Raw genomic sequence first — 144179 nt, forward strand, 5'->3', positions numbered from 1 at the left:
AAAATTGGAGTGTAGAGGACAGCGAAGAGGGTTACCTCAGATTACAACAGGATCTTGATCAGTTGGGCCAATGGGCTCAGAAGTGGCAGAAGGAGTTTAATTCAGATAAATGCGATGTGCTGCATTTTGGGAAAGCAAATCTTAGCAGGACTTATACACTTAATGGTAAGGTCCTAGGGAGTGTTGCTGAACAAAGAGATCTTGGAGTGCAGGTTCATAGCTCCTTGAAAGTGGAGTCGCAGATAGATAGGATAGTGAAGAGGGTGTTTGGTATGCTTTCCTTTATTGGTCAGAGTATTGAGTACAGGAATTGGGAGGTCATGTTGTGGCTGTACAGGACATTGGTTAGGCCACTGTTGGAATATTGCATGCAATTCTGGTCTCCTTCCTATTGGAAAGATATTGTGAAACTTGGAAGGGTTCAGAAAAGATTTACAAGGATGTTGCCAGGGTTGGAGGATCTGAGCTACAGGGAAAGGCTGAACAGGCTGGGGCTGTTTTCCCTGGAGTGTCGGAGGCTGAGGGGTGACCTTATAGAGGTTTACAAAATTATGAGGAGCATGGATAGGATAAATAGACAAAGTCTTTTCCCTGAGGTCGGGGAATCCAGAACTAGAGGGCATAGGCTTAGAGTGAGAGGGGAAAGATATAAAAGAGACCTAAGGGGCAACTTTTTCACGCAGAGGGTGGTACGTGTATGGAATGAGCTGCCAGAGGATGTGGTGGAGGCTGGTACAATTGCAACATTTAAGAGGCATTTAGATTGGTATATGAATAGGAAGGGTTTGGAGGGATATGGGTCGGGTTCTGGCAGGTGTGACTAGATTGGGTTGGGATATCTGGTCGGCATGGACAGGTTAGACCGAAGGGTCTGTTTCAATGCTGTACATCTCTATGACTATATGACTGGGAACATCACTGTTCCTTCCCAATTTGACAATCAGCTGTTTTTGGCCATCACCCCATTCTGCTACTGTTCAGTGCTCCAATTGAAGTTTATTTTAAACACTACTTGAGAGGAAGTGTGATATTGCCTCGAATTTTGCTGTTGGTTAAAGTTTAATATTGGCTTTTTTGTGCCTGGTGCTCTTAGTTTGTAATCAAAAGCAATATTAAACAAGCAGCTGTTTAGACTGAAGTGAAAATGAATACTTTCCACTCAAGATATAGAAAAAGTCCCACTCAGCATTGCTTATTTCAGTTGATAATTAATACCAATACCTAATGACTTCCACCCAACCAGAGTACTTGAAGACTGTCAATATTTAAAAACACTTGACTCATACCCACAAAATTCCACTTAAGTGACCTTACTGTATACATGCTTGCATCAGGCCTCCTGTTAAGTTTCTTATTCTGTACATTATACAGTATTTCCAACATGGAGACCAGTTACTTGACCCAGCTGTTATGTATTTGAACCACCCCTTAGCCCCATCAGTGTAGCGTTCCAATCCTTGCTCAGTTGTTTTTGATTAGATTCCCTACAGTATGGAAACAGGCCCTTCGGCCCAACAAGTCCACACTGACCCTCCGAAGAGCAACCCACCCTGACCTACTCCCCCAGCCTACATTTACCCTGGCTAATCCACATTTCACTATGGGCAATTTGGCATGACCAATTCATCTAACCTGCACATCTTTGGATTGTGGGAGGGAACCGGAGCATCCGGAGGAAACCCATGCCGACATGGGGAGAATATGCAAATTTCACATAGACTGTCACCCAAGGTGGGAATCAAACCCGACTCCCTGATGCTGTGAGGCAGCAGTGCTAACCATTGAAGCACCGTGCCGCCCAGCTTCTCCTCCAGGTAAAAATCCACACTGCACCACCAATTAAATACATTAATGTTTTGTAGTCTGACTGCAACGGGCTAGGTATTCTAGTTTCAAACGCAGATTTAAAAATATGCAAGGGAGAAGGTAAGGCCGGTCAGGGATAGCGTAGGGAACTTGTGCGTGGAGTCTGAGCAGATAGGGGAAGCCCTAACTGAGTTTTTTTTGCTGCAGTTTTCACTAAGGAAAGGGACCTTGTTGTGAATAAGAACCTTGAGGAACTGGGAAACAAACTTGAACAGATCAAGATGGATGAAGTTGATGCGCTGGAAAGTTTGGTAAACATTGAGACTGATAAGTCTCCAGGGCCAGACCAAATTTATCCTTGATTGCTCCGGGAAGCCAGAAAGGAGGTTGCTAAGCCGCTGGCAAAGATCTTTGCTTCCTCACTCTCCACGGGAGTCGTACCAGAGAATTGGAGTGAGGCGAATGCTGTTCCTCTAGTCAAGAGGGGGAATAGGGAAATCCCTGGCAATTACAGACCAGTCAGTCTTATGTCTGTGGTCAGCAAGGTTTTGGAAAGAATTCTGAGGGAGAGAATTTATGACTATTTGGAAAAGCATAACATGATTAAAGGCAGTCAGCAAGGCTTTGTAAGGGGCAGGTCATGCCTCCCAAATCTTATTGAGTTCTTTGAGGAGGTGACAAGACAGGTCAACGAAGGTCAAGCAGTGGATGTGGTGTATATGGACTTCAGCAAGGCATTTGATAAGGTTCCCCATGGTAGGCTCATTCATAAAGTCAGGAAGTATGGGATACAGGGAGATTTGGCTGTCTGGATTCAGAATTGGTTGGCTGACAGAAGGCAGAGAGTGGTTGTAGATGGAAAGTATTCTGCCTGGAGGTCAGTGCTGAGTGGTGTCCCACAGGGCTCTGTTCTTGGGTCTCTGCTCTTTGTCATTTTTATAAATGATTTGGATGAGGAGGTTGAGGGTCAGTTAATAAAGTTGCCAAAGACACACAGGTTGGAGGTATCGTTGATAGTATTGAGGGCTATTGCAGGCTGCAGTACGATGTAGACAGGATGCAGAGCTGGGCTGAGAAATGGCAGAAGGAGTTCTGGATAAATGCAAAGTGATGCATTTTGGAAGGTCGAACTTGAATGCTGAATATAAGATTAAAGATAGGATTCTTGGCAGTGTAGAGGAACAGAGGGATCTTGGTGTTCAAATGGTGATCCCTCAAAGTTGCCACCAAGTGGATAGGGTTGTTAAGAAAGCATATGGTATTTTGACTTTCATTAATGGAGGATGGAGTTTAAGAGCTGTGAGGTTTTGCTGCAGCTCTAAAAGACCCTTGTGGAACCACACTTGGAACACTGTGTACAGTTCTGGTCGCCCTATTATAGAAAAGATATGGAGGCTTTGGAGAGGGTGCAAAGAAGGTTTACCAGGATGCTGCCTGGACTGGAGGGCTTGTCTTACAAAGCGAGGTTGATTAGGCTCGGACTTCTCTCTCTCTCTCTCTCTCTCGAGAGAGAGAGAGAGAGAGAGAGAAGGAGGAAGAGAGGTGACCTGATTGAGATATACAAGGTTATGAGAGGCATGGATAGAGTCAATAGACAGAGACTTTTCGCTTGAGCAGGATTGACTGGCACAAGGGTGTTATAGTTTTAAGATATTAGGAGGAAGGTATAGAGGAGATGTCAGAGGTAAGTTCTTTACGCAGAGAGTTGTGAATGCATGGAATGCGTTACCAGCAGTGGTGGTGGAAGCAGAGTCCTTAGGGACATGGGTGTTACAGACAGAAAGAAAAACTGGCAAAGCAGTTCAATGGTCCTTGTCCAGAAGATTTGTTGAAGTGGTGCTTTTGGCTTATCAGGTTATGCTGCTTCACTATCTTCCTTCTCCAGCTACTTTCACTTGCTTGCAGGAGTTACAGGGTGTCTGGTTCACACTTGGAAAGTCTCTGAAGTACTGGGGGCTCATTGAGAGCTGAAGGACAATTAAAGTGGCTTTTTCAGGCTTAAGGTACTTATTTTCAAGACAAAAGAGCAACTCCTGGCCTTGCAGAGATCTCAAGGCTTCTCTTATATTGTTGACAGCTCCAAGGTGCTCAGCTATCTCTGGTGCTAATGACCTACTTTGTACTAGATGGTGTCAAACTTGTGCTGTTTGGAGCTGCACTTATCCAGGCAAGTGGAGAGTATTCCATCATGTTCCTGACTTGTGCCTTGTGCAGACTTTAGGGAGTCAGGAGGGGAATTGTTCAAACTTGGATTCCAGCTTCTGACCTTGTCTTGGAGCCATAGTGCTGTTTCATTTTCTGGTCAATGGTAACCTTTAGGTTGTTGTGACTCAGATTCAGTGGTAGTGATGACTTTGGCAAACAGTGGTGATTAGAACAAGAGCAAAGAACAAAGAAAATTACAGCACAGGAACAGGTCCTTCGGCCCTCCAAGCCTGTGCTGATTCAGATCCTTGATCTAAACCTGTCACCCATTTTCTAAGCATCTGTATCCCTCTGCTCCTTGCCCATTAACATATCTGTCTAGATACATCTCAAATGACGTTATTGTGCCCACCTCTATATCCTCCGCTGGCAACGGATTCCAGGCACCCACCATCCTCTGCTTAATGAACTTGCCATGTATATCTCCCTTAAACTTTTCCCCTCTCTCTTTGAACTCGTGACCCCGAGTAATTAAATTTTCTCTTGTTGTAAATGGTCATTTTCTGGCACCTGGGTGTGCAAGTATTACTTCATATTTGTCAGCCCAAACCTGAGTATTGCACTGCTTCAGTATCTGAGGAGTTGAAAATGGTGCTCACCCTTGTGCAATCATTGATGAAAAACCCCACATTTGAATATACAATGGAGGGAAGATAATTGAGGCAGCTGGAGATGGTTTGGCCTAGGAATCACCCTGAGGACTGCTTTTGACATGTCCTGGATCTTACATACCAACTTAGAACAATCACAACTACCATCCTTTGTGCCAAGTATGACTCCACCTGGCAAGGAGTTTCTGCTTGATTCCCATTGACAAGTCTTGCTAGTTGTGTTCAGGCCTGTCTCCTGTGGATTGAGTGCAAAAATAATACAGGCTGGCATTCCAGTGCAGCTCTGGGTGAAAAGTCTACTGTGCAATCGTAGAATGTTAGATTCCCTTCAGTGTGGAATCACACTATTTGGCCCATCAAGTCCACACTGACCCTCTGAGTATCCCACCTCATCTTATCCCTGTAACCTGCATTTCCTATAGCTTGCCCACTTCGCACATATCTGGACACTGTGTGGGCAATTTAGTAAGGCTAATCAACCTAATCTGCACATTTTCGTGTGAATAAAACAGAGCAACCAGAGAATGTGCAAACCTCACCCAGACACTTACCTGAGAGGGAATTGAAGCTGAGTCCCTGGTAATGTGAGGCAGCAGTGCTAAACACCGTGCCACCCTCATAATGGAAAATAAGAGCAGTAGTAGGTCATTCAACCCCTCAAGCCAGCTCCAAATCACCAATATGTCAAACCAAGACCCTGTGTACTCCCACAGCACCCATGAAACTTATTTTGAGAAGGAGAATTGTTTCTTACCAGTAAGCATTTAGTCCTTATTCAGCCACTAAACAAACTGGACAATATCAAAATTGCTGTTTATGGGAACTTGCATTTGTCTACTGTCTAACTTCTGTCAATTTGTCTAACTTCTTCATGTTCCAAAATGACAGCACTTGAATAGTTCTCCATTAGCTGTTGGGGGTGTTTAGTGCACAGGTACTGTAAAGATGCAATTTAGTTTCATGCAACTGCATTATAGCTGTGATAGGAAAGTAAAAAGCTGTGGGAATGGATTTGTAGCTGCTTTAGTAACATGAAAAAGGACCAGGCCAAGAGGGGCAGTTCACTTGTTCATTTGGGCATGGATTCTCCGAAGCAGTCTCTTGAAATGATATGAAACTGCTCTCTAACGTTGAACATCAGTTGTGGGGAATTCCAGGCTTTGAATCTTGTTTTAGAATCTCTTAGTCGGCATTGACCAGTGATGGTTTCGGTAGAACTGAAACCACATCACTCTGTTCTGCATTTGATTATCCCTTTGCAACAATTCAGTCATTTGAGTCCATTTGCATTTTTCAGATTTTCACGAGCAAGACAATTTTAAAGCTTTCTCTTATTTTGCTCACTGGTGTGACATCTGTTCTGGTGGATGGGTAATGTGCAAAAGTCTCAATCTTGCAGAGGTAACTCACTAACGTTTGCTGTGGCCACTACCTTGTTCTAATTCTCCTGCTGTTGCTTGTATACAAATGAGTTATTTCTTTAATTTGACAACAAACTGGTTTTGTACCTGGGGCCAACTCCACTGAGACTCCCTCCAAATTGTGACCCTCTTGTAAAACAATCCTAGAGTGTAGAAAGAAATTCTGCTCTAACTGACATTGAGGGTCTGTAATGAACTGGTGTAGGCCTGGACCCTGTTGGAAATAGTGACAAATGAACCCCTGTGGATAATGTGTTTAGAATGGCCTAAATGCCAAGCTCGAGTGGCTTATCAATACTATCTGTCACCTGAGTGGGTTGTATTCCTCATCAGCAATAGCATACTCTTGACTTCACAAAAGCTTTTTTAATTGTATATTGGTACTGGCTGTTGATCATTGATATGCAGTGGCTTTCTAACAAAGGATTAAAGATTGCAATATAATTACTTCAAAGAAATCTATCTAACTTCTGGTAATACAGTTCCTAACTTTTCATGGTGAAAGGTATCACCTTGCTTCAGAGGCACACAGATGTTATTGAATTTGTTTTCAGTTCACCCAGGTGTGGAATATTAATTCATGGCATCTGGTATGCTCACCTCATGCCTGGTCAACTTTAATATTTCAACCTTGTATAGGCACTTTTTTTATTTTTATAAAGCAGACCTATTTCTTGTTGAAAATCTATTGTGTACTTTAAAGCTTTAATGTCAAAGTAGGAGGTGGTGGAAAAGAAAATATGAATGAATTTTCTGGGAAGTAACAGTTAGTCTCTTGGCATCTGAAAGTTTGAGAAAACAGGCTACTGAGACCCTTTGTTTCCTTCTGATCTCAGGCATCCCCTGCATCTGTTCATATTCCAGTTATCTGGCAATTGTTAAGTCATGAATATGGTAAGACACTAAAATATAGTTGGTCTGATCCTGCAATAAAGCTGAGGGTAAACAAGGTTATGCCAAAAATTCTGTTTTCTGAAATGAGGGAATCATCTGTGACTGACAGGTCTCTAACCTGCAGATTGCTTTAAGTGTAAGTAAAACTGCAGGGATTTCAACAGGAATGATTCCGACAGCATTCCACATGCTCTTCAATCTCCACGGCAGTTGGAGTGGATTGAGTGGAGTAGGTATGCACGGGTAGCATACAATAAAACATGTGGAATCCTGGCATTTATTAGATTTGATTATCAAAGATAGAACTAGATACCAAAGTAAAATGTTATAATTACATTAGGTGTTGATGAGACCACACCTGGAGTCGAGTATCCAGTTTTGGCCTCCTTACTTGAGGAAGGATGTATTTGCACTGGAGGCAGTTCAGAAAGTTCACCAGACTGATTCCAGGGATGAGAGAGCTGTTGTACAAGGGTCAAATAACTTGGGTTTGGACTCACTGGAGTCCAGGAGAGTGGGGGTGGTGGGGGGTGGGTGCGGGGGTGATCTGAGGTATATAAAACGCTAAAAGGAATCAATAAGGTGGATGTTGAACAGATGTTCCCCCTGTGGGACACTCTTGAACGAGGGCATAGGTTGAGAGGAGGTAAGTTCAAAACAAAGATGAGGAGAAACTATGGAGGGTTATGAGTCTATGAACTCACTGTTCTAGAGTGCAGACAAAACAGAATCAATTAACAGCTTCAGAAAGAAATCTATTTCTGATGAAAAGTGCGATAAAGGCTATGGGGAGTAGGCTGGAAAGTGAAGTTGAGACCAGGAGAAGATCAACCATGATCATGTTAAATGGCCGAGCAGGCTTGTAGGACTGAATTGCACACCCCTGCTCCTAATTCCTATGTTCCTATGAGATTCTGTGCACATTTCTAATCAGCCTATCTTGACTGTTATTTGCATTAGATGAATGGTGTTTCTCCATCTTGAGTATTAGGGTGTTAAGCTTGTTAACCATTTTGATTTCCTCCAATTCTGGAAATGATTGTTACGCTGCACGACGACCAGGAAAAACTTGTTTTATACAGCTTTCAAACCCAGGATGTCCCAAAGTACTTTCAATATAGTTTTTTTTTAATTCAATTGCTACAATGTAGGAAGCATAACTGCCAATTTGTGTGAAGCTTTATTCACAATCTGCATATTCCACGCCACCAGAGTACATGACCATCTAGGACATTGATAGTTAAATGTTGCTTGTGTGCTGATACAAAAATGACATGGTACTGTCTGTCTAAGCTAGGGTCTCCCTCCCTGGCATAAGAAGCCTTCAGTTGTAATTGAAATTGTTTTGGATTCTGCCTCCATTCACCACACTATGATGCTCCAGACACAGCAATAAAACAAAGTTAACCTTTTTCATGCAGAGGGTAATGTGTGGATGGAATGTATTGGCAGTGGTGGAGGCTGGTACAATTACAACATTTAAAAGGCATGTGGATTGGGTACATGAATAGTAAGGGTTTAGAGCGGTATGGGCTAAATGCTGGCAAATGGGACTAGATTAATTTAGGATATCTGGTCAGCATGTTGGACCAAAAGGTCTGTTTCCATGCTGTAAATATGACTCTAATGACTCTACCTGCTAAAGACATCTCATGTCCCTCCTGGCTCTTCTTCGTTCTCTCTTTAGGTCCTTCTCGGCCAACTTGCGACTGTCAAGCGCCTTCTAACTGAAGCTCTAACTGAGCCTTCACCTCTCATCTTTACAAAAGCCTCCTTCTTCCCCTTGACAAGAGATTTAACTTTTTTAGTAAACGACAACTCCCTCGCTTGACCACTTTCTCCCCGCCTGACAGATACATACTTATTAAGGACATGCAGTAGCTGTTCCTTGAACAAGCTCCACATTTCAATTGCACCCATCCCTTTCAGTTTCCTTCCCCATCGTATGCATCCTACATCTTGCCTAATTGCATCATAATTGCCTTTCCCCCAGCTATAACTTTTGCCCTGTGGTATATGCCTGTCCCTTTTCATCGCTAAAGTAAACTTAACCAAATTGCTGTCACTGTCACCAAAGTGCTTACTTACCTCTAAATCTAACACCTGGTTCATTACCCAGTACCAAATCCAATGTGGCCTTGCCTGTTGTTGGCCTTTCTACATACTGTTCCCAGGAGGACCAGTTCCAATACCGTACAACCCAGATGGCCTCCTTCTTCAAAGACCGCAATATCCCCCCAGGCGTGATCGACGATGCTCTCCACCGCATCTCCTCCACTTCCCGCTCCTCCGTCCTTGAGCCCCGCCCCTCCAATCGCCACCAGGACAGAACCCCACTGGTCTTCACCTACTACCCCACCAACCTCCATATACATCGTATCATCCGTCGTCATTTTCGCCACCTCCAAACGGATCCCACCACCAGTGATATATTTCCCTCCCCACCCCTATCAGCGTTCCGAAAAGACCACTCCCTCCGTGACTCCCTCGTCAGGTCCACACCCCCCACCAACCCAACCTCCACTCCCGGCACCTTCCCCTGCAACCGCAAGAAATGCAAAACTTGCGCCCACACCTCCCCCCTTACTTCCCTCCAAGGCCCCAAAGGATACTTCCATATCCGCCACAAATTCACCTGCACCTCCACACACATCATTTACTGCATCTGCTGCACCTGATGTGGCCTCCTCTATATTGGGGATGCAGGCCGCCTACTTGCAGAACGTTTCAGAGAACACCTCTGGGACACCCGGAACAACCAACCCAACCACCCTGTGGCTCAATACTTCAATTCCCCCTCCCACTCCACCAAGGACATGCAGGTCACCTCCATCGCCAGACCATAGCAACACGACGGCTGTAGGAAGAGCGCCTCATCTTCCGCCTCGGAACCCTCCAATCACAAGGGATGAACTCAGATTTCTCCAGTTACCTCATTTCCCCTCCCCCCACCTTGTCTCAGTCCCAACCCTCGAACTCAGCACCACCTTCCTAACCTGCAATCTTCTTCCTGACCTCTCTGGCCCCACCCCCACTCCGGCCTATCACCCTCACCTTGACCTCCTTCCACCTATTGCATTTCCAATGCCCCTCCCCCAAGTCCCTCCTCCCTACCTTTTATCTTAGCCTGCTTTTCCTCATTCCTGAAGAAGGGCTCATGCCCAAAACGTCGATTCTCCTGCTCTTTGGATGCTGCCTGACCTGCTGCGCTTTTCCAGCAACACACGTTTTCAGCTATTTACATACTCTATCAGGAAACCCTCCTGCACACATTGGACAAAAACTGACCCATCTAAGGTACTCAAACTATAGCATTTCCAGTCAATATTAGGAAAGCTGAAGACCTTATAACAACTACCCTGTTACTTTCACTCCTATTGAGAATCATCTTCGCAATCCTTTACATCTCTAGAATTTTTTGGAGGCCGATAGAAAACACCCAACAGGGTGACTTCCCCTTTCCTGTTTCTAACCTCGGCCCATACTACCTTAGTCCTCATCAAACGTCCTTTCTCACACCGTAATACTGTCCTTGACTAACAATGCCGCACCTCCCCCTCTTTTACCACCTTCCCTGTTCTTACTGAAACATCTAAACCCTGGAACCTGCAACAACCATTCCTGTCCCTGCTCTATCCATGTCTCCAAAATGGCTACAACATTGAAATCCCAGGTACAAACTCATGCTGCAAGTTCACCCACCTTAATTTGGATGCTCCTGGCGTTGGACTAGACACACTTCAAACCATCTTCCTGCCTGCAGGTACACTTCTGCAACCTTGAAGCCTTATTCACGACCTCACTACTCTCAACCTCCTGTACAGTGGAGCTACAATTCAGGTTCCCATCCCCCTGCTGAATTAGTTAAAACCCTCCCGAAGAACGTTAGCAAATTTCCTCCCCCAGGATATTAGTACCCCTCTGGTTCAAGTGTAGACCATTCCATTTGTAGAGGTCCCACCCACCCCAGAATGAGCCCCAATTATCCAGATATCTGAATCCCTCCCTCCCGCACCATTTTTGTAGCCACATGTTCAACTGCTCTCTCTCCCTATTCCTCACCTCGCTAGCACGTGGCACGGGTAAGAAACCAGAGATAACAACTATGTTTGTTCTAGCTCCAAGCTTCCCCCAAGCTCCCTGAATTTCTGCCTTACATCCCTATCCCTTTTCCTACTTATGTTGTTGGTGCCTATGTGGACCATGACTTGGGGCTGTTCCCCCTCCACCTTAAGGACCCCCAAAACACGATCTGAGACCTCACAGACCCTGGCAGCTGGGATGCAAGTCTCTCTCGTTCCCACAGAATCTCCTATCTGTGCCTCAACTATGGACTCCCCAACAACTAATGCTCTACTCCTCTACCCCCTTCCCTTCTGAGCAACAGTGACAGACTCGGTGCCAGAGACATGTACCCCACAGCATACCCGTGGTAAGTCGTCCCCTCCAACAGCATCCAAAACGGTATACAGTACTTGTTATTCAGGGCATCCCTGCACTGTCTGCCTGTTCCCTTTCAATCCTCTGACTGTAACCCATCTACCTTCTTCCTGTACCTAAGGTGTAACTACCTCCCTGTAACTCTTCTCAATTACCCCCTCAGCCTCCCGAATGATCCGAAGTTCATCTAGCTCCAGCTCCAGTTCCCTAATGCAGTCTCTGAGGAGCTGCAATTGGGTGCACTTCCCAAGATGAAATCAACAGGGACATTAGTGGTGACCATTGCCTTCCACATTCTACAGGAGGTGCATTCAACTGCCCTAACATCCATTTCCACTGTTCTAAATTCCCAATGAGACTATTGAAACAAAACTAGTAACCTTACCAAACTGGCGCACAGAACTTTCTTTTGGTTAGAGGAGGTGGATGGGTGTATGTAAGTAGTGTTTGTTTTTCCAAACAATTGACAACTAATTCATGATCATTAAACTCTTAATTACAGAATTTCAATGAATTCAAACTCCACCATCTACCATGGCAGGATTCAAACCCAGGTCCCCAGAATATTACCTGTGTTGAAAAATGTGTTGCTGGAAAAGCGCAGCAGGTCAGGCAGCATCCAAGGTGCTGGAGAATCGACGTTTCGGGCATAAGCCCTTCTTCAGGAAACGTCGATTCTCCTGCTCCTTGGATGCTGCCTGACCTGCTGCGCTTTTCCAGCAACACATTTTTCAGCTCTGATCTCCAGCATCTGCAGTCCTCACTTTCTCCTAGTTGATATTACCTGTGTCGCTGGATTAACAATCCAGTGATGGTAGCACTAGGCTATTACTTCCCCTTATTGTCCAGATCTTGTTGCATTTGAACATGGATTGCTTCTGTATCTGAGGAGTCACAAATGCCACTAAACGTTGTACAATCATCAGAGGACATTTTCATTTCCGATATTATGGTGGACTGAAGGTCATTGATGAAGCAGCTGAAAATGATTGGGCCTAGGACTCCACCCTGAAGAATTCCTGCAGAGATATCCTGAAGAAGTCTTTAAACGCGAAACATTAAGTGTGTTTCTATCTCCATGGATGCTGCCAGACCTTGCTGAGTTCCTCCAGCGCTATATGTTTTTGTTTCAACAGTATTCTACTTTCATATCCATCCAATGACTGATGTTGCTGTTGTCAATACGAGGAGGGCGGGTCTCCACTATAGAGCCTTGGTTCCTAATTGGGTGTTTCAGCTGTCAGTCATTATTGGATGCGTTGGTATGGCGGCAGCGGGCTGTTGGGTGTTGTTGTTATCTGCGGCCTTGGTTAGTGTCCATTGTGATTTCCAGACATTAGAGCATCTAAGGCCGACTGCGACCGACTTGGAGCAGACAAAGGCTGTGCGGGAGCTGCTGCTGCGGCTGCTTGGACCCAGAGCTCCGGATTTCCTGCTGACGGTGAACCGCTCGATGCCTGGGCCCGAGCAGCGGGATCGGTTTGAAGTGCGGTCACTTGCCGATGGCCGGCTATCTGTCCTGGGCAACACCGGCGTGGCCACTGCCACTGGCCTGTACCGATATCTGAGCTCTTTCTGTGACTGCCACATCTCTTGGTCCGGCAATCAGCTCAAGGTGCCATCGCCGCTGCCCGTTCTCCCAAAACCGTTGCGAATTACCTCGCCGAACAGGTAATAGATTCTTGCGGCAAAACTAAGGCCATTCGATCTATTGTGTTCATGCCAGCTCTGGAGAACACCTCAATCCCGTTCCCCTACTGTATACCTGTAGCCCCACAATGGCACTTCTGTCAAGTGCCCTGCAATTTTCCTTTAAAGTTACTCATTGTCTCTGTTTTCATCACCCTTGTGTGCAGCAAGTTCCTATCACTCCTACTCACTGTTGTAGAAAAAGTTCTTCCTCATATTGCTTCTGTGTGTCTAATCCAAAACCTGTGCCTTCAAGTACTATCAGCTATTGCCCATCTTATCCAAACTTTGTACAAGCCTATCAAATCAATTTTCACTCGTTTTTGTTCCAAGGAAGACAATAGCATTAAGAAAAATCCAAAGGTTTGTTATAAGTATATTAGGGGCAAGAGAGTAACCAATAATAATAAAGTAGGGTCCATTGAGGGCAATAGTGATATTTGTGTGTGAAGCCAGAAGTTTTGAATAAGTTCTTCAAAATTTCAGCACACTGGCTCGGCAGTTAGTATTGCAACCTCAGTGCCAGGGACCTTGGTTTGATTCCATTCTCAGGCAGCTGTCTTAGTGGAGTTTGTGCATTCTTACCATGAAGGTGCGCATTTTCTCTGGGTGCTCCGGTTTCCTCCCACAACCCAAAGATAAGTAGGTTAGGTGGATTGGCTGTGCTAAATTGTCCATAGTGTTCAGGCGGTGCAGGCTAGATGGATTAGCCATGGGAAATACAGGGTTACAGGGACAGGGTAGGGGAGTGAGTTGGTGTGAATCCGATGGGACAAATGGCCTGTATGTACACTGTAGGGATTCTATAATTCTAAAAAACTTCCCTGCAACAGATATCAAGATAACTCGTGTATAGTTTCCTGTAGTCCCTTCTTGAAAAGAGTTATATTTGCTACTCTCTAGTCTGATGCATCCTTTCTAAGATAATAACAAGTTTTGTAAAATTACGACCAAGGCATCCTACTATCTCCTCAACTATCTCCTTTAAGATCCTAGGATGAAGTCCATCTAGACTCAAGAGATTTATCAACTCCTATTTGCATCAGTTTGCTCAGTACCACTCCCCACCACGTAAGCTGGAGAGGGTTTGGAAAAGATTTACCGGGATGTTGCTGGGTAGGGAAAGTTTGAGTTATAAAGAATGGCTGGATAGGTGAGAACTTTTTTACTGGAGTGTAGGAGGTTGAGAGGTGACTTTATTGATGTTAATAAAATAATGAGAGGTATAGGTAAAGTTAGTGGTAGTTGTCTTTTCCCTTGGATTGGGGATTTCAAGAGTATAGCGCACATTTTTTAAGGTGAGAGGAGAGGTTTAATAAAGACATGAGAGGCAATTCTTTTACACAGCATAGTTTGCATGTGGAATGAACTTGCTGAGAAAGTGGTGGATATGGATACAAATGGTAACATGAATAGGAAAAGTTTGGAGGGATATGGGTCAGGAGCAGGTGGGTGGGACTAGTTTGGTTTGGGAATATATTCAGCATGGACTGGTTTGACTGAAGTGTCTATAAGTGCTTCCTAATATCTCTCGTGAAAGTCTGAGTATTAGGACCAGACCAATGTCCCCGAGTTCTAGAATCCTCAAACAGTGGGAATCGTTTATCTTTCTACCCTATTTTTTCCCGTAATATCTTGAAGGCTTTAATTATACAGTAATTGGCAAGGCATTTTGCAGCTACATAGAACTTAGTTAGGCCACATTTGGAATATTGTGCGCAGTTCTGGTCACTACTCTGCAAGAAGGATACTGAGGCTTTGGAGAGGATACTGGAGCGGTTTACTGGGATGTTGCCTAGTTTGGAGGGTAGAAGCTATGAGGACAGATCAGAGAAACTTATATTGTTTTCACTTGAATGATGGAGGACAAGGGAGTGACCTATTAGATGTTTACAAAATTATTATAGGTATGAGTGTCTTTTTTCCAGGAAAGAAATGTCAATTACTGGAGGCATAGATTTAAAGTAAAAGTGGGTACTTTTAAGGGGGAAAAAATGAGTTTTTTTTTAATAAACAAGATGGTAAGTGCCTGAATGCACTACCAGAGGAAGTGGGGGGGATGACTTACCAGGGGTAAGTAACGGGGCTCAGGTCTCTGGCACGGAGCCTGTCCCCGTTACTCAGAAGGGAAGGGTGAAGAAGAGCAGAGCAGTAGTAATTGGGGACTCGATAGTTCGTGGCACAGATAGGCGGTTTTGTGGGAACGAGAGAGACTCACGTTTGGTATGTTGCCTCCCAGGTGCAAGGGTACGTGATGTCTCTGATCGTGTTTTCCGGGTCCTGGAGGGGGAGGGGGAGCAACCCGAAGTCGTGGTCCACATTGGCACCAACGACATAGGTAGGAGTGCTGAGGATGTTAGACAGGCTTTCAGGGAGCTAGGTTGGAAGCTTGGAGTTAGAACAAACAGAGTTGTTGTCTCTGGTTTGTTACCCGTGCCACGTGATAGAGATTCGAGGAATAGGGAGAGAGAACAATTAAATGCGTGGCTTCAGGGATGGTGCAGGAGGGAGGGGTTCCAGTTTTTGGATAACTGGGGTTCTTTCTGGGGACGGTGGGACCTCTATAAACAGGATGGTCTACACCTGAACCTGAGGGGAACCAGTATCCTTGGGGGGAGGTTTGCTAGTGCTCTTGGGGGGGGTTTAAACTAACTCGGCAGGGGCATGGGAACCCAGATTGTAGCTTCAGGGTGCAGGGCCTGGAGTGTAGGGAGGTGAGGAACATGGCATCAATTTCCAAGGAGGGTGCCTGTAAACAGGGAAGTGGCTTGAAGTGTGTATACTTCAATGCAAGAAGTATACGAAATAAGGTAGGTGAACTTGCAGCGTTGGTTGGTACCTGGGACTTCGATGTTGTGGCTATTACGGAGACATGGCTAGAACAGGGACAGGATTGGCTGTTGCAGGTTCCGGGATTTAAATGTTTTAGTAGGTTTAGAGGTGGGGGTAAAAGAGGGGGAGGTGTGGCATTGCTTGTCAAAGATAGTATTACAGCGGTGGAAAGGACGATGGATGAGGACTTGCCATCTGAGGTAGTTTGGGCTGAGGTTAGGAATAGGAAAGGTGAGGTCACTCTGTTAGGAGTCTTTTACAGGCCTCCTAATAGTCCTAGAATCATTGAAGAAAGGATAGGGAAGGTGATTCAGGAGATGAGTGACAGTAATAGGGTGGTTGTTATGGGGGACTTTAACTTTCCTGATATTGATTGGGAAAGCTATAGCTCAAGTTCTTTAGATGGGTCAGTGTTTGTTCAATGTGTGCAGGAGAGTTTCCTGACACAATATGTAGACAGGCCAACAAGAGGTGAGGCCATACTGGATTTGGTTCTGGGTAACGAACCAGGCCAGGTGTTAGAATTAGAGGTAGGTGAGCACTTTGGGGATAGTGACCATAATTCGGTGATTTTTACACTCGTGATGGAGAGGGATAAGTGTGTACTACAGGGCAAGAATTATAGCTGGGGTAAGGGAAATTATGATGCGGTGAGGCATGACTTAGGATGTGTGGCTTGGAAAAGTAGACTCCAAGGCAAGAGTGTAAATGATATGTGGAACTTGTTCAAGGGGCAACTATTGAGTGTCCTTGATAATTATGTACCTGTCAGGCAGGTAGGAAAGGGTCGTGCGAGGGAGCCGTGGTTTAATAAGGAATTGGAATCCCTTGTTAAATGGAAGAGGGCGGCCTATCTCAAGATGAGACGTGAAGGTTCAATTGGGGCGATTGAGAGTTATAGGGTAGCCAGGAAGGACCTGAAGAGAGAGCTAAAAGCAGCAAGGAGGGGACATGAAAGGTCCTTAGTAGATAGGATTAGGGAAAACCCTAAGGCTTTCTATAGGTATGTTAGGAATAAAAGAATGACTAGGGTAGGAATAGGTCCAGTCAAGGATAGTAGGGGGAAGTTGCGTGTGGAGGCGGAAGAGATTGGGGAGACAATGAATGAATACTTTTCTTCAGTATTCACTCAGGAACAGGGCATTGTTCTTATTGAGGCACAAATAAGTAGAATGGATGGCTTTGAGGTATGTAGAGAAGAGGTGTTGGAAATCCTGGAAAAGGTGAAAATAGATAAGTCCCCTGGGCCTGATGGCATTTATCCTAGGATTCTCTGGGAAGCAAGGGAGGAGATTGCAGAGCCATTGGCCTTGATTTTTATGTCCTCTTTGTCTACAGGAGTAGTCCCAGAAGACTGGAGGATAGCAAATGTGGTTCCCTTGTTCAAAAAGGGGAGTAGGGATAGCCCTAGTAACTATAGGCCGGTGAGTCTCACTTCTGTTGTGGGCAAAGTCTTAGAGAGAATTGTAAGGGATAGGATTTATGCACATCTAGATAGGAATAATGTGATCAAGGATAGTCAGCATGGTTTTGTGAAGGGCAAGTCGTGCCTCACAAACCTTATTGAATTCTTTGAAAAGGTGACGAAGGAGGTTGATGAGGGGAAAGCGGTAGATGTGGTATATATGGATTTTAGTAAGGCGTTTGATAAGGTTCCCCATGGTAGGCTACTGCAGAAAATACGGAGATATGGCATTGAGGGTGAGTTGGAGGTTTGGATTAGGAATTGGCTGGATGGAAGAAGACAGAGGGTAGTAGTTGATGGCAAAGTTTCTTCATGGAGTGCCGTCACTAGCGGTGTTCCGCAAGGATCTGTTTTGGGACCATTGCTGTTTGTCATTTTTATAAATGACCTGGAAGAGGGGTTAGAAGGTTGGGTGAGCAAGTTTGCGGATGACACGAAAGTCGGAGGAGTTGTTGACAGTGAGGAAGCATGTGGCAGGTTACAGCAGGATATAGAGAAGCTGCAGAGCTGGGCAGAAAGGTGGCAGATGGAATTCAATGTAGCTAAGTGCGAGGTGATTCACTTTGGGAAGAATAACAAAAAGATGGGGTACTGGGCTAATGGTCGGATACTTGGTAGTGTGGATGAGCAGAGGGATCTTGGTGTCCATGTACACAGATCTCTGAAAGTTGCCACCCAGGTAAATAGTGCGGTGAGGAAGGCATATGGCGTACTGGCTTTTATTGGTAGAGGAATTGAGTTCCGGAGTCCTGAGGTCATGATGCAGTTGTATAAGACTCTGGTACGGCCGCATCTGGAATATTGTGTGCAGTTTTGGTCGCCATACTATAGGAAGGATGTGGAGGCATTGGAACGGGTGCAGAGGAGGTTTACCAGGATGTTGCCTGGTATGGAAGGAAAATCGTATGAGGAAAGACTGAGGCACTTGGGGCTGTTTTCACTAGAGAAAAGAAGGTTTAGGGGTGACTTGATTGAGGTGTACAAGATGATTAGGGGGTTAGATAGGGTCGACAGTATGAACCTTTTCCCGCGTATTGAGTCGGGTATTACAAGGGGGCATAGCTTTAAATTAAGGGGGGGTAGATATAGGACTGATGTTAGGGGTAGGTTCTTCACTCAGCGAGTCGTTAGTTCATGGAATGCCCTGCCAGTAACAGTGGTGGACTCTCCCTCTTTATGGGCATTTAAGAGGGCATTGGATAGGTATATGGAGGATAGTGGGTTAGTGTAGTTTAGGTGGGCTTGGATCGGCGCAACATCGAGGGCCCAAGGGCCTGTACTGCGCTGTATTCTTCTATGTTCTATGTTCTATGTTCTATGGTGGAGGCAGATACAATATCAATATTTAGAAGCCATCTTGACAGATATATGCGTAGGAAGGGAATAGATGGATATTGACTGTGTAGCAAAAATGTTTTTACTTTAGAGGGGTACCATGTGTCGGCGTAGTCTTGGTGGACCGAAGAGCCTGTTCCTGTTCTTTGTTCTGTCTAAATGCTTCTTAAATGATGCAATTCTATCTGCTTCTACCACCTCCCCTAGCAGTAAGCTACTGGCACCTGTAATCCTCTGTGTGTAAAAAAAAAAAAATCTTGCCTCACACATCTACTTTAAACTTTCACCCTAATATTTGACATTTCCACCCTGGGAAAAGGATTTGATTTGATTTATTGTTGTCACATATACTGAGATACAGTAGAAGTATTGTTTTGTGTGCTATCCAGGTAAATCATACATAAGTGCTTCAGTGTAATAGAACAAAAGACAGAATATAGTGTTCTAGCTACAGAAAAGCTGCAGAGAAAGATCAACTTTCATATATGAGAGTTGCACTCAAAAGTCTGTTAACAGCAGAGAAGAAGCTGTTCTTGAATCTGTTAGTGTTTTCAAACTTCTGTATCTTCCGCCCGGTGGAAGAGAGAATAACTGGGGTGGGTGGGTTCTTTGATTATGTTAGCTGCTTTCCCGAGGGAAGTATGGACTGAATTGATGGATAGAAGGCTGGGTTGTATGATGGACTGGGCTGTGTTCACAACTCTCTATTTCTTGTGTTCTTGGGCAGAGCAACTGCCATATCAAATTGTGATGCTTCCAGATAAAATGCTTTCTGTGGTATACCTTAAAAAAAATTGATAAAAGTCATTGCTGAATTTCCTTAGTCTTCTGAGGAAGTAGTAATGTTGGTGTGCTTTCCTGACCGTGTCAGCATAGATAAACCAAGACAAATTGGTGATACTTATTCCTAGAAACGTGAAGCTCTCGACCATCTCCACCTCAGCACGATTGATACACACAGAGGCGCATCCTCCACCCTCTTTCCTGAAGTCAATGTCCAGCTCCTTTTGTTTTTCTGACATTGAGAGAGAGATTGTTGTCTTTGCACCATGCCACTAAGCTCCCTATCTCTTTCCTGTACTTTATCTTATCACTGTTTAAAATCTGACCCACCAGGATGGTGTCATCAGCAAACATGTAAGCTGAGAGCAGAATCTGGCCAAAGTCATGAGTGTAAAAGGAGTATAGTAAGAGTTTGAGTATACAGTCTTTTGGCCCACTGGTGCTGAGGATTATCGTGGAGGAGGTGTTGTCACCTATCCTTACTGTTGGTGGTCTGTGGGTCAGGAAGTCAAGGAGCCAGTTGCTGAGGAAATAGAGTTCTAGGTCTTGGAGTTTGGAGATGAGTTTGGCTGGAATTATGGTGTTGAAGGCGGAGTTAAAGTCAATAAATAGGAGTCGGAAGTAGGTGCCCTTGTTCCAGGGATGACTGCAGGGCCAGGGAGATGGCATCTGCTGTGGATCTGTTGTGACTGAAGGTGAATTCTTGTGGATCAAGGCAATCTTGGAGGCTGAAGTCGAAGCAATTCATAATGATGTGTGTTGGAGCCACCAGGTGATAGTCATTAAGGCGTGTTGCCATTTTGTTTTAGTTATTGGGATAATAGTGTTCTTCTTGAAGCAGGTAGGAATTTCAGATCACTTTAAGGAGAGATTAAACATGTCTGCAAATACAACTGCCAGCTGGTGCATAGCTGGGGACTTCAGTGTGGGTCAGTCACTTTTTGCGGGTTCACTTTCAAGAAGGCCAATCAGATTGTGATTGTGGGTACATCATTTCACTGGCCTTCTGTTCAAAAACAGCATAGAATACATTGAGCTCACTTGGAGGGGATGCGTTATTGCCAGCAATTCTACTTGTCTTCACTGAGTATACCATTACATTGTGTAATCCTTGCTATAATCGACGTGTGTTTGTGTAGTTAGTCTGGGACTCTAGTTTAGTTTGGTATTGTCTCTTGGCATCTCTGATGGCTTTGCGAAGGTTGTGCCTAGATTTTTGTGTAGATCAGGGTCACCCAATTTCAATGTCTCAGACCTGGACTTCAGTAGGGAGTAGATCTCGCAGTTTGTCCAAAGTTTCCATTTGGGGAACACTTTGATTAAGTTCTTTGGCATACAATCCTCCGTACACTGACTGATGTAGTCTGTGATGATAGTGGCAAACCCACTTAGGTTGGCTGCTGAGTTCTTGAATTTGGACCAGTCCACCGATTGCAAGCAGGGAAGGACCTTAACTTTGCCGCTCACATTCTATCAGGTCACCCCTCAGCCTCTGACCTTCTAGAAAAAACAACCCAAGTTTGTCCAAGCACTCCTTATAACTAATGGACTCCAATCCAGGCAACATTATGGTAAATCATTTTTGCACCCTGTCCAAAGCCTGCACATCCCTCCTATTGAGTGGCAACCAGAACTGCACAGAATTTTCAAATGTTGCCTAAATAAAATTTAGTATAGCTGCAACATGACTTTGCCAACTTCTATACTCAGTTCTCCAATTGTTGAAGGCAAACATGTTTTGCACATTCTTGACTACCTTATCCAGTTATGATTAGATTAGATTACTTACAGTGTAGAAACAGGCCCTTTGGCCCAACAAGTCCACACCTACCCTCCAAAGAGCAACCCACCCAGACCCATTCCCCTACATTTACCCCTTCACCTAACACTACGGGCAATTTAGCATGGCCAATTCACCTAACCTGCACATTTTTGGACTGTGGGAGGAAAGCGGAGCACCCAGAGGAAACCCACACAGACATTGGGAGAATGTGCAAACTCCACACAGACAGTTGCCTGAGGTGGGAATTGAACCCGGGTCTCTGGCACTGTGAGGCAGCAGTGCTAGCCACTGTGCCACCGTGCTGCCCTTGATGTTATGTTGCCACTTTGAGGGAGCAATGGACATGCACTCCAAGGTCTCTCTGTATATCAATGTTAAGGGTCCTGCCATTTATTGTATACTTTCCTTTTACATTTGACCTCCCAAGATGCATCATTTCATACTTGTCCAGATTAAACTTGATGTGCCATTTCTCTGCCCAACTTTCCAACTGATCTATATCCTGCTATATCCTTTGACGATCTCCCTCACTATCTACAATTCCATCAACTTTTGTGTCATCTGTAAACTTACAAATGAGATCATCTACATTTTTATCCAAATCACATGTACGCAAACAACAGAGGTCAAAGCATTGATCCTTGTGGACTGGTTGTAGATCTCCAGTCAGAAAATCACCCTTCCTGATAACCCTCTGTCTTCTATGACCAAGCCAATTTTGTATCCAATTTACCAACTCGCCGTAGATTCCATGTGACTTAATCTTCTGGACCAGCCTACCATGAGAGACCTTGTCAAATACTTTTGTAAAGTCCATTTAGGCTACCCTCAACAATAATCTTGATCACTTCCTCAGAAAGCTCAATCAAATTTGAGAGAGAAGACCATCCATGCGCAAGGCCATGCTGACTATCTCTAATAAGTGCGATCTTTTTCAAGTGCAAGTAAGTCCAGTCCCACTGATGTGAGGTTCATTGGTCTATAAATTCCTAACAAATTCTGACCCATCCAAGTCCCTGGCATTAAGGAACCCTCAGTCCATATTGGGAATGTTAAAATCACCCATTATAACAACTCTGACATCTTCCCATGATCTGTCGACATAATTTGTTCATCTGTCTCTCCTAACTATTAGGAGGCTTGCAGTATAATTCCATCATAGTGATTGAAACTTTCTTGTTCTTCTGTTCTACCCATGTGGCTTCGGTGGATGAGCCCTCCAGGATGTCCTCTTAATACAGCTGTGACATCCTTATCAATCAGTAATGCAACTCTCCCCACTACTTTTTACATCCCTCTCTGTCATGCCTGGAAACAGTGAGTTACCAGTCTTGCCCGCTCCTGCTCCTCCGATGCTGCCTGACCTGTTGTGCTTTTCCAGCACCACACACAACTCTGAGCTCCAGCATCTGCAGTCCTAAATTTATCCCTGCCCTTCTCTCAACCAAGTTTCTGTAATGGCTATGACATTGTCGTTCCATGTATTAATCCAGGCTTTAAGCTCATCTGCCTTACCTGTTAAGTTCCTTATGTTAAATAAATACACTTCAGACTCCCCAATTCCATTGTGTTCAGTTTGTCCCATTTCTTCTTCCTATTAGACTTAATAGACTTAACCTCTTGCTTCATCTCAATCACTGCACATGCTGACCTAACACTCTGGTTCCCATTCCCCTGCCGTACTCTTGACTGTGTGGAGTTTGCACATTCTCCCTTTGTCTGCGTGGGTTTCCTCCAGTTGCTCTGGTTTCCTCCCACAGTCCAAAAATGTGCAGGTTAGGTGAATTGGCCATGCTAAATTGCCCATAGTGTTAGGTGAAGGGGTAATGTAGGGGAATGGGTCTGGGTGGGTTGCGCTTCGGCGGGTCAGTGTGGACTTTTTGGGCCGAAGGGCCTGTTTCCACACTGTAAGTAATCTAATCTACAAAGTGGCACTAGCAAACTTTCCTGTCAGGATATTGATGCCCCTCTATTATAGATGCAACGTGTTCATTTTAAAGAAGTCTGTATTGCCCTAGAAGAGATCCCAATGATCCAGATAGCTGAATGCCATTTAGCCATATATTCAACTGTATTATCTTCCTAATTTTGGCCTCACTAGTATGTGACGTATGGAGTAATCCTGAGATTACACCCCTAGGACTCCTGCTTTTCAACTTAAATCCCTAAATTCTGTTTGCAGGAGCAATACCAGTGTGGACCACAGCCTCTGGCTGCTCACACTCCTCCAATAAGAATATCTGTGCAGTATTCTTAAATTCATTTTTTGTGGAATTTGGACATTGGTGACTGGCCAGCATTTAATGCCTGTCCCTAGTTGTCCTTGAGAAGGTTGAGAGCTGCCTTCTTAAACTACTGCAGTCTCCCTGCTGTGGGTTGACCCTCAGTGCCATTAGGGAGGGAATTGCAGGATTTCCTAGGGTGGGGGAATGTCCAAACCTGGAGGGCATAGGTTTGAGGTGAGAGAGGAAAGACTTAAAAAGGACCTGAGGAGTAATTTTTTAACACAGTGGTGCATGCATGGAATGAGCTGCCAGAGGAAGTGGTGGAGGTGGGTACAATTACAACATTTGAAAAGCATTTGGATGGGTACATGAACAGCTTAGAGGGATATGGGCCAAATGCTGGCAAATGGGACTTGGTCAGACTGGGATGTCTGGTTGGTACAGCTGAGTTGGACTGAGGGTTTGTTTTCGTGCTGTATGATTGTACAACAGTGAAGGAACTGTTATTATTATATTTCCGGGTCCGGATGAATGGCTTGGAGGGGGACTTCAAGATGGTAGTGTTCCCATGTATCTGCTGCCCTTGTACTTCTAGATAGCAGTTGTGTGTTTGGAAGGTGCTGACTGAAGATCTTTGGTGAATTTCTTCAGAGCTCTAGAAAGTACACACTGCAGCTACCGGGCATTGGTGGTGAAGGGAGTGTATGTTTGTAGATGTTGTGCCAAACGAGCAGGCTGCTTTGTCGCAGATGGTATCAAGCTTGTTGTGTTTTGTTGTAGCTGCACGTATCCAAAAAATGGGGATTATTCCATTGCACTCCTGCCTTGTCCATTGTCAGTGATGGAAAAGCTTTGGGGAGTGAGGAAATGAGTTAATCGCAGCAATATTCCTAGCTGTTCAGACACATCCTTGACCCTCGCACCAGGGAGACAACACGTAATCCTGGAGTTTCACTCTTCACCACAGAAATGCCTAGCTGTGTCCCTGTCTATAGGGTCCACTATCACTTAGGAGGAGAAAGTGAGGTCTGCAGATGCTGGAGATCAGAGCTGGAAATGTGTTGCTGGAAAAGCGCAGCAGGTCAGGCAGCATCCAGGGAACAGGAGAATCGACGTTTCGGGCATAAGTCCTTCTTCAGGAATGGGGGCCCCCATTCCTGAAGAAGGGCTTATGCCCGAAACGTCGATTCTCCTGTTCCCTGGATGCTGCCTGACCTGCTGCGCTTTTCCAGCAACACATTTCCAGCTCCACTATCACTTACATTCATCTACACTTCAACCCTGCTGTACAACAGAGTCAATGTGGTGCCTGTGATCTGGCTGTTGTTGTTGTTGCTTTCCCCAAGATGCTTTCAAAAGTATCGAAAACAGTACACTTATTTGAGAGTGGACTAACCGTGGGAGACTTCTGCATTGCCTATCTGCCAAATCTTTGATATGTGATCACATTCCTAAAATTCCAATCTATAAGACTTTCTGCCTCCTGTATACTCCTCAGTGAGTCTATCTGCTGGTCCAACTGATTCTTGTGGTCCAAGAGAAGTTGTAGATGGACGCGTTTTCTACAGACATAGTTGTCAGGGACATTTGACTTCTCTCTGACTACATCTCAGAAGTGCTGCCCTATCGCCTCACAGTATTACATGCAAACACCTACCACGCGACTGCTATTAGTGTTTAGTCTCAAACTAAATGCCAAATTGGGTGTACGGTGATAATAAGTATATGGGGGAGAGGGAAGTAGTACACTGAATATCAATGCATGTGTGTTAAGAAGAATGGTACAAACTCTTTCCTATATTGGGACTTAGTAATTTAGATTCCACTGCTGATTAAAGAAATGAGGAGTGACTTTGAAATGTTATCATGTGTGCACAGGATGAAGAGGGGCATATTATTAACTTTCTTATAATTTTAATTTTTAGATACCAGTCCTTGTATATTAGACAAATGTCTGAAAATTGATTCACTGTTTGTAATTTCTTTTTATGATTGTACTTAGATTCCATTATTATCAGAATGTCTGTGCATACAGCTATTCATTTGTTTGGTGGGACTGGGAGCGCTGGGAGAGAGAAATTGACTGGATGGCATTGAGTGGCATTAATATGCCATTGGCATTTACTGGTCAAGAAGCCATATGGCAAAAGGTAAAGTATTCCTGCAAGTTTAAAGATCTTTTAAAAGCAATTTCTGGCCATAACCTTTATTGAGGACTTCAGACTATTTGCTAGAAATCTTAAAATGTATGTAAACTTTTCATATCTGTTACTTGCTATTCAAATTTAATTTTATACAATCTTTCACTGAATTAAATGGATATGTTTCAGTGGGATTTTCATTATTTCTGAAAGTGTTTGATGATCTCAGCACAATCCTAAATCTTCTGGGAAATGTGAAACATCCCTGTCAAAAAGAATCTATCCAATCAAACCTGCTGCCTCCATGGGGCATGTACAATTGACTTTGCTAATGACTGCAGTGAACATTTCTCAATGCTGCTCCTGATACTGAAAAATATTTTTGCTAAAATATTTACCCATCTCCTCTTCACCCTGACTGTTATATCTCCCCTTTCTCCACAGTCCAGATATCAAAGAAAGCTGTACATTTTGATTATATCCTTACAAACGTTTTATTATGATTTTCCTTTCCAAATGAAATTATTTTTGTAAAGAGGTGAATTGTATAACATAAAACTTCAGCTATGAGTTTATTGAAGCCACTTGGTACAATATTATGTGGTTACAATACTGGACAAGCGACAGTCTATTCTCTAACCAGTTATGCTCTCCTAAAGTTCCTGTATTTGTGTCACCTGCATAATTTAATCTGTGCACTCTATAAGAACACCCAAGCTCCAGTTCTCTGCCCACTCTGCATAAACCTTCAACCCATTTACTAATTTAAAACCTTATCTATTTCCTTAAATTTACTCAATGTCCCAGCATCCACTGCTCTCTGGAGTACTGAATTCCACACATAGAACATAGAACATAGAAGAATACAGCGCAGTACAGGCCCTTGGGCCCTCGATGTTGCGCCGATCCAAGCCCACCTAAACTACACTAACCCACTATCCTCCATATACCTATCCAATGCCCTCTTAAATGCCCATAAAGAGGGAGAGTCCACCACTGTTACTGGCAGGGCATTCCATGAACTAACGACTCGCTGAGTGAAGAACCTACCCCTAACATCAGTCCTATATCTACCCCCCCTTAATTTAAAGCTATGCCCCCTTGTAATACCCGACTCAATACGCGGGAAAAGGTTCATACTGTCGACCCTATCTAACCCCCTAATCATCTTGTACACCTCAATCAAGTCACCCCTAAACCTTCTTTTCTCGAGGGAAAACAGCCCCAAGTGCCTCAGTCTTTCCTCATACGATTTTCCTTCCATACCAGGCAACATCCTGGTAAACCTCCTCTGCACCCGTTCCAATGCCTCCACATCCTTCCTATAGTATGGCGACCAAAACTGCACACAATATTCCAGATGCGGCCGTACCAGAGTCTTATACAACTGCATCATGACCTCAGGACTCCGGAACTCAATTCCTCTACCAATAAAAGCCAGTACGCCATATGCCTTCCTCACCGCACTATTTACCTGGGTGGCAACTTTCAGAGATCTGTGTACATGGACACCAAGATCCCTCTGCTCATCCACACTACCAAGTATCCGACCATTAGCCCAGTACCCCATCTTTTTGTTATTCTTCCCAAAGTGAATCACCTCGCACTTAGCTACATTGAATTCCATCTGCCACCTTTCTGCCCAGCTCTGCAGCTTCTCTATATCCTGCTGTAACCTGCCACATGCTTCCTCACTGTCAACAACTCCTCCGACTTTCGTGTCATCCGCAAACTTGCTCACCCAACCTTCTAACCCCTCTTCCAGGTCATTTATAAAAATGACAAACAGCAATGGTCCCAAAACAGATCCTTGCGGAACACCGCTAGTGACGGCACTCCATGAAGAAACTTTGCCATCAACTACTACCCTCTGTCTTCTTCCATCCAGCCAATTCCTAATCCAAACCTCCAACTCACCCTCAATGCCATATCTCCGTATTTTCTGCAGTAGCCTACCATGGGGAACCTTATCAAACGCCTTACTAAAATCCATATATACCACATCTACCGCTTTCCCCTCATCAACCTCCTTCGTCACCTTTTCAAAGAATTCAATAAGGTTTGTGAGGCACGACTTGCCCTTCACAAAACCATGCTGACTATCCTTGATCACATTATTCCTATCTAGATGTGCATAAATCCTATCCCTTACAATTCTCTCTAAATTGCAACCCTTTGAGAGATTTTCCCTGATTTCTGTTTTAAATTTGTTGCACCATATCCAAATGCAAGGACCTTTGCATTCTAGATTACCCCACAAGAGGAAACATCATCTCTATCTCTAATTTGTCAATCTCATCAATCTCAATTAGATCTCCTCTAATTCATGTAAACTCTACAGAGCTGAAACTGCTCAATCTCTTAATAATCCATGCTCCTCGTCTCTAGAATCAACCTACTGAACCTCCTCTGAACTGCCTCTAGTAAAAATCCAACCTTTCTCAAGATTTTATGCAGTATTTCAGGTGCAGTCTCACTAATTCCTTATATAGTTGTAGCAATATTTCCTTAGCTGAAAATGTGTTGCCGGAAAAGTGCAGCCGGTCAGGCAGCATCCAAGGCGCAGGAGAATCGATGTTTCGGGCATGAGCCCTTCTTCAGAAATGAGGAAAGTGTGTCCAGCAGGCTAAGATAAAAGGTAGGGAGGAGAACTTGGGGGAGGGGCGTTGGAAATGCGATAGGTGGAAGGAGGTTAAGGTGAGGGTGATAGGCTGGAGTGGGGGTGGGGGCGGAGAGGTCAGGAAGAAGATTGCAGGTTAGGAAGGTGATGCTGAGTTCGAGGGTTGGGACTGAGACAAGGTGGGGGGAGGGGAAATGAGGAAACTGGTGAAATCCGAGTTCATCCCTTGTGGTTGGAGGGTTCCTAGGCGGAAGATGAGGCGCTCTTCCTCCAGCCGTCGTGTTGCTATGGTCTGGCGATGGAGGAGTCCAAGGACCTGCATGTCCTTGGTGGAGTGGGAGGGGGAGTTGAAGTGTTGAGCCACGGGGTGGTTGGGTTGGTTGGTCCGTGTGTCCCAGAGGTGTTCTCTGAAATGTTCCGCTAGTAGGCGGCCTGTCTCCCCAATATAGAGGAGGCCACATCGGGTGCGGCGGAGATGAAGGAATTGGGAATATGGGATGGTGTTTTTACAGGGGGCAGGGTGGAAGGGAGTTCATTCACTTTACCAACACCTTCCACCCCGACCTCAAATTACCTGGACCGTCTCAGACTCCTCCCTCCCCTTCCTAGACCTCTCCATTTCTATCTCGGGCGATCAAATCAACACGGACACTAGACTACACCTCCTCCCACCCTGCCCCCTGTAAAAACGCCATCCCATATTCCCAATTCCTTCGTCTCCGCCGCATCTGCTCCCAGGAGGACCAGTTCCAATACCGTACAACCGAGATGGCCTCCTTCAAAGACCGCAATATCCCCCCAGACGTGATCGATGCTCTCCACCGCATCTCCTCCACTTCCCGTTCCTCCGCCCTTGAGCCCCGCCCCTCCAATCGCCACCAGGACAGAACCCCACTGGTCCTCACCTACCACCCCACCAACATCCATATACACCATATCATCCGTCGTCATTTCCGCCACCTCCAAACGGACCCCACCACCAGGGATATATTTCCCCTCCCCTATCAGCGTTCCAAAAAGACCACTCCCTCCGTGACTCCCTCGTCAGGTCCATACCCCCCACCAACCCAACCTCCACTCCTGGCACTTTCCCCTGCAACCGCAAGAAATGCAAAATTGCGCCCACACCTCCCCCCTTACTTCCCTCCAAGGCCCCAAGGGATACTTCCATATCCGCCACAAATTCACCTGCACCTCCACACACATCATTTACTGCATCCGCTGCAGCCGATGTGACCTCCTCTATATTGGGGAGACAGGCCACCTACTTGCGGAACGTTTCAGAGAACACCTCTGGGACACACGGACCAACCAACCCAACCACCCCGTGGCTCAACACTTCAACTCCCCCTCCCACTCCACCAAGGACATGCAGGTCCTTGGACTCCTCCATCGCCAGACCATAGCAACACAACGGCTGGAGGAAGAGCACCTCATCTTCCGCCTAGGAACCCTTCAACCACAAGGGATGAACTCAGATTTCTCCAGTTTCCTCATTTCCCCTCCCCCCACCTTGTCTCAGTTCCAACCCTCGAACTCAGCACCAACTTCCTAACCTGCAATCTTCTTCCTGACCTCTCCGCCCCCACCCCCACTCCGGCCTATCACCCTCACCTCCTTCCACCTATCGCATTTCCAACGCCCCCTCCCCCAAGTCCCTCCTCCCTACCTTTTATCTTGGCCTGCTGGACACTTTCCTCATTCCTGAAGAAGGGCTCATGCCCGAAACGTCGATTCTCCTGCTCCTTGGATGCTGCCTGACCTGCTGCGCTTTTCCAGCAACACATTTTCAGCTCTGATCTCCAGCATCTGTTATCCTCACTTTCTCCTCGCAATATTTCCTTACTTTTATACTCTGTTCCTTTAGCAATAATGCCAAAATTCCATTTGGACCTTCTTATCTGCTATACTTGCAAACTAATTTTCTGCCATTCATGCATGAGGACACCCCTATCCCTTTGCATCAAATACTCTGAAGTTTCTCTCCATTTGGATAATAAGTTGCTTTTTGATTCCTCCAACCAAAATGAATAAGCACACACTTACCTGTGTTAAACTACTCTGTCAAATTTGGCCTATTTACCTAATGTATTCGTATCTATTTGAAAATTTCTTCCTTCTTTATTGAAATTTACTTTAATGTCATTTGCAAATTTGGCTTTGATCTCTTCTATCCCTGCGTCCAGATCATTAATACAGATTATAAATAGTTAGAGACCTGAGGATCAAACTCTTCGGCACCCCACTATTTGTATTTTGCTAACCAGAAAAAGGCCCATTTATTTTGACTGCCTGCTTTCTATTGGTTAGCCATTCTTCTGTCCAAGTTGTATAAACAAGTTATAGTTGATAATATGTGAAGAACAAAAGTTAACCCTCCAATGTACACCATTTCTAACTCTTCTTCCACCAGAACAACCCCAATACTTTTTATCTAATCTATCAATCAACTTCATTCCCTCTTGCACCAAATCTTTATCTTATCTATGTCCGTATTGATGATTGAACATGTGCTGTTACCTTTAGAGATCTTTGCAAGATTTGAGTTTGTAATAAAGCAGCTAATGAATAGTGGATCAGAGTTGGTCACTTTGCAATTGCCCAGAGTTGCTGTTTATTCAGAGCAGTGATGAATGATTCTCACTTCATTTTAGATATACCTTTCATTGGGCTTCAATCATACTGAGATAGACAACTTTGTTGTTGGTCCTGCATTTCTTGCATGGAGTCGTTTGGGGAATATGCATAGCTGGGCAGGACCATTGCCAGCCTCCTGGAACAAACGCCAATTGAGTCTACAGGTAACAATCAGTATCACTAAAATGTTGCTGTTCTTAGAATCTTTGTACCCTTCAACGTTAGAACTTTCAATTTTTTCCAAAAGTTTCAGCTTGTAGCGATTAAAGCACTCCCAAGTTGTCATGTTCCCTGTCTAATATGTACAAAATTTATTAAATTCTAATGAATTGTTGTCTCAAGTTATGGCCTTATTTGAACAACTAGGGGTAGCGCATAGAGCAAGTAATGTATGAAATAGTTAAGATTATGTATTTTGATTTAATGATATACTGAAGAACATATTTAACCTTGGAACGATTCACAGGCCACAGTCCAGCCAAAAATTTCTTTTTTAATATAACCCTGGTTTTCATTATACCAACACTATATTACCTAATAACATAACATTTACTTTCATTAAAATTTATCATTCCCATGCTATATTTTTACCTTTTGTATCCACATAAAAGGTGCTCCCATCACACAGGTTATCTAAAGCCTTGTATATTTAGCACTAACACTCATATGTTCAAATATTTAAAAATCTGTGAAGATTTTGACAGTTTAATCTACTCTAAATATGCCTGAAATGAGCAAAAAAATTTTTTCATTTGTTTTCAATGAGAAATTCAAAAAAACTTCTAAAACAGAACAAGTTAAAAGTGTGGATGTTTGCCAATGTTCAGAGCTATTTGCAACTCTTCAGCTATTGTTCAAATACAACAAGACCTGAACAGTATTAAGGCTGACAAGTTGTCTTCACGCCATGACTATATAACAATCACCCCTTGATAGTCAATGGTGTTATCATTACTGAATCCCACAATATCAACTCTGGGGTTGTTGTCTTTGACCAGAAACTGAGATGGAATCACCATATCAATACAGTAGCTACAAGAACAGGGCAAGAGGCTACGAATCCTGCAATGAGTAACTCATCTTCTGACTCCCTAGAGTTTGTGTATCATCTACAAGGCACAAGTTAGGAGTGTGATGGAATACTCCTCACTAGCCTTGCATGTGTACAGCTCCAACAAGAAGCTTGACATCATCTAAGAGAAAGCAGCCCACTTGATTGTGACTACATCCACAAGGATTCATTCCCTACAATACTGATGCTCAGTAACATCAGTGGGTACTATCTACAAGATGCACCGCAGAAATTCATCAAAGATCCTTAGACAGCACATTCCTAACCCACGATACATCAATCTAGAATGGCAAGGGCAGCAGGATACATTGGAGCACCACAACTTGCAAGTCTCTCTCCCAAGCAACTCATCATCCTGATTTAAAACTTTATCGCTGTTTCTTCCTTGTCACTGGGTCACGGTTCTGGGTTTCCTTCCCTAATGGTATTGTGGACCTACCTATAGCACATGGGCTGCAATGGTTCAAGAAGGTAGCTCACCACTACCTTCTCAAGGATAACTAGAGATGCCAGCCAGCAATGCCCACATATCCCAAGATAATTAAAAAAAACACACCAAGCGGTGGAATTGTACAAGATAAATGATCCTTCTGTGGTTGGCATAAGTCCTTTGTTCCTGCTTTAATTAGTGGGTTTACTTTTAATATTAAGATTTAGCGTATCATGTAACCACTATGTTACACAACAAATAGATTGTTTGTTGTCTGCTGAAGTCATTCTGTTAAATTTTAACTAATAATCACTGGAGCAAAATTCTGCTCTTTTTCTAATTTGAGTTTTTCCTTATTCCAACATACAGCACCAGATTCTTCAGCGGATGAGATCTTTGGGTATGTTGCCAGTCCTTCCTGCCTTCTCTGGATTTGTCCCTGGTGTCATTAAAAGGTACTCACTGCAGTTCCTATTCTTAAAAAAAAATGTTTGCTTTAAATTAGTTTCCTATGATTTTGAGAAAAAGTGCTAGAAGAAGAAAGTAATTGTTAAAATGAAACCAAAAAAGAGAAAAAGCAAATTACTGTGGATGCTGGAATTTGAAACCAAAGAGAAAATGCTGGTAAATCTCAGCAAGTCTGGCAGCATCTGTAAGTAGAGAAAAGAGCTGACGTTTCAACTCTAACTGACCCTTTGTCAAAGCTTAAAAAAAGGAGAAATAGGGAGGTATTTATACTTGGCTGAGAGAAGGTTGAGTCATGACTCCAGAAGTAAAGGTAGCAATAAAGAGGTGATAATGACAGTGCATAGAGAGATTATAGGGAAATTAGGAGCTGTGAATGACGAAGACTGAAGCCAGTGCTATGTGACAAAATATGTGGGGTATGGGTGAAGCAGAGGCAAAATGGAAAACAGGGGAGAAGGGTAGCAAAGTAGCGGGAAGTTGCGTGTGGAGGCTGAAGAGATTGGGGAGACACTGAATGAATACTTTTCGTCGGTATTCACTCAGGAACAGGACATTGTTGCCGATGTGAATATTGAGTCACAATTAATTAGAATGGACGGCTTTGAGGTATGTAGGGAAGAGGTGTTGGAAATTCTGGAAAGGGTGAAAATAGATAAGTCCCCTGGGCCTGATGGCATTTATCCTAGGATTCTCTGGGAAGCAAGGGAGGAGATTGCAGAACCATTGGCCTTGATTTTTATGTCCTCGTTGTCTACAGGAATAGTGCCAGTAGACTGGAGGATAGCAAATGTGGTTCCCTTGTTCAAGAAGGGGCGTAGGGGTAACCCTAGTAACTATAGGCCGGTGAGTCTCACTTCTGTTGTGGCCAAAGTCTTAGAGAGAATTGTAAGGGATCGGATTTATGAACATCTGGATAGGAATAATGTGATCAAGGATAGTCAGCATGGTTTTGTGAAGGGCAGGTCGTGCCTCACAACCGTGGGCGGCACGGTGGCACAGTGGTTAGCACTGCAGCCTCACAGCGCCAGAGACCCGGGTTCAATTCCCGCCTCAGGCGACTGACTGTGTGGAGTTTGCACATTCTCCCCGTGACTGCGTGGGTTTCCTCCGGGTGCTCCGGTTTCCTCCCACAATCCAAAAATGTGCAGGTTAGGTGAATTGGCCACGCTAAATTGCCCGTAGTGTTAGGTAAGTGGTAAATGTAGGAGAATGGGTCTGGGTGGGTTATGCTTCGGCGGGTCGGTGTGGACTTGTTGGGCCAAAGGGCCTGTTTCCACACTGTAGGTAATCTAATTCAAACCTTTATTGAATTCTTTGAGAAGGTGACTAAGGAGGTGGACGAGGGGAAAGCAGTAGATGTGGTGTATATGGATTTTAGTAAGGCGTTTGATAAGGTTCCCCATGGCAGGCTACTGCAAAAAATACGGAGGTATGGCATTGAGGGTGAGTTGGAGGTTTGGATTAGGAATTGGCTGGCTGGAAGAAGACAGAGGGTAGTAGTTGATGGTAAAGGTTCATCTTGGAGTGCAGTTACTAGCGGTGTTCCGCAAGGATCTGTTTTGGGATCATTGCCGTTTTGTCATTTTTATAAATGACCTGGAGGAGGGGCTAGAAGGTTGTGTGAGCAAGTTTGCGGATGATGTGTACACCGACCCACCAAAGCGCAACCCACCCATACCCCTACATTTTTCCCTTACCTAACAATACGGGCAATGTAGCATGGCCAATTCACCTGACCTGCACATCTTTGGACTGTGGGAGGAAACCGGAGCACCCGGAGGAAACCCACGCAGACACTGGGAGAACGTGCAAACTCCACAGTCAGTCGCCTGAGGCGGGAACTGAACCCGGGTATCTGGCGCTGTGAGGCAGCAGTGCTAACCATTGTGCCACCGTGCTGCCCACTAGGAAAGAACGATAAATGCTGGCCCAGCCAGCAATGCCCACATTCAATGAAAGAATGAAAACTAATAAAGAGTAAATAGTTTAGAATTTATTGTTTACTTAGAGAGAGCTCAAATTAATGCCCAGTGAATGTTCACTACCTGGATACAAGTAAACACTTAATACGTTAATTAACATATTTCCTATGCCTTTTCAACTCATATTTAAAGCTAACCTGTACAAACAGTATTGTAAAACAAGCTAAATTGAAAAACCTCTGTTCCATGCAAAATACCATGTTTTGAGACCTCCCTTCTCTAGGGACCATAAGTTTTTCAGTGCATTTCTTTTTAGAAAACCTACAATCAAATTATTGATGACTTGCATCTACCCTTCAAGCCAACAACAGCAATCATAAAATAGTCAGCAAAGAAAATCAAAGCTAACGCTGGTACTCTCTGCACAAAGGCTGCCAGACCTCCTGAGTTTTTCAAGCACTTTGTTTTTATTTCAGATTAGTCTGTAACCTGTTCTTGCTTGCAATTGAGTCTACATTATCTGATGAATGATTGATTATTTAGATAAGCTTCATAGTGATACGTAGGAACTTAGGAGCAGGAGTAGGTCATTTAACCATTTGAGCCTGCTCCATTTTACAATGAGATCATGGCTGATCTTGATATGGTCTCAGTTAAGGGGACACAATGGCCTAGTGGTATTATCCCTGGACTAATGTTCTGGGGACACAGGTTCAAATCCTGATTATGGCTTTGAATTTAATTTTAAAAATCTGCAATTAAGAATCTACTGATGATCATGAAAGCATTGTCAATCATTGAAAAAATCCATCTGGGTCACGATTGTTCTTTAGAGAAGGAAATCTACCATCCTCACCTGATCTAGCCTACATGTGACTCCAGACCTACAGCAGTGTGGTTGACTCTCAGCTGCTCTCTGAAATGGCCTAGCAAACCATGAGAGTAGATCAAGGGCAACTAGGGGGGAGGCCAATAAATGTTGGCTAGCCAGCCACACCCATGTCCAAAATGAGTGATTAAATAAAACTCCACTTCCCAGTCTGCATCCCATTATCTTTGACTTGCTGATCTATCCAGAATCTAACTCCACCTTGAATAAATGTTAAAGATCCTACCTCAATTACCTTCTGGGTAGACAATTCTACACTTGATTCTCCTGAGATAAAAAGAATCTCTCCAGTCCTCTTATTCTTAGACAATGTACCTTAGTTCTAGTCATTCCCAAAAAGAGGTCCCCCCCAGATATCCATTCAGAGTCAAGAGCTTTTGCCCGAAACGTCAATTCTTCTGCTTCTCGGATGCTGCCTTACACTCTTGATTGATCTCCAGCATCTGCAGTCCTCACTTTCTCCTAGATATCCATTCAACCCAGTCCTTTCATGATCTTAGAACATAGAACAGTACAGCGCAGGAACGGGCTCTTTAGCCCATAATGTCGTCAAATTAGACTAATCCCATGGTCCATATCCCTCCATTCCTTGCATTTTCATGTGCTTATCAAAAAGTTCTTTTAAATGCTCTGTCATATCTGCCTCCACCATCACTAGCCCTGGCATCACGTTCCAGACTCCACAACTTCGTGTAGTTTTTAAAAAAGAAATTTACTTCTGAGATCTCCTTTGAACATTCCCCCTTCTCTCTTAAATGCATACCCCCTAGTATTAGACATTTCAATTCTGGGGAAAAAGATCCTGATCATCAACCGTATCTATGCATCTCATAATATTAGACTTCAACAGGCCTCTGCCGTTCCAGAGAAAACATTCCAAATTTTTCTAGCCTCTCCTTAAAGCTCATACCCTCTAATCCAGGCTGGGTCCTGGTAAACACTTTCTGTACTCTCCCCAAAACCTCCACACCCTTCCTGTAATGTGGCAAGCAGAATTTAATGCAATAATGTCTAACCAAAGTCTTATAAAACTGCAACATGACATCCTGACTCTTGTACTCAGTTCCCTGACGTATAAAGGCAAGCATACCATATGTCTTCTTTACCACCCTATGTACTTGTGTGGCCTCTTTCAGGGATCTGTGGACTTGAACCCCAAGATCCCTCTGTACATCAATGCTGATCAGGGTCCTTCATTAACAGTACTTTTCCTTAACATTTGATCCCCAAATCTTGTATGTTTTAACAAGATTGCCTCTCATTGATGAATATAGACTAACCTACCTAACTTTCCTTGGTAAGAAGGGTGTCACGATGGCTCAGTGGTTAGCACTGCTGCCTCACAGCACCAGGGACCCAGGTTCGAAATTGGCCTCGGCCGACTGTCTTGTGTAGAGTTTGCACATTCTTCCCGTGTCTGTGTGGGTTTCCTCCCACAGTTCAAAGATGTACAGGTTAGGTCAATTGACCATGCTAAATTGCCCATAGTGTTAGGTGCATTAGTCAGAGGGAAATGGGTCTGAGTCGGTTACTCTTCAGAGGTTCAGTCATAGAAATGTACAGCATGGAAACAGACCCTTCGGTCCACCTTGTCCAGGTTTACCAGATATCCCAACCCAATCCAGTTCCACCTGTCAGCACCCGGCCCATCCCTCCAAACCCTTCCTATTCATATACCCATCCAAATGCCTTTTAAATGTTGCAATTGTACCAGCCTTTACCACTTCCTCTGTTAGCTCATTCCATACACATACCACCCACTGAGTAAAAACGTTGCCCCTTAGGTCTCTTTTATATCTTTCCCCTCTCACTCTAAACCTATGCCCTCTAGTTCTGGACTCTCCCACCCCAGGGAAAAGATTTTGTCTATTTATCCTATCCATGCCCCTCATAATTTTGTAAACCTCTATAAGGACATCCCTCAGCCTTCAGCCATCCGACGCTTCAGGGAAAACAGCCCCAACCTGTTCAGCCTTTCCCTATAGCTCAAATCCTCCAACCCTGGCAACATCCTTGTAAATCGTTTCTGAGCCCTTTCAAGTTTCACAACATCTTTCCAATAGGAAGGAGACCAGAATTGCGCACAATATTCCAACAGTGGCCTAACCAATGTCCTGTACAGCCACAACATGACCTCCCAACTCTTGTACTCAATACTCTGACCAATAAAAGAAAGCATACCAAACGCTGCCTTCACTATCCTATCTACCTGCGGCTCCGCTTTCAAGGAGATATGAACCTGCACTCCAAGGTCTTTTTGTTCAGCAACACTCTCTAGGACCTTACCCATTAAGCGTATAAGTCCTGCTAAGTTTTGCTTTCCCAAAATGCAGCACATTGCATTTATCTAAATTAAACTCCATCTGCCACTTCTCTGCCCATTGGCCCACCTGATCAAGATCCTGTTGTAATCTGAGGTAACCTTCTTCGCTGTCCACTACACCTCTAATTTTGGTGTCATCTGCAAACTTACTAACTGCACTTCTTATGTTCGCATCCAAATCATTTATGTAAATGACAAAAAGTAGAGGACCCAGCACCGACCCTTGTGGCACTCCACTGGTCACAGGCCTCCACTCTGAAAAACCGCCCTCCACCACCACCCTCTGTCTTCTACCTTTGAGCCAGTTTTGTATCTACATGGCTAGTTCTCCCTGTATCCCGTGAGATCTAACCTTGCTAACCAGTTTCCTGTGGGGAACCTTGTTGAACGCCTTACTGAAGTCCATATAGATCACATCTACCTTTCTGCCCTCATCAATCCTCTTTGTTACTTCAAAGAACTCAATCAAGTTTGTGAGACATGATTTCTCATGCACAAAGCCATGTTGATTATCCCTAATCAGTCCTTGCCTTTCCAAATACATGTACATCCTGTCCCTCAGGGTTCCCTCCAACAACCTGCCCCACCGAGGTCAGGCTCTCTGGTCTGTAGTTCCCTGGCTTGTGCTTACTACCCTTCTTAAAGAGTGGCACCACGTTAGCCAACCTCCAGTCTTCTGGCACCTCACCTGTGACTATCGATGATACAAATATCTCAGCAAGAGGCCCAACAATCACTTCTCTAGCTTCCCACAGAGTTCTAGGGTACACCTGATCAGGTCCTGGGGATTTATCCACCTTTATGCATTTCAAGACATCCAGAATTTCCTCCTCTGTAATATGGACATTTTGCAAGGTGTCATCATCTATTTCACTACTTTTTATATCTTCCATATCCTTTTCCATAGTAAATATTGCTGCAGTGTGGAATTGTTGGGCCAAATGGCCTGTTTCCACATTGTAGGGTATCTAATCTTTTTAAAAAAAAAACATGAGCCCTTCATTCCAGGAGTGAGACAAATAAACCTTCCCTGCACTTTTTCTAAAGCAAATCTTTTTCTCAAATAAGGAGACTAAAACTGTACGTGGTAATCCATGGTCTCACCAATGCCATGTACAATTGCAGTAAAACAAGTCCTACTTCTCTATTCCATTCTCCTTGCAGTATATAACACCCAACAATTTACCTTGCCGATTTCTTGCTATGTTATTTACACATAATTGTTGAATCCTTTAGTCTCTCTATCGTCAGGAAAATTTGAAGAAATACCAATTTAAGGGGAGACAACATTTATATTGCATGAGAGGACAGCACTGGTTAACAAGCAGAGGCATTGGTATATGGAATGCACCAATAATGATGACCAACCGTTAATGGTCAAGCTTTTTAAAAAAAAAATTCTAAACCAGGCAGGTGGACTCTGATTGGTCAAGATGGTGCCCTGAGAAATAAACCACCAGTGATTGCTGGGCCTCTTGCTGAGATATTTGTATCATGCTGTCAACTCTTTTGTTAACCCATAAGAAAATAAGACATAGGAGCAGAAGTAGCCATTTGGCCCACTGAATCAGCTGCGCTATTCGATCATGGCTGATATGTTTCTCAACCCCGTTGTCTTATATTTTCTCTGTAATCCTTGATTCCCTTACCATTCAAGAACTTATCTATCTCTGTCTTAAAGAGACTTAATGACTTGCCTTCTGTAGCATGAGGTCTGCAAATTCCCTGGGGAAATGAAGGCCTAGTGGCATTATCACTGGACTATTAATCAGGAAATTCAGATAATGTTCTGGGGATCCGGGTTTAAAATCCTGCCGTGACAGACTGTGGAATTTGAATTCAATAAACATCTGGAATTAAGAATTTACTGATGACCACGAAACCATTGTGAATTGTTGGAAAAACACATCTGATTCACTGATGTTCTTCAGGGAAAGAAATCTGCTGTGCTCACTTGATCTGGCCTCCATCTGACTTCAGACCAACAGAATACAGTTGACTTTCAACTGCCCTCTAAAATGGCCTAGCAAACCACTCCGTTCAAAGGCAACCAAGGATTGGCAATAAATGCTGGCCTCCCAGCGAGATCACATCCTAGGAGTGAATTTAAAAAAAACAGATTAACCACCTGCTGCCTGAAGAAATTCTTCCCCATCTTAATTCTAAAGGATTGTCCCTTTACTCTGAGGCTGTGTCCTTAGGTCTAGTCTCTCCCACTAGGAGAAACTCTTTTTCACATCCACTCTATCTAGGTGTCTCAGTATTTTGTAAGTTTCAATTAGATCCCCTCCCCCCACCAACCCAATCCTTCTAAATTCCATTGGGTACACACCCCAGAGTCCTCAACTGCTCCTCACATAACAAGCCCTTCTTGCCTGGGATTATTCCTATAAACATCCTCTGAACTCCCTTCAAGGCCAGCACATCCATCCTTAAATACAGGACCCAAAATCACTCCGCATTCCAAATGCAGTCTGATGACAGCTTTATATTGTCTTAGCAATATATTTCTGCTCTTGTACGCTGGAGTTTTATTCATTGTTGAATTATAACAGGTGCAATGTGCATGTATGTTCTGATAGCACAGATCACCGGCCTTGCATTTTAAAATATGTAGCTTTCAGTAAACACAAATGTACCACACTGCAGGAATGACTGACAATCCAAAATTCATTGTTAGCATAATTCTTTGTGCACTCAGAATTATCCAGCATACAGAATTACATCTAATATTGGACGCTGTGTTTTACAAGTGCAGGCTGGTTCGGTATGGCTAGTATCTTATTTGCTGTGAACTGTCAAAGGCATTTGTTGTTAGATATAATCTGCCACTCTTTGGTACATGCAGTCTATATACTGTCAACACACTGGCACTGAAATTCATAAACCATGTTACTCATTTATGTGATAGGCAAATGTCATTTTGGGTTGACAGAAGCATCCAGTTTCTGTTGAGTATCTGTCATGTTGCTGCTGCATATGACCAACAAGAAACACCTAACTTCACCTGTTGCTAAAACTTGTAGAATATCTTAGTCTTCTGGAGTCCAATTATTTGCATTGCAGAGTACTTAAGGAAGTGGTCATAGAAAAGTGGATGCATTGGTGGTCATCATTCAAAATTCTGTAGACTCTGGAACATTTTCTATGGATTGGAAGTTAGTTAATGTAAACCTACTATTTTAAAAATAAAATTGAATTATCGACTGGTTAGTCTGACATCGATCCTGGGGCAAATGTTAGAGTCCATTATATTAGATTTAATAGTAGACAACTTGGGAAAACAGTTAGAGTCAGCATGGATTTACAAAGGGAAAATATCAGTTTGCTTCACATGAGCAATTGGGAGAAGGCAGACCTAAAGTCAGTCTGGATTCATGCATGTAAATATGATGCTGTAAGACAGGATCTGTGGAGCATAAGTTGGGAGCATAGGCTGTCAGGGAAGGATGTCGTGGAAATGTGGAACTTTATCAAGGAACAGATACGACGTGTCCTTGATATGTATGTACCTGTCAGGAAGGAAAGAGATGTTCGTGTGAGGGAACCTTGGTTGACGAGGGAGGTTGAATGTCTTGTAAAGAGGAAGAAGGAGGCTTACATAAGGTTGAGGAAACAAGGTTCAGACAGAGCATTGGAGGGATACAGGATAGCCAGAAGGGAGCTGAAGAAAGGGATTAGGAGAGCTAAGAGAGGGCATGAAAAATCTTTGGCAGGTAGGATCAAGGATAACCCCAAGGCCTTTTATGCGTATGTGAGAAACATGAGAATGACGAGAACGAGGGTAGGTCCGATCAAGGACAGTAGTGGGAGACTGTGTATTGAGTCGGAAGAGATAGGAGAGGTCTTGAATGAGTACTTTTCTTCAGTATTTACAAATGAGAGGGACCGTATTGTTGAAGAGGAGAGTGTGAAACGGACTGGTAAGCTAGAAGAGATACTTGTTAGGAAGGAAGATGTTTTGGGCATTTTGAAAAACTTGAGGATAGACAAGTCCCCCGGGCCTGACAGGAAAAATCCTAGGATTATGTGGGAAGCAAGAGAGGAAATTGCAGAGCCGTTGGCAATGATCTTTTCGTTTTCACTGTCAACGGGGTGGTACTAGGGGACTGGAGAGTGGCGAATGTTGTGCCCCTGTACAAAAAAGGGAATAGGGATAACCCCGGAAATTACAGGCCAGTAAGTCTTACTTCAGTGGTAGGCAAAGTAATGGAAAGGGTACTGAGGGATAGGATTTATGAGTATCTGGAAAGACACTGCTTGATTAGGGACAGCCAGCACGGATTTGTGAGGGGTAGGTCTTGCCTTACAAGTCTTATTGAATTCTTTGAGGAGGTGACCAAGCATGTGGATGAGGGTAGAGCAGTGGATGTAGTGTACATGGATTTTAGTAAGACATTTGATAAGGTTCCCCATGGTAGGCTTATGCGGAAAGTCAGGAGGCATGGGATAGAGGGAAATTTGGCCAGTTGGATAGAAAACTGGCTAACTGGTCGAAGTCAGATAGTGGTGGTAGATGGTAAATATTCAGCCTGGAGCCCAGTTACAAGTGGAGTTCCGCAGGGATCAGTTCTGGGTCCTCTGCTGTTTGTAACTTTTATTAATGACTTGGAAGAGGGAGTCGAAGGGTGGCAGTAAATTTGCAGATGATACGAAGATTGGTGGAGTTGCGGATAGTGAGGAGGGCTGTTGTCGGCTGCAAAGGAACTTAGATATGATGCAGAGCTGGGCTGAGGAGGGCAGATGGAGTTCAACCCTGTCAAGTGTGAGGTTGTCCATTTTTGGAAGGACAAATAAGAATGCGGAATACAGGGTTAACGATAGGGTTCTTAGTAAGGTGGAGGAGCAGAGGGATCTTGGGGTCTATGTTCATAGATCTTTGAAAGTTGCCACTCAGGTGGATAGAGCTTGTAAGAAGGCCTATGGTGTATTAGCGTTCATTAGCAGAGGGATTGAATTCAAGAGTCGTGAAGTAATGTTGCAGCTGTACAGGACCTTGGTTAGGCCACATTTGGAGTACTATGTGCAGTTCTGGTCGCCTCACTTTAGGAAAGATGTGGAAGCTTTGGAGAGGGTGCAGAGAAGATTTACCAGGATGTTGCCTGGAATGGAGAATAGGTCATACGAGGATAGGTTGAGAGTGCTAGGCCCTTTCTCATTGGAACGGCGAAGGATGAGGGGTGACTTGATAGAGGTTTATAAGATGATCAGAGGAATAGATAGGGTAGACAGTCAGAAACTTTTTCCCCGGATACAACAGAGTGTTACAAGGGGACATAAATTTAAGGTGAAGGGTGGAAGGTATAGGGGAGATGTCAGGGGTGGGTTCTTTCCCCAGAGAGTGGTGGGGGCATGGAATGCGCTGCCTGTGGGAGTGGCAGAGTCAGAATCATTGGTGACCTTTAAGCGGCAATTGGATGGGTACATGGATGGGTGCTTAAGCTCGGACAAATGTTCGGCACAACATCGTGGGCCGAAGGGCCTGTTCTGTGCTGTATTGTTCTATGTTCTATATGTTCTAGGTTCATGTTACTGGAAACTTGGTGCACTGTGGTAATTCATTGCACAGGAGAAAAAGTACTTTTTTTGTTTATAGTTTGTAAGGTTTTATTCAAGAATTATAGTTTGTCAGGCTACATTCTTCAGCTTCAACTGAGCAGAGAGAAGTGAGTCCCAGTTTAACGGCTGCTGTTTCATGGGTTTGCTGATTGGGAATACAAACCAAAGTGACATCATAAGAAAGTGGTTGATTTATGATTTTAAAAAAGCTTTTGGAAGAAGGGATTAACTGAGAAACAGCAGGAGTATGTACTATTTTTCCTGGCTGCAATCAGTTCTGAAGAAGTGTCACTTGGACCCAAAACGCTAATCCTGCTTTCTCTCTACAGGTGCTACCAGATCTGCTGAATTTTCCCAGCAAATTCTGTTTTTGTTTATACAGAAAAAGTAATCTGCGATGCAAGATTACAGCCCTATTAGGAAAGGTGACCCCTTGTTTCAAATGTCTTTACGCTGCAGTAAAAGCTTATTCTTTGAAAAATGTTTTCTTTTATTTTTCAGATTGTTTCCCAAAGTAAACATCACTCGGCTAGGGAGCTGGGGACATTTGAACTGTTCTTACTCTTGTTCTTTTCTGTTGGATGCCAACTCCCCACTCTTTCAACAAATTGGCATGATGTTTCTGTCTGAACTAACAAAAGAATTTGGTACTGACCATATTTACAGTGCAGATATATTCAATGAAATGGTCCCAAGCTCTTCTGACCCTAAATATTTATCCACTATCAGCAGTGCAGTCTTCAAGTCAATGACACAAGGTAAGATTTTCCAAATAATATCTTCAGAATGTCTATCCTACAAATGTAAGCTATTATTCAACTAACCTTTCTCTTGTTGATATATATTAAAGATGTTTCTACTAAGATTTAGAAATGCTATACATTTATGGACTTGTACTTTGTGCAATTGTATTTATTTCTTCATTAAAGAGCTACAGGTAGTTCTTGGATAACGTGTTTTACAGTGGTGTGATTTGCCTATAACGTCACTGAGGAATTAAGGAACGGGAGTTTCAAGAATGCTTACTTCTGTTGGCAATAGCATGATTTCAGCAGAGATCGTTTCACATGCTTTGTTCTGCGCCGATGTCCACACCGAAGTCTCCATGTTGTTTTGTGCATGCGCCAATGTCAGTTGCCGAAAGAGCAGTTTTTTTTTTTCTGAGAGGTACTGTACAGGGAGCAGCTTTCTGAGAGAGATACATTGAGCAGCTTCCTGTGAAAGGTACGGTACTCCTAGAATATCCCTTTCTTTGAAGAAATGGAAGACATGGTGACAAGAATGTTAGCAAGAAGCATCCTGGTGATAAAATTGCAGGTGAACACAAAGGAAAGGTAAAGTTTGAAGAGAAGCTGCATATTATCAAGTGTTTTGAGCGTAAGGGGAGAATATGTGATATAGCTCGCTTATCACAAATGAGGGAGTCTACCTTACGCACTATGATGACCATCTGTTTCGGCACTATACTTTTTAAACGTACTGTGTTAAATTTTGTTCTGTTGATGTATATGATTTCAACCTTCATTCAAGATGTGCTATACTTTGTTTTAGACTTTTGGGTGATTTTTGTGTGATTGTCAGTGATTTTTATTTGCTGGTCTGCCCCTGTCCCACTTTTCCCATAGACCCATTAGTTATTAGATTACTTACAGTGTGGAAACAGGCCCTTCGGCCCAACAAGTCCACACCAACCCACCGAAGCGTATACCACCCAGACCCATACTCCTACATTTACCCCTTCACATAACACTACGGGCAATTTAGCATGGATGGAAATGTGTTGCTGGAGAAGCGCAGCAGGTCAGACAGCATCTAGGGAACAGGAGAATCGACGTTTCGGGCATTAGCCCTTCTTCTGAAGAAGGGCTAATGCCCGAAACGTCGATTCTCCTGTTCCCTAGATGCTGCCTGACCTGCTGCGCTTCTCCAGCAACACATTTCCATCTCTGATCTCCAGCATCTGCAGACCTCATTTTCTCTTCAGCAATTTAGCATGGCCAATTCACCTAACCTGCATATTTTTGGATTGTGGGAGGAAACCGGAGCACCCGGAGGAAACTCATGCAGCCACGGGGAGAAATGTTAGCATATTTAGCGGTTTTCTGCAAAGCGAGGTTTTCACTGGAATGCAAATATGGCATTGCAGGAGAGCTACCTGTACTACTTCAGTTGTCTGTACATGGAACCAAAAAATGACCATGATGCTGCATCTGTCAAAATATGAAAAGTACCCACTCAGTCATTTGTATCCTTGTTCACACAATTCTGTTACAAACAGAATTTACCAAAAACCTTTACTGTTGTCCTGGGTAATTTATTCTACATTTTCATTGGAGATTCGCCATGTATGTCATGGGTGATGTATGTCATCTGGCAGGAAGCCTGCATGAGATGAAGATGAATGAGGCTAAAAACAGTGTTTCACTTCTGACCCCACCTGGCCAGAATATGCAAAGGGCCAGGGTTATCAAATTTGAAATACTTGATCACCTTCCCTATTCTGAGCTTTACTCTATGGCAGTACATAAGCAAAATGCCTGAAAACCTGAAATAAAAGTCGATAACACTGGAACTGTGGTTGAAGCCAATGAAATGCAATGCAAGCTAAGGAGCAGCACCATCTCTATGCACATTGTCTTTACATTTGGAAGACTGCTATCCAGACAATCATGCCTCATCTAGATACACCTTTTTGTTTCTTTATTTTTAAGTATTTACCACTTTTTTTGGCATTTGTATCATAAAATATGAAAATCAGTCTCTCCTACTTGCCACCCTATCACACACCTTTCTAGTTTATTCTTACTTGCCTTTTCCCTCAATCTGTTGCTCAAACCTTTTTCATTTCTGTGTCTCCTCGATTTTGATGAATGGTCATCAACCTGAATGGTTAATTCTACTTCTCTCTGCAGATGCTGTACTACCTGCTGAGTACGCCAGATTTCCTTTATTCTTATTTGTGTCTTTTAGTTAGAATTTAATTGCATTCATTTAACAACAGATCTTAATCTTCAAAATTTCAATAAGATTTTACCTCCGCCTTTTTTTTTTTGCAGCATAAGAATTTCAGTCTCCTCAGGGTCAGATTTGTAACTCAGTGGTTTACATAGGATATACAGCATAGATAAGGAAATTCCATCCAATCAATCCATGCCGATATAGATTTTTTTGTATATTTCAGGAAAAACAAGGGTCCCAATACAAACACCTGCCGAACACTATTACAAACCTCTTCAAGCCTGAAAAATAACTATTAATCATTATTCTCTGTTTCCTAACCCCCAGAAAATTATATATCCATGTTGTTGCTATCCTTTTAAACACCTTTTATAATCTTTTCTTCTCCAATCTGTCATGTGGCATTATGCTAAATGGGTTTTGGACATTTGTGTATAATACGTCAACAACCTTCCCCTTATCGACCCTCTCTTTTAGCTCATCACCTCTCCAGCAAGTTAACTAGGTACTAATTTACCTTAACAAATCCATGTTGACTCATGTGACTTTTTCAAGTGACTTTTAATTTTATCCCACATTATTGTTTCTAAATGTTGCCCCACTACCAAAGTTAAATTTATTGGTCTGTAATGCTGGGCTGACCCATATTTTTAAGCAACAATGTAAAGTTTGTATTTCTCTAATTCCCTTGCATCAACTCCTTGAATCTATAGGACCATAAACAATAGGATCAGCAGTAGGTCACTTGGCCCCTTGAGCCTGTTCTATCATTTAACAGAATAGTGGATGATCCGAATCTCTCCTATATGCTTGGTCATGTTATCCCTATAATCCTTAATTCTCCTACTGATCAGTAATCTGTCTCAGCTTTAAATATATCTGCCTCCACAGTTTTCTGTGGCAAGGAGTACCAAAGACACACAATTCTGAGAGAAGAAATTCCTCCTCACCTTGGTCCTAAATTAGTACCCTTTTATTCGAAGACTATGCCCTTTGGTCCTAGACTCTTCCATTAGGGGAAACATCCTCTCAGTATTTACCCTGTCAAGACTCTTATGAATCCTACATGTTTCAATGAGACCACCACTTATTCTTCTAAAATCCAGTGAGTAGAATCCAAACCTGTTTAACCTTTGCTAATAAGACAGTCCCTCCAAAGTGGGGATCATCCCAGTGAACATTCTGTTCACTGTTACTCTCAGTACTCCAGATGTGATCTCACTAGCACCTTGTACAGTTGTAGTAAGATTTCCATACTCTTATACTCCTTAGGGGCAACATTCCATTAGCCTGATTACCTGCTGCACCTGTGTCCTAGATTTGTGTTTTGTACGTAAGTGGCCTCAAACCCCTTTGCGTGGTAGATTACTGTAGGTTTTCTGAGTTTTAAAAAATATTATGTTCTTTTGTTCTTCCTTCCAAAATGAACAACTTGACAATTTCCAACATTATGCTCCTTTTGCCAGCTTTTAACCCACTTACTTAACCTATCAATATCTACCTTAAACTGATTGCATCCCTCCCACAATCTGCCTTTCCACCTATTTTATTTTCATCTGCAAATTTGGCTACAGTACATCCACTTCCTTTCTCTAAGCCATTTAATATATATTGTAAATAATTACACTCTGAGGACTGATCCCTGTGGAACCCCACTGGTCACATGTCACCAACCTGAACAAGAATCCATTTTCACCACTTTCTCTTTTTTACCCTAAATTTTCTAACGATGCCAATATACTGCCTCCAACACTATGGGCTCTTATGACTTAGCCTTTTGAGAGATATCTTGTCAAATGCCTTCTGGAAGTCTAAATATGACAGTTTTTGGTTCCCCTCTATCCACTCTGGTTGAGACTTCTTCAAAAAAAAACTCTAATAAATTAGTCAGACATGATTTCCCTTTCATGAAGCTGTGCTGACTCTGCTTATTTCAATTATGATTTTCTGAATATTTGCTATTATTTCCTATGCAATTGAACCCACCCTCTTCATAATTTAGTTTAAAGCCCTATCTATAACCCTAGTTACATGATTTGCTAGGACTCTGGTCCCAGTATGATTCACGTAGAGCCTGTCCCATCCAAACGGATCACTCCTTCCCTGGTACTGCTGCCAATGAACCATGACATTGAATCCATCTCTCCCACACTGAGCTTTCACCCATGCATTTACCTCTTTAATCTTGTCCCTGTGCCAGTTAGTTAACGCTTTAGTAGTTGGAAATTATTGCCTTTTTTGTTTTGGTTCTGCTTTTTAATTTAGCCCTGAACTGTCTCATATTTCCTGAACAGAACCTTGTTTCCTGTTCTACCTGTAGTGCTGGTACCTATATATGCATGACAATTAGATCTTTTCCCCTTCTATTCCAAGTTCCTCTGCAGCCCAGATGAGAGATCCTGAACCTGGCACCCCAGGCAGGCAACATGGCTCCTGCAGCATTACCTCCTGGATCACTCTATAGAAGAAGAAGAAGAAGAAGAAGAATACAGCGCAGTACAGGCCCTTTGGCCCTCGATGTTGCGCCGATCCAAGCCCACCTAACCTATACTAACCCACTATCCTCCATATACCTATCCAATGCCCGCTTAAATGCCCATAAAGAGGGAGAGTCCACCACTGCTACTGGCAGGGCATTCCATGAACTTACGACTCGCTGAGTGAAGAACCTACCCCTAACTTCAGTCCTATATCTACCCCCCCTTAATTTAAAGCTATGTCCCCTTGTAATACCCGACTCCATACGCGGAAAAGGTTCACACTGTCAACCCTATCTAACCTCCTAATCATCTTGTACACCTCAATCAAGTCACCCCTAAACCTTCTTTTCTCTAATGAAAACAGCCCCAAGTGTCTCAGTCTTTCCTCATACGATCTTCCTTCCATACCAGGCAACATCCTGGTAAACCTCCTCTGCACCCGTTCCAGTGCCTCCACATCCTTCCTATAGTATGGCGACCAAAACTGCACACAATATTCCAGATGCGGCCGCACCAGAGTCTTATACAACTGCATCATGACCTCAGGACTCCGGAACTCAATTCCTCTACCAATAAAAGCCAGTACGCCATATGCCTTCCTCACCGCACTATTTACCTGGGTGGCAACTTTCAGAGATCTGTGTACATGGACACCAAGATCCCTCTGCTCATCCACACTACCAAGTATCCGACCATTAGCCCAGTACCCCATCTTTTTGTTATTCTTCCCAAAGTGAATCAACTCACACTTAGCTACATTGAATTCCATTTGCCACCTTTCTGCCCAGCTCTGCAGCTTCTCTATATCCTGCTGTAACCTGCCACATCCTTCCTCACTGTCAACAACTCCTCCGACTTTCGTATCATCCGCAAACTTGCTCACCCAACCTTCTAACCCCTCTTCCAGGTCATTTATAAAAATGACAAACAGCAATGGTCCCAAAACAAATCCTTGCAGAACACCGCTAGTGACGGCACTCCATGAAGAAACTTTGCCATCAACTACTACCCTCTGTCTTCTTCCATCCAGCCAACTCCTAATCCAAACCTCCAACTCACCCTCAATGCCATATCTCCGTATTTTCTGCAGTAGCCTACCATGGGGAACCTTATCAAACGCCTTACTAAAATCCATATATACCACATCTACCGCTTTCCCCTCATCAACCTCCTTCGTCACCTTTTCAAAGAATTCAATAAGGTTTGTGAGGCACGACCTGCCCTTCACAAAACCATGCTGACTATCCATGATCACATTATTCCTATCCAGATGTGCATAAATCCTATCCCTTACAATTCTCTCTAAGACTTTGCCCACAACAGAAGTGAGACTCACCGGCCTATAGTTACTAGGGTTATCCCTACTCCCCTTTTTGAACAAGGGAACCACATTTGCTATCCTCCAGTCTTCTGGCACTACTCCTGTAGACAAAGAGGACATAAAAATCAAGGCCAATGGCTCTGCAATCTCCTCCCTTGCTTCCCAGAGAATCCTAGGATAAATGCCATCAGGCCCAGGGGACTTATCTATTTTCACCTTTTCCAGGATTTCCAACACCTCTTCTCTACATACCTCAAAGCCATCCATTCTACTTATTTGTGACTCAGTATTCACATCGACGACAATGCCCTGTTCCTGAGTAAATACTGAAGAAAAGTATTCATTCAGTGTCTCCCCAATCTCTTCCGCCTCCACACGCAATTTCCCACTACTATCCTTGACTGGACCTATTCCTACCCTAGTCATTCTTTTATTCCTATCTGCCTGACCCTGACAATTGACTGAATTTTGAAGTAGTAGTCTAAGGACTGCAATTGCCCCCTGAAACACAGCATACAGGTATCCTCCCTGATGTGTCAGAGTGTTTGAAAGTTGAACTCCAGCTTATCAAGTCTAAGCTGGAGATCTCAAGCAAGCAATATTTGCTACAGGTGTAGTTACTACATACCACATCAGCCCGTTGACCAACTCCCACATCATGCAAAGAACAGTACAGCTTGGAACAGGCCCTTTGGCTCACCAAGCCTGCTGCAACACACACCTTTCTAAGCTAAACCCTTTTACCCCTATGTAGTCCATATCCCTCTATCTGTCAAGATGCCTCTTAAATGTTGCAATTGTATTTGCACATACCGCCTCCTCTGGCAGCAGGATCCAGGCATTTACCACAGTGTTTTTTTTTTAAAAATTGCCTTTCTGAACTCCTTTTTAACTTTCCCTATGTCCTCTAGTATTTGACATTTCTCTCCTGGGGAAAAAAAATAGTCAACTCTCCATTCTATTTGTGCCTCTCATAGTTTTGTCAACTTCTTTCAAGTCACCCCTCAGTTTCTGATGCTCAAATGAAAACAAATTGGGTTTGTCCAATCTCCTCATAGCTATTACTTTTCAAACCAGGCAACGTCCTGGTAAGCCTTTTCTGTACTCTCTCCAAAGCCTCCACATCCTCTAGTAATTGATCAGTTCTGGATATAATATTCCAAATGTGGCCTATCTAAAGTTCTACAAAGCTGCAACATGATTTGCCAATTACAGGCATCCCCCGTATGCACAGATGATACGTTCCAAGACGTACCTTAAATGCGCGAAACCACGAATAGTAGCGAACCCTATCATTTAAATGGGAAATTTACCTCCCCAGCAGCCCCCTGGAATTATTTCCGTAATGTTCCATTAATATTTTCAGGCAGCGGTAAACCGTGGTTAACTGAAATTGCAGAACATAGAACATTTATAGCGCAGTACAAGCCCTTTGGCCCTTGATGTTGCACCAACCTGTGAAACCAATCTGAAGCCCATTTGACCTACAGTATTCCATGATCATTCATCTGTTTATCCAATGACCATTTATATGCCCTTAAAGTTGGCAAATCTACTACTGTTGCAGGCAGGGTATTCCACACCCTTACTACTCTCTCAGTGAAGAACCTACCTCTGAAATCTGTCCTATATCTATCACCCCTCAGTTTAAAGATATATGTCCCCTCATGCTAGCCATCACCTGAGGAAAAAGGCTCTGACTGTCCACCCTATCTAATCCTCTGATCATCTTGTACGTCTCTATTAAGTCATCTCTCCACCTTCTTTTCTCCCACGAAAACAGCCTCCAGTCCCTCAGCCTTTCCTCATAAGACCTTCCCTCCATACCAGGCAACATCCTGGTAAATCTCCTCGATGCCCTTTCTAATGCTTCCACATCTTTCCTATAATGCGATGACCAGAACTGTATGCAACACTGCAAGTGCAGCTACACCAGAGTTTTGTCCAGCTTCAACATGACCTCATGGCTCCGAAATGCAATCCCTCTACCAATAAAAGCTAACACACCATATGCCTTCTTAACAACCCTATCAACCTGGGTGCAACTTTCAGGGATTTATGCACACGGACACTGAGATCTCTCTGCTCATTTGCAGTACCAAGAGTATTACCATTAGTCCAGTACTCTGTATTCCTGGTACTTCTTCCAAAGTGAATCACCTCGCACTTGTCCGCATTAAGCTCTATTTGCTACCTCTCAGCCCAGCTCTGGCGCTTATCTATGATCCTCTGTAACCTGCAACATCCTTCAGCATTATCCACAACTACACCGATCTTAGTGTCATCTGCAAATTTACTAACCCGTCCTTCTATGCCCTCATCTAGGTCATTTATAAAAATGACAAACAACAGTGGCCCCAAAACAGATCCTTGCTGATTACCAGTAGTAACTGAACCCCAGGATGAACATTTCCCATCCACCGAGGAGAAAGTGAGGTCTGCAGATGCTGGAGATCAGAAAATGTGTTGCTGGAAAGGCGCAGCAGGTCAGGCAGCATCCAGGGAACAGGAGAATCGACGTTTCGGGCATAAGCCCTTCTTCCACCACCCTCTGTCTTCTTACAACTAGCTAATTTAGATTAGATTACTTACATTAGATTACTTACAGTGTGGAAACAGGCCCTTCGGCCCAACAAGTCCACACCGACCCGCCGAAGCGCAACCCACCCATTCCCCTAATTTACCCCTTTACCTAACACTACGGGCAATTTAGCATGGCCAATTCACCTAACCTGCACATCTTTGGACTGTGGGAGGAAACCGGAGAACCCGGAGGAAACCCACGCAGACACAGGGAGAATGTGCAAACTCCACACAGTCAGTCGCCTGAGTCGGGAATTGAACCCAGGTCTCTGGTACTGTGAAGCAGCAGTGCTAACCACTGTGCCACCGTGCCGCCCTTTTTTTTTAAAAAAATTTTTAATCTTTTCTAAAAAATATCACTGCACCTCAAGATTAGATTTCTGATCCAAACTTCTAAATCACCCTTAATCCCATACCTCTGTATTTTGTGCAATAGCCTACCGTGAGGAACCTTATCAAACGCTTTACTGAAATCCATATTCAAACTTCAGCCGCTTTATCCTCATCCACCTGTTTGGTCACCTTCTCAAAGAACTCAATAAGGTTTGTGAGGCAAGACCTACCCTTCACAAAACCGTGTTGACTATCCCTAATCAACTTATCCCTCTCTAGATGATTATAAATTCTATCTCCTTATAACCTTTTCCAACACTTTATCCACAACCGAAGTAAGGCTCACTGGTCTATAATTACCAGGGGTTGTCTCTACTCCCCTTCTTGAACAAGGAGACAACATTTACTATTCTCCAGTCTTCTGGCACTATTCCTGTAAATAATGACAAAATAAAGATCAAAGCCCAAGGCTCTGCATTCTCCTCCCTAGCTTTCCAGAGAATCCTAGGATAAATCCTATCTGACCCAGGGGACTTATCTATTTTCACACTTTCTAGACTGCTAACAGCTCCTTCTTATGAACCTCAATCCCATCTAGTCTAGTAGCCTGTATCTCAATATTCTCCTCGACAACATTGTCTTTTTCCTGTGTGAATACTGATGAAAATTATTTATTTAGCACCTCTTCTAACTCCTCTGACTCCATGCACAACTTCCCACTAATGTACTTGACTGGCCCTAATCTTAGAAGAAAGTGAGGACCGCAGATGCTGGAGAGTGGGGTACTGGAGAAGCAGGAGAATCAACACCCCGGGCAAGAGCCTGATGAAGGGTCCTTGCCCAAAACATCGACATCCACATGGGCATTCCGCACTCTTACCACTCCGAGTAAAGAACTTGCCTCTGACATCTGTCTTAAATCTATCACCCCTCCATTTATAGTTATCCCCCCTTGTACAGGCTGACATCATCATCCTAGGAAAAAGACTTTCACTGTCTATCCTATCTGATCATCATCTTGTAAAAGCCTATTTGTATAACATGGCTTTGTGCGTGGAAAATCATGTCTCACTAATTTGAGTTTTTTGAGGAAGTAACAAAAAGGATTGATGAGGGTAGAGCAATGAATATGATCTATATGGACTTCAGTAAGGTGATTGGCAAGGTTCCTCGTAGTAGACTGATCAGCAAGGTTAAATCACATGGAAGAGGAGAAAGTGAGGTCTGCAGATGCTGGAGATCAAAGTTGAAACTTTATTGCTGGAACAGCACAGCAGGTCAGGCAGCATCCAGGGAACAGGAGATTCGACGTTTCGGGCACAGGCCCTTCTTCAGGAATGAGCAGAGAGTGTTCAGCAGGAGAAGATAAAAGGTAGGGAGGAGGGACTTGGAGGAGGGGCGTTGGAAATGTGATAGGTGGAAAGAGGTCAAGGTGAGGGTGATAGGTTGGAGTAGGATGGAGGCGGAGAGGTCAAGAAGAAGACTGCAGGTCAGGAAGGCGGTGCCGGGCTGGAGGGATCCGGCTGAGACAAGGTGGGTGGGGGGAGGGGGGATGAAGAAACTGGTGAAGTCCAAGTTCATCCCCTGCGGTTGGAGGGTTCCCAGTCGGAAGATAAGACGCTCCTCCTCCGACCGTCGGGTTGTTGTGGTTTGGCGGTGGATGAGTCCAATGACCTGCATATCCTCGGTGGAGTGGGAGGGGGAGTTGAAATGCTGTGCTACAGGTTGGTTGGGTTGGTTCGTCCGGGTGGCCCAGAGGTGCTCTCTGAATCGCTCCGCAAGTAGGCGGCCTGTCTCCCCAATATAGAGGAGGCCACACCGGCTGCAGCGGATGCAGTAGATGATGTGGGTGGAGGTGCAGGTGAATCTGTGGCGGATATGGAAGTTTCCTTTGGGGCCTTGGAGAGAAGTGAGGGGGGAGGTGTGGGCGCAAGTGTTGCACCTCCTGCAGTTGCAAGGGAAGGTGCCGGGAGTGGAGGTTGGGTCGGTGGGGGGTGTGGATCTGACAAGGGAGTCGCGGAGGGAGTGGTCTCTACGGAAAGCTGATAGGGGAGGGGAGGGAAATATATCCTTGGTGCTGGGGTCTGTTTGGAGGTGGCGGAAGTGACGGCGGATGATGCGCTGTACATGGAGATTGGTGGGGTGGTAGGTGAGGACCAGTGGGGTTCTGTCCTGGTGGCGGTTGGAGGGGCGGGGCTCAAGGGCGGAGGAGCGGGAAGTGGAGGAGATGCGGTGGAGGGCACCGTCGCCTACGTCGGGGGGGGAATTGCGGTCCTTGAAGAAGGAGGCCATCTGTGTTGTACGTATTTTGAACTGGTCCTCCTGGGAGCAGATGCGGCGGAGACGAAGGAATTGGGAGAATGGGATGGCGTTTTTACAGGGGTCAGGATGGGAGGCGGTGTAGTCCAGGTAGCTGTGGGAGTCGGTTGGTTTGTAGTAGAATCACATGGAATACAGGGAGAATCAGCAATTTGGATACAGACTGGCTCGAAGATAGAAGACAGAAGGTGGTGGTGAGGGTTGCTTTTCAGACTGGAGGCCTGTGACCAGTGATGGGCCACAAGGGTCAGTGTGCCAGAAAGATTGGTGCTGGGTCCACTGCTTTGCGTCACTTAGATAAATGATTTGGATGTAAACATAGGTATGGTTAGTAAGTTTGCAGATGATACCAAAATTGGGGTTGTCGTGGAGGCGAAGAAGGTTACCTCATACTACAACAGGATCTTGATCAGATGGGTCAGTGGTCTGAGGGTAGCAGATGGAGTTTAATTTAGATAAATGTGAGGTGTTACGTTTTGGAAAGGCAAATCAGGGCAGAACTTATACACTTAATGGTAAGATCCCGGGGAGTGATGCTGAACAAAGAGACCTTGGAGTGCAAGTTCACAGTTCCTTGAAAGTGGAGTCTCCAGTAGATAGGATAGTGAAGAAAGTGTTTAGTATGTTTTCCTTTATTGGTCAGAGCATTAATGATAGGAATTGGGAGGTCATGTTGTAGCTGTATAGGACATTGGTAAGGCCACTTTTGGAATATTGTGTGCAATTCTGGTCTCCCTCCTATAGGAAGGATGTTATGAAACTTGATAGGGTTTAGAAAAGATTTACAAGGATGTTGCCAGGGTTGGAGAGTTGAGCTATAGGGAGAAGCTGAATAGGCAGGGGCTGTTGTCCCTGGCACATCAGAAGCTGCGGAGTGACCTTATACAGGTTTATAAAATCCTTAAATGCATGGATAGGGTAAATAGGCATGGTCTCTTCCATGGATTGGGAAAGTCCAGAACTAGAGGGCATAGGTTTAGGGTGAGAAGGGAAAGATTTAAAACTGACCTAAGGGACAACCTTTTCACAATGAGGGTGATGCGTGTATGAAGTGGGCTGCCAGAGGAAGTAGTGGTGGCTGGTACAGTTACAACATTTAAAAGGCATCTGATGGGTATATGAGTGCGAAGGGTTTAGAGGGGTATGGGCCAAGTGCTGGCAAATGGGACTAGATTAATTTAGGATACCTGGTCGGCATGGACGAGTTGAACCAAAGAGTCTGTTTTCCATGATGTACATCTCTATGACACACTCTATTTGTCAGATCTTTCGTAAACATTGCTATTGTCAAATGTCCCCTATTAATTCTAACCTTGGGGAAAGACTCCAACTATCCATTCTATCCATGCCACTCATAATTTTATAAACTTTTATTAGGTTGCCCCTTGTCCTTTGTTCATGTGACAACCAAGTTTGTCCAATCTCTCCTTATAGCTAACATCCTCCCAATGAGGTAACTCCTTGGTAAACCTTTTCGATATCCTTTCCAAAGCCTCCACATCCTTCTGGTTGTGTGGTAATCAGAACTGTACAACATATTCCAAATGTGGCCTAACTAAAGTTTTCGATACAGCTGCAACATGACTTCCCCATTTTTATACTCCATGCCTTGACCAATGAAGGTAACATGCATATGCCTTCTTGACTACCTTTTCCTCTTGCGTTATCACTTTCAAGGAACTGTGGACCTGTATGCCCAGATCTCTGTGTATGTTGATACTATTAAGGGTTCTGCCATTTGCTATATATTTCCTTCTTGCATTTGGTCTCTCAAAATACAAACTTATTAAACAGGTCACGCACGCACACACACACACACACAGTCCCAGCACTGATCCCTACAGAACACTGCTGGTCGTCCATCTGCAGACAAAGGGACCCTTCTACTCTCTGTCTTCTATAACTAAGCTAGTTCTGTCTCCATTTCACCAGTTCACTGTGGATCCCATGTGACTTCACCTTTTGTATCAGCCTGCCATGAAGGAACATATCAAAAGCTTTGCTAAAGTCCATATAGTCAATGTTCTAGCAGCCTGTCCTCATCAATCATCTTTGTCACTTCCTCAAAAAACTCAATTAGGTTTAAGAGACTCAACCTTCCCTGCAGAAAGCCATACTGCTGATCGTGAATACGTTCATATTTTTCCAAATGGTGAGTAAATCCTATCCCTAAGGATCTTCTCCAATGATTTCCCTAACACTGATGAAAGGCTCACCAGCATGTAATTTTCTGGATTATTGCCATTGCCCTTCTTAAAGGAACAATGTTAGCTATTCTGCAGTCATGTGGGATCTCTCCTATTACGAAGGAGGATACGAAAATTTTGTACAAGGCTTTGGCAATTTCCTCACCTGCCTCCCTCAGCATTCTGGGATGGATCCCTTCAGGTCCTGGGGACTTACCTACCTTAATATTTTTCAAAACATCCAATACCACTTTTTTGTGTTCACATGCAACATATCAACATCCCCCACCTCCCGAAATTCACATCTGTCATGTTCCTCTCCTTTGTGAATACTGATCCAAAGTATTCAGTAAGAACCTCACTCACTTCATCTGGCTCCATGCATAAATTTCCTCCTTTGTCCTTGAGTGGACCTACTTCATCCTAGGCTTCAATTTATCCTGTTAAAGGCCTTACAAACTATGAGCCAAAAAAAAGCAAAAGGCATCTTGGTAAAGACAGATGCAGTGTTAATTTAACACCTCAGCCATGCCTCTTATCTGTAAGTTGTAAATCCCTTTCTTTAGCCTCTAATCAGCCCTATGCCTACTTTTAACACCCTTTTACTATTTATGCACTTACAGAAAACTTGGGATTTACTTTCATGTTAGCTGTCAGTCTTTTTTTTGTTAATCTTTCTCTGCTTCTCATTTGCTTTGCCACCTCCCTGCTGAATCTTTGGTATTCAGCTTGGCTTGCAACTGTATTTAACACTTGATGCATATCATAAGCATTATTTTTCTTCTGGAACCTAATTTCTGTTCAAGTTGTCATCCAGGAAACTCCTGGATTTTTCTGTCCTATATTTCTCTTTTATGGGAGTATACCTTGACTGTCTCCTTTTTGAAGGTAGCCTAATGTTCATTTACTGTTTTGCCTGCCAACATTTGGTTTTAATCTATCTGGCCATGTTCTGTTCTTGCTCCATTGAAGTCCACTCTCTGTGAGTAGATTATTCTTATTCTGGATTGATCAATGTCATTTTCTACTGTCATCCTAATGATGACAATAAAGATCAAACCTTATGACATAATGATCAGTATCACTGGTGGTGGTTCTGAGTATTGTCTGGAAAGAATGTGGGCAGTGGAAGCATTCCTAGGATGTGGGAACTGAATGTTGTCTGGAAAGGATGCAGCAGATGAGAATCGTCAGGACTGCAGCAGGAAAACCGAGGAAAGCATTCTTGGGAGGAGAGGTGGGATGGTGAGCATTTTTTTGGGGGGAACTAGGGAGTGTCCGCTTAGGGCTTTTGACATACCTACTGCTGATCATTGTCCTATATCTGAGGTTAGCAATAGCAGAAAGCTGGAGTAAATGTATTCATAAGTATAGGGCATCAAGCTCACTGACATGAAGATCATTATTGTCAATGTTCATTGGTTGTCTGGGCATTGTAATTCTATCCATTAGAAGTTTGAACTTTCTAGGTAAATATTATACATGTATGTGAGTAGGAACTTCCTCCGGGTCACAAGTGGCAATGTATCAAAAAGCATTTACTGGTGCTTTATACCTAGAACATAAAGCATTATACATAGGAACAGAAGACTGCCATTCATTGAGATCATAGATACCTTTTGCGATATTATTTCATTTTAACTTTGTCATAGTAACAGAAAAAGATTTACTTCTGACCTCTTTAATTATTATAAGCAATAACCACGCTTGCATAAAAAATTATTTCACCACAGAAGATCAATGCTCCTTTAGAAATTGTCATTGTTAGTCAGCATTCTTAAACGTCATTGCTTGAATATACTTTATTTCCCCACAGTGGACCCTTTGGCAATTTGGCTCATGCAAGGTTGGCTATTTGTGAATGCACAATCATTTTGGCAGCCGACTCAAATCAAAGCTTTCTTACATGGAGTGCCATTGGGAAGGATGATTATTCTTGATTTATTTGCTGACAGTAATCCAGTATATACCTTCACTGAATCTTTCTATGGACAACCTTTTATATGGTGCATGTTGCATAATTTTGGTGGCAACATAGGAATGTATGGAACAATAGACACGATCAATAAAGGTCCTTTTGAAGCTCTGTCTTCTCCAAATTCTACCATGGTGGGCACAGGAATAACACCAGAAGGAATTGAACAGAATGATGTTGTGTATGAGCTAATGAATGAAATTGGCTGGTGCCAAAAACCTTTAAACCTCACAAAATGGGTTATGTCTTACGCACAAAGACGGTATGGAAAGAAAAATGATGATGCTATAGCTGCATGGTTGCTGCTATTTCAAAGTGTCTACAATAATACTTCGTATCGACGAGATCATAACCGAAGTCCGTTGGTTCACAGACCTTCTTTGAAACTGGATACTTCTTTATGGTATAATAAAAGTGATGTCTATGAAGCATGGAGACGAATGCAAGCAGCTGCTTCTGATCTGTTCTTTAGCGAGACTTTCAGATATGACCTTGTTGATGTGACAAGGCAATCTGTTCAGCTCTTAGTATCAGAATTTTATGAAGACCTCAAGAATGCATTCTTAAAACATTCCATTGTAGGGCTGCGTACCTCAGGAAATGTTCTCGTGAATAGTTTACTACCACAACTTGATAGTCTCTTGTCCAGCGACAGACACTTTATAGTCGGCCACTGGTTACAAACAGCTCAGTCCTTGGCAACAAATGAGGAAGAAGCAGAACTATACGAATTCAATGCCCGAAGTCAAATTACTCTTTGGGGACCAGGTGGGAATCTTTTGGACTATGCAAATAAGCAGTGGGGTGGCCTGGTTAATGATTATTATGCACTGCGTTGGGATCTCTTTGTATCAACACTTATTAAATGTCTTGAGAAGGGAATTCCCTTCAATCAAGCTCATTTCAATCAAATTGTCTTTCAAGTGGAGCAAGGATTTATCATCAACAAAGTAAAATATCCAGATAAACCTGTGGGAAATACCTATGAGATTGCAAAAGAATTGTTCCTAATGTATTATCCTCAGGCAATGAAAAGATTGATTAATCACAAATTCAGTCTTGATATGCACTCATTTTAAATTCTTTTAAATGATATATACCAGGTTACATACTGGTTCACTTTATTGAGTATGCACTTGAAAAATTTTTATAAAAATTCAAATTACTTATTTGGGGACTACGTGGGAATCATTTGGACTATGCAAATAAGCAGTGGGGTGATCTGGTTAATGATTATTACACACTGTGTTGCGATCTCTTTATATCAACACTTATTTAATGTCTTCAGAAGAGAAATGTTTATAAAAACTCAATTTGCTTTGTGCTAATATTTTCAACAATAAGAAATAAGATTTTAACCTATTTTTGTTAGTATTATCTGTCCAATGAATTCTGCATGGTTTAGCCTTTTGAAATCTTGAGACTTTTCAGTATTAATCATCTGTTTGTTGAAAATATTTTCAATCAACCAATTTTGTCAGATATATGGCCGAGGGCCCAATTACACTGAACAGCTGGCAATTGAACCCAAATTTTCAAGAACATTTCAGGCATGTTGCCTAAACTAAGATTTTCAAGAGTGCCCCTAAGTAAAAATGATCACAATTTTGATTTCATTTTAAAGGAGAGAAGAGGGAATTGAAGGTGAATATTTTAAACTCTAATAAGGACATTCATGAGGGTATGATGTTGGGAAATTAGGTCAAGGGATAAGTCAGTAGATATGCAGTGCCAACAATAAGGGAGATTTTAGAGCATTCTAAAATGATGCATTGTTGTGGTAAAGCAAAATTCTAAGGGAAGCACATACCATCCACAGCTAACCAAGAAAGTCAAAGATATATCCAGCTGAAAGCATATAATTCTGCAATGCTAAGAGTAAGGTTAGAAAATTGGATGGAATATTAAAAACAGCAAAGAATAACCAACATTAATAAGGAAAGGGAAATTAGAGTATAAAAACTCAAATAAAAAAACAAATAAAAGTTTCAATAGGTATTTAGAAACAAAATGGATAAATAAAGAATATTGGTCCTCTAGAGACTGTGTCTAGGGAATTAATAATATAGGGAAGTTGCAGATGAATTGAACAGATATTTTGCATCTGTCTTCACTGTACAGGATAAAATTAACATCCCAAAAATAATGGTGAAGTCTGAATCATTAAGGGATTTAAGAGAATCCTGTACTAGGATTCCTAAGGTTAACATGTAGGTTCATTTAGCAGTCAGGAAGGCTAATGTAACGTTAGCGTTAATTTCAAGAAGGACAGAATACAAGAGTAGGGATGTACTCCTGAGGCCGAATAAGAATCTGGTCATATTCCAATTGAAGTATTCTGAGTGGTTTTGAGCACCATCTCTAAGGAAGGATCTGCTGATCTTGGAGGGGGTGCAGAGGGGATCCAGAGGAGATTTACAAAAACGATTGCAGAGATAAAGAGCTTGTCGTATGAGTGATTGAGATTCTGGGTTTGTACTTGAAGTTTAGAATGATGAGGGTAGATTTCATTGAAACTTTCAGAATAGAGTGGACATAGAGAAGATGTTCCCACTAGCAAGAGAGACTAGGATCCAAGGATGCAGCCTAGGAGGCACAACCCTTTTGAAATGAGATGAGGAATTTCTTCAGCTAGAGAGTAGTTAATCTGTGTAACTCATTGCCACTCAAGGCTGTGGAGGTCAAGTCATTGAGTGTGATTAAGGCAGAGATAGGTTCTTGATTGGTGAGGGGATCAAAGGTTACAGGGAGAAGGCAAGAGAATGGGGCTGAGAGACATATAAGACCATAAGACATAGGAGTGGAAGTAAGGCCATTCAGCCCATCGAGCCCACTCTGCCATTCAATCATGGGTGATGGGCATTTCAACGCCTCTTACCCACACTGTCCCTGTATCCCTTAATTCCTTGCAAGATTAAGAATTTATCAATCTCTGCCTTGAAGACATTTAACGTCCTGGTCTCCACTGCCCTCCATGGCAATGAATTCCACAGGCCCACCACACTCTGGCTGAAGAAATGCATCCTCATTTCCGTTTTAAATTGACCCCCTCTAATTGTAAGGCTGTGCCCACGGGTCCTAGTATCCCCACCTGACGGAAACAAGTTCCCAACGTCCACCCTTTCTAAGCCATGCATTATTTTGTAAGGATTCTAAATGGGGCCTAACCAGAATTTTATAAAGTCTCAGTAACACATCGCTGCTTTTACATTCTAACCCCCTTGGCAACATTACATTTGCTTTCTTAACCATGGACTCAACCTGCAAGTCAACTTTTAGAGAATCCTGGACTAGCACTCACCGATTCCTTTGTACTTTGGCTTTATGAATTTTCTCACCGTTTAGAAAATAGTCTGTCCCTGTATTCTTTTTTCTAAAGTGCAAGACCTCTCATTTGCCAATTCTTGGACCACTCTCCTAAACTGTCTAAAATCTTTCTGCAGCCTCCCCACCTCCTCAGTACTACCTGCCTGTCCGCCTGACTTCGTATCATCAGTGAACTTCACCAGGATTCCCCCAGTCCCTTCAGCCAGATCATTAATATATAAAATGAACAGCTGCGGCCCCAACACTGAACACTGCGGGACACCACTTATCACTAGCTGCCATTCCGAAAAAGAACCTTTTATCTCAACTCTCTGCCTTCTGTCAGATAGCCAATCCTCAATCCATGCCAGTAGCTCACCTCGAACACTATGGGCCCTCACCTTACTCAGCAGCCTCCCATGAGGCACCTTATCAAAGGCCTTTTGGAAGTCTAGGTAGATAACATCCACTGGGTTTTCCTGGTCTAACCTACTTGTTACCTATTCAAAGAATTCTAATAGGTTTGTCAGGCAGGACTTCCCCTTGCTAAATCCATGCTGACTTGTTCTAATCCGACCCTGCACCTCCAAGAATTTAGAAATCTCATCCTTAACGATGGATTCTAGAATTTTACCTACAACCGAGGTTAGGCTAATCAACCTATAATTTTCCATCTTTTGTCTTGATTCTTCCTTGAACAAGGGGGTTACAACAGCGATTTTCCAATCATCTGGGACTTTCCCTGACTCCAGTAATTTTTGAAAGATTACAACCAACACCTCCATTATTTCTTCAGCCACCTCCCTCCGAAGTCTAGGATGTAGCCAATCGGGGCCAGGAAATTTATCAAGTATTAGACCTTTTAGCCTTTCTAGCACTTTCTCTTTTGTAATGGCTACCATACTCAACTCTGCTCCTTGACTCCCCTTAATTGTTGGAATATTACTCATGTCTTCCACTGTGAAGACTGACACAAAGTATTTATTAAGTTCTTCAGCTATTTCCTTATCTCCCATTACTAGCCTTCCTGCATGAATTTGGAGCTGCCCAGTTTCTACTTTTCCGTCTCGTTTGTTTCTTATTTATTGAAAGAAACTTTTACTGTCATTTTTAATATTACTGGCTAGGTTACCTTCATATTTGATCCTCTCCTTCCTTATTTCTCTTTCTTTTCCTCTGTTTGGTTTTGTAATCTTCCCAACCTTCTGATTTCCCAGTGCTCTTGGCCACTTTATAGGCTCTCTTTTTGTATGATACATTTTCTGACTTCCTTTGTCAGCCATGGCTGTCTAATTTCCGCCCCCCAGATAATCTATCTTCTTTTTGGGATGAACCTCTGTACTGTGTCCTCAATTACACCCAGAAACTCCTGCCATTGTTGCTCTACTTTCTTCCCCACTAGGCTCTGCTTCCAGTCAGTTTTCGTCAGTTCCTCTCTCATGCCCCTGTAATTACCTTTATTTAACTGTAATGCCATTATATCCGATTTTGCCTTGTCTCTCTTTCAAACTGCAGACTAAACTCTACCATATTATGATCACTGCCTCCTAAGTGTTTCCTTACTTTAAGATCCACCAGCAACATTATTCACCCAGACCATTTGCATATTGAAGTCTCCATGATCACCGTGACCTTGCCTTTCTGACATGGCCTATCTATTTCCTGGTACATCTTGCACCCCTAGTCCTGGCCACTGCCGGGAGGTCTGTTTTGCCTTTGTGGTTTCTCAACTCCACCCCCACACCCATATCATCTGACCTTACGTCAATCAGTGCTATAGATTTAATTTTATTCTAAACTAACAAGGCAACCCTGCCCCCTCTGCCCATCTCTCTGTCTTTTCAATGAGACGAATGACCTAATTCTGCTCCAATATTTGATGATGTTATGGAATCAAGATGAAAGGCAGAGAGGAACTTGAAACAATTTCCATGCTATGAAAACACTATCATTGAGGACTTTGTTTTAAAGAATTATGGAGAAATGAATCTACTTCAGGATTAGTTTTAAAATCACTGTAAGGCCCTTGGGTGATGATTTTTCTTTTTTAACAAGGCATGTTGAAAATTGTGACTTCAAATAATTACATGTCCTTCTTAGAACATCACTTACCTGAGTATTGTAGCTATCTTGTTTGAACATTGTGGCTTAGAATTGATTTTGTTCGGATTTTAACTGGGGCCAGCATGCTAACAAATTACTTGCTCAGCTGGTGTTCCCTATTGCTGAATGATCTTCGTGGTGATTTCAGTATAAAATGTGATTGTTCTTCTGGAGGACTGACCTGAAGAACTACTTATATTATTTCCTAAGCAAGCTATGTCTGCAAAACCCCAGAGTAATAATGCATGATTAGTAACTTGCCAATCGGTGCAAAATTGAAAGACTTTGAAATATTGTGTGCCTTGTCCTTTTTTGCCTTCAATTATAATCACCATTGGCCATGATGTTTTTCTCTTTAAAGTGAATCTCTGCAGAGAGATTATTTCTCTCCTTTTACCTGATGTGTTTGTGTACTTTGGGTTATTAAGAAGGGTAAACAATTGTGTTTTAATTTTTCATATTGTGTCAACCAACTCTGCATCTTCATTGAGTATTGTTTTATAATAAATTGATAATTTTGTGTATATTGAAGAAACCTGGTTGATCTTTTCATTATAAGTCTAATATGGATACAGCATACAATTGGCTATGTCAGGCCTTGGGTAATTGTTTTGTTTTGCGCTTAATCCATAGAGTAATGGAATTACAGGTATAGAGTCACAGAGATGTACAGCATGGAAACAGACCCTTCGGTCCAACCGGTCCATGCCAACCAGATACCCCAACCCAATCTAGTCCGACCTGCCAGCACCCGGCCCATATCCCTCCAAACCCTTACTATTCATATACCCATCCAAATGCCTCTTAAATGTTGCAATTGAAGTAAAGGCAACAGGTCCTAACAAAATTATTAGAACTAAAATCCCAGTGGACTTTGTCCTGTGGTGTTTCAAAATTAGTGGCAGTTGAACTAATAGGTACATGACTTTCTCAAATTGTTGCAGTACTTGGGGATTAAGTACACCCACAATGCTGTTAAGGAAGGGAATTCCAGTATTCTGACCCAGCAAGATGGAGGAGGTCCTATATAGCTCCAAGTCAAAAGGGTCAGGGAATTTGTCAGTGGTGGTGTTCCCATGCATCTGCTGCCCTTCGACTTCTAAGTGGTAGAGGACAGGAGTGTTGTAGGTGCTGTCAGAGGGAATTTGGCAGGTTGCTACATTATGTTCTATAGATAATACACACTGGTGTCAGTGTTTGGTAGTTGAGGGAGTGAATCTTGAAGGTGATAGATGGGATGCCAATCAAAAGTACCACTTCATCTTGAATAGTGTCACCACCTTGAGTACTGTAGGAGCTGCACTTAAGCAATTGGGTAGCACTTCATACTCAGCTTTGATCACATTACAGCCTTGGTTCAAATAGGGTCAAAAGAGCGAAATGCAAGAGGTGCGTGAGAGTGAATGCCCTCAACATCAAGGCTGCATTTTATCATATGTGGCATCAAGGAGCCTAAGCAAAACTGCAGTCAATAGGAATCTGAAGAAAACCCTCTGCTATTTGGAGTTATATCTGGCACAAAGGAAGAGGTTTGTGGTTGTGGTTATCGAGATCAATCATCTTAGATGATCTGGAACTATGCAGGAGGTCGTCTGGTGAAAATTTTCTAATCAATCTGTTCAAAGATGTCATTGCACACCTCTAGAGCAGATGGGACTTGAACCCAGGTCTCCTCATTTAGAGATAGGGACACTGCCATTGTATCACACGAGCCCCTTGCACTTTCTCAGAGTAATTTTAGTGACTTGAAGATGATCACAATCTTTAATAGGTGGTAAATTGAACTGTAACACTCAATTTCTTTGAGTTGACATTAACTGGGAACTTATCTGGACTAGGTATAGATATTTTTTGGTCAATATGTTCAGCAAAGTTATTACACACCTTTTGGAGATGATGGGACTTGAAACTCAGCTTTCTGGTTTAGAGATAGGGACAGAGTTGAGAATTTGATGCTGGAAAAGCAGCACAGAGCACAGCAGGTCAGGCAGCATCTGAAGAGCAGGAGAATCGATGTTTCGGGCATAAGCCCTTCATCAGGAATGAGGCTTATGGGCCGACAGGTTGAGAGATAAATGGAATAGGGATGGGAGTGGGGTTGGGGGGGGGGGGGGGGAAGGTAGCTGAGATTGTAATAGGTAGGAGAAGGTGATAGGGAGGGTTGAGCGGATAGATAGGAAAGGTGATGGACAGGGCGGGGGGGGTGGTGCCAAGTTGGAAGTTTGGGACTGGGATAATGTAGGGGGAGGGGAAATGAGGAAACTGTTGAAATCCACATTTATCCTGTGTGGTTGTAGGGTCCCAAGGAGGAATATGAGGTGTTCTTCCTTCAGGCATTGGGTGGTAACGGTTTGGCGGTAGAGGAGGCCCAGAACCTGCATGTCCTTAATGGAGTGGGAGGAGGAATTGAAGTTTTCAGCCACGGGGGGTGGGGTTGGTTGGTGCGGGTGTCCCAGAGATGTTCTCTGAAACGATTCGCAAGTAGGCATCCTGTCTCCCCGATATAAAGGAGACCACATCGGGTGCAACGGATATAGTAGATGACATTGGTAGTGGTACAGGTAAATTTCTGTCAGAAGTGGAAAGTTCCTTGGGGCCTTGGACGGGGATGAGGGGTGAAGATTTTGCACTTCCTGTGGTGGCAGGGAAAGGTGCCAGGGTTGGTCACTTTTTCCTAGAGATAAGGACAGTACCACTGTACCAGAAGAGCCCTTTGCAATTCCCTTGTGTAATGTCCTAGGCCCAACCATTTTCAGCTGCTTCATCTATGACTGTCCTTCCTATTCATTAGGTCAGAAATGGAGATGTTCAGCACCCATTTGTGATTCCTCTAATACTGAATCACACCATTCCAAATTTTGCAAGACCTCGACAACATCCAGGCTGGTGTTGAAAAGTGGCGAGTACAGATGAACATGGAACAACAGATAGACCATTTTGCCCTTACTCTAGATTAGAGTGGTGCTGGAAAAGCACAGCAGTTCAGGCAGCATCCGAGGAGCAGGGAAATCGACGTTTTGGGCAAAAGCCCTTCATCAGGAATAGAGGCAGAGTGCCTGCAGGGTGGAGAGATAAATGAGAGGAGGGTGGGGCTGGGGAGAAAGGAGCATAGAGTACAATAGGTGAATGGGGGTGGGGATGGAGGTGATAGGTGAGAGAGCAGGGTGGAGTGGATAGGTGGAAAGGAAGATAGGTACGTAGGGGACAGTGCTGAGCTGGAAGTTTGGAACTGGGCTGAGGTGGGGGAAGGGGAAGTGAGGAAACTGGTGAAGTCCACATTGATGCCCTGGGGTTTAGATTAGATTAGATTGCTTACAGTGTGGAAACCGGCTCTTCGGCCCAACAAGTCCACACCGACCCTCTGAAGAGCAACCCACCCTGATACATTCCCCTACATTTTCACTTTCACCTAACACTACGGGCAATTAAGCATGGCCACTTCACCTAACCTGCACATCTTTAGACTGTGGGAGGAAACCCATGCAGACACGGGGAGAACGTGCAAACTCCACACAGACAGTTGCCCGAGGCAGGAATTGAATCCGGGTCTCTGGCGCTGTGAGGCAGCAGTGCTAACCATTCCTGTGCTGTACAGTTCTAAGTTCTATTCATAACATAGTTGCTTTATTAGAGCAAAGTTAAACTACAAGGTAATCTAATTAACAACCATAATTTAATCTGCTTTGAACCCTGTCCACACCACTCCTCTCATATAAAGACCAACAAACAGACACCAGTGAAATAAAGTGAAATGTAACTGGCCAGACTGAGCCAGACTTCATGATCCATGACATCACAGCAACACGGGATAGAATCTTGCTCAGTTTCTGAACATACCAATGCTTACAGCTACCTTCCAAGGACTATTCACTTAATACTTATAAATCAGATTCAATTCTCTGAACTTTCAATAAGTTGGTAATGAGTGGATAAGCAGGGAGCAATCAAATCTCCTCCTTATAGCTTTCACCGGCTCACTCCTTCTGACTTAAATGCAGTTCAAAAACCAATTTAAACATTAGGTTTTTTTTTCATTCTTTGTTAGACTGATTGACACCAATTAATATCCAAACATCTGCCATCTGTTTGAGCGCAATGTATTTCCACAACTGAAATGTCTTTCGAGTAATTTGAACAAGAGTCAATGTGGTTGCTGGCCTCATAAACTAAATAAAAAATAAACTACTGTTCACAGTCCAAAGATTACCTCCAGCTCTCAGCACACAGTTTACAGCTCCCAACCGAAAATGATAAAAAATAAAATAATGAAAGTGCGAAAATATGTAAATATAGTGGTACAAGAGGAGGTAAGAGGCTAGGCATTCTGCAGCAAATAATTTACCTCCTGACGTCCCAGAGCTTTGATTAGATTACTTAGTGTGGAAACAGGCCCTTCGGCCCAACAAGCCCACACCAACCCTCCGAAGAGCAACCCACCCAGACCCATTCCCCTACATTTACCCCGTCACCTAACACTACGGGCAATTTTAGCATAGCCAGTTCACCTAACCTGCACATTTTTGGACTGTGGGAGGAAACCGGAGCATCTGGAGGAAACCCATACAGACACAGGGAGAATGTGCAAACTCCACACAGACAGTTGCCTGAGGCAGGAATTGAACTCGGGTCTCAGGTGCTGTGAGGCAGCATGCTAACCACTGTGCTGCCCACGCTTGGCCACCATCTGAAAGGTACAACTCAGGAATGTGATAGAATACTTTCACACTTGCGTGGATCAGTGCAGTTTCAACAACACTCAAGGTTGACACCATTGCGGACAAAGCAGCCCATTGATTGGCACCATATCTACAAACATCTATTCCTTCACTACCAATGCTCAGGAGCAGCAGTGTGTACTACCTACAAGATGCATAGGTGAAGTTCACCAAGGTTCTTTGGACAGTACCTTCCAAATCCACAACCATCACCATCTCAAAGGACAAGGGCAGCTGATATATTGGAACACCACGACCTAAACGTTCCCCTGCAAGTCACCATCCTGACTTGGAAATACATTACTGTTCCTCCAGTGTCATTGGGCCAAAATGTGGATTTCCCTCCAGCATTATAGGTCTACTTACTGCATGTGGCCTGCAGTGATTCAAGAAGGCAGTTCACTACTACCATCTCAAGATCAACGAGAGGTCAGCTTTGAACAAAACACAATCATGACTTGTGCCTTGTAGATGGTATTGAGGACAGAGTGGGTGAGGTACTTGCCACAGAATTCATAGCATCTGACCTGCTCATGTAGCCACAATATTTATTTGACGGGTCAACATAGAGCTTTATTTTATTTTGAAGTTTATTTTAGTTGTTATCAATTTTCTTTTTATCAAAAATGAAAAAGTTTACTTTTCTCTGAACTGAACTCGATCTGCCACCTGTACATTCATTCTTCAAATTAATCTGCATTATCAAAGACACATTGTTAATCTTTACACAAGTGCCAACAACATCCATCTCTACCTCATCTTCTCTTTGCAGCTGAGAGGCAAATTATTACATGTAAAATATTTTTTTTAAATCAATCATTACATTACTCTTTTTACAAAATCCTGAAACTAAGTTTCAGCAAAGAAATAAAGGCAGTTTTTCCAAGGAAGTATGCAACTTAAGTTATAAGACTCAATCAGGTACATGGGAAGTTAATTGCTGCATGTTTATAAACTTTACTTTTTACAGGAGCTACTTGTTGGTTGTGTTCTGAAGAATTTAAAGTTAACCCAGCATCAGTGTAATAGTTTGTGAAAGTTTCCAGACTGTGAAAACCAGTTGAAATCTCCAAAATGTCCAATTGGAAAGAGGTATCCAGGCTGAACGAAGTCTTAAGCTGCCTTGGCAATTCAGGGTGAAAGGCTAGAAACAATCATTTTGTGTAAGAAATTAAAAAGTTAAACAAACATTGTTAGGAAAAGGGTTGGCTCTTTTTGCTGTTTAAATTAAGTTCTTCCAAAATTTCACATATCCCTGTTCCTTTTCTTTTGTGTAATAAACTTGTGTTTTTTGTGAAAATAAACATTGACAGCCTTGTGTTAATATGTTGAATGACTGAGCACAACAGTAATCATAGATTCATACAGGCAGAAAAGGTTCTTTGGCCTGTCTGTACCGACAGAACTACCACTAAAAGTCCTCTAATGCCAATTTCCTGCACTTGACCCATATCCTTGAATGTTATAATATTTGAAATACTCATCCAAATATCTTCTGAAGGTTGTAAGGTTACTAGCCTCCACTACCTTCCCAAGCAGTGCATTCCAGATTCCTGCCACCTGCTGAGTAAAAATGTTTTTTTTTCCCAAATCCCCTCTGAATCCCTTGCCTCTTATCCTAAAACTATGCTCCCTCATGACCGACCCCTCAACCAAGGGGAACAGCTGCTCTTTATTCACCTTGTCCATACCCCTCAAAATCTTATCCAATTCAATTATGTCTTCCCTTGTCTTCTCTGCTCTGAAGAAATCCTATCTAGTCTCTCCTTATAGCTCAATTTCTCTATCCCACATTGTTCTGGTGAACCTCCTCTGTACCATGTCTAGTCCTATCACATTCTTCCTGTAATGAAGTGACCAGAACTGTGACAGTACTCCAGTTTTAGCCTGACCAACACTTTGTACAACTCCCAACATTACCTCCTTGCTCTTTTATTTTATGCCATGACTTATTAAAGCAGGTGTCCCATGTGCTTTCTTAACTATCCTATTCATGTGCTCTGCTAATAATAATTCCAAGATCCTTCTGTTTCTCTAAGCCACCTAGTGCCCTACCAATCACTAAATACTCCCTCATCTTGTTTCTTCTTCCAAAATGCATCACCTCACACTTATCAGTGTTAAATACCATCTTCCACCGATCTGTCCATCTGACTAACACACTTCTTATAACCTACAACCATCTTCTTCACTATTAACCACTCTGCCAATCTTGGTATTATTTACAAATTTGCTTAACATTTCCCCCACATTTTCATCTACAGTATCTCATTTATGTATATCCAAACAATAAGGGTCTCACTACTGATTGTTGTGGTACCAAATAACTGGCCTCCAGTCTCTCAAACGATCTTCTACTACTACTTTTTGTGTCCTTTCCATATGTCACCTTAATTACCGTATTCACCTGCACTGTCAACTTCAGGGATTTGTGAATAATTACCCCAAAATCCCTCTGAGCTACACAATGTCCTGCCATTCATTAAATACTCTCATCTTGTTTCTTCTTCCAAAATGCATCATCTCACACTTGTTAGGATTAAATGTCACCTGAATAAGCCTTCCATATCTTCCTGTAGCCTACAAATATCTTCGCTATTAACCACACTACCAACCTTGATGTTATTTATAAACTTGGTTAACAGCTCTCCCCATCCCTCCCATATTTTCCTCCATATCATTTCTAGTTAATAAAATAACAGAGTAACAAACAATAAGGTTCCTAATACTGATCCTTGTGCTGAACGCTGGCCTCCAGTCACTTGGACAGCCTCTATCCCTACCTTTTGTGTCCTATTACGAAGCCAGTTTCTGATCCATCTCGCCAGATTTCCCTCAATTCATGTGCTTTAATCTTCTCAATCTGTCTCCGATGTGATACCCTGTCAAAAGCTTTGCTAAAATCCATATAAACTACATCAACTGAACTTTACTTAATCACGCATTTGATCACATGTTTGTAAAGTTTTACCAAATTTGTTAGGCGTGACCTCCCTCTAACAAATCCAGGCTGACTATCCCTAATTAATCCATGTTTTTCCAAATGGATATTAATTCTCTCCTTCAGAATTTTTTCTAATAGTTTCCCTACCACTGATATGAGATTCACCAGTCTGTATTTTCTTGTTCCATCTCTACTACCTTGCATGAAAAGTGAAACCATATTAGCTGCCCTCCAGTCCTCTGGTACTACCCCCGTGGCCAAAAGGGATTAAATATTCATGTCATAACCCCTGCAATTTCCTGCCTCGCCTCCCATAGCAGCAATTCATCTGGGCTAAGAATTTGTCTGTTTTAAGCCAGGCAGATCTACCAATACATCCCAATTTCTTACGTCAAATTTTGCAAGCTCCTCACACTCCCTTTTCTTGAATTTCATACCAACACTCTCCTTTTCCAGACTGAAGTTCAAAAAGAAGTCTTCATTCAACCCCCTTCCAATATCCTGCAACTTCACATACAGGTTGCCCCTTGGTCCCTCATAGGCCCTACTCTTTTGTGAGATAACCTCTTCCCTTTAATGTATTTATCAAATATTTTAGGATTGCCTCTAACACTGTTCACAAGTCCTTTGTCATGCCATCTTTTTGCTCTTCTAAATGGTTTCTGAAGTTCCCTCCTGCACTTCCTGTATTCCTTTAGGGCAGGAGCTGAATTGCTTCCTTTGGACTTGTTAAGAAACCGTCTCTTCTTTTTTATCCAGTCCTAAATTGTCCCTGATTTCTAGGGCTCTGTGAACTTATTGTTCCTACATTTCCCCCTAAAGGGTACATGTTGGACCTAAACTCTCCCCACTCATTTTTGAATGCCCCCCCACTCCCCATTTCTCTTCTTATCCACAAGGAACTGTTCCCAGTCTGCTGCTGCCAAATGCTGCTTTATTCTAATAAAATCTGCCATCACCCACTCCAAAGCCATCTTTTGCAGGCCATCTTTTTCCTTGTCCAGAACAAATTTGAACTGTACTGTGTTGTGGTCACTATCACCTAAATGTTCCCCCACTGTCACATCGAACACTTGTCCGTCTTCTTTCCCCAGAACCAGATCCAGCACTGCGCCATCCCTAGTTTGGCCTTCACATTGCTAGTAAAGCATCGATAGCCATAGGTGAGGTGCCGGAATACTGGAGGTTGGCTAACGTGGTGCCAATATTTAAGAAATGTGGTAAGGAAAAGCCAGAGAACTATAGACCAGTGAGCTTAATATCGGTAGTAGGTAAGTTGATGGAGGGAATCCTGAGGGACAGGATTTACATATATTTTGAAAGTCAAGGAGTCATTAGGGATAGTCAACATGGCTTTGTGCACAGGAAACCATGTCTCACTAACTTGGTCGAGTGTTTTGAAGAAGTAGCGAAAAGGATTGATGAGGGCAGAGTGGTGGACATGATCTATATCGAGAAAGTGAGGACTGCAGATGCTGGAGATCAGAGTCAAAAAGTGTGGCGCTGGAAAAGCACAGCCGGTCAGACAGCATCGGAGGAGCAGGAGAGTCAACGTTTCAAGCATAAGATCTTCATCAGCTCTTCATCTATATGGACGTCAGTTAGGTTTTCGACAAGGTTTCTCACGGTAGACTGGTTAGGAAGGTTAGATTACATGGAATGCATGGAAAACTAGCCATTTGGATACAGAACTGGCTTGAAGATAGAAGACAGAGCGTGGTGATGGAGGCCTGTGCCACAAGGATTGGTGCTGGGTCCACTGCTTCTAGACATTTATCTAAATGATTTGGATGTGAAAGTAGGGATATGGTTAGTAAGTTTGCAGATGACACCAAAATTGGAGGTGTAGTGAACAGCAAAGAAGGTTACCTCAGAGTAAGACCATAAGATATAGGGGTGGAATTAAGCCCATTCGGCCCATCTAGTCCACTCTGCCATTCAATCATGGCTGATGGGCTATTCATCTCCACTTACCCGCACTCTCCCCGTAACCCTTAATTCCTTGCCAGATTAAGAATTTATTGATCTCTGCCTTGAAAACATTTAACGTCACGGCCTTCACTGCGCTCTGTGGAAATGAATTCCACAGGCCTACCACTCTCTGGCTGAAGAAATGTCTCCTCATTTTCGTACAAAATTGACTCCCTCTAATTCTAAGGCTGTGCCCACAGTTCCTAGTCTTCCCATCTAATTGAAATAAATTCCCAGCGTTCACCCTTTCTAAGCCATGCATTATCTTGTAAGTTTCTATTAGATCTCCCCATAACCTTCTAAACTCTAATGAATACAATCCCAGGATCTGCAGCTGTTCATTGTATGTTAGGGATCATCCGTGTGAATCTCCACTGGACACGCTCCAGTGCCAGTATGTCCTTACTGAGTTGTGGAGCCCAAAATTGGACACTGTATTCTAAATGGGGTCTAACTAGAGCTTTATAAAGTCTCGTAAAGAGTACAACGGGACCTTGATCAGATGGCCAATGAGCTGAAGAGTGGCAGATAGAGTTTAATTTAGATAAATGCGAGGTGTTGCTTTTTGGGAAAGCAAATCTTAGCAGGACTTATACACTTAATGGTAAGGTCATAGGGAGTGTTGCTTGGAGACCTTTGAGTGCAGGTTCATACCTCCTTGAAAGTGGAGTTACAGGTAGATAGGAGTCTCACAGGAGTCACAGTGAAGAAGGCGTTTGGTATGCTTTCCTTTATTGGTCAGAGTATTGAGTACAGGAGTTGGGAGGTCATGTTGTGACTGTACAGGATATTGGTTAGGTCACTGTTGGAATATTGCATGCAATTCTGGTCTCCTTCCTGTTGGAAAGATGTTGTGAAACTTGAATGGGTTCATAAGAGATTTATAAGGATGTTGCCATGGTTGGAGGATTTGAGCTACAGGGAGAGGTTGAATACGCTGGGGCTGTTTTTCCTAGACCATTGGAGGCTGAGAGGTAACTTTATAGAGGTTTATAAAATCATGAGGTGTATGGATAGGATAAATAGATGAAATCTTTGCTGTGGGTTGGGGGAGTCCAAAACTAGAGTGCACAGGTTTAGGGTGAGAGGGGCAAGATATAAAAGAGACCTAAGGGGCAACTTTTTCACGCAGAGGGTGGTACATGTATGGAATGAGCTGCCAGAGGAAGTGGTGGAGGCTGGTACAAATGCACCATTTAAAAGGCATCTGGATAGGTATATAAATAGGAAGGGTTTGGAGGGATATGGGCCAGGTGCTGGTAGGTGGAACTAGATTGGGTTGGGATATCTGGTTGGCATGGACAAGTTGGACAAAGGGTCTGTTTCCATGCTATACATCTCTATGACTCTATGACAGGAATGCAGAATTCTGGGCTAATGGTAAAATTCTTGGCAGTGGAGATGAACAGAGAGATCTCGGTGTCCAGGTGCATAAATCTCTGAAAATTGCCACCCAGCTTGATAGGGTTGTTAAGGAAGCTTATGGTGCGTTGGCATTTACTAGTAGGGGGATTGAGTTTCAGAGCCACAAAGTCATGCTTCAGCTGTACAAGACACTGGTAAGGCTGTACCTGGAGTATTGTGTACAGTTCTGGTCACCGCATTACAGGAAGGATGTGGAAGCTTTGGAAAGGGTTCAGAGGAGATTTACTAGGATGTTGCCTGTTTTGGAAGGAAGGCCTTATGAGGAAAGGCTGAGGGAATTGAGGTTGTTTCTGTTGGAAAGAAGAAGATCGAAAGGTGACTTAATCGAGATGTATAAGATAATCAGAGGGTGAGATAAAGTGGACAGTGAAAGCCTTTTTCCTCAGATGGTGAAGGCTAACACAAGGGGACATAGCTTTAAATTGAGGGGTGATAGATTTAGGACAGATATCGGGGTAGTTTCTTTACTCAGAGAGTATTAGGGGCATGGGATGGCCTGCCTACAACAGTAGTAGACACGTGGACATTAAGGGCATTTAAATGGGCATTGGACATAAATATGGATAATAATGGAACGGTGTACAATAGATGGGCATCGCATTAATTTCACAGTTCGACACAACATTGAGGTCTGAAGGGCCTGTCCTACATTGTAACGTTCTATGATCTAAGTTCACAGTGAGGAACAACTCTTCAACATCCAATTTATCAATCCCCTTTAGCATTATGGGGCCTAGTGGTATTATTACTAGACTATTAATCCAGAAACACAGCTAATGTTCTGGAGACCCAAGTTCGAATCGCACCATAGCAGGTGAATTCAATAATAATCTGGAATTAAGAATCTACTGATGACCATAGAAGCATTGTCAATTGTCAGGAAAAGCTCATTTGCTTCAATAAAGAAATCTGCCATCCTTACCTGGTCTGGCCTATATGTGACTCCAGACCTACAGCAATGTGGATGCTCTCAATAGCCCTCGAAATGGTTTAGGGAGCCACCCCATTCAAAGACAACTAAGAATGGGCAATAAGTGCTGGCCAGACAGTGATGCCCACAACCCACAACTGAATTTAAAAAATATTATATATCTCAATCAGATTTCCTCCTCATTCTTCAGAACTTCAGCAAGTTCAAGCCCAAGCTATTCAATCTCTCCTTGTACAACAGCCTTTTCATCCCTGGAATCAACCAGGTGAACCTCCTCTAAACTGCCTCCAGTGCCATGACATTCTTTCTCAAGTGAAGAGATCAAAACTAGACACAATACTCCAGGTGTTGTCTCACCAATGCATTATATAATTATAACAACACTTCTCTACTTTTATAAGCCAGTCCTTTTGCAATAAATCTTCGAGGAGAAAGTAAGGACTGCAGATGCTGGAAATCAGAGCTGAAAATGTGTTGCTGGAAAAGCGCAGCAGGTCAGGCAGCATCCAAGGAACAAGAGAATCGACGTTTCAGGCATAAGCCCTTCTTCAGGAACCTTCAGCCCTTATTCCTGAAGAAGGGCTTATGCTCGAAACGTCGATTCTCCTGTTCCTTGGATGCTGCCTGACCTGCTGCGCTTTTCCAGCAACACATTTTCAGCTTTTGCAATAAATACCAAGATTTCTTGTTGTATGTTGCACCTGCACATCCACTTTCTGCAAATCATGCACAAAGACAACAAGATCCTTTTGCACTGACGCACTTTGGATCTGCTTCCCATTTAAATAATGATTTGCCCTTTTATTCGTCCTGCCAAAATGGGTAAACTTGCACTTATCCACATTAAACTCCATCTGCCAGATTCTGGCTTATTCTTCTAATCTATCAATGTTCATTTGTAAACTCTTTATCTCCTCACCATAGCCTGCTTTCCCAGCTATTTTATTATCATCCAACCAATTTTGCTATGTTATACTCTGTCCTTGTTTGGAAATCATTATATAGATTGTAAATAGTTGAGGTCCAAGAAATGAACCCTGCAGCATCCTACTACTTACAGTTTGCCATTCAGAGAAGGACCTATTTATCCGAACCTTCTGCTTCCTGTCAGTCAGCCAATCTTATATCCAAGCCAATATTCTACCCCTAAACCCCTGGAATCTCACCTTCTGGATCAGCCTTTAATGAGGCAGTTTGTCAAATGCTTTCTGGAAGTCAATATGTACCACATTCACTGGAGCTGAAAATGTGTTGCTGGAAAAGCGCAGCAGGTCAGGCAGCGTCCAAGGAACAGGAGAATCGACGTTTCGGGCTTAAGCCCATCTTCAGGAATGAGGAAAGTGTGTCCAGCAGGCTAAGATAAAAGGTAGGGAGGAGAGACTTGGGGGAGGGGCGTTGGAGATGCGATAGGTGGAAGGAGGTCAAGGTGAGGGTGATAGGCTAGAGTGGGGTGGGGGCGGAGAGGTCAGGAAGAAGATTGCAGGTTAGGAAGGCGGTGCTGAGCCGAGGGATTTGACTGAGACAAGGTGGGGGGAGGGAAAATGAGGAAACTGGAGAAATCTGAGTTCATCCCTTGTGGTTGGAGGGTTCCTAGGCGGAAGATGAGGCGCTCTTCCTCCAACCGTCGTGTTGCTATGGTCTGGCGATGGAGGAGTCCAAGGACCTGCATGTCCTTGGTGGAGTGGGAGGGGGAGTTGAAGTGTTGAGCCACAGGGTGGTTGGGTTGGTTGGTCCATGTGTCCCAGAGGTGTTCTCTGAAACGTTCCGCTAGTAGGCGACCTGTGTCCCCAATATAGAGAAGGCCACATCGGGTGCAGCGGATGCAATAAATGATGTGTGTGGAGGTGCAGGTGAACTTGTAGCGAATATGGAAGTATCCCTTGGGGCCTTGGAGGGAAGTAAGGGGGGAGGTGTGGGCGCAAGATTTGCATTTCTTGCGGTTGCAGGGGAAAGTGCCGGGAGTGGAGGTTGGGTTGGTGGGGGGGTGTGGACCTGACAAGGGAGTCACGGAGGGAATGGTCTTTTCGGAACGCTGATAGAGGAGGGGAGGGCAATATATCTCTGGTGGGAGGATCCGTTTGGAGGTGGCGGAAATGACGACGGATGATACGCTGTATATGGAGGTTGGTGGGGTGGTAGGTGAGGACCAGTGGGGTTCTGTCCTGGTGGCGGTTGGAGGGGCGGGGCTCAAGGGCGGGGGAGCAGGAAGTGGAGGAGATGCGGTGGAGGGCATCGTCGATCTTGTCTGTGCGGAAATTGCGGTCTTTGAAGAAGGAGGCCATCTGGGTTGTACGGTATTGGAACTGGTCCTCCTGGGAGCAGATGCGGCGGAGACGAAGGAATTGAGAATATGGGATGGTGTTTTTACAGGGGGCAGGTTGGGAAGAGGTGTAGTCTAGGTAGCTGTGGGAATCGGTCGATTTATAGTAAATGTCCGTGTTGATTCGGTCGCCCGAGATAGAAATGGAAAGGTCTAGGAAGGAGAGGGAGGAGTCTGAGACGGTCCAGGTGAATTTGAGGTCAGGGTGAAAGGTGTTGGTAAAGTGGATGGAACTGTTCAACCTCCTCGTGGGAGCACGAGGCAGCGCCGGTACAGTCATCGATGTAGCGGAGGAAAAGGTGGGGGGTGGTGCCAGTGTAGCTGCGGAAGATGGACTGTTCCACATATTCTACGAAGAGGCAGGCATAGCTGGGGCCCATGCGGGTGCCCATGGCTGCTCCTTTGGTTTGGAGGAAGTGGGAGGATTGGAAAGAGAAGTTGTTCAGGGTGAGGACCAGTTCAGTCAGTCTGTAGTCTGCCACTACAGACATCAAATTAACTGCTCTATAGTTTTACATATTTTACCTCATTTTTTGAATAACGGTGTCACATTAGCATGTTTCCAATCCATTGGTATCTTTTCAGAATCCAGGGAATTTTGAAACATAATAACTAATGCATTCACTATCTCTACTGCCACTTCCTTTAATACTCTAGGCTGCAGGCTATCAGTCCCCCAGTGACTTAACTGCCTTAAACACATCTGTTCATTTAATACCTTCTCCTTAGTTATAGTAAGTTCACCAGGTTCCTCTCCAATTATTGCAGTTTTCAGTGATGAAATTATTATCTTCCACTGTGAAAACAGAGACAAAATACTGGTTTAATGCCTCTACCCTTTCTGAGTTTCCCACTATTAACTTGCCATTTTCATCCTCTAAATGGGCCAATATTTACTTTCAATATTCTCTTCCTTTTTATATGTTTTTAGAAGCTTTTGTTATCAGTGCTTATGTTTTCTGCTAGTTTCCTTTCAACCCTCCAGAGTGCCACTAGCTTTTGCAGTATGATATGCCCTAGTGTTGCCTTTTGTTATCCTTCTTAAGCCATGGATTATTTTTTACCTTTTTACAATCCCTCTTCCTGTCAGGAACGTACTTTAATTGAGAGGTATTTCGTATCTCCCCAAACATTTGCCATTGTTCTTCATCTGCCCTGCCTTTAATACTTTGCCAGACAACCATGACCAACTCCTTCCTCTGAATTGCTCAACACTAAAAATCTAGTATACACTTTACTCTTTTGATTTGAATTTGAAACTCTAGCATGTTGTGACTACCTCTTCCAAGAGAATCCTTAATTACAAGACCATTTATCAATCCTTCCTCGTCGTGTAATAACAAATCTAATATAGTCAGTTCTCTGGTTAGCTCCATGACATGTTGCTCTAAGAAACAACCCCTCATACATTCTATGAACCTTTCCTTGAGGCCACCCTTGCCAAGTTGATTAATCCAGTCAATACGAATGTCAAAATCACCCATAATTACCCATTTGCCCTTCTCACAAGCCCTCATTATTTCCTGGTTTATACTATGCCCTACTTTGGAAGTATGGTTCAGGGGCTTGTAAGTTACTCCAACAAAGGGGTTTCTTTCCTTACTTTTTATTTCCACCCAGACAGATTTATCACTTTAGTCCCCAGAACTAATATAATTTACTAATACAGCCTTGATGTCACCCTTAACCAATAAAGCAACTTCACCTCCTACTCATTCTTGTCTATCATTTTGGAATAGAGTACCCATTGACATTTAGCTCCCAGTCTTGATCTCTTGTAACCATGTAATCCCCACCAATTCATACCCATTTGTCTCTATTTGTGCTGTCAGCTCATCAGTTTTATTCTGAATACTAAGCATATTTAAGTACAACATTTAAAAATAAGAATAAAGAAAATTACAGCACAGGAACAGGCCCTTCGGCCCTCCAAGTCTTTACCAATCCAGATCCGCTATCTAAACCTGTCACCTATTTTCTAAGGATCTGCATTGTCTGCTCCCTGCCCATTCATGTATCTGTCTCGATACATCTTAAATGACGCTATCGTGCCCGCCAGTACCATCTCCACTGGCAACACGTTCCAAGCACCCACCACCTTCTGCATAAAGAACTTTCCACCCAAATCTCCCTTAAACCTTGCTCCTCTCACTTAAAGTCGTGACCCCTAGTAATAGAGTCCCACACTCTGGGAAAAACTTCTTGCTATCCACCCTGTCTTTATTTCTCATGATTTTTAGACCTCAAATCAAGACCCCTTCAACCTCCGTCTTTCTAATAAAAATAATCCTATTCTACACAACCTCTCTTCATAGCTAGTGCCCTCCACACCAGGCAACATCCTGGTGAACCTCCTCTGCACCCTCCCCATCCTTTTGGTAATGTGGCGAGCAGAACTGTACGCAGTATTCCAAATGTGGCTGAACCAAAGTCTTATACAACTGTAACATGACCTGCCAACTCTTGTACTCAATACCCTGTCCGATGAAGAAAAGCATGCCACATGACTTCTTGACCACTTTATTGACCTGCGTTGCCACCTTCAGGGTACAATGGACCTGAACACCCAGATCCCTCTGTATATTAATTTTCCCCAGGACTTTTCCATTTACTGTAGTTCATTCTTAAATTGGATCTTCCAAAATGCATCACCTCGCATTTCCCGGATTGAACTCCATCTGCCATTTCTCTGCCAGTTGTCCAATCTATTTACATTTTGCTGTATTCTCTGACAGTCCCCTTCACTATCTGCTACTCCACCAATCTTAGTGTCATCTGCAAACTTGTTAATCAGACTACCTATACCTTCCTCTAGATCCTTTATGAATATCACAAACAACAGTGGTCCCAGCACGGATCCCTGTGGTCACAGTTCTCCATTTTGAGAAATGTGCTTCCACTATTACTGTGTTTCCTATTGCCCAGCCAGATTTTAATCCATCTAGCTAATACACCCTGGATCCCATGCAACTTCACTTTCTCCATCAGCCTACCATGGGGAAACCTTTCAAACGCCTTACTGAAGTCCATGTATATGACACGTACATCCCTTCCCTCATCAATCAACTTTGTCACTTCCTCAAAGAATTCTATTAAATTGGTAAGACATGACCTTCCTTGCTCAAAACCATGTCACCTATCACCAATGAGCCCATTGTCTTCCAAATAGGAATAGATCCTATCCCTCAGTATCTTCTCCAGCAGCTACTCTACCACTGATGTCAGGCTCACCAGTCTAAAATTACCTGGATTATCCCTGCTACCCTTCTTAAATAAGGGGACAATATTAGCAATTCTCCAGTCTTTCGGGACCTTACCCGTGTTCAAGGATGCTGCAAAGATATGTTAATGCCCCAGGTATTTCCTCTCTCACTTCCCTGTGTAACCTGGGATAGATCCAATCCAGACCTGGAAATTTCTCCACCTTTAATGCCTTTTAGAATACCTAACACTTCGTCCCTTCTTGTGCTGACTTGACGTAGTGTAATCAAACATGTATCCCTAACCTCAACATCCGTCATGTCCCTCTCCTTGGTGAATACTGATGTGAAGTACTCGTTAAGAATCCCACCCGACTCAGCAAGATGGCGGCGATTCTGTAGAACTGCTGTGGACAGCTCTGCCTAACAGCCAAGGCATACTAGTGTTTTTTGCCATCCCTGGCCAACTTATGTGGTGAAATTATTAGTTAAAAACCTTACAGAACACATATTTGTTAATATTTGGGAGTGGGAAGGATGCCAAAAGGAAAAGGAGCGAGCAAACAGCAACAGGGAGGACACTCCCCTGCAGCACCAAACATACCAGAGACAGCAGCAACAGTAGCCTCTCCTGAACCCCACCCCGGGGACTTGACACACTCACGGGAATTGGCTGTGGCGGTGGCCTCGGGGAGCGGCTGGAGGAGGTGGAGGGTCGAACTAAGGCTTCAGAAGCTGCGATGGAGTCCTCATCCAGTCGGATCCAGGTGCGGGCCTTGCAAGACCATATCAACGACCTTGAAAATCGAAGTCGGAGGATAAATCACCAAATTGTCGGGCTCCCTGAAAGTGAGGAAGATGAGCAGCCAGTCAGCTTCTTTGAAAGCTGGCTGCCAAAGATTTTGGGCCTTCACATCGAGTCCAGCAGGCTGCAGATTGAAAGGGCTTATCAGGTTATAGTGCACAGGTCAGGGCTAGTGCAGCGCCCCCGCCCGGTCCTAGTGCACTTCCACTCATATAAGGACAAGGAAAAAGTGATAGAAGCTTCTAGATTACTAGGAAAAGATCCGCAGGCACTGCTGTACATGGGGTCAAAAATCATGTTTACCAGGATTTCTTGGCAGCTTTAATTCAAAAGGTGAAATCCTTCGATGAAGTTAAAAAGAGGCTGAGGAACCTGGGCATCCAGTACTCCATGAGGTACCCTGCAGTGCTCCATTTCAGCAACGAGGACTCAGTTTATACATTTGATTCAGCGGATAAAGCTAAAAACTTTGTAGACACTTTAAAATAGATGGACTGGCCTGAAGAATACGGTTAATGTTCGTCCCCTTTTCCTTCTTTCCCCATGTTTTCCCTTCCTTTTTTTATTTCTTTCTTTCTCCCTAATAATTTCTTATTTTGGAAAGGGGACAAAAAAATTGGAATAAGTTGTTCCTTTTTTTAATAACTGGATTTTATAATGGGAAATTTTGTGAATGTTCTTTGTTGTCTCCCCTTTTTTTTGTTTTGATTTGGAAATGCTGGTATTGAACTGGGGTGTACAAAGTTAAAAATCACACAAACACCATTCTGTTTCTCTTTTACTCACAAATAGGGGTGACGTGGAGCGCTCATCCTAACTTTGTCTTTTTTCTGTTGATTAAAGGATCATCTCCTTGTTTTTTTTCTGGCCTAAGGCTGGGGCACAGTCCGGGTTTGAAGGAGCTGTGAAGGAGGGGATGGGTAGGGTGAGTACCCCTTATGGGCAAGGGGTAAAAGTCTTCCATTCAAGGTTTTATTTGTTATTGATTGTATTTTTCCATAATTTTATATGTTTGTAAAGTTGTAAAAAAATTGCTAATAAATATATTTATTAAAATAAATCCCACTCATCTTCTCTGACTCCACACATAACTTTCCTCCTTTGCCCTTGAGTGGGCCAACCCATTCTCTATTTACTCTCTTGCTCTTTATATATGAATAAAAGGATTTGGGATTTTCCTTTAACCCTGTTTGCTAAAGATATTTCATGACCCCTTTTAGCCCTCTCAAGTCTTCGTTTCAGATTGATCCTATATTCCCGATATTCTTCCAAGGCTTTGTCTGTTTTCAGTCATGTAGACCTTATTTAAGCTTCCTTCTTCCTCTTAGCTAGTCTCACAATTTCACCTGTCATCCATGGTTCCCTAATCTTGCCATTTCTATCCCGCATTTTCACAGGAACATGTCTTTCCTGTATTCTAATCAAGCTCTCTTTAAACGCCTCTCACATGTCAAATGTGTATTTGCCTTCAAACAGCTGCTCCCAATCTACATTCCCCAGCTCCTGCTGAAGTTTGGTACAGTTGGCCTTCCCCCAACTTAGCACTGTTCCTTTAGGACCACTTTTTTTCCATGAGTATTCTAAAACTTATATTCCCAAAGTAATCCCCTCCTGAAACTTCAACCACCTGGCTGGGCTCATTCCCCAACACCAGGTCCAGTATGGCCCCTTCTCGAGTTGAACTATTTACATACTGCTCTAGAAAACTCTGCTGGATGCGCCTTACAAATTCTGCTCCATCTAGACCTCTAAAAGTAAGTGAATCCCAGTCAATGTTGGGAAAATTAAAATCTCCTATCACCACCTCCCATTGGTCCTATATCTTTCCATAATCTGTTTACATATTTGTACCTCCATCTCATGCTCCCTGTTGGAAAGCCTGTAGTACAGCCCCAACATTGTTACCACACCCTTCCTATTTCTGAGCTCTGCCCATATTGCCTTACTGCTCAAGTCCTCTATAGTGCCCTCCTTCAGCACAGTTGTGATATTTTCTCTGACCAATAATGCAACTCCTCTGCCCCTTTTACCTCCCTCTCTATTCCGCCTGAAGGATCAATATCCTGGGATATTTAGTTGCCAGTCATGCCCTTCCCTCATCAAGTCTCCGTAATAGCAATAACAACATACTCCCTGGTACTAATCCAAGCCCTAAGTTCATCTGCCTTACCTACTATACTTACATTAAAACAAATGCATCTCAGACCACCAGTCCCTTTGCGTTCTTCATCTGCTCCCTGCCTACTCTTACCATTAGTCACGCTGACTTTTTTATCTAGTTCCTTTGAGATTTTAGTTACTACCTCACTGTTCACTAACCTCCTCATTTGGTTCACATTCCACTGTCACATTAGTTTAAACCCTCCCCAACAGCATTAGCAATAGCACCCCGAGGACATTGGTTCCAATTCAGCCCAGGTGTAGACCGTTCAATTTATGATAGTTCCACCTCCCCCAGAATCAGTCCCAATGTCCCAAAAATCTGAACCCCTCCTTCCTGCACCATCACTCAAGCCATGTATTCATCCTGCCTATTCTTTCATTTTTACTCTGACAAGCATGTGGCACTGGTAGCAATCCTGAGATTACTATCTTTGAGGTCCTGCTTTTTAACCTGGCTCCTAACTTCTGAAATTCAGCCGTTGCCCAAATATATCAGTTCACTCACCTTCCCGGAGCGCAGTTCGACCACTGCCACTCAGCTCCTCGCTCTCACCGCTCCAACTACTGCTGAAAATGGAGACTGCTGATGCTTGAGGTAAGTTCTTTTAAGAGGGAAATTTATCTTCCCAGCAAGCCCCTGGTCCTCACTCCCACTGCTTCCGCTGCTGCAGCTGCAAATGAAAGCTATGATTTGTCTTCCTGTCTTAATATTTTCTTATAGACTCTGCCTTCCACATTCTCCATCCTTATATATTAATCCCTGAAACACTGCACCCCATCTCTATCAATTATTCCAACTTTCAAGACACATTTGGTCTTTTATGATTCCTTCCCTCACCATGTTGTTACATTGTCCCTGTCCGTTTAGCCTATTAACCTCTACCTTCTGTTCACTTTCTGACCTGCTGCTTTGGTTCCACCCCCTGACTTAATAGTTTAATTTTATCTTACTCAGTTACTAAAACTGCACTCAACTCTACATTGTCTCTGTTTCAAACTAATCTAACCCCAATCTCTCAATCTCTTGTTACAACTTACAAGAGTTGTAGTGATTCTCCAACCTCACTACTCCCAAGGTCACCACAATAGTTAATCAATAATAGAAGCATGCAAAGTCCATGATTGACCTGTCCGTTGGAATCAATTTAACCAAAACACTGACCAGATTTCTGTACTTAATGAGAACTACTACTGTACTTATCACAAATAAGTAATTATAATCACAAGTAAACAGCTACAAACTGTCAAACATGACTGTGCAAGTTAAAAATCTAACCCCCTTTCAAAACGCCTAAACACACATACAGACAGTCACAGACAAACAAAAGAATATGATTTTATTAGTGAAAATAAAACAAACTGGGAAACACATTTCAATAGCATCAGTCCACAGAGTTTCTTGAGATACTCTGCTTGCCAAGACTTGATGCTCTTTAACCTCCTTTCTCCAGCTTGTTTCAATTATTTTCAGGTGGCATATAATTGGTACATTAACTGCAAAGTCTGTTAGTTGCTTGTCTAATGCAACAGCTTACAGGAACTGGTGGAAGAAAATAACTGGTTTTCTTCAGGATTCAGGTATTTTTACTGTAAAGAAAGAGAGAGACTGCTTGTCCTTCAGTCGTTTGAAGGCTTCTCCTCGTATCATTCACACGCACAAGATGTTCAACTGCCCAGGACTTAATCACAGAGCTGTCATCAGCACAATGATCTTTGAAATCCACGACTCGTCACAACTGCACAGATCAATCAGCGACTTGCTGCTGGCCAATTATGGAGATGATGCAAGAAAGTGGCATTCAGATAAGTGATCAGTTATGATCTAATTGAATGACAAGCAGGTTTGATGGACTAAATGGCCTATTTCTGTTCCAATGTTCTAATGTTTATGAAAGGTGAAAACCAACATGGTAAAGCCACAGTACAGGTCTATAGAAGTGCTAAAAAGAGCTGAATGACCTTTAACAACTGAGGTCAGAAGGGTATACTTTCCTTTTTCGTCTCACTCTTGTGCTAGTCAAATTTTAACCTTAACCAGGTTGTTGATATGACCAATTGAAGTGTTTCTGACTACATCAGGTTCGGTATTAAGATCTGGTGCTGTTCTTTCTATAACAGCTTCTACCAGTGCTCAAATAAAGCAGTGGTGTAAACAACAGAGAGAGTTTCAATCATTTTCTTTTTAAGAAGTGTCACAATTCCTTTACAGTCCTTTGGTTCTAAAACAGTCAGCTTCCCAATTTAGTCCATAGTCAAAAATGCAGAAAATAAAATGATCCTCTTTGTGCAATGCAACATAATTTGAACATTAGAACAATGTCTGGGAAAATCCATGACTTGTCCTCTTTCATGTGTTTAGTTGATACTTAGCCAAAGTACCTTAAAGTTAACTTCAGAGTTTTCATTTTTGTTTGTTTCTCCTCAGATCTCTGATTGGTAGTCTTGTTTTTAGAAAAGTGGATATATGTACATTTTTACAATCTAAACCATTTGTCAATAATCTTTGCATCTTTTGCTTTGTAAGTTTTGTTAATAAACTAGTTGTCTGTTGTTGTCTAAAGGAACAAAGCTGAGTTTATCTTAATACCGAACCTGATGTAGTCAGAAACACTTCAATTAGTCATATCAACAACCTGGTTAAGGTTAAAATTTGACTAGCACAGGAGTGGGACGAAAAAGGAAAGTATACCCTTCTGACCTCAGTTGTTAAAGGTCATTCAGCTCTTTTTAGCACTTCTATAGACCTGTACTGTGGCTTTACCATGTTGGTTTTCACCTTTCATAAACATTAGAACATTGGAACAGAAAAAGGCCATTTAGTCCATCAAGCCTGCTTGTCATTCAATTAGATCATAACTTATCACTTATCTGAATGCCACTTTCTTGCATCATCTCCATAATTCTATGACATCATTCTTCAGAAACAAGTGATTTCACGAAGTCCTACAGCACGGAGACAGGCCCTTTGGCCCAACCTGGTCCATGCTGACCAAAATGTCCACCCACACTAACACCATTTCCCTGCAGTTGGCCCTTATCCTTCTAAATCTTTCCTATCCATGTATTTGTCAAAATGCCTTTTAAATGTTAATGTACCCGCCTCAATGACTTCCTCTGGCAACTCATTCCACATGCATATCACCTTCTGTGTAAAAAAGGTTGCCCCTCAGGTTCCCTTTTATTCTTTCCCCTTTTGCCTCAAACTGATGCCCTCTAGTCCTCAATTCCCCAACTCTGGGAAAAAGACTGAGTGCATTGACCCTATCTGTGCCTCTCATGATCTTATACACCTCTGTAAGGTTCCTAACTACAAACCAAACCTGCATGTTAACCTTGAGAGAATCCTTATTATAGGAAGGCTGTGATTGCATTATAGAAAGTGCAAAGGAGATTCAGGATGTTGTCTTGGTTGGATCATTTCAGTTATGAAAAGAGACTAGATGGGCTGGAGTTTTCATTAGAGCAGAGAAGGCCAAGGGGGACAATTGAGGTGGACTAAATTGTGAAGAACATAGGTGTGGTAAATAGGAAGAAACCTTTCCCTTTTGGAGAGAAATTAGTATCCAGAGGGCATAAACATAGGGTGAAGGGCAGGAGGTTAGAGGAAATTTAGGAAGAATGTTTCCACCCAGAAGATGATTAGGCACCTGGAACTCACTCTTTGGAAGGGTGTAAGAGGCAAGAACCATCACAACATTTAAGAAGTACTTAGATGATCACTTGAAGCCCCATATTTTGCAAGGCCGAGGACCAAGTACTGAAAATGGGCCTAGAGTAGATTGTGCATGATGACTAGCATGGGCACAGTTGGCCAAAGGGCCTCTTTCTGTGCTGTAAAACTCTCAGACTCTGTGATGTAATGTAAATGCATCATCTTCAGCTTGCGGTATGGTATCATGACTGTTTAGCTGCTGTAGCCATGATAACTGGACAGGGATCTATAACCTTCGGACATAACTGGCTCTTTTCTGTCCCTTGGCATGGATTTTTAAAATTGTTTCATGAGGGGTATAAATTTGGTGAATAGCCAAGGTGTTTTTGCCTAAGGTGAGAGTCTAAACTTGAGGACATGAGTTGAAAGTGAAAGGGGAAAGACTTAAAAGGGATCTGAGGGAATAACTTTTTCATGCAGAGGGTGGTATATGTGTGGAACGAGCTGACAAAGGAAGTGGTGGAGATGGATACAATTACAATAGTTTACGTGTAAATGAATAGGAAAGGTTTAGAAGGATATGGACTGATAGCTGACAAGTGGCGCTAGGTCAGATTGGGCTGTCTGGTCAGTGCAGACAAGTTGAACCAATGGGTCTGCATCTGTGCTGAATGACTCTATGACCTCAGGAACAGGTGAGACCTGAACCTGGGTCTCCTGGTCCAGAGGTAGGGACACTATCACTGCACCACAAGAGGCATCTCTAGATATTTTTAATCATCCCGTTCAGAGATATTTTTGTAGACCTCTAGAGTAGTTTGGACTTGAACACTGGCTACCCAGCTCAGAGATAGGGACACTGTTGTAAGAGCCTTCTTTTTACCAAGTATTTTACAAATGTTGATCATGACTTACACGAAACCATTAATATGAATGTTCATGTTGATATTTTTCTTTATTAACTTGTAGTGAGATGAGCAACCTTTTTTAAACAGAGGGTGGTTTGCTTGTAGAATGAATTTCCTGAGAAAATGGTGGATGTGGGTAAGTTACAATTTGAAAAGATATTTGGATTGATTCATGAAAGGAAAGGTTTGGATGGATATGGGCCAGGAATAGGCAGGTGGGACAAGTTTAGTTTGGGATTATGTTAGGCATGGACTGGTTGGACCGAAGTGTCTGTAACCAAGTATGACGCTATGACAGTATGATGTCCTCTAGTCCACAATTCCCCAACCCTGGGAAAAGACGGAGTGCATTGACCCTATCCATGCTTCTCATGATCTTATACACTTCTATAAGTTTCCCCCTCAGTCTCCTATGCGCTAAAGAAAAAAGTCCTAGCTTGTCCAACATCTCCCTATAATTCAGGCCGTTGAGTCATGGCAAAATCCTTTTAAACTTTTTCTGCACTCTTTTTAGTTTAATAACATCCTTCCTATAGCAAGGTGACCAAAACTGAATACCATACTCCAGGTGTGGCCTCACCAACGTATTGTACAGCTTCAACATAACTTCCCAACTTTAATGCTCAGTGCCCTGACTGATGAAGGCCAGTGTGCCAAAAGCCTTTTTCACTGTCCTGTTTACCTGTGACTCCACTTTCAGAGAACTGTACACTTAAATTCCAAGATTCCTCTGTTCCACAACATACCTTAAGGCCCTATAATTCACCATGAAACTCCTACCTTGATTTGACTTTCCAAAATACAAGACTTATCTATATTAAACTCGATTTGCCATTTTTCGGCCCACTTCTCCAGCTGATCAAGGTGCTGCTGCAATTTCTGATAACCTTCCTCACTGTCCATGATACCACCTATTTTAGTGTCATTTGCAAACTTACTAATCATGCCTTGTACATCCTCATCCAAATCATTGATAGAGATAACAAACAGTAACCGGTCCAGCACTGAACCCTGAGGCATTACACTAGTCACAGGCCTTCAGTGTGACAAACATCCGTCTACTATTATCCTCTGCTTCCTACCATCAAGCCAATCGTGTATCCAGTTTGCTAGCGGCTCCTGGATTCCATGCGATTTAACCTTCCATAGCAGCCAACTATGTGGAAGCTTATCAAAAGCCTTACTGAAATCCAAATAGACCACGTCTACCTCCCTGCCCTCGTTAACCTTCCTGGTCACTTTATCAAAGAAGTCAGAAACATTTATGTAGCACAATCTCCCATGCTGACTGCTCATAATCAAACCCTGTCTTTTCAAATGTATGCATGTCTTATCTGTCAGAATTTTCTCAAGTAACTTACCCATCACAGATATTAGGCTTACTGGTCTATAGTTCCCAGGTTTTTTTTTGCAGCCCTTCTTGAATAAGGGCACAACATTCGCTGCCCTCCAGTCTTCCGGGACCTCACCCGTGGCTAACGATGATGTAAAAGTATCAGTCAGGGCACCTGCAATTTCTTCTGCAGCCCCTAGCAATGTTCTTGGATATATCTGGTCAGGACCAGGAGATTTATTCACCTTCATATGTTCTAATTTGTCTAACACCTCCTCTACTGTGATAGAGATTGTTCCCAAGATATGACCACTAACTTCCCCAAGTTCCCAAGTAGATTAGATTAGATTAGATTAGATTACTTACAGTGTGGAAACAGGCCCTTCGGCCCAACAAGTCCACACTGACCCACCGAAGCGCAACCCACCCATACCCCTACATTTACCCCTTTAACCTAACACTACGGGCAATTTTAGCGTGGCCAATTCACCTGACCCGCACATCTTTGTGACTGTGGGAGGAAACCGGAGCACCCGGAGGAAACCCACGCAGACACGGGGAGAATGTGCAAACTCCACACAGTCAGTCGCCTGAGTCGGGAATTGAACCCGGGTCTCTGGCGCTGTGAAGCAGCAGTGCTAACCACTGTGCCACCGTGCCGCCCAAGTCTTCATGCTTTTCTCCATAGTAAACACAAAGGAGAAATATTTATTGAGGACGTCACCCATCTCCTGCGGTTCTACACATACATGTCCACTTTGGTCCTTGAGGAGTTTTATTCTGTCTCTAGTTATTATTTTGTCTTCACTGAGCTTCTACAGCTCTCTAGGGTAGAGAATTCTGAAGGTTCACCACGCTATGAATGAAGAAATACCTTCTCCTTTCAATTTTGAAACTCTATTAAATGTCATGAGATTATGTATCTGATTTTAAGCTCACTAGCCATGGGAATGTTTTTACAACTACTTTGTCGAGCCCTGGAAGAATTGTGTCTATTTCAATTCAATCACCTGTCACTTCTCAAAACTCTGGAGAATGCAATCTCTTGAATTTTTCCTCATAATGGTTAATCTGGTGAATTTCCACTGCACTCCCTTTGTTTCCATAGATAAGGAGATCAAAACTGTAAGCAATGCTCCAGGTGAGCTCTTACCAATGGTCTGTATTAGGTTTGTCCAAAGGTGACTGACAAACAAAAATGTAGCCCAAAGGATCGACCAGCCTACATGCAGTTTGAAGAACAACTGCAAGATTCTGTGAGGGGATGCTCTTCATATTGGAAGATTTGTCTCCCACATTTCCTGCTGATAGGTTTATTAGTGAATTTATCAGCAGCAAGTCTATATAAATGATTTAGCTGAAGATTTAGTGGATGGCACAGTAGTTAGCACTACTGCCTCACAGTGCCAGAGACCCGGGTTCAATTCCCGCCTCAGGTGACTGACTGTGTGGAGTTTGCACATTCTCCCTGTCCCTGCGTGGGTTTCCTCCCACAGTCCAAAAATGTGCAGGTTAGGTGAATTGGCCATACTAAATTGCCTGTAGTGTTAGGTGAAGGGGTAAATGTAAGGGAATGGGTGGGGTCGGTGTGGACATAGAGTCATAGAGATGTATAGAATGGAAACAGACCCTTCGGTCCAACCCGTCCATGCCGACCAGATATCCCAACCCAATCTAGTCCCACCTGCCAGCATCTGGCCTATATCCCTCCAAACCCTTCCTATTCATATACCCATCCAAATGCCTCTTAAATGTTGCAATTGTACTAGCCTCCACCACATCCTCTGGCAGTTCATTCCATACACGTACCACACTCTGTGTGAAACAATTGCCCCTTAGGTCTCTTTTATATCTTTCCCCTCTCACCCTAAACCTATGCCCTCTAGTTCTGGACTCCCCGATCCTAGGGAAAAGACTTTGTCTATTTATCCTATCCACGCCCCTCATAATTTTGTAAACCTCTATAAGGTCACTCCTCAGCCTCTGACGCTCCAGGGAAAACAGCCCCAGCCTGCTCATCCTCTCCCTGTAGCTTAGATCCTCCAACCCTGGCAACATTCTTGTAAATCTTTTCTGAACCCTTTCAAGTTTCACAAAATCTTTCCAATGGGAAGGAGACCAGAATTGCACGGAATATTCCAACAGTGACCTGACCAATGTCCTGTACAGCCACAACATGACCTCCCAACTCCTATACTCAATACTCTAACCAATAAAGGAAAGCATACCAAACCCCTTCTTCACTATCCTATCTACCTGCGACTCCACTTTCAAGGAGCTATGAATCTGCACTCCAAGGTCTCTTTGTTCAGCAACACTCCCTAGGACCTTACCATTAAGTGTATAAGTCCTGCTAAGATTTGCTTTCCCAAAATGCAGCACCTCGCATTTATCTAAATTAAACTCCATCTGCCACTTCTCAGCCCATTGGCCCATTTGGTCCAGATCCTGTTGTAATCTGAGGTAACCCTCTTCGCTGTCCTCTACACCTCCAATTTTGGTGTCATCTGCAAACTTACTAACTGTACCTCTTACGCTTGCATCCAAATCATTTATGTAAATGACAAAAAGTAGAGGACCCAGCACCGACCCTTGTGGCACTCTACTGGTCACAGGCCTCCAGTCTGAAAAACATCCCTCCACCACCACCCTCCATCTTCTACCTTTGAGCCAGTTCTGTATCCAAATGACTAGTTCTCCCTGTATTCCATGAGATCTAACCTGGCTAATCAGTCTCCCATGGGGAACCTTGTCGAACGCCTTACTAAGTCCATATAGATCATATCTACTGCTCTGCCCTCATCAATCTTCTTTGTTACTTCTTCAAAAAACTCAATCAAGTTTGTGAGACATGATTTCCCACGCACAAAGCATGTTAACTATCCCGAATCAGTCCTTGCCTTTCCAAATACATGTACATCTTGTCCCTCAGGATTCCCTCCAACAACTTGCCCACCACCGAGCTCACCGATCTATAGTTCCCTGGCTTGTCTTTACCACCCTTCTTAAACAGTGGCACCACGTCTGCCAACCTCCAGTCTTCCGGCACCTGACTATCAATGATACAAATATCTCAGCAAGAGGCCCAGCAATCACTTCTCTAGCTTCCCACAGAGTTCTCAGGTACACCTGATCAGGTCCTGGGGATTTATCCACTTTTAACCATTTCAAGACATCCAGCACTTCCTCCTCTGTAATCTGGACATTTTGCAAGATGTCACCATCTATTTCCCCACAGTCTATATCTTCCATATCCTTTTCCACAGTAAATATTCATTTACTGATGCAAAATATTCATTTAGTATCTCCCCCATTTTCTGTGGCTCCACACAAAGGCCGCCTTGCTGATCTTTGAGGGGCCCTATTCTCTCCTGAGTTACCCTTTTGTCCTTAACCTATTTGTAAAAACCCTTTGGATTCTCCTTAATTCTATTTGCCAAAGCTATCTCATGTCCCCATTTTGCCCTCCTGATTTCCTTCTTAAGTATACTCCTACTTTCTTTATACTCTTCTAAGGATTCACTCGATCTATCCTGTCTATACCTGACATATGCTTCCTTCTTTTTCTTAAACAAACCTTCAATTTCTTTAGTCATCCAGCATTCCCTATACCTACCAGCCTTCCCTTTCACCCTGACAGGAATATACTTTCTCTGGATTCTTGCTATCTCATTTCTGAAGGCTTCCCACTGTTGGGCCGAAGGGCCAGTTTCCACACTGTAAGTAATCTAATCTAATCTAAAAACAAAACAAAACTATCTTCAAATTTGCAGATAGCACAAAGCTGGGTGGGAGGGTAAACTATAAGGAGAATGAAGAAATACTTCAGTGTGATTTGGACAAAACAAGTTGACAAGTGGGTAATGTGAATAAACATGAACCTACCAACTTTAGGAGCATAACAGGAAGGTGAATTATTATCAGAATGGATACAAATTGAGAGGGGGGGGGGGGGATGTGCAATGAGACCTAGATGCCCTCATACACCCATCAGTGAAAGTAGGCATGCAGATGCAGCTAATGATCACAAACGTAAATGGTATATTAGCCTTCTTAATAATAAATGCGTACAGGAGCACGTACATCTTGCTGCAATTACACACGGCATGGTGAGACCACACCAGCAGTATCATATATTGCTATTGGGGAATGCAGCAAAGGTTTAACCAGACTAATACCTGGGATGGCAGGTTGAATTCATTAGAATTAGATTCACTGGAGTTCAGAAGAACGAGGCACACCTATAAAAACCTATAAAATTCTAACAGAATTAGAAGTAGATGCAGGGTGTGACAACCAGGGGTCACAGTCTAAGAATACAGGGTAAACCACTTAGGACTGAGATGAGGTGAAATCTCTTCACCCAGTGAATAGTGAGTCTGGGGAATTCACAACCACAGAAAGCAATCAAGGCCAAAACATTGCATGATTTCAAGAAGTTTAATGTTGCATTTGGGGCTAAAGGGATCAACGGATATGATGGAAAAGCAGGAATAGGTAATTCAGTTGTACTATCAGCTACAATCATAACAAATGGCAGAACCGGCCCAGACAGTTCCCTGCTCCTATTTTCTACGTTTCTAAATCTTCCTGATGAGAAGAGCAGAGAGCTGAACAAATATAAGTAAGTTCACTCAGGCAGAGGTTTATATTCACAAGTGATGACAACACAGAGTGTGCTTTGGGATTGAGAGGACGCAAGTGATGGAATATCTGTTATACCAGTGAATGGAAACAGTCTCCAAGATGATGAGTGAATTGGGCAAAGGTCAAGGCAACTTCCCTCCTTCAATTTCAGGCACCAGGCATCAATAGCCTGTGAGCATTTGTGACCATTGCCTTTTGTCCTTGTTTAAGAATTATTTTAAGGCTGGGGAAGGGAAGTAGCCATTACATGAGGCATCAGACTATACAGGAAATAAGTAGAAAAAAATCTGTTTAAAGGGAACCCATTTTACAATAATTCTCTCACCATTGAATACCTATTATGAACACATTATTACAGATCAGATCATAGAATCCCTACAGTTTAGATAGAGGCCATTTGGTCCATCCAGTCTGCACCACTCTTCTAAAGAGCATCCCACCCCTCCCTATCTCTGTAACCCCATACAGAGTTTTCAACTCCACGGCTAATCCACTTAACCTGCACATCTTTGGACTGTGGGAAGAAACTCACGCAGACACAGGGAGAATGTGCAAACTCCACACAGACAATCGCCCATTGAAGGAGGAGAAAGTGAGGACTTCAGATGCTGGAGGTCAGAGTCGAAGAGTGTGTTGCTGGAAAAGCAGCATCCTTGGAGCGGGAGAGTCGACGTTTCGTGCATAAGCCCTTCATCGAGAATAAGTCCTTATGTCCGAAACGTCGATTCTCCTGCTCCTCCGATGCTGACTGACCTGCTGTGCTTTTCCAGCAACACACTCACCCATTGAACCGGGTGTCTCTATTCCCCTTTCAGACAGTGAGCTCCATTGTCCCCGAGTCAAGAAAACTTCTCTCAAATCTCCTCTCAACCTACTGCTTTTTACCTTAAAGCTGTGGCCCCTGGTTATTGACATCTCCGCGAACAAAATAGGTTTCTCAATATCTATTCCTATCACAGACTCTCAATTGGATCCATCTCAGGTCACAGCACCGCCTCCTTTCACTTCCTACCAATAGGAGTGGCGGCAACGCTCAGCCAATAGAAATGGAGCTATTGCTCGTCTTAACCAATCGGAGTGGCGGTACCTCTGGGCCCGGCCAATTGGAGTGGCGGTAGTGTTGTGTCTGCTCACCAGGTGAGGGTGGTATCGATCAGCCTGGCCAACAGGAGCGGGTGGTGTTGCGGACTTTGGCCAATGGGAGCCGGCTTTGGGACTCAGGTGGGTGCTGTGTGGTGTCGGGTTTTGTTTCTACGCGGCTCCGATGCTTTGGGCCTAAATCGCTAGTGTCCGGGATGATGATCGTTTCACTCTCGAAAACAGTGCGCGGCATCGACGGGAAGCGGGTTTATGGCCTCGGGGCTGAAGGAGTCCTGAGTTGGGACACTGTCCGTCTCTGGCCTCCGCCTCCTTCTGAGTCCAGTCCCCTGTCCGTACGATAACAAGCACCGTTACAGCTTCTATTCTTTTGACGATAATCTTACGTTTTAACTATTGACTGAGGAGTTTAATATGGCAAGATTTTTGTTTACTTTTGTTGGCAAATTACGCATAGCTTTTCGACCCTTTCTTAAGAGATGTCTGATTGCTGGGACAACTATTATTATTGATCATTCAAAGGTGGAGCTCGTCTTTTCCTTGAATCGTTGCGATGTACGAAGGGAGTCTCTGATTTCCTCGTTTTATTCTTCTGCCGAACTATATCCTGTTACCTCTCTAATAAACACAAAGAACTGCGGATGATGGAAATCTAAATTGAGTGCTGGAGAAATACAGCAAGTCTGGCAGCTGTTATCTCTTTACAGTTGCTGCTAGACATGCTATATTTTCTAGCTGCCTGTTCCTGTGACCTTTGTTCAGTTTTACTGCCTTCTTCCTGTCTGCTTGCTTATTCACTGTATCTACTTTAATGTTATCTTCATGTTCTGTGACTCAAGTTGGTAATTTATGTTCGAAACCTGATCTGGTGCCAACACACGTCACTCTTTACATCTCTCTATTCTTGAGAAGATCTATTATATTGCAACTCCATATTCTGTCGTTGATACACCTTTCTGACAGTTCTTTGGGCCTTGCACCATGCAATAATTTTGAAATTCATAAATGCAGCCTGTGCTGCATTTATTTTGTTGTTATTCCTTTAATTTCCCAAAATACAGATTAATTTATAAATACTAATAATCTGGAGAATAAAAGTTCCCATCCTGTTCCAACAATTTATGAATTTTATTTTGTTTATTAAAAAAATGTATAGACTAAAAAAGTGCAGCTTTTGAATTGAATTGAATTGAACAGTTTGCAGATGTGCCTTTTAGGGAAAGGACCTTGTCCATGTCTAGTCTGATTTCATCAGGTCAAACTGACTCAAATCACAGAACAATGTGGTAGACAACCCACTTGATTGTTCCATTCAATGATTCAGGAAGGTAGCTCACCACCTTTTTTGGGCATCTTGGGATGGATAATAACTACTGACCTTTTCAATGGTGCCCACAGCCAAGAAGGGGCTAATTATAACTGTTTATCTTTTCCTTTTAGGTCGCAAACAGAAGTGATGGCCATGTTTCATACTGGTATTCTTGTTTTAACATCTCCAATTTCCCTTATTCCATCACGCATTGCTCCTGTTTTGGCAGCAACTGCAAAAATTGTTAAAGACACTTTATATGTTCATTTACATCCAGGATTGGGATTTACTGGAAATTACGTTCAAACCAAACCAGCATTCATAGCAGCAAACCATGAAGTTTCTCAACTACTAACTAATCTTTACACAAAAAGTTCTCATGTGTGCAGCCACCTGGATGTCAGAGTCGTTCTCTCAAATGTTAAAAATCACACTTCAACACAGCAGCCATTTTCATCAGTCCAAATATTGTCTGAACCACCAGAGGTAGTTTTAACAGACTACAGAATTATAGACGTAAACCAATCCAATTTATATATGCAGTGTTTGGAAAAATACACTCTTGGCTGTTACACATGCAAACCCAATTTGAGAGCCATTTTTTTACCAGCTGGAATACATGACTTGGACAGTGCTTCCTGTTCTGATATGGAAGATTCCAGTTTATGTGAAAGTATTCCAATTTACAGTGATGTTGTGTTGGGTGGAACCTTTGACAGACTTCATTCCGCTCACAAGATCCTTCTCAGCATGTCATGCCTGCTAACAGGAAAGCGTTTATTAATTGGGGTAGCTGATGGAGATCTGCTTAAAAGTGAGTATCATCTTTAGCTACAGCTCCTCAATGTAATTGTCTAGATTCAACATGTGGATAATGTTCAGAAATGTCAATAATGCTTTGTGCAGCTGTCATAAATTTGAGCATGCATTAAAATGGCTGAAAAAGCGCTATAAACAGATCAGTCATACGTTATTTGTTATAAAAGTACTAGATTAGTTAGTGCTAAGCAAATAGTTCTGAATGGACTGGTGTTTGATGGATTTCTGACATTCATGCCTCAGACATCTGTTATTTTAAACATACTGGTAAGTTCTTAGCTGTTTGCCTGATGTAAAGTGTATATTTTAAACATTACGACTGTACACTTGTGTTGAGACAATCAAAACTGGAACAAGGTGAATTTTGTTTTAAATTTTGTAATTTTCAAGTGGAAATGAATTTTAACATACTTTTACAAGTTCTATGAATAAAGAATATTTTAAATTAAATAAGAATATTAAAATGGGATGTGCTCAAAGAATTCAGAAAAATTTGGAATACAGATTTCCCTATCAAATTGTATGCCTAAAATTTAGTAGAACATAATATCCAATCAGTTGCTTTGCCTCTCATATGCTTGCTGCTCCTCCAATTAAAGGACTTTTTCACATTTGCTGCTTTTTTTTAAGGCCTGCAGCAACCGCAGGTTAAGAACTTACCAGGAGAAAGAAGAAGGGCTTATGCCCGAAATGTCGATTCTCCTGTTCCTTTGATGCTGCCTGACCTGCTGCGCTTTTCCAGCAACACATTTTTAAGCTCTTATCTCCAGCATCTGTAGTCCTCACTTTCTCCTGGTAAGTTCTTAACCTGGGGTTGCTGCAGGCGATAGCAAAGCATAAAAGACTATAGACCAAGTGCTGAAAAGGTGATGAGAACATCAATTTGGACCCCATTTACCAACCTCTGAGAGAAAGAACCAGAAATGATATCACCCACCTTAAGAGACCAAGACACACAAATAGAAAGCGGGACAGAACACCAGTGCTTCACCAGAGGCTCAGTGATGATGTTACCTAGCATGGTGACAAAACATGTGAAAACAAACCTGTCAGCTCAGCGAGTAAACTTGCGTCCTGAACCTCAACCTGAGCTACACTTCTACTCAAAAATCATGATTAGAACAATTAAGTGCTTACTTTAGACCAGCACAGAGTAAATGGGCAAAAGGACTTTTTCTGTGCTACAGACCTCTATGAATCAATGTTTTTAAAAGGGGAAAAGTATGTTTAATGTCACCCTCACGAATCTATATGATGCAGAATCATCTGTCCATGACAGTATCAGAAAGAATAATAGGTTAGTAAGTGGCTAATAAGTTGGTAAAAGAAGTATAATGTCTGCTGTGACGTGGCACGGTGGCTCAGTGATTAGCACCGCTGCCTCACAGCATCAGGGACTTGGGTTCGATTCTGGCCTCGGTCAACTGTCTGTATGGAGTTTGCACATTCTCCCCGTGTCTGCATGGGTTTCCTCCGGGTGTTCCAGTTTCCTCCCGTAATCCAAAGATGTGCAGGTCAGGTGAATTGGTCATGCTAAATTGCCCATAGTGTTAGGTGCATTATTCAGGGGTAAATATAGGGTAGGTGATTGGGTCTGAGTGGGTTACTCTTCAGAGAGTCGGTGTGGACTTGCTGGGCTGAAGGACCTGTTTCCATACTGTAGGGAATCTAATCTAAATGTAAAGTTATTCATTTTGGAAGGGAAAACAAAAAAATAGAATATTATTTAGATAGAGAAAAACTGCAGGATTCTGCAACATCAAGAAAGCTAGGTGTAGCAGGTACTCTGTAAGGCTAAATGGAATGTTGGCCCTTATTTCAAGCAAGTTGGGAAGGGAAGGGAATGCTTCCTGCAACTATACAAGATTCTGGTGCAACCACATCTGGAGTATTGTGAGCAGTGTTGTTGCCCTTATTTAAGGAAAGATATAATTTCACTAAAGGCAGTTCAGAAAATATTCACTAAAATGATCCCTGGTATGGAAGGATTATCTTATAAGAAAAGGATAAACAGGTTTGAACTGTTCTCACTGAAATTCAGAAAAATGAGAGATGATCTCATTGAAGCATGTATGATTCTTAAGGGGTTTGACAGGGTAAATGCTGAAAGGATGTTTCCCCTTATGGAAGAGTATCGAACTGTAGGCCGTTGTCTCAGAATGAAGGGGCACCAATTTAAGACTGAGGTGAGGAGGAATTTCTTCTGAGTGTTGACAGTCTTTGGAAGAGCGGGCTGTGGAAGCAGAATCTTGTGTATACTTAAAGATGAGGTAAGTGGATTCCTGATTAAGGGTTACAGGGAAAGAGCAGGAAAGTGGACATAAAAATATCAGATCAGCCATGATCCAGTTGAATGATGGAGCACATTTGAGGGCTCAAATGGCTACTCTTATTCCTATTTCTTATGGTCTTATTAAGAATGACCATTACATAATCCTTGTGAAGGTGAAGTCCCATCTTCACATTGAGGATATCCTGTAGCACAGGCTGGATGCTGAGAGAATGTTTCTTTGTGGCAGAATCTAGAACTAATGGGTACAGTTTCAAATGATGGTCTCCTATTTAAGTTGGAGATGAGAAATTTCTGATGTTTGTTAGTCTTTGAAATTCTATTCCACAGTGAGTAGTGGAGTCTGGGTCATTGAATATATTCAAGGCTGAGTTAAACAGATATCTTAACTACAGGGGAAGTTGAGCGATATGGGTCAGACAGAAAAGTGGAGTTAAATCTGCAATAAGATCATGCGTTAATTTATTGATTGGCAAAAGCAGGCTCAATGAGTTAGATGGCCTCCTCCTGTTACTTTCCATGATCATATCAAATTGGGTGATGATGTTTCATCTATGATTACTTGAATGAAGAACAAAACAACTCTTCTAAATTATGACTAAATGGTTTGTGGAAGGTAATTTGACAATTGCATGCTGTCGAGGCAGGTAATTATCCTTTTAAGGTTTTTATAACTTGCGATTTTTATTGAAGGTAAGGTGCTGAAGGAGCTGATCGAACCTTATCAACAACGTGTGGAGAAGCTGAGGAAGTTCCTTCTGGATGTGAACCCTGCTATACAATATGATCTTGTTCCTCTGAGAGATCCCTATGGACCAGCTATTACCGATCCAAACATAAATTGCATTGTGGTTAGCGATGAAACCCAAAAGGGTGCAGAAGCAGTGAACAGAAAACGACGAGAAAATGTAATGTATACAATGAAGAAAATGTTAAGAATCTAGTACAGCTACAACAATTTGAATTTGTGTAGTTCCTTTAATTAAAACGTTGCGGGGCAGTAAAGTGAATATTCAATCATTACCTGCCTCAGTGTGTAAGTATATTATAAGGATAATTTCAACATAAGCCACCCTGCAATTTAATTTTGAAAATTCTAGTTTGTAAGAAACATGGAAAACAGTGTCTTTTTACCTTCTGAATGTATTTCCTTAGTATTCTGGGAAGGAGTGCAGGAAATATTGACATTTAAAAATTTCTGCTTTTTGGAAAGGTTGAAAATAAAAGATTTTTAATTTTAATCTGCATATGACATTAACAGTTGTCAACATTTATGGATCAGGGTTACAATTTAAAGGCACAAACCATTTGACAATTCTATACTTGAGGGGGAAAGAGAGACTGAAATATAATGAAAATATTAAAAATATGCAACAGGTCAGTCATCAATGCAAGGAGAATAATGGTGATATTATGTGTCTATTCTTTGGTGCCTGATTTCTGAATCAAAAATAGTTAATTAAAAATACATCGTTGTTCCTGTTTGGACCTCGAGACCAAATGTAAATAGTTAAGTGATCAATCGTGATACATTCTTTCTTAAGAAAGAGATAGTCAAACCAGTCAATACCAATTCAGTTAAATGCAAATTAGTTCTATTGCTTTTGAGTGTATACTGCTACTATTTTGCATAGGATGGGAAAAGTTGATAATGGGATTTCTGGTTTGACTGTCATTCAATGGCCTCCTGAAATGTTGAGTGAAAAAATTAGGTGTCTGCTGCATTTGATTTTAGTATTCAGGTTGATGTGATGTGTTCCACAGACTTGGAGTTATGGTTGTATGATCTCCAATTGTTCCTCATTTTCCACTTATGCATATGTGTGTATGTGCCCGAGACATTCAGTTAAGTGGACTTGACCATCCCTCACAGTACACTAGTAGCTGATTGTAGCGACATATTCTTTCTATGATGGCTTCAGAACCATGAAGGAGAGCAATATTCTGAAGCAGAATATCAGATTGAGGTATTGTTGCAGTGTTCTGATTAACCTCCCCCATGACACTTTGCCAAGTTGTGGGACTGAATTCATGCTAGTTTTTACTTTTTGGTCAGTATGAATGAGACAAGGCTGCTAGCTGAGAATCCTGTCCAAGAAGTTTCCCAAATTACATTACAGATTACATTACAGTGTGGAAACAGGCCCTTCGGCCCAACAAGTCCACACCGACCTGCCGAAGCGAAACCCACCCATACCCCTACATTTACCCCTTACCTAACACTACGGGCAATTTAGCATGGCCAATTCACCTGACCCTGCACATCTTTTGGACTGTGGGAGGAAACTGGAGCACCCGGAGGAAACCCACGCAGACACGGGGAGAACGTGCAAACTCCACACAGTCAGTCGCCTGAGGTGGGAATTGAACCCGGGTCTGAGGCGCTGTGAGGCAGCAGTGCTAACCACTGTGCCACCGTGCCGCCCACAAATGTTTCAGATGGGGATCCAAATCACTTTCTGCAAAACGAAACACCCTCAAAGTTATTTCCTAGCAGCAATATTGGTACATTCTGCATTTTTCTGCAGTTTTCAGATGCACATATAGAATGCTGCACTTGTTTAAGATAATACTATTTGCCAGTAATGAATCAAATTTACCAGAAGCTTTGAATTTTGTTAGTAATCTGCAAGACTGTGAACAATGGCTGACTATCATTGATAAAGAGAGTAACTCTAATGTTGAATCCTGTGAAACATAGAACAAAGAAGAATACAGCGCAGAACAGGCCCTTCGGCCCTCGATGTTGCGCCGACCTGTGAACTATTCTCAGCTTGTCCCCCTACACTATCCCAAAATCATTCATGTGATTATCTAAGGATTGTTTAAATCTCCCTAATGTGGCTGAGTTGACTACATTAGCAGGTAGAGAATTCCACGCCCTTACCACTCACTGCATAAAGAACCTGCCTCTGACATCTTTCTTCAGTCTATCACCCTTCAATTTGTAGTTATGCTCCCTCATACAGGCTGATGTCATCATCCTAGGAAAAAGACTTTCACTGTCTACCCTATCTATTCATCTTGTATGTCTCTATCAAATCCCCTCTTAGCCTTCTTCTTACCAATGAGAACAGGTTCAAGTCTCTTAGCCTTTCCTCGTAAAACCTTCCCTCCAGACCGGGCAACATCCTGATAAATCTTCTCTGCACCTTTTCCAATGCTTCTACATCTTTTCTAAAATATGGGGACCAGAACTGTACACAGTATTCCAAGTGTGGCCGCACCAGCGTTTTGTATAGTTGCAGCATGATATTGCGGCTCCAGAACTCAATCCCACTACAAATGAAACCTAACACACCGTATGCCTTAACAGCACTATCCACCTGGCTGCCAACTTTCAGGGATCTATGTACATGAACTCTCTGCATATCCACAGTATCAAGAATCTTTCCATCGACCCAGTACTCTGCCTTCCTGTTATTCTCCCCAAAGTGCATCACCTCACATTTAGTTGCATTGAACTCTATTTGCTACCTCTCAGCCCAATTCTGCAGTTTATCCAAGTCCCCCTGCAACTTGTAATATTCTTCCATTCTGTCCACTACTCCACCGACCTTAGTGTCGTCTGCAAATTTACTAATCCATCCACCTATGCCTGTGTCTAAGTCATTTATAAAAATGACGAACAGCAGTGATCCCAAAACAGACCCATGTGGCACACCACTATTAACCGGACTCCAGGCTGAATATTTTCCATCAACCACTACTCGCTGCTTTCTTTCAGAAAGCCAGTTTCTAATCCAAACTCCTCTGCATTTTCTCCAATAGCCTACCATGTGGAGCCTTATCACGTATACCATGTCAACTTCCCTACCCTCATCTACATGCTTGGTCACCTTCTCAAAAAACTCAATGAGGTTTGTGAGACATGACCTGCCCTTGACGAAACCATGTTGACTATCTGAAGTAAAATTGTTGCTTACTAGATGATTATAAATCTTATCTCTTATAATCCTTTCCAAAACCTTTCCTACAACAGAAGTAAGGCTCACCGGTCTATAATTACCTGGGTCATCTCTACTGCCCTTCTTGAACAAGGGCGTAGCATTTGCAATCCTCCAGTCCTCTGATACCAAACCTGTAGACAGTGATGACTCAAATATCAAAGGCGAAGGCTCTGCTATTTCCTCCCTAGCTTCCCAGAGAATCCTCGGATAAATCCCATCCGGCCTAGGGAATTTGTCTACTTTCACTCCTTCTAGAATTGATAATACCTGTTCGTAACTAACCTCGATCCTTTCTAGTCTAATATCACGTACCTCATTCTTCTCCTCAACAATATTCTCATTTTCCTGAGTGAAAACCGATGAGAAATGTTCATTTAGCACAGAGTCCACACTCAACTTCTCATTTCTGCCTTTGATTGGCCCTCATTTCTATCTTTGATTGGCCCCTATACCCTAATCATCTTTTTATTCCTCACATATCTATAGAAAGTTTTAGGGTTCTCCTGTATTCTATTTGCTATAGAATGCTTGTGTCCTTTCTTTGCTCTTCTTAACTCTCTCTTTAAATCCTTCCTAGCTGATCTGTACCTCTCCATCACCTCACCTGAACCATCTTGCCTCATCAACACATAAGCCTCCTTCTTCTTCGTAACAAGAGATGCAATTTCTAATGTAGACCACGGTTCCCTTACCTTATCACTTCCTCCCTGCCTGACAGGGACATACCTATCAAGGACTTGCCCCTTCCATCGCTAAACTAAATGTAGATAAGCTGCAGAGCTGGGCTGAGAGGTGGCAAATGGAGTTTAATGCGGACAAGTGTGAGGTGATTCACTTTGGTCGGAGTAACCAGAATGCAAAGTACTGGGCTAATGGTAAGATTCTTGGTAGTGTAGATGAGCAGAGAGATCTCGGTGTCCATGTACACAAATCCTTGAAAGTTGCCACCCAGGTTGACAGAGTGGTTAAGAAGGCATACAGTGTTTTAGCTTTTATTAATAGAGGGATCGAGTTCCAGAACCATGAGATTATGCTGCAGCTGTATAAAACTCTAGTGCGGCCGCACTTGGAGTATTGTGCACAGTTCTGGTCACCGCATTATAAGAAGGATGTGGAAGCTTTGGAAAGGATGCAGAGGAGATTTATGAGGATGTTGCCAGGTATGGAGGGAAGGTCTTACGAGGAAAGGCTGAGGGACTTGAGGCTGTTTTCGTTAGAGAGAAGAAAGTTGAGAGGTGACTTAATAAGACATATAAGATAATCAGAGGGAAGATAGGGTGGACAGGGAGACCCTTTTTCCAAGTATGGTGACGGTGAGCACGAGGGGGCATAGCTTTAAATTGAGGGGTGATAGATATAGGACAGATGTCAGAGGTAGTTTCTTTACTCCGAGAATAGTAAGGGTATGGAATGCTTTGCTTGCAATGGGAGTAGGTTCGCCAACTTTAAGTACATTTAAGTCGTCATTGGGCAAGTATATGGATGTAAATGGAATAGTGTAGATGGGCTTCAGATTGGTATGTCAGGTCGGTGCAACATCGAGGGCCGAAGGGCCTGTACTGCGCTGTAATGTTCTATGTAACTGAATTATGGTCACTCCCTCCAAAGTGCTCACCAACAACTAAGTCAAACACATAACTGGTGACTGACCTCCAATTGCATCGACTTTTGTGTGAACTTCTAGGTAGTTCTCAGACAAATGCTGTGGAATGTTACTGTTATCAAATGTTTTTGTAAAAAATAGCTTGTGTGCTTCCTCTTAAACAGGTGGAAGTCTGGGAAACTTTCATACTAGGCTTTTTTTGACCAATATCTTGGTGGCTTCTCAAAAAAAGTTACTTTAGTACCTGTACTTTTATTTTGAAGCCATGCCTGCCTTCATCTGTGGATTAGTTTACCATTCTTTTCAAAAACAAATGCTTCTTATTTCTGAAAAAATGCACTGATAATAGGTTGCATTTGGTGTGAAATAATCTGTTCACATGAGTTCAGTGGGCATTTTATCTCTGTGTTTCTTGTAATTCTTCCCTTTGTTTTAACATCCTGAATTTTGAAAAGGTAAGTACTGTTCTAATAGCTGCTAAATGAAATCTCATTCTTTATAGTAAATACTAGAAAAATTCAGTTTTTAAGGAGCTCCCAGATCCAACACAACCCAGCCTCGACAGGTCTCTGTAATAAAAAAGTTCTACAGATTCACTAACCTCAGAGTGGAAATATTCTTCCTCGTGTATTTTAAATGGGTGACCCCTAACTTTGAGATTACGCCACAGCCTAGACTCTGTCACAAAGGGAAAGAAGCCCTCCACCTGTACCTGTCAAACTCTAAGAGTCTTGTATGTTTCAATAACATCTATCTCATTCTTACAAACTCAAATCAGCACAGGCTTGACCTCATAAATAAATTTCTTCATATCTGGAACCATCCTAGTGAACCATCTCTGGACTGCTTCCAATGCCAGCATATCATTCCTTTGATAAGGGGACTAGAACTGGTAACAATATTCAAGGTGCAGTCTGACTAGAGTAAAAAAAATGTGGCGCTGGAAAAGCACAACCGGTCAGGCAGCATCTGAGGAGCAGGACAGTTGACGTTTCGAGCATAAGCTCTTCATCAGGAATGTCCAGTGCCATACTTTTTGACTCTGATCCCCAGTATCTGTAGTCCACACTTTCTTGTGGTGTGACTCAAGCCTATTTAGTTTTTGTAAGACTTAACGACTTTTTTACTCCATTCCTTGAGAAGCAAAAGGCAACATTTCATTTACCTTCCCAATTATCACTGATCTTGGATGCTAGCATTTTGTGATTTAGGCAAGAGCACCTCCAAATCCCTCTGTGCTGCAGCTTTCTGCAGTCTTTCTCAATTTAAGTAATATTCGGTTCCTCTTCTTCCAGTCAAAGTGCATAGCCTCACTTTTTTCCCATATTAAATTTCCATCTGTGAAGTTTTTGCCTGCTCACTTAACCTATCTATATGCCTCACATCACTTGCTTTTCTACCTACTTTTTGTGTCATCTAAAATCTTAGTGCTCATATATTCATTTCCTTTGTACAATTCGTCAATATATTTTGTTAATAATTGTGGCTCCACTACCGATACCTGTGAAACGCCACTAGTTACAGGTTGCCATCCTGAAACTGTTCCTCGATCCAAACCTTTTGACTTCAATTAGTTAGCCTGTCTTCTACCTATGCAAGTGTACTACCCCCACACCATGGGCTCGTCTTATTAAATAACCTTATACGTAACACCTTATCAAACTCCTTTTGGAGATCCCAATGTATTATATTTACATATTCCTCTTTATCTGTCTTGCTTATTAATCCCTCAATTAATTTTGAATAAAATTATAAAGAACGATCTCCCTTTTAGGAAATCATGCTGAATGACTAGATCACTGCTTGATTAGATTATGCATTTCTGCTATTACATCCTTTATAATAGATTCTTGCCATGGTTGTGGATATGTTCGCTGAACTGGGAAATCGATTTGCAGACATTTTGTTCCCTGTCTAGGTGACATCTCCAGTGCTTTGGAGTCTCCTGTGAAGCGCTGTTGTACTGTGTCTTCTGGAATTTATCTGGTTCTGTTCCTGCTGCTTCCGCTTGCTGGTTCTGTTTGTTCGTTATAGTGACTGGTATATTAGGTCCAGGTCTATGCGTTTGTTGATGGAGTCCATGGATAAGTGGCATGCCTCTAGAAATTCTCTGGCTGTTCTCTGTTTAGCTTGTCCCAATCAAATTTGTGGTCCTTGTCAGGGGCAGCTGGTCGTGGCATTTAGTGGATAGTTGGTGTTCATGGATGCAGATTGCTAGTTGTCTGCCTGTTTGTCCTGTATAGTGTTTTGTGCAGTCTTTGCATGGAATCTTGTAAATTGCATTGTCTTGCACATCATGTGTATAAGGTCTTTTGTTCTGGTGAGGAGTTGTCTGAGCGTGCCTGTCGGTTTATGGGCTGTCATGAATCCCAGTGGACGGAGAGGTCTGACTGTCAGTTCCAAGACATTTTTCGTATAGAGTGGTTAGTGTGTTGAGTCATGGCATGTTTGTCTTTTAGGCATCTCCGGATGAAGTTTCAGGGATATCCATTCTTGATGAAGACTCTTTATAGGTGTTCTTCTTCTCTTCATAGGTCGGGAGTGCTGTAGTGTGTTGTAGCCCTTTTGAACAGGGTCCTAATGCGGCTTCTCTTGTATGTGTGTGTGTGTGGGGGTGGGGGTGGTTGCGGTATACGTTCAGGATCTGGTCCCTGTGTGTGGCTTTTCTGTATACTTTTGTGGTGCAATTTAGCATGGCCAATTCACCTGACCCGCACATCTTTGGACTGTGGGAGGAAACCGGAGCACCCAGAGGAAACCCACGCAGACACTGGGAGAATATGCAAACATCACACAGGCAGTCACCCGAGGCTGGAATGAACCTGGGACTCTGGTGCTGTGAGGCAACAGTGCTAACTACTGAGCCACCGTGCTGTCCAAAGGTGCATTAATAGGGGGTAAATATAGGGTGGAGGCAGTGGGTCTGGGTGGGTTGCTGTTCAGCGGGTCATTGTGGACTTGTTGGGCTGAAGGGATTATTTTTGAAATTAATGATTTTTGGTGCGCAATTTCTTGTCTGTTGTGTGCGTCCGTAATCATAACCTGGATCATTCTGAGACTGTTTTGTCTGACTGTTTCCCTGGCTTGTTGGTTGGTAGTCTGTGTCTGACACAGGGTAGTAGTATTTGATTCCTTTGGCATCCATGTAGGAATCGGAGTTGTTCATATATAGCGCTTAGGCTTTTGGCACAGGATTCCCATTTCTTTGCTTGTCTTAGCATGTCTCGCTGTTGGGTATTCAAGTTTGCGTAAAGATTTATAGCTCGGATGCCAGTTGTCATGGTCGTGGGTATGTTCGCCGAGCTGGGAAGTTGATTAGCAATGCAAACCAATGTTCTATTCTTCGTATCAAACATTTGCACCTCGTCTATGTACCTATATCTCCTTTACCACAATTATCACTGCCTTTGTCTTTTGCTCTGGGTATGCTCACAATTTGTTCCACTTGCTTCTACTTTGCATCTGTCTACATCATAAAAAACAATCTAATTTGTTTCAGGGGTATGTAATAACAGCTTCGAACAGGTTAGCATCAGCATTTTACAGCATGCAACAGACAAATCGGTCCAACCAGTCTACACCAAACCATGTAACCACTTACCTGCCTCACTTGGCCCATGTCCTGCCAAACCTTTCCTATTCATTAACTTATCCAAATGTCTTTATAAAATGTTGTAACTGTACCTGCATCTATTGCTTTCACTGGCAGTTCATTCCACACATGAACCACTGTCCTTTTAAAAATAAAGTTTTCCCTCATATACTTTTTAAGTCTTTCTTCTCTCACCTTAAAAAGACACCCCCTTAATTTTGAACTCCCTCACCCTTGGGAAAAGACCCTTGTAATTCACCTTATCTATGCCCCTCATCATTTTATAAACCTCAATAAGGTCACCCTTCAACCTCATACGCTCCAGTGAAAAAAGCTCTAGTCTGTTTTTACATCTCAAACCCTCCATGGTAAATCTTTTCTGAACCCTCTCCAGTTTAATAATATCCTTCCTATAACAGGGCAACCAGAACTGCACCACAACCTTAACATGATGATCCAACTCCTATACTCAAAGGGCTGAGCAGTGAATCATGCTAAATGCCTTCTTAACCACCCTGTCAACCTGTAACACAAATTTCAAAGAATTATGTGCCAGAACCCCTAGGTGTCTCTGTTCAAAAACATTGTCCAGGCCCCTACCATTAATTGTATAAGTCCTATCCATGTTTGTATCCTTACCAAAATACATTTATCCAAATTAAACTCCATCTGCCACTCCCCAGCCCATTGACCCAATTGATCAAGATCTCTTTGCAATCTTAAAGAACTTTCTCCACTGTTCACTATACCACCAATTTTGGTTGATTTTTAAAAAAATCTAAAAATTCACATTTGCCAGTTCCTTTCTGTTTCAAAGAAGTATCATACAGGACTCAACATTAAGATGCTAAGTAAAAAACAATGACTACAGATGCTGGAAACCAGATTCTGGATTAGTGGTACTGGAAGAGCACAGCAGTTCAGGCAGCATCTGAGGAGCAGTAAAATCGACGTTTCGGGTAAAAGCCCTTTATCAGGAAGAAAAGCAGAGAGCCTGAAGCATGGAGAGATAAGCTAGAGGAGGTTGGGAGTGGGGAGAAAGTAGCATAGAGTACAATAGGTGAGTGGGGGAGGGGATGAAGGTGATAGGTCAGGGAGGAGGGTGGAGTAGATAGGTGGAAAAGAAGATAGGCAGGTAGGACAAGTCATGGGGACAGTGCTGAGCTGGAAGTTTGGAACTAGGGTGAGGTGGGGGAAGGGGAAATAAGGAAACGGTTGAAGAATTAAGATGCTGCCAGACTTGCTGGATTTCTTCAGAATCTTGACTTGATTTCAGATTTCCTGTATCCATAGTATTTAGCTTTTACTTTGGAAAATCAATATGGTCAACTTCACCTGAAGGATGAGCAGCCTCTAAGACAAACAATAGAGTAAAGGTAACTACAAAATCATGAGGGAAGAGCTGACCAGTATTGATTGGAAGGGGAGTCCTACAGGGAAGGTAGTGGAGCAGTAGGAGTTTCTGGGTTAAAATAAGAAGCATAGCTGAAGTTCATCCCAAGAAAGAAGAAACATACTAAGGGGAGAATGAAGGAAGTCGGGGACAGTATAAAAAGAAAAGAAAAAAAAGCATACAATGTGTTGAAGATTTGTGGGAAGCCAGAAGATTGGGAAGCTTTTAAAAACCAGCAGAGGATAATGTAAAAAAAAAGGAGTGGGGGGAAGGGGTCTTGGGTGTTGGAGGAGGTATGAGGGTAAACTAGCTTGTTTTAAAAAAAAAGCAAGTTTTTAAAAAAATTGTAATAAGTTAAGAAAGAGGCACAAATGGATATTGGACACTGGAATATGAGGCTGGGGAACAAAGTAATAACAGAAGAACTTTAGGTACTTTGCATCATGTTCGTAGCAATATACCAGAACTTGAAGAGATGAGTGGTTTTCTCTAAGAAAAAGGTATTGGGGAAGCTGAAAGGTCTGAAGGTGGATAAATCACCCAGACTAGATGGACTACATCCCAGAGTTCCAAAGGAAAATTGTACAGGAGATTGTAGAGACATTAGTACTGATCTTTCAGGAATCACTGGAGTTGGTGAGGGTCCCAGAAGACTGGAAAATGGCAAATGTAATACCCTTGATTCAGAAATGAGAGAGGCAGAAAACAGGAAACTGTAAACTGGTTAGCCTGACCTTGGTTATTGGTAAGATTTTAGAGTTTATTGTTAAGGATGAGATTGTGGATTATTTAGAAATATGTTGGGAAAATAGGGCTGAGTCAGCTCAGCTTCGTCAAGGGGAGGTCATATCTGACAAATCTGTTAGAATTCTTTGAGGAGGTAATAAGCAAGTTAGGTAAAGAAGAGCCAGTATATGTGAACTATTTGGATTTCCAGAAAGCCATGGCATGATGCTGACCAGAGACTAAATAAACTAAGAGCCCATGGTGTGAGGGGCAAGGTACTGGCTTTGAGAGAGGATTGGCTGAGTGGCAGAAGACCGAGATGGGAATAAAGGGATCTTTTTCAGGATGGTGGCCAGTGACTAGTGAAGGGTTGCAGGGGTCAATTTGGTACCAAAACTTTTCACATTGTACATTAGTGATGTGGACAAAGGAACTAAGGGTTTCGTTACTAAGTTTGTGGACGACACAAAGATAGGTGGAGGGGCGGGGAGTTTTGTGGAAACAAGGAGGCTGCAGAAGGATATGGACATGTTAGACGGGTTGCAAAGAAATGGCAGATGGAATACAATGTGGGAAAATATGAAGTTATGCACTTTGGTTGGAAGAAGGGACGAAAGACTATTTTCTAAATGGGGAAAAGCTTCAGAAATCTGAATCACAAAGGGACTTGGAAGTCCTAGCTCAGGATTCCCTTAAGATAAACATGCAAGTTCAGTTGGCAGTTAGGAAGGCAAATACAATGATAGCATTCATTTCAAAAAGGTTAGAATGCAAGAGATCAGGCAGCATCCGAGGAACAGGAGAATAGATGTTTCTGGCATAAGCCTCATTTAAAAGTGAGATGAGGAGGAATTTCTTTAGCCAGAGGGTAGTGCATTTGTGGAGCTTATTGCCACAGAGGGCTGTGGAAGCCAAATCATTGAGTATCTTTAAGGAACAGGTTCTTGATTTGTAAGGGGATCAAGGGTTATGGGGAGAAGACAATGAGAATGTATCAGGTATGATTGAATGGCACAGCAGACTTGATGGGCTGAATAGACTAATTTTCCCTTTGTTTTCAGACGTTCAATCAATAACGTCCGCACCCCTGCCTAGTCCCATAGCTGTAGTCTCTTAGCCATGTAGACTTGAAGTTGGGCAAACTTATAGCAGCCGACCACATGACCCTCTTCAATTCCATTTTACTTTGAATAAATGAGACTGTCCAGAAACAAATCATGTTATAAACTTTACATTCATAATACTGTACCTACACAGCCCAAGATCCAATTCATATATTCTTTGTCTTTAGTATTGGATATTTTATGTTTTATTTAAACTCATTTGTGATTCGGTGATCCCAATTTTTTTTAAAACTCTAGGCCTTGCAGGAGTTGGCAATCCATAGGATTTGTATAATTAAAGATGCACACCACACAAAAGATGAAGAAGAAAAGATTAGTTCATCCACTTTGAGGAAGCGACTGTTGGGCTCTTTGCTGGTGCCTCCAAAGGTAAGTGCTCCTGGGCTCTATTAGTATTCTTGCAAGATCAATGCTATTGCGAACATCATGACTTAGTGGTAAACTGATTATATTTATGGTGAAAATATTGACTACTTTCTTGAAAACAAATCCTAATAAAGCTAAATAAAGGTTATGCAGCTTTCTAGTGAGGGATTAGTGTTGACCAGGCTACAGACAGATTCCACTGTTCTTTGAATAAGTCACATCTGTTCCACATGAGATGGAGGCAAAGCCTCAGTTTAGTTTCTTAGAATACAACCTCCGAACTGCATGAAGTATCAGCCTAGATTGTATGCAAGTCTCTGAAGAGGCCCTTCCTGACTTCCATGTTAGCTGATATTGCTAATTTTCTCTTCTAATTTGCTTTTCCCCTCCTCAAATCTGGGTAAAAACAATGACTGCAGATGCTGTAAACCAGATTTTGGATTAGTGGTGCTGGAAGGGCACAGCAGTTCAGGCAGCATCCGAGGAGCAGCAAAATTGACGTTTCGGGCAAAAGCCCTTCATCAGAAATAAAGGCAGAGAGCCTGAAGCGTGGAGAGATAAGCTAGAGGAGGTTGGGAGTGGGGAGAAAGTAGCATGGAGTACAATAGGTGAGTGGGGGAGGGGATGAAGGTGATAGGTCAGGGAGGAGGGTGGAGTGGATAGGTGGAAAAGAAGATAGGCAGGTAGGACAAGTCATGGGGACAGTGCTGAGCTGGAAGTTGGAACTAGGGTGAGGTGGGTGAAGAGGAAATGAGGAAACTGTTGAAGTCCAAATCTGTCATCCTCAACCTTCTCAAAAGAACAAACCCTTAAACTATCTGCTCTTGAATACTACTGCCTGTCACAGTATCAGTCATTAATTGCTTTCTGTGTGACTGACAAAAGTAAGCTACCTGTCTTCAACATTTTCGACTTGTCTGCAGGCTTTGACACAGTTGACCAGACCATCTTCATGCAATATCTCTACACCATTATTCAGTTAGGTGGGCCTGCACCTGGCTATTTCCATTCTTAGATATTATTATCATAGCCAAAAGTCACTTGCTGTAGATTTTCTTACACCTGGATCATTACTTCTGGTGTCCTTTAAGACCTTGTACTCCTATTTATCATCAACCTGTTGTCCCTTAACATCAAACAAAAATATAATGTCAGTTTTTACATGAATGCTGACATCATCAGGCTCTACCTAATTTCTGTTCTCGTTGCTACCATCATCATCATCGGTCGTCCTGAACTCCACCTGGAATTGTAGTGTGGCTTTTGGCCATGAATGAGCACGACACATGATTTTCATCACATGACAGTTGCAGGAGATATGCAGGGAAACAACCTACCCTTGTACATGGACTTCATTCAAAGTCTTTGACACCATTTTGGAGTATTCTTCTCCACTTTGGTTGTACCATGAAGTTTGTCACCATCCTTCACTGCTCCACAACAACATGGAAGTCATGGTAATAACAAATGGTTCCACTACCAACTCATTCCCCATTCAGACTAGTATCAAGCAAGCTTGTGTTATTGCCCCAACACTGTTCCTGATCTATCTTGCTATAGTGGTTCACCTCACTGCTGCAGCTGCATTCCAGCAGGCAGCTTAACTTGCAGAGCCTGTGGGAAATAATTATTCCGCCACCGCTACTTTCAAGCCAAAACCAAAGTCACCCCAACCAGTGTCATCTACTATCTCTAAATTGTCTCACTGCTTGTCCAACATCCAAGACAAGATGAGCAGAAATTTCACTCATCTACATTGCTAAGAAATCTGCAAGTCCCTGCCACAAATTTTACTTCCTAGCCACTGACAACAAGAAGAAAAGCCTTTGCAATTTATTCTCTACCTCTGATTTGTTCATCACCTTGGTATTGTATCTGACATTGAGATGAGATTGTGACCAAACCTGCATCATCTACAACACTTATTATTTCCATCTCCAAGATCTTCCCTGACTCTGCCCCGACTCCACTCACCTACTGAAACCTTGCATGGCAATTCCAGTGCACTCCTGACTGACTTCCTATCATTTAGAACTCTAGTGCCTATGCCCTAACTTTCACAAAGTTATGTTCATCTATCACCACTGTGTTTGCAGACTTATATTGGCTCCCAGTGAAGCATAGCCTTGATTTTACAAATTTCATCTGTAAGTTTCTTGGCTTCTCTTGCTTCATTCTTAAAGATACACTTTAAATCCTATCACATTGATCAGAACTTCAGTCTTCCTCTATCCCAAAAACTCCTGATGTAGCATGATGTAAAATGTTGTTTGATAATACTTATAAGAACTAATGATGTAGCACCAGGCACTCTTTGGCCCTAAAGCCCTTCCTGAAGAAGGGCTTATGCTCGAAACGTCGATTCTCCTGTTCCCTGGATGCTGCCTGGCCTGCTGGGCTTTTCCAGCAACACATTTTCGGCCCTAAATCTATGCCATTAAGTAAGATTGTGGTCTCAACTCTACTTTCCCATCTATCTATCAACTCAATAACCCTTTTGCACCCGGAGTATTGTGAACACTTTTTTGGTCCTTTTACTTCAGAAGGTATAGCATTGCATTGGATGCAGTACAGAGGAGATTCACTAGATTAATTCCAAAGATAGTCAAAGTTTGATTTGGGATAGTCAGCATGGATTTGTGTGTAGGAAATCATATCTGACAAATCTTTGAGATTTTCAAAGAGGCAACCAAGAGGTATGTTTGCCTTCATCGGATGGGGTATTAAGTGTAAGAGGTGGCAGGTCATGTTAAAATTGTACACGACATTGGTTCAGCCACATTTAGAATACTGTGTACAGATCTGGTCGCCACATTACCAAAAAGATGTGGACGTTTTGGAGAGGATGCAGAGAATGTTTACGAGGATGTTGCCTGGTATGAAAGGTGCTAACTACGAAGAGAGGTTGAGTAGGTTAGGATTGTTTTCATAAGAGAAAAGGAGATTGAGGGTGGACCTGATTGAGGTCTACAAAATCATGAAGTGCATAGACAGGGTGGATCGAGATGAGCTTTTTCCCAGGGTGAGGGATTCAATAACGAGAGGTCACGCTTTCAAGGTGAGAGGTGGAAAGTTTAAGGGGGATACACGCGGCAAGTACTTCACACAGAGGGTGGTAGGTGTCTGGAACAGCAGATGCCAGCAGAGGTAGTAGAGGCAGGCACGGTAGATTCATTTAAGATGCATCTGGACAGATGCATGAGTAGGTGGGGAGCAGAGGGATACAGATGCTTAGGAATTGGGCGACAGGTTTAGACAGTGGATTTGGATAGGCTCAGGATTGGAGGGACGAAGAGCCTGTTCCTGGGCTGTAAATTATCTTTGTTCTCTTTGTAGTTGGGTTAGATGAGGGTAGGGCAGTGGATGTTGTCTTTAATAACTTTAGTAAGGCCTTTGACAAGGTAGTCATGAAGATTAGGTCGCATGGGATCCAGGGAGAGCTAGCTAATTGGATTCAAAAGTGGCTCGATGATTGGAAGCAGAGGGTGATGGTTGAAGGTTGTGTCTCGGATTGGGGGCATGTAACTAGTGGTATGCCACAGGGGACAATGTTGGAATCTTTGCTATTATTTAAGGTTCTTGCAAAGATTTGTAGCTCGAGTTGCGGATGTGATTGGAGGTTAGCTTGCTGAGCTGGTGGATTGTCATGCAAACGTTTCGTCACCATGCTAGGTAACATCATCAGCATAACCCTACCACGGGTCTTCACAAACAAGGGATACCCCAACAGCTTCATCTGTCAATGCCTATCGGACAGATAACACCAGAAGGACACCGTGCGCCCCAGTACACTGGTCACCTTACCCAATATAAAAAGCATATCAGAAATGACAACCAGACTACTAGGAATCATGACAGTACAACAACTACTTACAAGAACAAAAGATCCCATGCCCATAACATGCAGGACCAATGTGATATACAAAATTCCATGTAACAACTGCCACAAACATTACATTGGTCACAGGGAGGAAACTAGCAATCTGGATACACAAACACCAACTAGCATCAAAATGGCACGACCAGATCTCCCTCATCTCAGTATGCGCAGTCAAAGAGGGCCACCAGTTTGACTGTCCAAGGATGATATGTTGTCCCAATCTAAACAGAGGCATGCACGGAATGCTTAGAGGCTTGGTTTCCAATCTGCAACACCATCAATAAGCATGTTGACATAGATCCCATATATAAACCACTGCAGAGGAAAATGGGAAGTGATACCACCCACCTTAACAGACTGGGGCATATAAATATCAAGCAGAATAGAACAACAACGCTTCACAGACATCATGATGTTACCTAGCATGGTGACAAAATGTTTGCATGCCAACCCACCAACTCAGCAGGCTAATTTACAACCACCTTTATTATTTGTTATTGACATAAACATCTGGATGTGAATGTACAAGACATGATTAGTAAGTTTCCGGATGAGACTAAAATTAAGTGGTATTGTTGATTGCGAGGAAAGTTATCAAAAATTATAGAAGGATCTTGATCAGATGGGAAAGTGTGCTGAGGATTGGCAAATGCAGTTCATTACAGATAAGTGTGAGGTGTTGCACTGTGGAAAGTCAAACCAAAGTAGGACTTATGCAGTAAACAGTAGGGTCCTGAGGAGTGTTGTGGAACAAAGGGAGCCATGAGTACAAGTACATAGTTCTTTGAAAGCACCATCACAGGTAGATAGGGTGGTGAAGAAGGCATTTAGCATGCTGGCCTTCATTGGCTGAGGCATTGAGTATAGGAGTTGGGATGTTATGTTACAGTTGTATAAGTCGCTGGTGAGGCCGCACTTGGAATATTGTGTACCGTTTTGGTCACCCTGCTATAGGAAAGACATAGTTAAAGTGGAAAGCATGCAAAGAAGATTTATGAGGATGTTGCCAGGCCTAGTAGACCTGAATTATAGGGAGGGGTTGGTTGGATAGGACTTTATTCCTTGGAACGTAGGAGAATGAAGGGTGACCTGATTGAGATGTATAAAATCATGACGGGCATGGATAGAATGAGTGCATGTAGACTTTTCCCCAGGGATGGGGAATTGAAAACTAGAGGGCATAGATTTAAGGTGAGAGAGGAAAGATTTAAGAAGGACCTGAGGGGCAACTTTTTCACACATACAGTGGTGTATATGTGGAGTGGGCTGCCAGAGAAAGTGGTTGAGGCGGGTACAGGTAGACAGCCCTTTATCCGAAATCCAAAAAGCTCCAAAGTCCTAAGGTTTTTTCTGTGAAGTTTTTTTCTTATTAACAAGGTTGTTTGGCGTGCAAACAGTTAACCAAAGTCAACACCCACTCGACATGTGTCACTCAGATGCGATGTGCTGGGCATGGCCCAGCACGGGCAGGCCTCAATTCTATTTCAAGGCCTGTTTTACTCAGTGAGTTTGCACCTCCAGCAAATGTTTTAAAATTTCACCATCAAACTGCCACTTATTCTGAAATTCAAAAAATTCTGAATTCCAAAATCTAGCTGGTTCAGAGCATTTTGGATAAATGATTGTACACCTATACAAGAGCAACATGTTAAAAACATTGGATAGGTACATGGCTGGGAAGGGTTTAGAGGGATTTTGACAAAATACAGGCAATTGGAACTAGCTGAGTGGGCACCATGATCATCATGAACCAGTTTGGGCTGAAGGACCTGTTTCCATGCTTTATTACTCTATGACTGAGGGATTTGTCTTATGAAGAGAAATTGAGCAGTTTAGGCCTGAACACTCGTGTTTAGAAGAATGAGAGGATATCTAGTTGAGGTATAAAAGATGTTCAAGGGGATTGACTAAGTAGATGTAGAGAGGAATTTCCTCTTGTGGGAAAATGTAGAACATAAGGTCATTCTTTTTAGGATAAGGGGTAGCAAGTTTAAAACCAAAATGAGAAGAAATTATTTACCTCAAAGTAATCTGTGGAATTCACTACTCCAGAGTGCAATGGTTGCAGGGACGTTGAATATATTTAAGGAGGGGACAAACAGATTGAAGGGTAAAGAGTGCAGGCAGGAAGGTAGAGTTGAGGCTGTGATTAAATCAACCGTGATCACATTGAATGATGGAGGCTCAATTGCCTACTCCTGCTCCTAGTTCTCATGTTCTTGTGAATGCATATGACACAGACTCCACTCATCTTGACGGAAGAGATTTCCCAAGAATGACACTCTCCAAGAGAAGAAATTCCTCCTTGAACCTGACTTTAAACGATAGATTGTTTTATTTTGAAATGATACCCTCAAGTTCTAGATTTCCCAACTAGGGGAAAGCTCTTCTCAGCATTTACCTGTCAAAGTCAATAAGTGTGGTGCTGGAAAAGCACAACCAGTCAGGCAGCATTCAAGGAGGAGAGTTGATGTTTCAAGCATAAGCTCTTCATTAGGTACCTGTCAAACCCTCTCAGAATCTTGTATGTTTTGATAAGATCAACTCTCATTCTTCTAAACTCAAAAGCCCAACCTACTCTACCATTCATTAACCTTCATCCCAGAAATCGACCTTTAGAACATTCTCTGAACTGTCTCCAGTACAAGTATATCTCTGCTTAAATAAGGAAACTAAAACTGTAGTCTAGGTACAACCCATAGCTTTATTGTGTTTCATGAAGGTTGACACCCAGATACCTCTGGAGCACAACGTTTTGTAGTCTGTCTCCAATTTATAATGTTTTGTTTTTCCATTCTTCCTATCAGTGTGGGTACCAACTACAATTTCCTGCATTGTATTTCATCTGCAAATTTTTACCCACCTACTTAACTAATCTACATAGCTTTGCAGACTGTGTCCATACATCGTGTTTTCCCTCCTATCTTTGCGTCTTCAGAAAATATGGCTACAATACATTGTCTGTTCACTCAGGCATTATTATAGATTGTAAATAGCTGAGGCCTGAGCACTTCTCTATGCACATTCCATTGTGGAAGTATTTGATTCATCCTGACTTGATACACTGAATTCTGATGGAAATTGGTTTCATTGTCAATTTTGGCAAGTTTCATGCAGGGTTTCACTCCATAGAACCTAGTAGGTTTTCTTGTGGAAGCATTAGAAAGGGTGCAAAGAAGGTTTACCAGGATGTTGCCTCGTCTGGAGGGAATGTCTTATGAGGAAAGGCCAAGGGACTTGGGTCTGTTCTCATTGGAGAAAAGTAGGCTAAGAGGGGATTTAATAGAGACATACAAGATGATAATAGGATTAGGTACGGTGGATGATGAGAGTCCTTTTCCTCAGATGATGATGTCGGCTTGTATGAGGGAGCATGGCTGCAAATTGAGGGGTGATAGATTTAATACAAGTGTCAGAGGCAGGTTCTTTAGCGAGTTTTGAGAAGAATTGTAGCTCAGGTTGAGGTTCTGGATGTAGGTTTGCTCACTGAGCTGGAAGGTTCATTCTCGGACGTTTTGTCACCATACTAAGTAACATCTTCAGTGAGCCTCCAGACGAAGCACTGCTGATGTTTCCTGCTTTCTATTTATATGTTTGGGTTTCTTTGAGCTAGTGATGTCATTTCCTGTGGTGATGTCATTTCCCATGCTGATGTCATTTCCTATTCTTTTTCTCAGGGGGTGGTAAATGGGATCCAAGTCAACATGTTTGTTGATGGAGTTCCGGTTGGAATGCCATGCTTCTAGGAATTCTCATGCATGTCTCTGTTTGGCTGCTGTATTGTTCTATGTACTATGTTCCCAACCAACAAACTGCCATACCTAGATGTCACAGTAGAGTCAACTGACAATGGGGAACTTCAAACCAGCGTCTATAGGAAAACAACACAAACAGAACAAATATTGAACTACAGAAGCAATCGTCCCAACATCCACAAGCAAAGCTGCATCAGAATGTTATTTCAACGAGCCACTACACACTGTAACACAGAGGAACTACACTGAGCAGAGAAAAAAAATCACCTATACAGTGTATTCAAAAAGAATGGGTACCCAATGAACACAGTCTGTTGATTTTTCAGCAACAAACTCAAATAAGCAGACAAAACGCGTCCAGAGACCCTAGCCATTTTCCTCTACATCAAAGACATCTCGCTAATGCCTGCCAGACCCCTTGGCATCATGGTAGCCCACAAACCCACCAACACACTAAAACAGCAGCTAATGAACTTAAAAGATCATATACAAACAACAAGCAAAACTAGTGTCATTTACAAAATACCGAGCAAGAACTGTAACAAACGCTACATTGGACAAACAGGCAGAAAACTAGCCAGCAGGATACATGAACATCAACTAGCCACAAAACAACATGACCCTCTCTCACTAGTATCCTTACATACAGATGAGGAAGGACACTACTTTGACTGGGACAACACATACATTCTAGGACAAGCCAAACAGAGAGACGCACGAGAATTCCTAGAAGCATGGCAGAGAAAAGGAACAGGAAATGACATCACCAACCCAAAGAAACCCAAACATATAAATAGAAAGCAGGAGCATCAGCAATGCTTCATCTGGAGGCTCACCGAAGACGTTACCTAGTATGGTGATGAAAAGTCTGAAAATGAACCTTCCAGCTCAGCGAGCAAACCTACATCCAGCAGGTGCCTTATCAGAGAGTGGTAAGGAGGTGGAATGTCCTAACTGCCAATGTAGTTACAGTCTTTGGATAAACATATGGATGATGATGGGATAGTGTAGGGGGATGGGCTTAGATTAGTTCACAGGTCAGTGCAACATCAACGGCCGAAGGGCCTGTTCTCTGCTGTATTGTTCTATGTTCCCAAACTGGCATCATGTCCTTATGGTACCATGCTAGTTATATTTTTGCAACTCACCATAGGCAGAAGTAATTGCCAAAGCCTGGGACTCCTGGCACCAGTGCAGTATTTAAAACAGTTGTATACTGGCTCAGGCTGTCAGTCCAGAGCTGTTCAACACAGGTCCTGTCATTTGCACTAGACCTGTTCAACAAAGGAAAATTGGCACTCCATTTTGCAGAGAGGAATCTGGAATTTCTGATAGACAGGATGCTGCAGATGAGGGCCATTCTCAGACTTGTTGAATGACCAGTCCCAGACGTTATGAATAATCAAGTGTCAGCATTGGTTTATAGCCTAAACAAAAGCTTAAGCAATTTCTTAACAATACAGTAATTTTAATAGAGCAAAATTAAACAACAAAATGGTTTAATTGGTCTGTGCTATACACCCAAAAACCTTTGTTTTCCGTCCCATTACACTAAATACAGACAAATAAACAAATACAGTAAAGGGATAAATGAAAGAAAATAACAAAACTGGCCAGATTAGTTAAGTGGTTTTCACAATGTGAGGTGCCACAGGCATTTAATTTGGTTTCTTGGTTGATTTTCTGAAGATAGCAATCAGGGTCCCTTTATAGTTCACTCAGATCAAGGCAATAATCTTTACAATTTAGTTTTCTATTTTCTGAGCTTCCTAATCCTGCTCATCAGAGGTTAGGAAAGGAGCTTTCAAATCTTCATGCTGTAGCATCAACAGTTATATCCTTTTCACAGAAACCACCATCCAAAACCCAGTAGAAACATTGACCACTCCCTGACGGACTGATTGTCTCATCCATCAAGTCCTAGTTACCATTCAACATCAGCCATCTGCTTGAGTAAATGGTCTTTTCCCCACTTGCTGGAACTAATTCTCAGGTACCGACCTTGTTAATAGCCAACTTCTATACTGTTTAAACATAATATTCATTCCAGTGATAACATATCTGAAGATTGTTTGGTCAGGAACCAACCTGCAATCAACTTCTCGGCCTGCCCTCACAAATAGACCAAAGCTTGTTTGCTCTCTTTTCTTTTTTAACACAAGTTGTTACCTATACTCTAAACATCATCTTTAAACCACACATCACAGATCCAAACCAAAATTGATAAAAGACTAATTTAAGAATAATTCAGAATCAGTGAGGGCTCTAATAATGGCCATTTGTTTGATGCACTTGAATGAGTTTGATGTGTATGCTGCTGGCATGTGATGCAGTTATGAGATTTTCATCATATGGTGCCAAACAGTAACATATCCACCTCCTTGACTGATCACTGCTGATAACTATGAGAAGCAGCCTGAGTTTGTGTCAGCGCTAAAATGCAAGTCAAGACTGAAGTCAATGAGCCAGTAAGCTTTGACTGAGGAGTGTAGCACAAAAAGGCAAGGCAAGACAAGACAGGGATGTTGAGTGTCCAAGCATGTGCAAAATGAATGAGCACAAAGAGAACAAACAAGGATCCTTGTGATGCAGCCTGGTACAATCTATGATATGGCTTCCTTTCTTTACTTACAAACGTCCTTGCAGCAGCATTGCTCTGAGATGTGCTAGCGTACTGCAGCGTTCATTAACACAAAGTTGGTAAGAGGTACTTTGCATGGTTGACAGGACTGTGTTTGATTAGTGTTTTTAGTGCCCAAGGCAATACCAGGTGATCCATCCTGTTTTGTTCATGTCTTTAGACTTTGTGGACAAACAGGAGGCTGGAAGAACAAAGCAAGCCAGGCAGCAACAGGAGGTGGAGAAGTCAATGTTTCGGGTGTAACCCTTCTTCAGGACTTTGAAACAATTTTCAACAACTGGGTGGCTTTCAAGGCAATTTCATAGGCTGTTAAGAGTCAAGATGTATACATAATGACTTGATTACGTTTACATAATGACATGACATTATGTATACATAATGATTGCTGACAACCATGATAATCGTTCTGGCTTTGTATGTGTGTGGAAAGGAAAATCTGTGAGAGGAAGGATATTATTAATTTGGAGAAGGTTCAGAAAAGATTTACCAGGAGGTTGCCATGACTGGAGGGTTTGAGTTATAAGGAGAGGCTGGATAGGCTGGGACTTTTTTCACTCGAGTGTAGAAGGTTGAGGGATGACCTTAGATGTTTATCAAGTCATGAGGGGCATAAAGAAGGTGAAGAGCAAATGTCTTTCCCTCAGGATGAGGGAGTTCAAAACTAGGGGGCATATTTTAAGGTGAGAGGAGAAAAATTTAAAAGGGGCAATGGTTTCACACACACAGTGGTTTGAATGTGGAATGAACTGCCAGAGGAAGTGGTAGATGCAGATACAGTTACAACATTTAAATGACAATTGGACAGCTACATGATTGGGAAAGGTTTGGAGGGTTTAATTTAGTTTGGGAAACTTGATTGTCATGGATGTGTTGGACCGAAGAGTCTGTTTCTGTGCTGTATGACTCCATGACGCATTACTTTTGGTCTGGAGGCACATAGATGCCAGACCAGGTAAGGATGACAGGTTTTCTTCCCTGAGGACATTAGTGACCCAGATGGGTTTGTACGGTAATATACAATGATTGCATGATTGCTGTTAGTCTAGCTTTTATTTCCAGATTTTTATTGAATTCATGCTAATTAGGAATTAAGACCAGAAATAGGCCATTTGGCCTCTTAAGCTTGCTCCGTCATTCAGTGAGATTATGCCTGATCTGATTGTAATATCAATTTTATGTTCCTGCACACCTGGTATAACCTATGAAATATTCAAATTTCATAATCTTAAATGTCCTTAGTCCGGTGATATTGCCACCACCATCCTGACCTGTGATCCTATAAAAGCAGTAATAAAAATTCAAAACATTGATAGTTACGCCAAAAAAAAAGGCTGATATAGGAAATGTTGTTGTCTAGTTAAAATCATAGAATCCTAGAAGTATGGAAACGGGCCATTTGGCCTATCGAGTCCACACTGACTATCTGAAGAGCATCCCACTCAGACCTACTCCGTCCCTGCATTTCCCTTGGCTAACCCACGTTGCCTGCACATTCTTAGACACTGTGGGATAATTTAGACAGCCAATCTGCCTAACCTGCACATCTTTGGACTGTGGGAGGAAACTGGAGCACCTGGAGGAAACCCATGCAGAAAGGCTGCTGTCAGTTTGCACAGAGGCTGGAATCAAACCCGTGTCCCTGGCACTGTGAGACAACAGTGCTAATCAATGAGCTACCATGCCTCCGTAATTAGATTGGTTTCTCTGAGGTTGGGATGATTTGGCAAGAGTATTATACCTCACCTGTGCTACGCCAAACATAGGAAAATTTGATAGGAATGTGGAAGAGTCCAGTTTCACAGGAGTGACAACATTATTATAAATTTATTTTCAAAATATGCATCAAATGGTATATCATTGAATTCTCAAATAAGAGTCCCAGAGTAATGTTCTGGGAATGAATTGCACCGTGGCAAATAGTTGTGTTTGGATTCAATGAAAATTTGTAATTAAATCTCAGCCTAATGGCAATTTTGTAACCATTGTTGATTGTTATAAGTATTTGTCTGGTTCACTAATGACTTACAGGGAAACGACTCTGCCATCCTTAAATAGTTTGGTCTGGATGTGACTCTAGACCTTTGGAAATGTGGGTGACTTTTAATTACATTAGTTCTAGGACAGTAGGGACTTGCAATAAATGTTGGCCCAGCCAGCAATTCCCAAAAGACCAGAAGAAATAGGACAGGAGCCGACTGTTCAGCCCTTGAGCCTGTTCTGCCTTTCAATAGGATCGTGGCTAATCCGACATTCTCCATGTCCATTTTCCTGTCCTTTGCCTGTAGTCCTTGATTTCCCTGCTTAAATTTACGTAAAGTCTCTGACCCACAGCTTTCTGTAATAAGGAGTACCGAAGATTCCCAACCATCCAAGAGAAGAAATTCATAGAGTTATAGAGTCCTGCAGCATGGAGACAGTCCATTTGGCCCAAACTGGTCCATGCTGACCAAAATGTCCATCCGTGCTAACATCATTTCCCTGCACTTGGCACATATCTGTCTAATTCTTTCCTGTCCATGTATTTGTCCAAATGCCTTTAGATGTTGTTTGTGTATCTGCCTCAATCACTTCCGCTGGCAGCTCATTCTATATGCGGACCACCCTCTGTATAAAAGAAGTTGCACCTCAGATTCCTTTTTTATTCTTTACCCTCTAAACTTAAACTGATACCCTCTAGTCCTTGATTCCCCACTTCTCGGAAAAAGACTGAGTGCATTGACCCTATCCATGCCTTTCATGATCTAATACACCTCTATAAGAGCCCCCCTCAGTCTCCTACGCTCTAAAGAAAAAAGTTTCAGCTTGTCCAAATTCTCTCTATAACTCAGACCATTGGGTCCAGGCAACATCCTTGTAAATTTCTTCTGCGCTCTTACCAGTTTAATAACATCCTTCCTATAATGAGGTGACCAAAACTGAATACAGTACTCCAAGTCCGGCCTTACCAATGTCCTGTATAACTGCAACATAACTTCCCAACTTCTATACTCAGTGCCTTGACTGATGAAGGCCAGTGTGCCAAAAGCTGCCTTCACTGCCCTATCTACCTGTGACTCCACTTTCAGAGAATTGTGAACCTGAACTCCAAGATCACTCTGTTCCACTACACGCCTTAATTAAGGTCCTATCATTCACCAGGAAACTTCTACTTTGAATTGACTTTCCAAAATGCAAAACCTAACACTTATCTATATTAAAGTCCATTTGCCACTTCTTAGTTCTCCTCCCCAGCTATTCAAGGTGCTGCTGCAATCTCTGATAACCTTCCTCACTGTCCACGATACCACCTATTTTAGTGTCATCAGCAAACTTACTAATCATGCTTTGTACATCCTTATCCAAATCAATTATAGAGATAACAAACAGTAATGGATCCACCACTGACCCCTGAGGCACTCCACTAATCACAGGCCTCCAATACGACAAGCATCCTTCCACTATTACTCTCTGCCTCCTGCCATCAAGCCAATTTTGTATTATTTTGCCAGCTCGCTCTGGATTCTATGCGATCTAACCTTCTCGAGCAGCTGACCATGTGGAAACTTATCAAAGGCCTTACTAAAATCCATATAGACTATGTCTACTGCCCTGCTGTCATCAGTCTTTCTGGTCACTTCATCAAATAACTCTTAACACATTTATGAGACATGATCTCCCACTCCAAGCCATGCTGACTGCTTTTAATCAAACCCTGTCTTTCCAAATGCATGAATGTCTTATCCCTCAGTAAGAGGCATGGTAGCTCAGTGGTTAGCACTGCTGCCTCAGAGGACCAGGGGCCCGTGTTCGATTCCAGTCTTGAGTGATTGTCTGTGTGGAGTTTGCACATTCTCCCCATGTCTGCGTGGATTTCTTCCGGATGCTCTGGTTTCCTCCTACAGTCCAAAGATGTGCAGGTTTGGTGAATTGGCCATGCTAAATTGCCTATCACGATCATGATGTGTAGGCTATGTGCATTAGTCAGGAGAAATGTACAGTAACAGGGTAGGGGAATGGATCTTGGTGAGATACTCTTCAGAAGGTCATTGTGGATTTGTTGGGCCAAATGACCTGTTTCCACACTGTAGAGATTCTTAAAAAAAAATTCCAACTTATCCACCAAAGATGGTAAGCCGACCAATTGTTCCCAGGCTTTTCTTTCCAGCCCTTGAATAATGGCACAACATTTGCTACACTCCAATCTTCTGGGACCTCACCCTTGCCTAATGATGATGCAAAAATATCAGTCAGGGTCCCTGCAATTTCTTCTCTAGCCTCTAGCAATGTTCTTGGACATTTCTGGTCAGGACCAGGATATTTATACACCTTCATGCATTCGAATACATCCAACATCTCTACTGTGATATGGACTATTCCTAAGATATCACCACTAACTTCCCCAAGTTTCCAAGTCTTCTTGTCTTTCTCCATGGTAAACACAGAAAAGAAGTATTCATTGAGCCTCACCCATCTCCTGTTGTTCTACACATACATCTTCACTTTGAACCTGCAGGGGCTCTATTCGCCCTCTAGTTATTCTTTATCCTTTAATATACTTAAAGTACCTCTTTGGATTCACCCTAATTTTCTGAGCCAAAGCTTCCCTTTCACCCTCCTGATTTCCTCCTTCAGTAAAGGGCGGCACGGTGGCACAGTGGTTAGCACTGCTGCCTCGCAGCGCCAGAGACCCGGGTTCAATTCCCGACTCAGGCGACTGACTGTGTGGAGTTTGCACGTTCTCCCCGTGTCTGCGTGGGTTTCCTCCGGGTGCTCCGGTTTCCTCCCACAGTCCAAAGATGTGCAGGTTAGGTGAATTGGCCATACTAAATTGCCCATAGTGTTAGGTAAGGGGTAAATGTAGGGGTATGGGTGGGTTTCGCTTCGGCGGGTCAGTGTGGACTTGTTGGGCCGAAGGGCCTGTTTCCACACTGTAATCTAATCTAATCTAATCTAAACTCCTGTTATCTCTGTATACCTCCAGGGATTTCCTTGATCCCAGCTGCCTATATCTGAGCCACGCCTGTTTGTTTTCTGGTCAAAGCCTCAATGTCTCTTGTCATCCAGGGTTCCCTATTCCTGCCAACCTTCTCCTTCACCCTCACAGGAGCATGTAGACCGTGAGCTATAGTTACCTCACTTTTAAAGGCCTCCCATTTGCTGGAGGCCCCTCTGCCTGCAAACAAACTATTCCAATCAACCCCTCCAAGCTCCTGTCTAATTCCATCAAGATTCATCTTGCTCCAATTTAGAGCTTAAACCTTTGGACTAGTTTTGTCCTTCTCCATAACTATTTTAAAATTAATAGAACTATGGTCACTAGTCTTAATGTGCTCTCCCACTGTCACATCCGCCACCTGCCCTACCTTTTTTCCCAAAAGAAGGTCGAGTTTTGCCCCTTCCGGAGTAGGGCCTTCTATATACTGCTTGAGAAAACGTTCCTGAATGCAATTAACAAATTCCACCCCATCTAAGCCCTTAATGCTCTGGCAGTCCCAGTCTCTGTTAGGAAAATTAAAATCCCCTACTATGACAACTCTATTGGTCCTGCAAGTCTCCACAATCTCCCTGCATATTGTTTCCTCTAATTCCCGTTGACTATTTGGGGGTCTATAGTACAATCCCTATAACATCGCCATCCCCTTCTTATTTCTTAACTCTACCCACAAAGTCTCACTAGGTGATCCTGCAGTTATCTCATCTCTGATTACTGCTGTGATACTTGCTTTAATCAAAAATGAACTCCCCCCTCCCCTCCTTCCACTACCTCTGTGCCACCTAAAACACCTGTACCCTGGCATATTAAGCCGCCTATACTATCCGTCCCTTAGCTATGTTTCTGTAATGACTATAATATCCCAGTCCCACGTACCTATCCACACCCTGAGTTCATCGGCCTTACCTATCAGCCCTCTTGCATTGAAATAAGTACAGTTTAATCCAACAGGCTTTCCTTGCTCCCTGTCGTGTTCCAGCCTGATCTGTCTCTTCAACATACTATTTCTGATTACTGTATTTCCTTTGAGCCTTGCACATGCCTCCCTGCTATTGAGGATCCCACCACCAACCTGCCAATCTATTTTAAACCCTCCCTTGCAGCACTAGCAAGCCTTGTAACCAAGATGTTAGTCCCCCTCCAGTTCAGATACAACTCATCCTTCTTGAACAGGTCACCTCTACCCCAGAAAAGATCTCAATGATCTAAAACTCTGAATCCCTGCCTTCTGCACCAATTCTCTGTACCTCTTGTTCTTACCATGATAAGCACATGGCACTGGAGGTAATCTGGAAATTATCACCATCAAGGTCTTGGATTTTAACTTTTTTCCTAGCTCTCTCTAATCATTCTGCAGGACCTCATCCCTATTTTAAACCTTTGTCATTTGAGCCAACGTGCACATTGACTTCTGGCTTCTCACCCTCCCCCTTCCTCTTCATCTCCGTTTTAATTTGGTGCCACTTTATTCCTCTTTATTATTTGTTTGTGGGACGTGGCATCACTGGCCAGCCAGCATTTATTGCCTGTCACTTGTCGCCCTTGAGAAAGTGTTGGTGAACTGCTTTCTTGAAACACTGTAGGTTGCCTCTCAATGCCGTTAGGGAAGGAATTCCAGGATTTTGACTAGGCACCATTGAAGGAAAGGAAATCTGTTTCCAAGTCAGGATGGTGAGCAGCATAGGACTTTGCAGGTGCTGGTGTTCCTGTGGATCAGCCGCTGTTACCTACTATGTGGAAGTGGTTGTGGGTTTGAAAGGTGCACTTCTTGTGAACTTTAGCAGTGCATCCTGTAGGTAGCATGCACGGTAGAGGGAATAAGTATTTGTGGATGTGGTACCAATCAAGCAGGCCTCTTTTTCCTGGATGGTGTTAATCTTCTTGAATGTTGTTGGACCTGCATTCATCCAGGCAAGTGGGGAGTATTCCATCACACTCCTGACTTGTGCCTTGTAGATGTGGACAGGCTTTAGGGAGTCAGGAGGTGAGTTACTCTCTGTAGGATTCCCAGCTTCAGATCTGCTCTTGCAGCCACTGTGTTTATGTGGTGAGTCCAGTTGAATTTCTGACCAATGGTAACTGCCAGGAGCCTACCAGGGGGAAGGCAATTCTGGATCTGGTGTTGTGCAACAAACTGGATTTGATCAGGGACCTCGAAGTCAAGGAGCCATTAGGAGGTAGTGACCACAATATGATAAGTTTTAATTTGCAATTTGAGAGGGAAAAGGGAGACTCGGAAGTGTCAGTTCCCTTTGTTCAACTGCAATACTATGGAGCTATGAGGGAGGAGCGGGCCTAAGTTCAATGGTTCAATACCCTAGCAAGGATGGCAGTGGAACAACAATGGCAGGTATTTCTGGATACAATGCAGAAGGTGCAGGATCAGTTCATTCCGAAGAGGAAGAAAGATCCTAAGGGGAGGCAGGGGCGGCCGTGGCTGACGAGGGAAGTTAAGGACTGTATAAAGATAAAAGAGAAGTATAACAGAGCAAAGATGGGCGGGAAGCCAGAGGACTGGGAAACTTTTGAAGAGCAACAGAGGATAACTAAAAAGGCAATACGTGGAGAAAAAAATGAGGTACAAAGGCAAACTGGCCAAAAATATAAAAGAGAATAGTAAAAGCCTTTTTTAAGTATGTGAAAAGAAAAAAAAGATTAAGACTAAAATTGGGCCCTTGAAAACAGAAATGGGTGAATTTATTATGGGGGACAAGGAAATGGTAGAAGAGTTGAATAGGTACTTTGGATCTGTCTTCATTGGGGAAGACACAAGCAATCTCCCAGATGTAATATTGGCTGAAGGATCTAGGGTAATGCATGAATTGAATGGAATTTACATTAGGCAGGAAATGGTGTTGGATAGACTGTTAGGTCAGAAGGCTGATAAATTCCCAGGGCCTGATGGTCTGCATCCTAGGTTACTTATGGAGGTGGCTCTAGGAATCGTGAACATATTGGTAATCATTTTCCAATGTTCTGTAGATTCAGGATCAGTTCCTGCGGATTGGAGGGTGGCAAATCCCACTTTTCAAGAATGGAAGGAGAGAGAAAACAGGGAAATATAGACCGGTTAGCCTAACGTCAGTGGTGGGAAAGATGCTGGAGTCAATTATAAAAGATGAAATTGCGACTCATTTGGATAGCAGTAACAGGATAGGTCAGAGTCACAATGGATTTACAAAGGGGAAATCGTGCTTGACTAATCTTCTGGAATCTTTTGAGGATGTAACTATGAATATGGACAAGAGAGAACCAGTAGATGTAGTGTACCTGGACTTTCAGAAATCCTTTGATAAGGTCCCACATAGGAGATTAGTGAGCAAAATTAGGGTACATGGTATTGGAGGCACAATACTGACTTGGATTGAAAATTGTCTGGCTGATAGGGACAAAGAGTAGTGATAAACGGATCCCTTTCGGAATGGTAGGCGGAGACCAGTGGGGTACCACAAGGTTTAGTGCTCGGGCTGCAGCTATTTTACAATATACATAAATGATATAGATGAATGTATTAAAAGTAACAGTAACAAATTTGCTGATTACACAAAGTTGGGTGGCAGGATGAAATGTGAGGAGGATGTTATGAGAATACAGGGTGACTTGAGCAGGCTAGGTGAGTGGATAGATGCATGGCAGATGCAGTTTAATGTGGATAAATGTGTGGTTATCCACTTTGGTGGCAAGATCAGGAAGGCATGTTGCTATCTAAATGGAGTCAAGTTAGATAAAGGGAAAGTACAACGAGGTCTAGGTGTTCTTGTACGTCAGTAAATGAAAGCAAGCATGCAGGTACAGCAGGCAATGAAGACAACTAATGGCATGCTGGCCTTCATAACAAGAGGAATTGAGTATAGGAGCAAAGAGGTCCTTCTGCAGCTGTACAAGGCCCTGGTGAGACCGTACCTGGAGTATTGAGTGCAGTTCTGGTCTCCAAATTTGAGGACGAACATTCTCACTATTGAGGGAGTGCAGCGTAAGTTCACAAGATCAATTCCCGGAATGGCAGGACTATCATTTGTTGAAAGATTGGAGTGATTAGACTTGTATACACTTGAGTTTAGAAGGATGAGAGGGGATCTGATTGAAGTGTATAAGATTATTAAAGGATTGGACACTCTAGAGGCACAGGAAGCATGCTTCCACTGACAGTGAGTCCAGAACCAGAGGACACAGTTTAAAAATAAGGTGTAGACCATTTAGAACAGATTTGAGGAGAAACTTCTTCACCCAGAGAGTAGTGAATATATGGAATGCTCTGCCCCAGAAGGCAGTGGAGGCCAAGTCTCTGGATACTTTCAAGAAAGAGATGGATAGAGCTCTTAAAGTTAGCGGAATCAAGGGTTATGGCGTCAAGGCAGGAACAGAATTCTGATTATGGGTGATCAGCCATGATCATAATGAATGGTGGTGCTGGCTAGAAGGGCCGAATGGCCTACTCCTCCACCTATTGTCTGTTGTCTATTAATGTTGATAGTGGGGGATTCAGTGATGGTAACACCTTTTATATCAAGGCACAGTGACTAGATTGTCTCTAATTGGAGATGGTCATTGCTGGTATTTTTGTGGCGCAAATATTACTTGTCAGCCCAAGCTTGGATATTGTCCAGATCTTGTTGCTGGATGTAGGTTTGCTCGCTGAACTAGAAGGTTTGTTTTCAGATGTTTCATACTAGGTAATGTCATCAGTGACCCTCCGGATGAAGCACTGGTGGTATAGCCCGCTTTCTATTTGTGTTTAGGGTTCCTATGGTTGGTGACATAATTTCCTGTGGTGATGTCATTTCCTGTTATTTTTCTCAGAGGATGGTAAATGGGGTCCAAGTTGATGTGTTTGGTGATAGAGTTCCAGTTGGAATGCCATGCTGCTAGGAATTCTTGTGTGTGTCTCTGTTTGGCTTGTCCTAGGATGAATGTATTGTCCCAGTCGAGTGGTGTCCTTCCTCATCTGTACGTAAGGGTACTAAGGAGAGTGGGTCATGTCTTTTTGTAGCTTAAGGAACTCCTGAAAAGATGTCTCAAGAGCTTGAATGACTTACCTCCAACAACTGCTGTTATCTTCCTATATGCCAGGTATGACTCCAACCTATGGAGAGTTTGTCCCCAATACTTATTGATTCCAGTTTTGCTAGGGCTTCTTGGTGCAATACTTGTTCAAATGTGGCCTTAATGTCAAGGACTGTCACTCTCACCTTACCTCTGGAATTTAGATCTTTTGTCCATGTTTGACCTCACTACAACCTTGGTTCAGGAGCTGAGTTGCCCTGGAGGAATCCAAACTGGATGTGAGTTGGGAGGTTATTCCTGAACAAGCTTGGTAGTACTGTTGATGACAATTTGATGTTGCCGATGATCGAGAATAGACTGATCAGACAGCAATTTGTTTGAGTTGGACTTGTCATGCTTTTTTGTGTACAGGACGTACCTGTGCAATTTTCCACATTTTCGGGTAGATTCCAGTTTTGTAATTGTACTGGAAGAGCTTGACTAGGGGTGCAGCAAATTCTGGAGCACAGGTTTTAAGTACAATTGCCGGAATGTTGTCAGGACCCTTAGCCTCGCAGTATCCTGTGCCTCAAACTGTTTCAAAGATTTCTGAAACAATGCCTTCTGGTCCTAGACTCTCCCATGAGGGGAAACATCTTCTCAGCATTTAACCCATCAAGCTCCTTAAGCATTCATATAAATAGTACTGGGATAACGCGCATTTCAGTAGCACAATTTGGCTATAACGTCACTGAAGAATGAGGGAACGGTATTTTCGAGAATGCTTACTTCCATTGGCAATAGTGCGGTTCCAGTAGGGATCAGTTTGCGTGCATCATTCTGCGCATACACCAGTGTCTGCGCTGTTCTGCGCATGTGTAACGTCATTGCTGGTCATCGTGCTGTTCTACGCATATGCCAACGCCAGCTGCCGACAGAGTGGCTTTTGTGCAGAGAGCAACTTCCTTAGATTTTTTTTAAACGTACTGTGTTAAATTTATTTTTGTTTCATTAATAAATATGATTTCAACCTTCGTTCAGGCTGTGCTATACTTTGCGTTAGATTTTTGAGCGATAATGAGTGATATTTTTTGATGGTCTGCTCCTAACCCCATTTTTCCCATTGGCCCCATTACTTATGTTAAGCATTTTTCTATTAAACGGGGTTTTTGCTGGAACACAATTACAGCATAATACGAGAACTACCTGTATATGTTTCAATGAGGTCACCTCTCGTTCTTTTGAGCTCTAGTCAATGAAGTCCCAAACTGAATTAGTATTTGCTCAATGACAATCCCTCCATACCAGGAATCATACCAGAGAACCTCCTTTGAACTGCCTCCAATTAGATGATACATTTCCTTGAATAAGAGGGCTGTGGAGGGCAGGTCAATGAGTATTCTTAAAACAGAGATAGGTAAATTCTTGATTGCCAAAGGAATCAAAAGTTACGGGGTGAAAGTGGGAAATGGGGTTGTAAAACCTATTAGCCGTGATTGAATGGCGAAGCAAATTCAATGGGCCGAATGGCATAATTTATGCTCTTACGTCTTATGGTGTAAAAACTGCACACAGCACTGCAAATGTGGTCTCACTCCCACCTTGCTGTGTGATAGCTTTCTGTGTTTGCCCACATCCCATGAATGAATTTTCAAAAATATTAAAATAAATTTTAATTAATTTTATTTACATGTTTTCAGAAAAATCTCAAAATTGCACCAGCTCCTTATGTGATTGGACTCACTGGGTGCATGGGCAGTGGAAAGACGTCAGTTAGGCAGTATTTGCAGAAAATGGGAGCCACTACTATTGATGCTGATCAACTAGGACATGAGACTTACAAACCAGGAGGAGCTGCTTACCACAGGATCATTCAGAAGTTTGGACAAGGTATATTTAACTTTGATTTCTTCTAGCAAAGCACCAAACACTACTTCTGTAAGCTAAGAAATTTCTCAATATCAGAATCAACTATATATGGGATTGAATCATTATATTTTTCAACAATTATACAGAGCACAACCTTTTATCATTTACCACAGTTGCTAACAACATAGCAACATTCAGGACTCTTGCATTTTGTAAGATTCATCAATCTGAATGTGTCCCTAAAGATGCCATTACATTTTCTGATGATGGTTATGACCCATTTATTACAAACCTAAATGGCCAGAAGCATCATTTCCTCTAATTTTCTTTCCTGCTGCATGGGTCTCCAAGTTCCTTGTGCAACAACGACTTTCAGAGCAAGTGCAGCCACTCTGCTTAGGGAGAATATTGGGCAGAAGCCATTGTGATAATGGGGTACCTTTTTGTTTGTCTGGTATCTTCCAATTCCCAATGACATACTAACCTACAAATCAGGAACGGAATCAGTCACTTGGTCCCTCCAGACTGCTCCACCGTTCAAGAAAATTATAGCAGATCTGATTGTGGCATTAGCTCTACTTGTAGCCACCGACCACCTATCATCTCAGTGCCTTCTGAGGCAGAGAGTTTCCAAGTCTTAGAACTCTCTCTGAGAGAAAAAAAAGAGTCCCTTTTGTCTGTTTCCTGAATAGTTGACTGCTAATTTTAAAACCATGTCCCTTTGTTCTGGATTAACCTCCAGGTGGCAACATTATTTCCATGGAGAAAGTGAGGACTGCAGGTGCTGGAGATGAGAGTCAAAAAGTGTAGTGCTGGAAAAGCACAGCCAGTCAGGCAGCATTCGAGAACCAGGAGAGTCGACGTTTCGAGCATAAGCTTTTCTTTGGGAATGGACATTACCAATGAAGAGCTTCTGCTCAAAATGTCGACTCTCCTGCACCTTGGATTGTGCCTGATCGGGTGTGCTTTTCCAGCACAACACTTCTTGACAACATTATTTCCATGTACACTTTGTCAAGACCATTCAGGATAACCTTTAATCAAGTCACACCTTGTTCTTCTAAACTCTAGTGAAAGCGAGCTCAATGTGTCCAACCTTTCCTCATTCCAGACATAAGACACAAAAACAGATTGGACCACTTGGTCATCGAGTCTGCTCTGCCATTCAAACATGGCTGATGTGTTTCTTAATCCCATTCTCCTGCCTTTTTCCCATAAGCCTTGATCCCATTACCAATCAATAACCAACCATTATCTCTGTCTTAAATGCATTAGATGACTTGATCTCCACAGCCCTCTGCAGCAATCAGTTCCATAGATTAACCACCCTCTGGCTGAAGAAATTACTCCTTGTTTCGGTTGTAAAGGGCTGTCTCTTCCCCCTGGAGCTACGCTCTCGGATTCCTAGTCTTTCCTACGCGTGGAAACATCTTCTCCACGTGCACTCTATCCGGGCCTTTCAGTATTCTCTAAGTTTCAATCATATCTCCTGTCATCATACTAAACTCCATTGAGTACAAACCTAGAATCTTCAACCACTCCTGATATGACAAGCCATATTGATTTGGAGATGCTGATGTTGGACTGGGGTGTACAAAGTTAAAAATCACACAACACCAAGTTATAGTCCAACAGGTTTAATTGGAAGCACTAGCTTTCGGAGCGCTGCTCCTTCATCAGGTAGTTGTGGAGGACACAATTGTAAAACACAGAATTTATAGCAAAAGTTTACAGTGTGATGTAACTGAAATTATACATTGAAAAGTACCTTGATTGTTTGTTAAGTCTCTTATCTGTTAGAATGACCATGTTAGTTTCACTTCTTTTTTTTATGTAAATCTCAAAACTTTTTTTAAAAGTTACATTCTCAGGTTAACTGTAACAGTTAGTGTCAGCCCAGATAATGTGTTGAAGGTGTTCGCCCTCTGTGTGCTATTGTCTGTGTCATAATGTTTAGACTGATTCTAATCTAAAAAATGAGTGAACAGAGTTTTACATGGATTCATGCAGTTTCTGAGCAAAGTACCATGTAGCTCTGCAAGTACAAATTCACCCCAAAACATATATGTGCATGTGTGCATGTGGGTTTGTGTGTGTGTGTATGCCTGGCACGGGGGGTTGTGAGTGTCTGTGAGAGAGAGTGTATATGTGTGTGTGAGTGTATTGAGGTCTCAGTCTGTGAGAGGGTGCATGCGGGAGTGTGTGTGTCTGTAGCTGTATATGTGTGTGTGTGTGTGTGTGTGTAGTGCAATGGTGGTCACCTGTAGTGTGGCATGAACCCAAGGTCCCGGTTGAGGCCCTACCTGTGGTACCGATAGCTAAGTTTGGTACCCATAGTCAGGCCCTCAACCGACACCTTGGGTTCATGTCACACTACAGGTGACCACCATTGCATTATATATATAATATACACACGCACGCGCGCGCACACACGCACACACACACACACACACAGAGTCCTCTATATACACACACACACACACAGTCCTCTATACACATACACACACACACACACAGTCCTCTACACACACAGTCCTCTATATATACACACACAGTCCTCTATACACACACACACACAGTCCTCCACACACACACACAGTCCTCTACACACACAGTCCTCTATATACACACACACACAGTCCTCTATACACACACACACACTGTCCTCTACACACACACACACTGTCCTCTACACACACAGTCCTCTATATACACACACAGTCCTCTATACACACACACACACTGTCCTCTACACACACACAGACACACAGTCCTCTACACACACAGTCCTCTATATACACACACAGTCCTCTATACACACACACACACTGTCCTCTACACACACACACAGACACACAGTCCTCTACACACACACAGTCCTCTACACACACACACACAGTCCTCTATACACACACACACACACACAGTTCTCTACACACACACACACACACACAGACCTCTACACACACAGTCCTCTATATACGAACACACACAGTCCTCTATACACATACACACAGTCCTCTACACACACACACAGTCCTCTACACACACAGTCCTCTACACATACACACACACACACAGTCCTCTATACACACACACAGTCCTCCATACACACACACACACACACACAGTCCTCTATATACACACACAGTCCTCTGCACACACAGTCCTCTATACACACACACACACGCACACACAGTTCTCTACACACACACAGTTCTCTACACACACACAGTTCTCTACACACACACAGTTCTCTACACACACAGTCCTCTACACACACACACACAGTCCTCTACACACACAGTCCTCTATATACACACACACAGTCCTCTACACACACACACACACACACAGTCCTCTACACACACACACACACAGACCTCTACACACACAGTCCTCTATATACACAGTCTCTATATACACACACAGTCCTCTACACACTCACACAGTCCTCTATATACACACACACACACGCACACACAGTTCTCTATACACACACACACACACACACAGACCTCTACACACACAGTCCTCTATATACACACACACACAGTCCTCTACACACACACACACACTTCTCTACACACACACACAGTCCTCTATACACACACACAGACACAGTCCTCTATACACACACACGCACACACAGTTCTCTATACACACACACACACACAGACCTCTACACACACAGTCCTCTATATACACACACACACAGTCCTCTATCCACACGCACACACACAGTTCTCTACACGCACACACACAGTTCTCTACACACACACACAGTTCTCTACACACACACACAGTTCTCTACACACACACACACAGTTCTCTACACACACAGTTCTCTACACACACAGTTCTCTACACACACAGTTCTCTACACACACAGTTCTCTACACACACAGTTCTCTACACACACAGTTCTCTACACACACAGTTTTCTACACACACAGTTCTCTACACACACAGTTCTCTACACACACAGTTCTCTACACACACAGTTCTCTACACACACAGTTCTCTACACACACAGTTCTCTACACACACAGTTCTCTACACACACAGTTCTCTACACACACAGTTCTCTACACACACAGTTCTCTACACACACAGTTCTCTACACACACAGTTCTCTACACACACAGTTCTCTACACACACAGTTCTCTACACACACAGTTCTCTACACACACAGTTCTCTACACACACAGTTCTCTACACACACAGTTCTCTACACACACAGTTCTCTACACACACAGTTCTCTACACACACAGTTCTCTACACACACAGTTCTCTACACACACAGTTCTCTACACACACAGTTCTCTACACACACAGTTCTCTACACACACAGTTCTCTACACACACAGTTCTCTACACACACAGTTCTCTACACACACAGTTCTCTACACACACAGTTCTCTACACACACAGTTCTCTACACACACAGTCCTCTACACACACAGTCCTCTACACACACAGTCCTCTACACACACAGTCCTCTACACACGCACAGACACACACATACAGTCCTCTACACACACACGGAGTCCTCTATACACACACACACACACAGTCCTCTACACACACGCATGCACACACACACAGTCCTCTATACACACACACACAGTTCTCTACACACACACACAGTTCTCTACACACACACACAGTCCTCTACACACACAGTCCTCTATATATACACACACACAGTCCTCTATATACACACACAGTCCTCTACACACACACGCGCACACACACAGTCCTCTATACACACACACACGCACACACACAGTTCTCTACACAGACACACAGTTCTCTACACACACACACAGTTCTCTACACACACACACAGTTCTCTACACACACACAGTTCTCTACACACACAGTTCTCTACACACACAGTCCTCTACACACACAGTCCTCTACACACACAGTCCTCTACACACACACAGACACACACATACAGTCTGTACACAAGCACACAGTCCTCTATACACACACACACACAGTCCTCTATACACACACACACAGTCCTCTACACACACACACAGTCCTCTATACACACACACACACAGTCCTCTATATATACACACAGTCCTCGATACACACACACACAGTCCTCTACACACACACACAGTCCTCTACACACACACAGAGTCCTCTATACACACAGAGTCCTCTATACACACAGAGTCCTCTATACACACAGAGTCCTCTATACACACAGAGTCCTCTATACACACAGAGTCCTCTATACACACAGAGTCCTCTATACACACAGAGTCCTCTATACACACAGAGTCCTCTATACACACAGAGTCCTCTATACACACAGAGTCCTCTATACACACAGAGTCCTCTATACACACAGAGTCCTCTATACACACAGAGTCCTCTATACACACAGAGTCCTCTATACACACAGAGTCCTCTATACACACAGAGTCCTCTATACACACAGAGTCCTCTATACACACAGAGTCCTCTATACACACAGAGTCCTCTATACACACAGAGTCCTCTATACACACAGAGTCCTCTATACACACAGAGTCCTCTATACACACAGAGTCCTCTATACACACAGAGTCCTCTATACACACACACAGTCCTCTATACACACACACAGTCCTCTATACACACACACAGTCCTCTATACACACACACAGTCCTCTATACACACACACAGTCCTCTATACACACACACAGTCCTCTATACACACACACAGTCCTCTATACACACACACAGTCCTCTATACACACACACAGTCCTCTATACACACACACAGTCCTCTATACACACACACAGTCCTCTATACACACACACAGTCCTCTATACACACACACAGTCCTCTATACACACACACAGTCCTCTATACACACACACAGTCCTCTATACACACACACAGTCCTCTATACACACACACAGTCCTCTATACACACACACAGTCCTCTATACACACACACAGTCCTCTATACACACACACAGTCCTCTATACACACACACAGTCCTCTATACACACACACAGTCCTCTATACACACACACAGTCCTCTATACACACACACAGTCCTCTATACACACACACAGTCCTCTATACACACACACAGTCCTCTATACACACACACAGTCCTCTATACACACACACAGTCCTCTATACACACACACAGTCCTCTATACACACACACAGTCCTCTATACACACACACAGTCCTCTATACACACACACAGTCCTCTATACACACACACAGTCCTCTATACACACACACAGTCCTCTATACACACACACAGTCCTCTATACACACACACAGTCCTCTATACACACACACAGTCCTCTATACACACACACAGTCCTCTATACACACACACAGTCCTCTATACACACACACAGTCCTCTATACACACACACAGTCCTCTATACACACACACAGTCCTCTATACACACACACAGTCCTCTATACACACACACAGTCCTCTATACACACACACAGTCCTCTATACACACACACAGTCCTCTATACACACACACAGTCCTCTATACACACACACAGTCCTCTATACACACACACAGTCCTCTATACACACACACAGTCCTCTATACACACACACAGTCCTCTATACACACACACAGTCCTCTATACACACACACAGTCCTCTATACACACACACAGTCCTCTATACACACACACAGTCCTCTATACACACACACAGTCCTCTATACACACACACAGTCCTCTATACACACACACAGTCCTCTATACACACACACAGTCCTCTATACACACACACAGTCCTCTATACACACACACAGTCCTCTATACACACACACAGTCCTCTATACACACACACAGTCCTCTATACACACACACAGTCCTCTATACACACACACAGTCCTCTATACACACACACAGTCCTCTATACACACACACAGTCCTCTATACACACACACAGTCCTCTATACACACACACAGTCCTCTATACACACACACAGTCCTCTATACACACACACAGTCCTCTATACACACACACAGTCCTCTATACACACACACAGTCCTCTATACACACACACAGTCCTCTATACACACACACAGTCCTCTATACACACACACAGTCCTCTATACACACACACAGTCCTCTATACACACACACAGTCCTCTATACACACACACAGTCCTCTATACACACACACAGTCCTCTATACACACACACAGTCCTCTATACACACACACAGTCCTCTATACACACACACAGTCCTCTATACACACACACAGTCCTCTATACACACACACAGTCCTCTATACACACACACAGTCCTCTATACACACACACAGTCCTCTATACACACACACAGTCCTCTATACACACACACAGTCCTCTATACACACACACAGTCCTCTATACACACACACAGTCCTCTATACACACACACAGTCCTCTATACACACACACAGTCCTCTATACACACACACAGTCCTCTATACACACACACAGTCCTCTATACACACACACAGTCCTCTATACACACACACAGTCCTCTATACACACACACAGTCCTCTATACACACACACAGTCCTCTATACACACACACAGTCCTCTATACACACACACAGTCCTCTATACACACACACAGTCCTCTATACACACACACAGTCCTCTATACACACACACAGTCCTCTATAC

General features: G+C 42.9%; 2 protein-coding genes across 9 annotated transcripts in view; both read left to right on the forward strand.

Moving 5' to 3' along the window:
- The first annotated feature begins 12620 nt into the window (after positions 1-12620).
- On the forward strand, positions 12621-71148 carry naglu (N-acetylglucosaminidase, alpha). 2 transcript variants are annotated; one of them, XM_043721568.2, is made up of 6 exons: positions 12621-13048; positions 25492-25639; positions 30905-31051; positions 32759-32844; positions 44052-44308; positions 59547-65078. In XM_043721568.2, exons 1-6 carry the CDS (start codon positions 12642-12644, stop codon positions 60782-60784), a joined length of 2283 nt encoding a protein of 760 aa, XP_043577503.2. In that variant the 5' UTR covers positions 12621-12641; the 3' UTR covers positions 60785-65078. The 2 variants fall into 2 exon arrangements, with proteins under 2 accessions (XP_043577503.2, XP_087833797.1); XM_087977671.1 differs by lacking the exon at positions 59547-65078 and adding an exon at positions 70800-71148 and having other exon boundaries at positions 12622-13048.
- Positions 71149-97222: 26074 nt separating this feature from the next.
- coasy (CoA synthase) overlaps positions 97223-144179 on the forward strand; it is a 111737-nt gene continuing 64780 nt past the window's right edge. The window contains exons 1-6 of one of the 7 annotated variants that reach the window (XM_087977674.1): positions 97364-97748; positions 98667-98701; positions 98813-99349; positions 102338-102552; positions 114270-114401; positions 136330-136519. In XM_087977674.1, the coding sequence (XP_087833800.1) occupies positions 98683-98701; positions 98813-99349; positions 102338-102552; positions 114270-114401; positions 136330-136519 (1093 nt within the window). In that variant the 5' untranslated portion in view covers positions 97364-97748; positions 98667-98682. The other 6 variants (XM_087977675.1, XM_043721569.2, XM_043721571.2 and 3 more) reach the window with 6 other exon arrangements.

This window comes from Chiloscyllium plagiosum, unplaced genomic scaffold (genome assembly GCF_037043375.1).
Source record: "Chiloscyllium plagiosum isolate Xiang-an unplaced genomic scaffold, Cpla_swu_hap1 HiC_scaffold_32, whole genome shotgun sequence".
NCBI lineage: Eukaryota > Metazoa > Chordata > Chondrichthyes > Orectolobiformes > Hemiscylliidae > Chiloscyllium > Chiloscyllium plagiosum.

What these genes read in the sequence shown, in the direction of transcription:
- naglu (XM_043721568.2), top strand. Translation starts at nt 12,642, where the DNA reads ATGGCGGCAGCGGGCTGTTGGGTGTTGTTGTTATCTGCGGCCTTGGTT. An exon ending in AAGAAGCCATATGGCAAAAG is followed by an intron (nt 25,640 to 30,904) that starts GTAAAGTATTCC and finishes ACTTCATTTTAG; the next exon opens with ATATACCTTTCATTGGGCTT. An exon ending in AACGCCAATTGAGTCTACAG is followed by an intron (nt 31,052 to 32,758) that starts GTAACAATCAGT and finishes TCCAACATACAG; the next exon opens with CACCAGATTCTTCAGCGGAT.